Raw genomic sequence first — 140,262 nt, 5'->3', positions numbered from 1 at the left:
TGGGACTGGGAGGCATTTTCCCCTTATTTTCCCTCAAGAAACCAAGCTGACAAGGAGTTCTTATTGCCTGATATAACAGCGGCGATGAGCACGTATGTCCCGGGACAGCTCGGTGCTTTATACCCTCTCATTCATCTTCCCACCACCATACATGGTAGGCACGGTTATCATTGTTCTCATTTTGCACATGAGGAATCTGAGGCTTAGGAAGTGACTTGTTCGAGGTCACACCACCTGAATCCAGGACTGCCCGCTCCAAAACCTGTGCGCCCTCCCTGACACCAGGCTGCCTCTAGCGTACCAGATCCATCCAAGCATGAGTGGGCCTGGCCAGCGCATCTGGCTGAGGGCGGTGCAGAAGCTCCACGGGGGCCTCAGCAGGAACCCTCCCCCACCCTCCAGCATTCTGAACCTGGTTCTTCATTTCTGGAGACGCAATTTCAGTTCTGCCCTGGGGAGAGCTCTTTTCGGAGTACCAGTCGCCAATCAGCACCTTTCCTAACGGACCTGGAACATCTGAGTATGGGGTTCAGGGACCCTTGCCAGAGAAGCTGAAATGCCTGGGCAGGCAGAAGGACTGGTACCAAAGGCAACTGTGGAGATCCACAGTGCCCCGGCGCCCATCCTTCCTCATTGCCCTCCCTTCCACCCTGGCCTGGCTGATTCCTGACAACACAGCTAGAAAGAGCCCGTGTCTTTAAATAACTTCATACTTTCCTCTTTTCTTGGAAAAGCGGCTCTTCAAAGAAAGCCTGCAGGCTGCAAACCGGGTGCATTCCCTGCTAGGCTGCCACCATCAGAGCAGGAGCTCGCTGGCCCAGCCAGACCTCCAGGCCACCTGCCAGGAAGTCCCGCTGCTCCGCATGCAGGAAGACTGGGGGGGTCCTGTGATGTGGCCCCAGCAGTGCCAGCCGGGGTGGGGACAGGAGAGGTGCCACTCACCTGGAAGAGCCCGTGGTGGTGAACCACCCCATCCTGCGTGTGGAGGAGGGAGAGCAGGGAGTACTCGGTGTGCAACAGCATCTTGCCTTGCCTCTCCTCTTGGCTTTCTATTCCTTGGTCGCCCCTCTCCTCAAGTGTAAGGATCTTTAGGAAGGCACACACACAAAAACAAAACCCCACAACCCTTACTTTTCCAAGCAGAGTGACTAGAACAGGAGGAGCAGGGTTTCACATCCTCCCACGCAACCCTGGCACACGCACACCCACACGTGCGTGGACGAAGTGAAACGGTCTTTCCCAATGTGACAGCAAAATGACATAAGCACAGACAGAGCTCCCCGGGAAGAAGTGCACTGCTCTTGTTCACAAGTGGTGCAGAAGAAGGTGCGAGGAGGGAGAAGCCGGGCTGGTAGAATGTCCCGGGGGTCCCCAGCCCCTCACGCCTGGTGCCTCACTTACCTTCAGCTGATAGAAGTCATCCGTGCCATCTTTCCTCGCCAAACACTGCACGATGCTTGGCACTGGTGAGTTGCCCAGACGGGGACCTATGGCACAGACAGCCGCTGGCTTACTTCTCAGTAGCCTTGTCTACCATGGCACCGTGGGGCACTGTGCCACCACGTGGGCTTTTGGCTGGATCTTCTCTCCTGGAGGGCACCACGTTCACATCCACTGAACTCATGGTCTCCCCTCCAAAACTGGAGCAGTATGTGTGCATCCGCCTGAGTACACCTGGCTTTTACAGGCACATTTCTCAAGAGGGGCTCTCAACACGGGGTGCATGCTGGAATCTCCGAGGAGTAAGTGTTAAAGCAGAGATCCCAGCTGCAACCTGGGCCCTCTGAATCAGCAACTCCAGGGTGAGGAGCCAGGAAACTGTCCCTTTAACAGGTTCCCCTGGCGGTCTGATATGGCCACGTATCAGCTTTGGGGAACTTCTGTACTTTTAGAGATGTGCACAGCTTGATGTCCTGTGACAGCACCCGGAGCTTTCAGAGCATAAATCAGGTAACGTCACAGTGTCAATGCACTGCTAAAAAACCTTAACAGCACTCCACTGCTTTTAATATGCAATCAAAATTCCTTTTTTTGGCCTCCAAGGTCTTGCATGATTTGGTTCCTGTCCAGCTTTCAACTGATCACGTTTCCCCACCCCTCCTCACCATACTCCAGCTATGCTGGACTCTTCATTCCTGAGATGTTAAGCCCTTCCCTGCTTCTGGGCCTTTGCACCTGCTGTTCCTTCTGTCTGGAATGCTTTTCCCCTGCTTTTCACATGGCTGCTCCTTCTTATCCTTGGCTGTCAGAGCAACTGTCACTTCCTCATACAGAACCTTCCTTGTCTACACTCTCTCTAGACCCTTCTTCCTCTCACACCATCTTGTTTACTTCCTTCAAGGCCCTTACCCCTCCCCCCGACCCCCATGATGATCTCGTGTGTTGTTTACTCTCGGTTTCTTTTTCTAACTAGAATGTTAAGTTCCGTGAGGGCAGGAACTTGTCTTTTTTTTTTTTTTAACTTAATGGTCTTTATTTTTAGCTTTAGAGTGTGTCTCTCTGTGTCTCCAACCAACTGTCCCGCCCAATGCCCAATTCTTCTTTTTGGCCGCACCCTGCAGCATGCAGGATTTTAGTTCCCCAACCAGGGATCAAACCCGCGCCCCCTGAAGTGGAAGCGTGGAGCCCCAACCACTGGACCGCCAGGAAACTCCCCAGGAACTTGTCTGTCTTAATCCCTGCTGCGTCCCTGACAAATAGCACAGGCCCAGCAGGTAGCAGGCTCCATGAACTGTTTGCTGAGTGACTGGAACTGGAACTATCCTGTACTCATAAGTCCAAGATGCTGTCCCAAAGCAAAAGTCACACCCAGTCTCTGGCTGCTAGGAGAGCTGGGGTCCTCAGAGCCCAAATCACCTGCAACCCTACACATGCAGTCTAGACTTGCTGGGCTTCGAACTTCATGCAGAAAGGCCCCGCTGCTCCTCCAGACCACTGGGAACACCCAGTTCTACAGGATTTCGGGGCCAAATCTGTAAGAAGTTTGCAGCTGTACCAAACACTTTGTGAACTTAGTTGTGCCCTCCAAGAATGGTCAAAGAAGTGCCTTGGATGATGTACCTTGGGTTCTAAGGCAGCTTGTCTGCTTCCTGTGGGTGATGTCCTGGGGCCACACATAGGATCCTCTGGGGGAAGAGGCAGTCTATCTCTCAGCTGACACTAATCTAAGGCTGGGGCGGCTACAACAGAAACGGCAACTCTTGGTGCAGAGCGACCTTCCCCTCTCATCAACAGACTCCATTTAAAGTGGCCGAGGGCTGGTCAGGCTCCCACGCTGGGGTGTTCGAGGCGCTGCACCCTGCGTGTCTGCAGGTCACACTGTACTGCCCCGGCACCCCACTCACCCGGCCGTCAGAGGCTTACCCAGGATGAACGGTCCAGCTCTCTTTGCATTATTTCCAGAAATCCCACTTCCTAGAGCCTTCGCCCTGGCCGACGTTTCCCCAGCTCCTCTGTCTGATGCTCTCCGCTTCATTCTCAGCTCTAGACAAGACAGAAAAGAGCCTTCTCACTGAGCAAGTCAGCGAGTTTCCTTACGCTAACCCAGCCTGCGAGTCTGACTTGAGGACGCATCACACAGCTGCCGCTGCCACCTCCTCCCCGTCCCAGAGGAGCGTGGAAGGTTCTCGATAGCAAAGGACCACGGCTCCTTTACTGGGGATTAATTAGGGGCTCAAGCTGGATGCACTGGCTACAGAGGTGGGCAGCTGGCCCACCTCAAAGGGACCAGTCAAATGCAGACAGAAGGACACAGAGTTTTGTGCAGGTGCCAACTGGGGTCCCCTGAGACAGACAGCTGGCCCTGGAGCGACTGTTCCCAAAGTGAGGCCTTCTCCCCAAATACCCCTTTCCCCTAAAAGGAAAGAGGACACAGGAGCCAGATTCTAGAAGACGTTAACCTCTAGACCTGGATTTAAACAAAACAAAAAGAAGCTGCTCCTTTCAGCTCTCTAACAGTTCACACCTCGGGAAGGCAGTGTGCTGGAGGTGGGGCGAGGAAAGACACGTACACAGAGGAGCTCCACACACGAAGGGCAGAGGGTCATAGGGATGCCCGGGGAAGGCCAGCTGCCCAATCCCAAGGCCTCTGGCCCACAGTGGGTGCAGGGGCTCAGGGAAAACTTCCCTGAGGAGGTGATACTGGAGGGGGCCAGGCAACAGGCAAGGTCATTCCAGGCAGAGGGGCCTGGGTGAGCAAACGTACGTAGTAAGAAACGGCACGTAAACAACTAACTCCAAGTAGTCTGTGTCGCTGGAGTGTACAGGGAGTGGTGATAGGTGACCCACAGAGGGGAGCAAAGGCCAGATCTAGGGGACCTGATGGCCACGTTAGGAGTGTAGACTTTACCCTTGCACAGGGGGCTTGGGAACACTGAACCCTAAGCTTCTATAATTTTTTCTTTTTATAAAAGTAATTGGCATTTCCTGCAGAAGCATTAGAAAATACAGACATGCAAAAGTAAGCAAATAAGGTACCCATAATCTTAATATTCAAGCAGACTTTCCTGTGTGTTTGTTTGTGTGTGTGTGTGTGTGTGTGTGTGTGTGTGTATGCTTAGTTCTCATTGTTACAAAAATTCAGACGACGCTATGATACCATTTCCAAGCCTCCTTTTCTCCCACCTAAAATATATTATGAGGGTGAATTTTATGGTATGTGAAACATATCTCAATAAAGCCGTAAAAAAACAAAACAAAAAAAACATTCTTAACGTCCTTGCACGACAATATTCTTTTGTAGCGTCACTTGAAATAGCTAGTCTCCTTGGTAAGAATATAGCATGATTTATCAGACCACACCCCTATTCATGGACATCGAGATTCTTCCCACTTTTTATATTTTTTATTAGCAGTTATGCACACACATCTTGGCACACCTGCCTCTCTCCCTCAGGATAAACTCCAAGAAATGGAACTACAGGGTCAAATGGGGCACACATTTTTAAAGGTGTGTGACATACACTGCCAGGTTGCTCTCAGGAAGGCTGTGCCAATTTATATATTGATACTATCAGCAGTGTGGGAGAGTAAGTCCCAGAACCTGCACCAGGAATGAGTATTTTTAAAAGCTGCTGATTTGATGAGTAATAAAAAGTATATCGTTGTTTAATTTCGTAATTCCTTAATTATTCATGAAGTTGGACTTGTTTTACATGCTTACTAGCTATATGTATTATTTCTTTTATGAATTTCCAGTTCACATTCTTTTTCTATTTTTTTTACTGCTTTGTGTGTATTAGTCTTAGTGATTTTTTAGGAGCTCTTTATATATTAAGGCTATAACTGACATAGGATGTAGCTTTTCTTAATCTTTTAACTTTTTTTTTAATTAAAAAAGACTAAATGTCTATGTAGTCAAATAGTCTTCTTTTCCTTTAGTTTGTTTTTGCTCTTATGCCTAGAAGGTGCCCCTACTCTGATAACAGGTGCGTATTCACTAGTTAGCTTATAACTTCATATGCTGCCATTCTGGCCCTTATTCTAAACCCCAGGAGACTGACTCCATGCAGTGAACTGGAAACTAGGAGAGATGGCCTGATGCCCTTCTAGTCCAATCTACCAGGTTTGACTCCCATCAAGCCCTAATTTGTCTTCAGAGCTGTGCCACCGAGGAGCAGACCCATGATTTCATCCTGAGAGTAACCAGGATCAGGTAACTCAGTAGGCCCTGACAGTCCCCAGACAGAGCAGAAGCCATGGTTAGGCTCAGCTGTGACTTCTGCCAAAGAGGCTCATGCTGGAAGTAGATTCAGTCATTCACACAAAAGCAGGGAAGAACACAACTGTTTCTAGAAAAATCCTAAAAAGCTCAGCAGTAATGTGTCTAGAACAGTGTTTCCACTCTTTGCCTGGCTAACTTCTACACATCCTTCTCAATGTGAATGTCACTTCCTCAGAGAAGCCTTCTTGACATTCCCAACACCAACGGGTCACAGTCCCACTCGGTACCCTGTAATTTTCATTCATAGCACTTTCCATATTTTGTGATTATGTATTTATTTGTGTGCTTATATGCTTAATGTCCTTTCCCCACTAGTAGACTAAAAATCCCTCAGAACTAGAAAAAAAGAAAAAAAATTACATAAAACCATTACCCCCAGTGCCTGGCCCAGCAGATACTCTATGAATGGCTGGACGCCTTCCCTCCAGTTGCTGATGGCTCCTATTGGGCCAGCAGCCCTGTGCCGCAGCTGCCCTGCCCTGGCAGATGAGTTGGTTTCATTACCATTCTGGTGCTGTTCTCTACCTTCCCTGGAGCGCTAAGACTCCTCTCTCTTCCCGGTTCCTAGGACAGCACCACGTGGTGTCACCGTACCTGTGCAGACGCTGCCTAGGTGCCCACGCACAGGCATGGTCTAGACAGCAGTTTGCCGGGAGCAGCTGCAGCACAGACAGTGAGGGGGCTCAGCCTGACCCCACCCACCCCACTAAGGATTCAACTCAAGCAAATGGCATGGGAGTTGCTCCAAAATGTAGGCAGACAGAAGGATGAAAGCAGATGGGCAGGGAGAGGGAAAAGATGCTGGCAGGCGAAGTGGCAGCAAGGCTGTTTCCCTTCCTGAACATCCCTTCACGCCGGTGAAGGCGATGCAAGCAGTGTGAGGAGGCAGTTCTGAGCAACTGGAAGCTGCTGTGGGCTCGCGGGTGGGATGAGCAAAGACAAGCCCCTCCTGTCCCCCCAAATCATCCTGATGTGTCCCCCTCCAGAGACACACCTTCAAATGGCCCATAGATGCTCCCACGGGGAGGCTGCTCTGAGGGATCCTGGCTTCCCAGTGAGATCTGTGATGTGGAAGCTCTGGCTACCCTGGTTTCAGAAGGGCTTGGGGCCAGGCCCCTCCAGAGATGCTGGTCCTCGGGCTGGGGTGAAGGGCCCTGGCCCAGCCTGGCTAAGGGGGAGCCATCTGCCTGGTGTCTCCTGGGCCCACAGCTCAGCTTGCCAGGAACTCAGCAAGCCTGGTTTAGAAGTCTCTGGAACTTTAAATCTGGCTACTATTCCACGTGCTGTCCTCCCAAGTCAACGCCAGTTTCTTTAGAACCTGGATTCAACAGGAGGCTCAGTGAGGCAACAATGGGTGTGAGGGGTGAGGCCAGGAGGGAGGCATGCCCGCCCGCAGGCTGCGCTCCTCCACCTTGCAAGCAGGAGATTCCCTTTGCTTGGCCCAACCTGGGGAGCAAGTTGTGGGCCTCTGCTCTGTGTCCACCATCACAGCATGCCCAGAGGAGAGGATGCCGGCCCTACCCTGTCAGTTTGCTGTTAAGGTCATCCTGCCCAAAGCGGCTGGGCGATGTGAGCCCAGCTCTCCCAGAAGGAAACGAAGGCGGAGCCATCAGCACCACATAAGGTTCTACGGCCCATCGTGCCCAGTCCAGTGCTGTAGTGTGACAGGGTACAGGACTGTTGGGCAGGGCAGAGCCGGGCAGGGCACCCTATAGCAGGGCATGGTTCAATATTGTAGACATACCACCAACCGCCAAAGGAGGTGGGCTGCAAAGAGAGAGGGTACCGAGGCGTGCCCGGCTCAGTCTGAAAGCCTGGCTGTAGCCTGACTGAACGCTCAGTCTGAAGCCTGGTCAAGGCAAGGAGGGGCCCACTACTCGCACCCAGAAGCATGCCCACAGGCCTCCACACAGGAGGAGACGCGCGGGCCCAGGCGGCGGGCACTCACAAGCGCAGAGCCAGCGTGAGCCCCCGGCCCCCAAACATGAGGGGCAGCATGGGGTCTGCACACACGCGCAGAGAGTTCTGCACTCATTCTCGCTGTAGGCTTCTTGCTGCAACCTGGGGGTTCCTGGAGAGATGGGTGACCTTGCAAACCGAACACGTGCAGGCAGAGTGCAAGGGCGGTCCCCGCAAGGAGCAAGCAGCAGACCCTGGCCCGGTGCGCTACTTCTGTGTATGTGTGTGATGACACCACAGCTGGTAGCCACGATTTGTCAGCAGCTTCTAATGCCTGCTAGGAGCCTAAGGACTTGTCTACACTGCAGGGTCAGGCTGAGCCGATGGTGTCAGGATTCAAGCTGTCCCTGTCAGCAGTCCCTATCCCCACCCCCATGTTTCCTGGCTCTGTGAAAACAAAACAAGTAAAAAAGGTCCTGAGCTGTGTAGGCCTCTGTCTTCTGGACTTTATCTCTGGTAGTGTCTACCGAAGGCAGGGACCTCGCCCCTCTGTCCAGCCCACCCGGCACGCGGAAATGAGCACAGATGCTCCCACCCATCCCTGGCCTCAGTCCTATCTGCCACACAGGAGTTAAGGGTCTGTGTGGCCAGACCCGCACCAGGCCCCAAGAGGGAGGTAGAAAGGGGTCTCTGCCCACAGGACACTCAGGCAGCAGAACAATGTGGTCAGAGCAATGCGTCTCGGTCTTTCCCATGCCACAGGACAGACAGAAACATCTGTACAGCACTTGGGGGTGAAAGGCCTGGGGACATCAGCTGTCCTCTGCTTAGCTCAGCAGTCATTCTTGGGCTAAAGGGATCACCATCTTGACCTGCATAACCCATACTGGCTGGGAAGCTCGGAGTCAGAGCAAGGGCTCTGGAGTAAGCCAAACCTGGCTGCAGGCCCAGCACCACACCATCACTTAACAAAGATGAGATCCCAGATGAGGTACTTACGCTGCACCTCCACAACCCAGAGTACAGCACCCACCTTACAAGGTTGGTCTAAGGACTGAGTGAGATGACCCATGCAAAAGAGTCAGCAAGAGTACCTACTGGCATATCATAAGCATTTGATAAATTGTGCTTTTATGAGCCTAAACACAGTAGCTTTGAATTTTTCTTCCTGCCCAAGGAGAAAGGGATAGTTAGGCACTGACTCGGGGTGGGGGGCGGAAGAAGGACGGTAACCAGACTAAAGGCTTAAGAGACCTTGAACCTGCCATCTGTCTGCTGGCCTGAGACTACAGGCGGGGTGGGGGCGGGGGTGGGTGGCCTGATGGCCAGCCTGAGTAACACGCTCAACTGGGTGCGGGGAGGACAGGAGGCCTGGGGGTGGGCTGAGCTGCTGAGGAGGAAGCGGGGTGCTGGGCAGTACCAGGTATAATCTGTAGTGGAGGGTAGAGTCCAATTGTTTTGCGGGTCAAGGGGAGGGCCTGTTCTTTCAGGCAGAGGCACACAGCATCTCATCCTCTTGTTCTGTTCACTGGTGTATGGGGGAGCAGAGGCTGGAGCACCAGCTGGCAACTGTCAACTCAAGGCGCAGTAAGGGACGGTCCAGGATGATGGGGCCAGACCTAAAGGGTCCTTCATCATGATCAAGTTGGGGGGCAGCGAGGAGTCTGCAACTAAGACCTAGTGCCTCTAGTCCAGGATCTCTTGCAGAGGACTGTGGGAGGGGGACAGAGCACACATACCGGGCTGTAAAACTTCTACTATCAAAGGATACAACTCTGGGTATGTGCATTTGTCAAAATGACTGAACTGTTAAAGGACCTGTGAAATTCACCATGTGTAAATATACCTCAATTAAAAAAAAAAAACAACAAGCTGCAACCTTAACCAAATAATCAAAGTTATATCACTAATAACAGAACTGACATCATGTTACTCCTGATGTGACACAACCTCAGTTATTTATTTGTTTTTTGCCAAAAATGCATAACCTCAATCTGATCATGAGACAAACTAAAATTGAGGGACATTCAACAGAACAGGCATGTATGCTTCAAAAACATCAATGTCAGACAGTTAAAGAAAGGCTGAAGAACCAGTCTCACTTAACGGATTGAAGACGGGACGAGGAAATGAAATGGGTGATCCTGGGAGGAAGAAGTTATACAGAACACGCCTGGATAATTGGCAGAATCTGAATATGGACTGTATATTAGATAATACGATGTTAAATTTCCTGAATTTGAAAACTGCACTGTGGTTATACAGAAGAATGTCCTTGTTCTTAGGTGACAGATGCTAAAGTGCTTAGAGGTGAAGGGTCATGATGTTTGCAATTTACTCTCAGGTGCCCGGAGACAGAAGAGAAAGTGCAACCTGCTGGAACCGCTCCCAAGACCCTGGAGGAATCTGTTGTCCGGATTTACAGGTTCATAGGGATTTCTCGTGGGTACACAGCTCACAGTGGCAAAATATGGAATCTCATACTTGTTGGGCGGAGCCAGCCTGGCGCGAACAGGAGTTCAGTTTTGAACGCCCCCCTTTCTCCAGGCCGAACACTGTGCTAAAGGAATGGGGGGAAAAAGAAACGAGGTCTCTGTGCAATCTCCAGGTCTGCCACCTGGTGGCGTCTTTCTATAGCGCATCTTCTTCACAGGGTTTCTCTCTGCACGCGCTGCAAGATGGTGGGGGCACTGCTCTTCACCAGGCTGGTCAGGAAGGATGCAGGAGCAACTGCATCAGAAGACCCCCACCTCAGCTGCCTGTGGAACTGGGGCTGGACAAACATGCCAGCAGGCTACTCTTTCTCCTCTGTTCGGGGACCTGGGCCTGCAGTATCTCCATCTGTCTCTGCTGTGGGGGTCCTCCACTGCTTCCTGTGGTCTTTAAGAAGAAACCCAAACTCCTCAGTGAGCCTGGCCAGACCCAGGCTACCTATCCAGCTTCACTGCCCTTATATGCCCCATAAATCCAGCCACACCAAATGACCCACAGTTCCCTGAGTGTGCCATAAACACGCCTGCCCTGACCTCCTCTCCCTGGTTGGCCGGTCCTTCTCCCTCAGTCCTCACTGGTGTCACCTTCTGCAGCAGGTCCTTTTCTCCTCCGGCTCCCAGAGCACATTCTGTCCACTCCTACCGTGCCGTAGCCATTGTCTGACTCCCCTGTCCCCACCACTCTCCAGGCTGAGCAACCCCAGTTCATCTCTGCTTCCCTGCACCTACCCAGTGCCTGGCAAACTGCTGAATGAGAAAACAGGGAGTGTAGAACTGTCTGTTTTGCACCCAGAAGGCAGTAAAGCCCACATTGGGGCAGGGGACACAGAGGACCCAACGAGAAGCCAGGCGCTGGATCGGGACCCAGAAGAAAGTACGGATGGTCCACCAGCCTGTGACAGGAGCCAGACTCCAAGACCAGAGAGACAGGGGGTCACAGCTGTAGGTAACTGGGCTGCAGTGGTGCTGGGAATAGTGTGTCCAGGAAAAGTCCCGGGTCAGAAATGCCTGGATGCCCGGGGCGGGGCGGCTCTGGGCTGATAGCCAGGGGTTGTGCTTCGACAGTGTTGGCTGCTGGAGGGCAACCTCCCCGAGGAATGAAACCCATTCGCAGCGTGCCTGCGGCCTCGGACCAGCCCCTCCCTCACTGGCAAAGGGACAGACCAGCCCCCTTCCTGCTGAGTCCAGCAGAAAAGTCTGCCTTCCTGCAGCGGAGTGTGCGAGTGTGCGAGTGACAGCCTGGCCTGCCCCTCACACCAGGGACAGGTCCTCTGGGCCCCTCTAGGTTTGTAGTGTGAAGGTCCTTCTGCTGGTCAGAAAAATTCCTGCCACTCGTTTCCCTCAGACCTTCTGGCCCAGCTACGCATTTAGCTGACTACACCTGGAAAGAAACAACGGGACTGGGGGTGTGAAATCTCAACACACGATGCAGCCAAGACGATCTGCAGTGCCGCAGAGGCTGCGTTACTGAGACCCCCTCCCACCAGACCACAAGGCAGTGTACCCCACCCCTCCCTGACCCAAGCACTCGGGGAGCCACCCTCCCTGCACCTCAGTACTCACATGTATGTGCTGCTACTAGTGGCTCAGCTTCCCTACAGGCTTGCTCTTCATCCACAAAGTCAACCCAGGGAACCAAGAGAAATTCGCAGCCCATGGAACCAGGTGTTTCAAACCATGGACCAGCTACCCAAATGCCAGTTGGGAGCGCAAGATGGATTCTGGGGTCCGGCAGGCCTGGGTTCAAACTTCAGCTTCCATCACTCACTGGCTTTACGACCCAGAGCTGGTCACCTACCCTCTGTGAGAGTCATGTGCTCTCTGTGGGCCTCAGTTTCATCATCTGTGAAAGAGGGGTGTCTCGAGGCCTCTGCTAGATGAGAGGTGAGCGTTCCCCACTCCTTGCTGAGGTAACCTCCCTGGTGACAAGTCTCTCCAGGTGCATACCTTTTAAACCAGCATTTGATGGACACCTACTGCTTGCCAGGAACCGTTCGTTCTTAGTGTTTCCTAGATTTTCTTTAATTCTCACAACTTTATAAAGTAAAGATTTCCCCCCTTTTTTGGTTTGCTGACAAACCAAAGCCTAGAGGCCCTGGCCCAGCTGACTGGGCCAGAGGAGGCTGCCTGTGGCCTGTTCTCTTCTACTCCTGCTGGCTGGCTAGAAGGCGGCTCTGTTTAAGGGCTTTTCCTTTGAGTTTGAATGACAGCCATCCCTGAAGCAGGCATGGACCCTCTCCCTGGGAGCCTGAAGGCCGCAAGCAATCTCCCTAGGAACCCACTGGAAGCCATATGCTTCCGTGCTCAGGATGGATGCTGGGGGGATGGGGAGGTGGATTAGTAAACCCTCAGCTTTAGCCAGGACTCCCTGATGACAAAGATTCATGCATGTGCTGTCATCTCCACTGTTCCAAAACAGAGTGATGATTTTGTTCATTTTAAAATGCAGGATATGTATAGCTCCAATCTGTCAGGAATACATACCATCACATCCTTCTCTAAACGCTTGCCTTGGGGGTGACAGGTGAACTGGCTGCTACTAACCGGAGCTCCTCTCTTGCCTGGGATGAACCTCACCCCCGGAAGGCTGCTGTGCTGGGTGTGTGGGAGAGTACCTGCAGCGCCAGAGAGGAAGTGACTCAGCCCAGTGGGAAGTGGGAGGGGCGGCCAGACTGAGGGCCCAGTGGCCAGCCTGCTCCCCCTCAGCACATCCGCACCAGACCCATCTAGAGCTCGGAGGTCCAACTCTAGTCTCCTCCAGAAGGCAAGATTCACACACAAGGAGATTACATAATCAGTGATGTCCCTCTTCACCCCCTGCCCTGAGCAAGCCCCACTGGGCTCCTCCGTGGCCTCCATGAAGGCTGAGGGGAGAGACGGGGAGGGGAGTGGGCCTGAAGACCCCGGGCTGGGAGGATGTATCCCGGAGTGATCCTGGGAGAAGAGGCTCCAGGGCTGTGCACACAGAGGTGGACCTGGAGGCCCCTCTGGGGAAAAGATAAACAGAGTAAGAAGCCAGTCCCTGGGACGGGGTAAAGGGCTCCAGCAGCAGCTTTTCTGAGAGCCAGCAGGGAGAACCCAGGGCAGCATCGCCCGCCCTGCCACTAGCTCGCCCCTCCCAGGGGCCTCCGGAAGCAGCTGGTGTGACAACAATCCATCACCGTGTGTGGGTGCTGGAAGAGGAAGGGACAGACTTAATAGCTCTTTCTCAGGCCACGCTGCCCTGGTATCTCCTGTTTAGAGAAGTAGCCAGGGGAAGCGGCCAATACCCCGGCTGGGAGACCTTCCCGGTGGTCCCTCAGCTCTGTGGGGGGTGCCTCCTGCCATGTGCAGTGATGGGAGACTGAGTCACTGACAGCCCTCCCCTGTCATGCCAGCCTGTCCTGCAACAAAGGGGACCCCTCCTCAGCTCAAACCATCAGTTATTGCTCTGCTATTGCTTTGCTCAGTGGGAACAAGGCCCGCCACAGGTCCCTCGTGGAATTCAGGTTCTTTTTGTTTTTAACATTTACTTATTTATTTGGCTGCACCGGGTCTTAGTTGCGGCACTCGGGATCTTTTTTTTTTTTTTTTTAAGTTGTGGTATGCGAGAACTTTAGTTGCGGCTTGTGGGATCTAGTTCCCTGACCAGGGATCGAAGCTGGGCCCCCTGCATTGGGAGCATGGAGCGTTAGCCACTGGACCACCAGGGAAGTCCCGAATTCAGGTTCTTGACACCCAAGATGGCCCAAGTCAGGCAAGGAGAAAGCAGCAAGTGACTACAGAAGGGCTGAGAGCACCTTTGTGTCCTACACATGTGTCTCTCTGCTCCACGGGGTCCTCACCCAGAGGAGAGGGACAGTGTTGTACCTGCCCAGGGTTCCCTGAGGACTGCGGGGAGCCAGCGTGTGGGAGGCACTAGGTAAATGTTACGTTTCCTTCCTTCCGCCTCAGATTTCCAGAGCGACAGAGGGGAAAGCCTGGGCCAGGGCCAGGTTCATGTGATTCTCCTTCTTTATATGGTTTTTAACAGCCAAAGTCACTACAATCATCCTGTGAGAAAGGTAATTTGGATTGGGGCCAGCAAACTGCCTTTCTTTAACTGCCTCTATCAAAAATGAAATTCAATTAAATTTCACAGCCTTGAGAGTGACTTTCTGCACTTTTACTGAATGCTGCGGGCTGTGGCTGCTTGGTGGGCAAGATTACAGAGGCAGACAGCAGGCTCTGCCACCAGAGTGGCCCACTGACAAGTGGACCCACACGAGGCCCTCACCTGCTCCGAGGTGCTGAGGCCAGCCACGAGCCACCCCTGACACATACTCTGCTCAGGGGTGGGTGAGCGCATGCTTGCCTGTGTCTCTCCAGAGGGTGAGCTCCTGGGGGCAGGGCCTGGGGCCTTGACCGCTTCAGAATCCCCTGCCCAGGCCCCACAGGTGTGCAGAAGACAAGGGGAAACCACAGCCAGCAAAGCAGAAGAAAATGCCTTTGCCCCGGGCCCAGCACATCCAGTTCTGGGGATTTTTCCTCCAGGTTCACTCACACAAGTTCACCAAGATGAATGTGCTCAACAACGGTCCCTGGAGAGCCCTGGGTAGCAGGAAAAAACACAAAGACAAAACCACAAATATCAAAACGCACACACATCTCCCCCCGACAGGAAACAATCTAAATGTCCGCCAAGAGAGGACTGGTTCACTCCATCATGGTACATCCCGACAGGGGAATACTACGCAGCCTTTAAGACTAGGCACACACCTGCTGGTAGATGAAGATGTCTAGGATACGTTACATTAAAAAAAGCAAACTGCAGGGGACTTCCCTGGTGGCGCAGTAGTTAAGAAACCGGCTGCCAATGCGGGGACACGGGTTCGAGCCCTGGTCTGGGAAGATCCCACAAGCCGCAGAGCAACTGAGCCCGTGCACCACAACTACTGAGCCTGTGCTCTAGAGCCCGCAAGCCAAAACCACCACTGGGCCCACGTGCTACAACTACTAAAGCCCGTGCTCCTAGAGCCCGTGCTCCACAAGAGAAGCCACCACAATGAGAAGCCCATGCACTGCAATGAAGAGTAGCCCCCGCTCGCTGCAACTAGAGAAAGCCTGCGCGCAGCAATGAAGACCCAACGCAGCCATAAATAAATAAATAAATTTATGAAAAAGCAAAAGCAAACTGCAGTACTATTTGTATAAGATGATCCCATTTGGGTAAAAAAAAAAAAAAAAGATGATTATACACACCCTTGAATATGCATAGGAAATTTCTAGAAGAAACTTAACAGTGGCTACCTCCAGGTAATAGAACTAGGGGCCCGAAGGAGATGGAGAGTTTTATTTTATATTCTTCTATATTGTTTACCTGTTTCATTGTAGGCTGCTATAATAATTTTGAAAAATCTAAAAAAGTTTCTGAGCCCATTAGAATTATTAAGAGTGGTAATGGAATCAGGGGAGGCCGGTCTTAGGGAAGGCAGACTTGAGGGAGTATGGCGTGCGAATGCCCCGAACGTGTGGGCCTGCATGTTGATGCAAGGCTGCATCAGGAGAGTGGGGGACAGAAGGGACAAACCACCACTCCAGGTACACTGAAACTCTCTCAGGTAACTTGTAAACTTGCCTGTAAGGAACTTCCTGTTCACCACCCGGTTTCTATAAAGGCTGGGAAGACCATCAAACCGTTCAAACTGGAGACCTGGAAGCTGGTTCATAACACCTCTTCCGGGACACTCAGGCCCACCAGCAAAGAGCTCACCTAGGCCTCACCGGAGCCAGCCCCTGGGTCCTGACTGAGGGCCAGGCACCAGGCCGAACCTGCCACAGACAATAACACCTTGTGTTTAATCCTCATTACTACTTTGGAGGAAACTGGGTTTGGAGATAGGAAGTGATTTCTTCAAGGTCACTCAGCTAGCAAGTGGCAGAACTGGCTTCTGAAGCCAGGTCTGATCTGGGCCTTAAGTGCTGGGTGACATGGCTGAAGGTCTCCTTACCTACTACTCACAGGGCAGGAGGGGAAGGACTTGTCTCCAGGCAGTGGCAGTTTCCATTCTTCTAGGAAAAAAGAAGGGACTGCTTCAGCTTTGTCAAGGTCCCTTCCAGCTCTACGGCTTTATTCCATGTGGCCTGGGCTTCCTGGGGCCAGAGCCTGGCCAGGATGGGGGAATGGGATGGCATGGGCTCTAGGGTCACACGAGTGTGGGCTGGAAATCCAGCTCTGCCCTTGCTGGCTGAGGGTTCCTTAACCCCTCAGTGTCCGACGGTTCTCTGTAAAACAGAGTCAAGCCCTCCTTCCTTAGATTGTGAGAAGGCCTCAATATATATTGCAGAGTACTTAGCAAAGGACCTGGAAGGTGGTGGGGATCCTTCTTTTGTGGCTGGTCTCCTTCCTGTTCCTTCAGGAGGGACCACCTTGGGAGCGGAGTTGGAGGAGAACACAGCCATGGAAGTCACACAAACGTGGTAGTGCCAGGGGCTCCATATCTACTACAAAAAGGGGCAGGATTCCTGCTCTTCCAAAGGTGGCAATGCCAGCAGTGGGGCTCCAAAAGTCCCACAGGATTTTGGGCTATGCCAGTCCCAAGGTCTCCCAAGAGGCTTAACCAAGCCTCTCCCTAGAGGCACCTGCTATCCCCTGATCACACCTCAAACCAGCTCTGCCCTAAACCCAAAGACAGGCGCCAGGCACACCAGTCCTGCTCTTGCCGGTTCCCTCTGCCATGTCCAGGCTACTTTCTCTTCCGTCTGGACCCTTGGGTCACAGACTCCCTAAAGCCACAAGATCCTTGGTCTCTTTTGCCAAGTAGGTGATGGTCTGTAAACAGATGTAGAGGGGACAGCTTCATCCTAAATGACAAGAGCCCTTCTCAGTTTCTCTGGTGCTTTCCAACAACTAGAGTTTCTTTGAAACCATCAGACCTGTAGACTGCTGGACTGTGTAAGCTCTAGGGAACCCCAACTCACACCAAGACAGACTGCCAAGAGCCAGAAAAGGGTGACCGCCACTGGGGTTCTCAGTAACTCTTGGGAAGAGGGATGTCAACCCAAAAGTGTATCTTTGCTTGCTGAGGGAAAAATCAGGCTTCTCCAGTTCCTTAAAAGGGGGCCAAGAAATTACTTTAAAAATAATGAACATGAAGGATACTCTTTGAAGCAGCAACTCCTCTTGGAATTTATCCTGCAGATGCCTGAGGTGGGAAAAACCACACATATACAGATAGTCACTTCAGCTTTGTTCGAGAGCAAAAGGCCGAAAGTAACCTAAGCTCATCAGCAGAGAGTCTGCTGAATAAATTACACAAACAATGACACAATATTGCCAACAATGACCCAGACGTGCATGAGACAGAGTGGAAACATCTCTAAGACAGTAAGTAAATCAAAGCAAGCAACACCATCCTTTCCCTTCTCGGATCTTGATTACAGATCCCGAGAGGAGATGCAGGGCTGCTATGGGCCCGGGGCCACCTTCAAGGCCACAGTCTCACCTGAGCAGGTGGAGGAGGAAGAAATGCCCTTGTCTCAGGCCACTTTCTCTTCTACCTTCTTTACACCACAAATGCAGGGACAAATCCTGCAAAAATCTCCCCAATTCCAAAGGGCCTGTTTGAAGCCCCATCTACCAGCACATCCCTCTCTGCAGCCCAGTCTGATTCAGGCCTAGCTCTGTACTCCCGTAGAGCTCAGGGGGATAAGGGCACAAAGGCAGCTCCCTCTCACTTCCCTGATGGTTCTGAGTGAGTCCCAGGTGGCCTGGGGCAGACATCTCTCCTTCCGGAGAAGAGGGACTGAGTTGGCTGACCCAGCCTCTGGAGTAAATCCAACCTCAAGGTGTCTTCCTAGATAAGATCTCCCCAGGAGCACTGGGAATGGCCATCTGTCCCCTGAGGGCATGATGCTGTCCAGGACCCATCACTTGCTGAATCAGTGTGGATGGCACCTGACTGAAGGGCTGCCCTTTAGGGCCATCTGAGGGCTGCGGAAGTCACAGAAGTTTTGCAGACTCAGCCACTTGAGTTTCTGAAATACTGAAGAAGTTCACCTTCCTGGGCAAATCTGGGCAGGGGGAAGATGAAGGAAGGGAAGCTGCCCTTTTCCCAGGCGCTGACGCAGGCAAAACCAGAGAGAAGCCTGGCCCGAAGCTGGACAGAGTGCCACAGACTTTGCAACTGACCCTCTCCCATGAGAGGGCTTACTGAATGGAGCTGGCAGATTTCACTGGCCATTATCTCCTGCCGTCTCTACATCTGCAATATCGTTCACTCTGTCAGCCAAATCGGGAAGCTCGAGGTCACCCGCCATCACTGTTCCTCCCTCAATCATCACTGCCAAACACTCCCGGAGTCCAGTTGATTTCCCCCAAAACAGCTCTGATCTATGCCCTTCCTCCGCATCCCAACTGCCTCTACCCTGATCCAGGCCCCCACCAGCCCTTACTGTGATTACTGCAAAAGCCTCCTACAGAGACTCCAGACTTGTTCTATCCCCAGTCCATCCCCCACCGCCAGCCAGAGGGCTCCTGGCAAGATGCAGCTCTAACGGTGTTTCCTCCCTTAAACCAAAGCATCCCATCACCAACAGAATAAGAAGTTCAAGCCTCTTAGCACTGATGCTTACCTCTCCAGCATGTCCTAAAGCCAGGTCCCTTCACGCCCTGTGCCAGAACCTCTTGTGGTTCCTACAGTGTGCACACACACCAGCCTGCATCCATGCCTGTGCCTTGCTGCTCCCCTGCCTGGAGTGCTTCACGAACCCTCAGAAAGCTCTATTCATCCTTCAAGATTCAATTTTCATCAAGATCCAGCTCAGGTTCTAAGGGCTCTCCAAAGTTCTCCCCGGTCACCTCCCCATCCCCCAGGAGAATCACTCCTTCATCTCACTCCCACTACATGCTGCAGACTCCTATGAGACACTCACCAAACTCCATGCACATGTCAGTTGGTTAGAAGCCTGCCTGGTCCCTGTTAGACCACAAGCTCCGCCAGGGCAGGGCGTGCCTCGCCATTCTCATTCTGCACCTGGCCCCCAGCACATCCTCAGCCACGCTTGGGAGCTCATGTGTGTGGAACAGGGGTTCCGGATTTTGAGTCACCACACACATCAATGTGTGCTTCCTGACGGTACTAATTCAAATAACAGACTAGGGTCACTAACGGGAACACACATGGAACAAACTCAAAATACTTTTTCTCCTAGTATACTTTAAAACATGATTTTTTTTTTTTTTTTCCTCAGCAGTCCTACTTCTATTTTAAAAAATGGTTCTTTTAAAGAGCTGAGCTGAGTCATCTGCATGGCTCCCATACAGACTCGATGAATTCCCCACAGATTTCTTTTTTGGAGAGAATACAATAAAATTCTGTGCTCTCGTGATCCCTCAGGACATTTCTGACAGCTCAATGGGACACAGTTTTAGTTGCCATTAACCGCTTCAACTAATTCTTAGAAGTCCTTTCCTGCAGCCTGCAACAGCCGCTAACATTTACCAAGCATTTCTTACTCAGTGTGTGCTAAATGCCCAACCTGCAACATCTTACTGAATCCTCACAACTGCCCTCAGATGAGGAAGCTGGCAACCGAAGAATAAGTAACCTCTACTGACTGGCAGGGCTGGGATCTGAACTGAGATTCTGTCTGACAGCAGAGCCAAATAGGCTCTTAGCCACCACAATCTGCTGCCTTCCCGAAAGGCCAAATTAAAAGCCCCAGGGAGCACCTGACCTTACAACTGACCCGAGAGGACAGCCTCACCAGCCCAGCGGCTCGAGTGACCTGCAATCTCAGGAAGAGAGGGGCACATGTGCCAGGCACTTCTGGGGCAGGCAGAGCTGCCCAGGGAAATGCAGGGAGCTTGTCACCTGCCACCAGTTGCATGCAGTGCTGTCTCGGCAAGGATCCCCCACCCCACGCCACCTCTCTTCTCTCAGAGGCCTGCAGTAGCCTCTGAAGAGGTCTCCAGTGCTTTAATCTCTCCTCTCGAGTTCTCCTTTCCCTCCTGCTGAGGCTCCAGAGAGCGTTCTAAAACAAGAGTCTAATCACGACACTCCTCTGCTTAAAACCTCCTCACTTGCTCCCCACGGCCCTTGGTACAAAGTCCCAAATTGTTAATGTGGCATTCCCCTGTCAACCTGTACTGCTTTACCTGGCACCAGGTTGCCTTTCACACCACCATACTGAACAGTCTGAGGTTTCTGGAAAAACTCTGAGTTGACATGTCTAAGTGGAGTACCTTGCCCCTTTGTTCTCACCTGGCTGACCCTTCCCATCCTTCTAGATGCAGCTCCAGCATCATCACTTCTTCCAAGCCTCCCCAAAACCTCCCCCCACCCCGCCCAACTCAGGCTGAGCTAGAAGCTTCCTTCCCTGGGCTCCCACAGTCCTCTGTTCTTGCTGTTACTAGTTTTTCAACACTACGTTTCAACTATTCATTTACAGGTCAGTCTCCCTTAACCAGACTGTGAGCTCCTTGAAATAAGAATAAGAATAGCTAACATTTATTGAACTCTTATTACGTGGCAGACATGGTTCTATGTGTTTTACATGTGTTAACTTTTTAAATCTTCACAACAACTCTATGTTATCACCCCTGTTTTATAGCTGAGAACACTGAGGCACAGAGAGGTTAAACAGTGTGCCCAAGGTCACACAGCTACAAAGCTGCAGAGCTAGAATTTGAACTCAGGAATTCTGGCTCCAAAGCCCACTCTTAACCTCTATAATATAGGGTACTTGCCTCTCCAGGCAAGGACATTGCTGCTGTCACGTGGGGAATGAATGAATGAATGAATGAACGAACGAGGGCTATCTCCACACTGTCTAGATCTAAGGGACAAACAACTGGTACAGCAGGGCCAGCAAGCACTGGCCCAGCTCACAAGCACTGTTTACAAACAGGGGTTCTTTGGGCCCGACGATTACATATCCTGCTCTTCCTTATCTCATGCAAAGCTAAGCCAAGAGGGAAGGCGCCCAGCCCAGAGTGACTACCCTCTTCTTCACTGCTCTCAAAACCAAGCAAAGCCAACCGGTTTCCTCCAGTGACTTAATACAGAGCAAAGTCTATCTTGACAGCGAAGGCGGCTGTCATCTCTTCCTTCCGCCAACAAACGGGGATCAAACCTAGGAAGCGGGGGTGGCTGAGTACTCGGCGTCGGGAATCCCGATGCCCCCATCTACTGGCTGGAAGGTGGTGCCAAGCGGCGTGGGAATGGGCGGGCCTGAGAGGGCACAGCAGGTGAAACAGTGACCATAGCAGCAGGCTCTCTCCTTGGAAAAGGCCGGCCAAACGTAGCACCGGCAAGCAGAGAGCTCTGACCCGCACCTGAACACCTCCCGGGATTCGAAAATTCCCCAGCAGCGATGGTGCCCGTGCCAACGGGTGAGGGCTCCTGGAGGAAGCCCGGGCTGGTCCTATCTGGGGACTCGTTTCAACTTTCATGTCACTCTCGGGATCAGGAGGGCAGCGTGGAGAGGCAGAGGGTGTCTCTTGGGAAAAACCTGGCTGGTTCAAATCCGGCGCCTTCACTGACTGGCCGAGTGACTCCTGGCAAGGCTGGCAGTGCCACCTCCCAGGGCTGCGGCGGGACCGAGACTCCCCGCAGCCACCGGGTACCCGGCGCGCAGGAGCCCCCGCCCCCGCCGCCCGAGAAGGGCAGACCACAGCGGAGGACGGCACAGTCGCTGCTGCCATTTCTGTCGCAGCCGGACGGCCTCAGGCTGTCACCCCGGTCCCCGCGCTACAGCCGCTGAGGCCCGCCCCACCAACCCGCACCCCCGGCCCGGCTCCCCGCTCCCGGACCCCTGCCCTCACCTTCCCCCGGTGCTCAGCGCTGCTCGCCCATAGTCCGTAGCCCGGAGCCGGGGCTGCTCAGCGCTCCGTCCCGGGGGGCCGGGGCCGGTCCAGGGGCGTGGGAGCCGCTCACCGTCGCCTCCCGGTGCAGCCGCCCGAGCCTCCGCCGCCGCTGCCGCCGCCTCCCTCCATGGCTGCGGCACCGCCACCTGACAACGGAAGTGACGCACCGCCCCCTCCTCCCGGACGAGCTGCATCCCCGCCCCTTGCTCGTATCTACAGCCCACGGCGCAGGGATTGGGAGCCATCTTGACAATGGGCGGAAGCCTTCAGGCAAGAGGCCAGAATCCGATTGAGGATTGGTTCAGGGTAGGGTCCGAGCCGATATCTGGGAAACTATTGGACACAGAGAACTTAAGGGGCGGTACTTACTGCTTAGCTATGTCTGCGGTGAGGTGGGGCCGGAGGCACCGCTCCCGCCCCTACTCCACTGAGCCTCGCGTGCCCTACCCTCGCCCTCCCGGGTCTGGAGACGCCTGCAGCAGTTGAAAGGTCGGCCAGTTGTAGTATATTTCTCAGAAAAGTGGCTCTTCCTTGACCCCCATTTCTCTCTTTCTGGAGCTTTGTGCGGCGAGCGCTGCCGTGAGGCTCAATCAATGATAGGAATTCCTGTCATAGCCCTCACAATTCATTTCCCTCTGGGGCCCTCGCTTTTGTAGAAACCACGCTTCAGTCTGAAGATCCCTAGAGTCTCGACCAGGGAGGTTAACAGTGAAGAGTTCCTGTTAGCGATTCCAGCCACCTAACCTCAGCCCCTCCTGCTGCAGTTTCGGTCCCTTTCTCCTCCTCCTCCAGCAACCACGCCCTCCATGAATCAGCTTCTTGCACCAGCAGATGAGCCCTTTAAAGGGATTGCATCAGGCTGGTGACTCACTGGGGCCCCCTGAGAGCCTGGCTTCCCTCCGCTGGCATGCAGAAGCAGCTAGAAGGGCTCCGTGGTGGCAGCACCAGCCACCATGGACCCACTCCTTTGTATCCCAGGTGTGAGCCAGGGTGCTTGCTGCATATGACTGTCTAACCCCCGGCTGTCTTTCCAGCTGTGTCATTCTGTATCCATGTGGGCACATGTGTCCAAACCTGTGTGCACACTGCTGGATTTCCTAGGGTGTGTGGCCAGGCACTTACGTGTATGCACGCATTTGTCATCTCCACACAGGCAGTGCCAGGACGTGAGAGTTGGTGTGAGTCTTGCTGCTTCCTCCTGTGTCCACCTCTTTGTCTCTGAATGTCTAGTGCACACTGAGCTGATGGGACTGAATAACAGTAGTAATCGAAACAGCCCCAGTATTATGTTACACACTGTGTTAAGCACTTTAGAGACATCAACGTTAAGGAGTCTGTTCACAGATGAAGCAGCTAGAGCTCTGAGAGGGGAAGTATACTGTCCAAAGACACATACAGCTAATAATGGCAGGGCTGTGATTTGAACCAAGTCTGGCAGATTCCAAAAAGGCTGGATTTGAGTACTTGCTGTGTCCCTTACAAGCTGGGTGACTATGTGCAAGTTATCCCCATCTGTCAACATAGGGATAACACTTTGTGGGATCACTGTGAGGATTCAGTGAGTGTGGAAAGGGCTTTTCACGGGACCTGGCGAATAAGAGTGCTCATACTTCTCTCAGTTACCGAGCTTCAATGCAGCGGGGGACAGAAAGTCAGGCACAAAGAAGCGGGGCCCAGCCCCCCAAGCTCCTCTCTCTGACAAAGTGAAAAGCCTAGGGATTCCGGAAGCCCTGACTGACGGGATTGAGTGTTGGGTTTTCCAGAGCTCTAATTATCAGCTAGATGAATCACTTAGAGCTGACACCACCATCCCCACCCTCAGGAGGCTCTCAGCCAATTCAAAATACAGAATTTTAACAAAGAGGAGGAGGAGGAAGAGAAAGAGAGGAGTAGGAGAGGTAATGAATAGAAAGGAAAGGTGCCAGCCAGAGGAAATGAAAAACGGTCACCAGGACACCAACAGGAGGAGACCGCTGCATCACACACACACACACACACACACACACACACACACACACGGTGACATACTCTCCTGCTGGCTCTCCAACTCTGGGCATGCTGGCAGACGGTGCTGCCATAACAAAGTGACACCTGCCACAACAGCATGAGATGGTTGCTTGAGGATGTACCAGCAGATCTGCCTATTACAGAAGGAGAGGAGGAGACCTTCAACCCTGGGGAGCTTCCTCAGGCTCCTGGAACCCAGCGAACCCTTCCTACTGGCTGACTTCTGACTCCTCTTTGTGGCCAAGCCCCTAGACCCAAGGTATGGCAAGTTCCGAGTGCCAGGCCCACACCTGGAGGCTGGGTACCACCGCTGTGAGCAGAGGCACCGCTTATCTTACCCGGTTGCCAGCATCGGGAGGGCTGGGAGGCAGAATACTGTAGTGCGGTAGTAAAGATCATGGAGTTTCAGGCATACAGACCTGAGTTCAAATCCCCACCCTCCTCTTCACTGGCTCTTCGACCTCGAGCAAGTCACCTCGCCTCTCTGGGCCTGTTTGTTCATCTGTAAAATGGGGCTACTAATATAAACCTCCAGGGTTGTTGTAATGATGAAATGAGATGATTCATTCATTCCACAAAGATTTATGGAGTGCCTGCTATGTGCAGAGCACTGAGCTGGATGCTAGAGATCCAGTGGGACCAAACAGACCACGGTTCTGCCCTCCTGGAGCACGTAGAGCCCCTGGCACAGGGCCTGGCACACAGTGAGATTCAACAAGCAGTAGCTATCTGTGATGACCATCTTGGCATTCTGCCATTACCTTAATCACAGGACCTGGCAGATGCTTCCACCTTCCCCCTGAGGAAAGTGGACCTCAGTTTCCTCAACTGTAAAATGACAGAGTTGGATTGGATCAGTGATTCCCAACCTTCTCACCTTGAAAGCTTCTTTTAGTATTTTCCATCCACACGAGCCTCGTATCTGATAAGATTTTGTCTCCCGTACAACCTGCATCAAGTCATTTCTTCCTTTTTATTCATTACAGCCTCGCATTACAGCCATAAGAGCTTGTGGTCAGGAGGAGCAAGCCAGTGTGACCACCACGCAGTTGGTATAACTCCAGCCCGAAGCGGAGACCAAGCTAGCTTGGGTAACCTTCACATACTATGTGCTGTTTCTCTGGGTCCCTCTGGAACACTGATAAGAACTCAAGGGACTCCTGCTGCCCTCAGGGACCCTTCAGTTGGGGATGCCAGACTGGAACTCACTGAACCGGCTGCTCTCCTGCAAGTCCCATCCAGCTGAGAGCTGGAGATGTCACATCACTTGTGTGGCCCCCAAGGAGATCTGAACTTGAAGCCATAGGCCACCCAGCCCTCTTCAGAGCCCTGGGAGTCTCCTCCCAGGAGTCTCCTCCCAAATGAGAGAGCATCCTGTACTCTTCTCTCCAAGGCCTGGAGGGGAGGGAGAGGAGGGGGCATGCCATCCCACCTGAGCACTCAGAATTCCAGGGGGCTCAGTCAGCAACTGGGATCCCCATATCGGTGTATGTGCGGGCTTGAACAAAGGCTGCAGCAACGAGCATAAAACCCAAACTCCGATGGGACGATGACATTTTGAAATATGTTTTTCATCTTTTCCTTGGTGTCCCTCCACCCTTCCCTTGTGCAGGTAGTTAGGATACTCTGCATGCATTACGCCAGGAAACAAATGATACGACAGAATGCAGAGCTCATTTTTTGCTTCTGAATTCCAAGAGGCTTGCCTTCAGGGAGGAACGGAAAGAATTATCTGTGCAGATCCAAATTTAGAAAACTGTAACAAGGGGGATCTGGGAGACTGAGACTTTAGGGGGTGGTCCCTGAGAATAGAGAAGCTTCTCCTCAGCCTCTGAGCTAGAGGGCATCAGGGCCCGGGAAGCAGGAAGAGTTGTGCTCCTTTTCTTGGTGGAGCACCAAGTAGTAGTAAAACCCTCTGAAGAAACAGCTGTGCGCTGCACTGGGGCAGACGGCGGGGCCTAACTAACCCAAGACCCTAGGAATTTCCTGGGCCTGAGTGGCCTGGAAAAAGTAGAGTAAGAATCTGAATACTGAGAGGGGGATGGGTCAGGAAGGAGCAACTCAGCAGCATGCTGAGCAGGCTGAAGACAGAAAACCAGTACAAAACTAGGACATCTCAGGGGATGCTAGTGTGACTGGACCAGACGCCGTCAGATCAGACTACCCTGCCCAAGCTTTGGCATCTTCAAAGGAAGTGCCCTAGAATTCAACCAATTCTGAGGAAAGTGATGGGGAACTCTGAATTGACTGCAATTAAGTTTCTGTCACTCTGGCTGAGTGAAGCCAAATATGAATTCAGTTGAGTTAGAGAAAATTCAATTTATATTTCTTAACACACCTGAAATTGGAACCAGCTATACTCCTTAACCACAAGGCCCTGTATCATTTGCCTCACCCCCTTCCCATTTCTCCTGCCTCCCTCCCCTCTGTCAACAGTCACAAGGGTATTCTGTTATTGCCCCCAACCCCCAAGCTTTCTCACCTCAGGACCTTTGCACTGGCGATTCCCTCTGCCTTCCCTTGGCTGTTTAAATGATATGCTCCGTCTCAGTTTTTTTTTTTCTTTCTTTCTTTTCTTTCTTTCTCTTTTTATTAATTTTTATTAGAGTATAGTTGCTTTACAATGTTATGTTAGTTTCTGCTGTATACCAAAGTCAATCAGCTATATGTATACGTATATCCCCTCTTTTTTGGATTTCCTTCCTATTTAGGTCACCACAGAGCACTGAGTAGAGTTCCCTGTGCTATACAGTAGGTTCTCATTAGTTATCTATTTTATACATAGTAGTGTATATATGTCAATCCCAATCTCCCAATTCATCCCACCCCCCCCTTCTCAGTTTAACTTCTTTAGTCCATACTTTCTGAAATAAAACCACCTATTTTCTCTCAAAGGGCCCTGTTTATTTCCTTCATGATGCCTATATGTTTACTTTTGCTAGTCTCCCCCTCCAGAACATCAGCTCCCTGAGAGTAGGACCTCTGTCTCTCTTGATGTTCCCTCAGTAGCTAGCACTGTGACTCAAATTACTTGTGGAATGAATGACCCGTGGCTTGCCATAGTTTGGCGGGCACTGAGCTCCCTCCACCCCTACACCTGGGCCGCTGCCAGCCTTTCCCAGCAATCCAGGACCAGATGCCAAGACCCATAACCTTGGGGCTTGAACACTTAGCTGTGCTCTACCCCAGGGACTCGGCATGAGTATGTCTCAGTGGACCCTGGTTCCCTCCCTCCCACCTGTCCTCCCAGTGCCTTGCCTGAGAACCATACAGACCCACTGGCATCTGTACACAACACTTGTGGAACATGTCCAGAGCCCCTCTTCCCAGCAACCCATGCTAGCCCTACCACTTTGCTCCCTGGCCTGGGGCCTCTTCCTTACTCTGCTCCCGATGTGAAAGCACACCATTTAAAAGCCTCAGACCTAGACCTCTCCTCCATCCTTAGGCCAAACTCCCAGCATGAGACCTCTTCAAGTTTGGGGGCATCTGCAGACACGTGGGAAATGTCTGCAAGGGAGGCTGTGTGCGGACTTCCCTCCAGTTCATCATTTACCGGAAGGGGTGGCTCTCTCCCCACTGGTTTTGAGAACACGGACGTTTCCACAGTGAGGAACCCCTTTCTGTGCCTGCCCTCTGGTTTCTCTTACCAGCAGTCTTCTTCTTGTGCCGCTCCCCTTAACTCTAGCTGTCAAAGGGGCCTGGAAACTCAGAGAAGTGGTTTTCTCCCTGCTAGGACCCAGTGTTCTCTCCGGAAGGCAAAGGGCAGAGTCTAAGTGCCTTCTGGGGCCTCTGGGAAATGAAGTAAATACAATAGGCAGAAGATTCATGGTGGGTGGGTGGGTGTGATAATGCAGATTCTCGGGTTCCAGGTTCTGTTTCAAATCTGGGGAGCCAGGAAGGTGGCTCTTCTAGACACATCTCAGTTGGTTCTGATGAGGTGGTCCAGGGACAACACTTGGACAGACTGGGCTAGAATGTGAACGCAGTGACCGTGGGCTGCCAGCGCCCAAATGAACACTCCTTTCCAATCTCCCTCAGGAAATGATTACCTCCTCTGCTAGATTCTAAGCCCCTCTCCAGAAGGGACCAAAGCTTATTGGACAATGTGTGCTCAGCAGAAGGCCTGGCACGTGGCAGCTGCTGTGGACGTTTGTCTGATGAAGACAAACTCTCTGGTTCCAGAGGACAGAGCCGCTTCTACCGAGATGGTGGCAGGGCTGGTACGGCTGCAAGGCAGCTACAACGAAGGCTGGGGTTCTAACCCCGAGAACGCCTTCTTCCCTGAAGACCCAATGACTCTCAGAATCGGAGCCTGATTTCTTGCTGTGGGATGAGCTCCCACACTTGAGGGGAGGGCCCAGGATTACTCCAGCCTCTCCACCTCAGGAAAGACCAATGAGACTAACAACCTCTTCAACAGGGAATCGGAACAGAAGAGCCGCTTTCCCCCGACCAGACTGAAGCCCTCTCCTACATTCTCAAGCTTTGCTGCATATTCGTATCACCTGGGAAACTTAAAAAAAAATCCCACTGCCCAGGCCACACCTCATACCAAGTAAATCCAAATAGGCGAGGGTGAGATAGGTGATTCCAGTGTGCAGTCATACTTGTGACCCAGCACCCTACGACACAGGACCAACAGGGAGCCCAGTGCAGAGGGAAAAGCATGAGGCACAGACTTGTTTGCATCCCATTTAGTTTTGTGAGAAAAAAACCACAATTACAAGAGAAGTGGGGATGCTCAGGCCGAGCACATTTAATAATCCTCACTGGGAGAGGGCTGAAAACTATTTGACACATTCCCTAAACCAGTAAATCAGAGATTCAGATAAATAATATCCAAAGGGGGGACTGTCATCTACCCCAAGGCCACAGACAGATAACTAGAATTCTGGGTCCCAGGGTGAGTCTGGGAGTGGGACCCTGTGAAAGGCAGCTGTGACAGGTGATGTCTGTCAGACACCAGCTTCTGGACTGGCCCTCCTCCCTTCCCAGGTTCTGGGCGGGGAGGGAGAGCAGGCTTTGGCTCAGTAGAACTCTGGAGGAACCTGAGTGGGGACCAGGGCTGGCTGAGGGGACAGGCTCACTTATAGTTCTTGGAGGGAAATTCCCGCCGGCCTTTCCCCTTGCCGCCAAAGTTGCGCACCCGATGGATGACCTGCAGCTGCTGCTCAATGGTCGCGGTGATGTTCACATCATCGGGGATGTGGACGTAACGGACATTCCGGCCTGTCACAAAGAGGTCATCCAGCTCGACCTGATGCCCCCAACGGTCCGTGTAGGTGACCTGGGCCAGGCGGATGTTCATGAAAGCATCAACGTTGTCTATGCGTCCGCGGGCCATGCTCTCATCCCGCAGGTCCACGGTGGTGACCTGGCCCTGGAGGCCCTGCAGCAGGATGATCAGGCTGTTCTCGGAGATGGTCCGCTCCTTCACTGAGTGGCTCACTGCCATTCTTCCACACTGCGGCTGCTCGCTCTGGGAGGGGCACACAGAGGGGAGCTGTGGCAGGCTAGCGGGTGCAGGTGCTCACTCACCTCCACCAGGTTTTAGCACAAAATCCCCAGCCCAGACATTCCCAAGTCTGCCCACCTCCCCAATTTCTGTGTCTATGGAGCACCCTTAGGTGCTTCATGTACACACCTCATAGAATCCTCACGACACCTTGCAAGCCAAGGATCACTTATACTCACTTTATAAATGAGGAGAATATGGCCGGGAGAGGTTAAGTCACTTGCCCAAGGTCACACAGGTGATAAGCGGAGGTGCTGGGATTCAAACCCATCTCTGCCTGACTCTAAACCCCACACCAGTGGTTCTGAACCCTCACCGTATGTTAGAATCATCCGCTGAGTTTTTACCTGGCTGCCACACCCCAGAGGTTCTGATTCATTTGGTCAGGGGTGGGTCCCAGGTATCCTATTTTTTAAAAGCTCCCCAGGTAATTCTAATGTGCGTCCGAGTTTGAGAACCACTGCTCTAAAGTGTAGTTTACACCCTTGCTACCCAGGCACTTGTTAGAAGTACAGAATCTCCAGGCTTTCCCCAGACCTACTTAGAGAATCTGCATTTTAACGTGACCCCTAGGTGAACCACCAGTTCTCAAACAATTGCCTGCATCAGAATCACCTGGAGAACGTGTTAAAACACAGACTGCTGGGCCCACCTTTCAGTTTCTGACTCAGTCGGTCTGAGGTGGGGCCCAAGAATGGGCACTTCTAAAATATTCTCAGTTGATGCTGATGTTACTGGCCTGGGGCGCGCTGAGAACGACTGGTCTACAGGATGCTGCCACCATGTAACCAGAAATTCAGATAACTGATTGAAAACCAGAAATGGTAGCATATACAGCACATACGTTTTGAAGGTAGAGAAATGGAGGTTCGACTCCCCACTCCACCCACACTCTGTAAACGTAAGACAGTTACTTAATGTCTCTGAACCTGTTTCCACGTCTATTAAACCATAGGCTAAATGAGGCTAACAAGCTCTCACCACACTGAATGTATTTTCCTTTGCTTTCGATTATGCCCTGATGCTGTATTAATGTAACTTTGTCTTATCTATCCTCCATTTTCAGACCCTGAGTGCAAGTTGGTGGAACTTTCTTTTCTTTCCTTAAGACCTCACTCAGGATGCCGAAAGGGCTGTGCAGGGTGGCATTAAGTGTGGCAAGCTACCCATACCACTGACGAGAGGCTAGGAGCTGGGCCGGCCGACTCTAACGACCCCACCCAGGCTTCACCAGGAGTACGTGTCCAAGCAAGGGTTTGGGGCAGCACAGTGACTGCAAAGAGGCAGGTCTGGTCTCGAGGACGGGCTCGGCCACTTCCTAGGAGGGCGACCTCGAGCAAGCCACTTGGCTTCTTCAAGCCTGTTAGCCAATCCCTAAAAGGGGGATGGTGATCACCCTTTACTCACAGAGCGTGGGAGTGGGCTTGGGTGAGGAGCTACGCTCAGCAATCGGGAGGAAAACGCCGGCCCCGCTCCCGCCGCCTCCGCGGCTCCTGGTTCCCCAGCGTTCCGCCCCTGGCTCCCGGACCCACCGCGCGCGCTCCTTCCGCTGTCCCGCTGCGCGTCGCCGCCGAAACTAACGAGCGCCTAGCCGGGCTGCTCCTCTCCCGCGGCCGAACTGAGAAGCCATGGCAACCGAGGGGCCGCTCTGCCCTCCCGGAGCATCGAGAGCGCGGCTGCGCGCAGGGCCCGCGACCCCGCGGCGGGCCCGGAACTACAATCCCCAGAAGGCCTCGCGGGCGCGTGATCGCGCTCCTGGAGCCGCGGCCTACGTCATTGGATTCTCTCCTATTTTGGAGTCATTCTTCCGTTCAGCGAATCCGGTCGCCCCTCCTCCGTGGGGCAGTTAGTTCCCGAACCCCCGCGAATACCGAAACCAGGGATGCTTAAGTCCCTTCTATGAAGTGGCGTCGTATAGGAGGGTTCCGCATTCGCGGATACGGAGGGCCAGCTGTATTCATTGAACCTTCACCGTGTGTCGGACACTTTCCCAGGCTCTGGTCGTAGGGGTGACCAAGGAGGCAAGCTCCGTGATCTGATGACCCGACCCTTAAATCTACTGGGGCGGGGGGAGGCGGGGGAGTCGCCTATGAGAAAAAGAAAATTATGATAAAATTTCTTCAGAGAATTAAAACGGGTCGATGTTATAGTGACTGGGTGACTCTTTATTGGACGGTCAGGGGTGTCCTGAGAAGGTGACATTTGACATCTGAGTTGAGATGAATTACATGAAGCCAAGCTTGTGAACGCTAGGAGAAGAGCATTGCAGTTAGAGGGAACAGTTTGTGCAAAGGACCTGGTGCAAATGAGCTTGACAATTTGGAAAAGCGGAAAGGCCAGTAAGACTGGGAAGAGTAGTGTGACAAGAAGTCGGAGAGGAAAGCAACAGCCAGGGTATTTAGGATTTTGCAAGCCAAGGTAAGGCGTTTGGATTTCTGGATTAGGAGTGCAGGCTCTGGAGGCTGTGCCTGGGTTTAAATCTGCCCCTTGTTAACTGTGTGACTTTAGACAAGTTAATTATCCTCTTTGTGCCTCAGGTTTCCTCATCTGTTACTGGAAGTGCAACGATAGGCCATCAAAGGAGAGTGACAGGATCTAATTTACATTTTAAAAGGTCATTCTGTATAGCCTTGGAAAAGCTGCTTATCTTTCTGCAGCCTCAATTTCATTAGAAAAAAACAAAACAATGACTGACTCAGAGAATTGTTTTAAGGTTTGAGTGACCTTCATTAATGTGTGAAAGCACCTGGCACACAAGAGCTCAATAAGAGTTAGGTTTGTGTCATTTCTTTATCCTCTCATTCACTGGTTTCCACCTTCCCCAGGAGCCTTCTCTTTTTACCAGTCATCACCAGTCATCACAGAGACCTCTCCTTATCCTAAAAATTGAAATTGTCTTTCTCCTCCATGCATGCTACTCTTGTTTTCCTACCTTCCACAGTAGAACTCAGGAGAGGCCTCTATATCAGTGGTTCTCCAGTTGCAGTCCCTTTTCCAACCTTATTTCTGTGTGAGACTGGATTTTCTTCATGTACTTCAGCCAAAACAACATAGCACAATGGGCTGAATGCAGAAGCAGATATGAGAATCCAACTGTCTTCTATTGTGATAGACATTAAAGAGATTTGCAAAACTATAAAGCAGTGTCACTCTTCTCACCATATTTTTTCTTTTGGAAAATATAGTTATTTTTAAATAAAAATATGTTAATGGGTCTGTTGTTATTTAAAAGAGAATTAATATTAAAATTTTAATTTCATAGATATGTGATTACCATATATATACACACACACACACACACACACACACATATATATATATATATACCCCACATAAACAAACACTTTTGGGGGTTTTCAATAATTTTTTTTAAAAATTATTTATTTATTTTTGGTTGTGTTGGGTCTCCGTTGCTGCGTGTGGGCTTTCTCTAGTTGCAGCTCCGCTACTCTTCGTTGCGGTGCGTGGGCTTCTCATTGCGGGCTTCTCTTGTTGCAGAGCACGGACTCTAGGCGCACGGGCTTCAGTAGTTGTGGCACGTGGGCTCAGTAGTTGTGGCTCACGGGCTCTAGAGCACAGCCTCAGAAGTTGTGGCACACGGGCCTAGCTGCTCCGCGGCATGTGGGATCTTCCTGGAACAGGGCTCGAACCCGTGTCCCCTGCATTTGCAGGCGGATTCTGAACAACTGCACCACCAGGGAAGTCCCTTCAATAATTTTTAAGAGTACAAAAGTGTCCTGAGACTGAAAGTTTGAGAACTGCTGCTCTATCCTGAAGGCTTTCACCTACTCACTCACCTCACTGTAATCTGGCTTCTTCTCGAGTATTTTGAGTTCTACTCCCATTAACTTCTCTGAAGAAGGTTACTAATGATTTCCTTGTTCTTAAGAGAACCTCTATCTCTTTCTTAGTCCTTACTTCCATGATCCTTCTCAGTGATTGACCATACTGACCATCGTCCTCCTTGGTAATTTTTTTTCCCCCTGGGGCTTTGTATCACTTGGTTTCACCCATTTCTCTGATTGTTTCTTCTCCATCTCTCTTTTTTTAACCCCACTTCATTCTGCTCCCTAAACACGTGTGCTTTTTCTGGGGCTGTATTCCTGGCCCAGCTCTCTTCTTGGTCGAGTATCTCTTTGCCACCTACCACTCTATGCTGAATTTCTGTCTACATCTCTAGCCCAGAGTGCTCCACACAAGACCTCCATTTCCCAGCTGTCTGTTGCTTATTCTCACATGTGTCACTGGTACTTGGAACTCAGCGTGTCTATAGGACAAGTTCATCAAGTCCTTCCCAAATGAATTGCTACTCTGAATGTTTCTATTTCTGTGGTTGCTACCACCATTTTTCAACTACCCAAGTTCGGCACCTTGAATAAGCTTGACAACTTCTATCATTTCCGGATTCACCCACATCTGTCACAGTCACTGAACTCTGAAGATTCTTTGGAATTTGTCTCCCAGCCTTCACTTGCCTTTTTATTCTGACTGCCACCATTCTAGTTGAGACCCTCTTTTTCTCATTTAATTCATTATAAAAGCCATCTTACTGGTCTTTGTGTCCCATGATCCTTTGCGAACAGATTCAAAGTACAGTTATGATCTTACTTACCTGCTAAGAAAAAAATCAATTCACTAGCAGAATAAAGTTTCCAGTGCTGACATTGATTTGATTCCAACTTACCTTCCAGCTGAATCTCCTTCAGGTTCTCTACCCAAACTCTCCAACCAGTGTTTCTTAAAGTGTGGTCTGGGAACCAGTTGCCTTAAAGTTATCTGGAATGCTTGTTAAACCCAACCCCACACCTACAGACTCAGGAGTGGAGCTCGGGGATCTGCACATCTAACAGTGTACACTACAATTGGAGACCTGCTGCCCTCCTTTCTAGTCAGACTCAGCAACCCCCAGACAAGCCCTGCACTCTTGTCTCTGCCTTTGCTATCCTGCTCCATCTGCCTGGGATCTTCTCTTTTTATCTATAGATGTTAAGTCCAATCCCTCCTTCAAAGGCTGGCTCCATTGCTGTACCTTTCTGAAGTCTTCCCTGATTACCCCAATTGGGAGTGACGCTGATAGCGTATTGCTTGGTATATGTTTGCTGGTTGCATGCAGATTCACCATAGTTATTTACGTAAATCTTGTTTCTCCTGCTCATCTCCTGGGTGTTGAGACAGGGAGAAGGTCCTAGGAGGCACAAATGCTTCACCCTACAAAGAGCAGTTGCAGGAGGGACTGGTTTTATGAATGTGGTGAGAAGGTGATGGGGATCTGAATGAATTGGTGGCAGTGGGGTGGAAAGAAGGGATGAGTGTTACAGACTCTGAAGAGGGCTAATCAGAATCCTTGGGGCTGATTAAATCTGGAGCGTGGTTTGCAGAGCGGGAATCAATGATTTAAATTTTAACACTGTGTATCCAGAGAGGTGGTGGTCCATTGATAGGAATAAGAGGTTTGGGGGGGTCATGCCTGTGGAGGGTATCTCAGTTTTTGGCTACTCAGCCACCGAACTCCTTTCCCATTTGGGGAAATCTGACATTCTATGAATTTCAGTGGGAGGTGAGGTTCTGCTTCCCACTCCAGATGATTTAAAGGCCTTGTCAGGTATGGCATGGGCTTGTGACATAAACTCAGGCATTATCAGATTCTAAATCTGGAGCAAGAGACATGAACCAGCAGGAACTGTTTAGGCTCCGTCCTGGTGTCTGCGTCATCCAGTGCCTCATTCCCGGGGGTGCTGCTGGTGCTGGAGTGCTTTCCTATGCTGCCTGCTCTTCCTCGGTTCCTGGCCATTTCCCATGGGCCTTCAGTCTTCCTGACAACTGTGAGTTGCCTGAAGGCACTTTCAGTAGATTCCTTCTCTACCTAAGTAGCCAGAATTACTTCCAATTTCTTTTGCAACCTCAAACCCAGACAAGGGTCCACTTGAATTGAGTTCAAGAGCCTTGAATTTCCCTGTTCCCTTTAGATGAGCTCTGTTGTGGTTCTGTATCCCTTTGTCAGAGGATCACAGAATCCTGAGAGTTAGGGCGATTCCCAGGTCACCTGCTCCAACTTACCACCCAGGGTCCAAATCCCCACTCCACCCCCCCACAGATCCCCCTGTAACCACTGCCCGAGACTCCAGTGACCAGCAGCTCACTCCTGTGCCAGCTGTTTTACTCCATTGTTGAGAAGTTTTGGGTAAATTCTACCCATCACTTCTGGTTCTTTTCTATGGAGAACTGTCTTATTTCGTATTATATTTAAGAAGTTTCTTCATGCCTTTCAAAAGTGAAATAAATGACCTGAATAAATAAAAATGACGTCAGTGCTAGACACTAAGCTTGGGGTGATGGAGCATCTCAGGGAAACTGAGTCTGCAGTCAAGGTGAGGCGGGGGGTACAGAGATTTGTGAGTTAATAGTACTGGTTGAAAATAATGGCCTCTCTGAAAAAAGGGATGCAAAACAATTTGCAGAAGAGTGCAAACTGAGCACTGCAGGGCACATAAAACATTTGGTCAGCACGGGGCAAGAGCACTGGGGTGAGGGTAAGGGACAGGGTGAAGGTGAGAAATGGAGTGTGAGAGACAGATGAGGTGAGAGAGAGGATGGGGGTGGGGGAAAACGCCAGGGATGAAATAAGGATCCTCCGGCAGTTGCCCTGGCCGTTCTGACAGACTTAGAAACAGCTACATTAATGCCTGCATCAAAGACGGGCCATCCTCAATCAGAAGCCACCGGGCGAGAGAGGAGAAGTGTGGTCAGAAATCACTAGGATCTGGGACTTTCCTGGTGGTCCAGTGATTAAGACTCCGCACTTCCACTGCAGGGGGCACGGGTTCGATCCCTGGTCGGGGAACTAAGATCCTGCAAGTGAGCCTGGCGTGGCTGGTGGGGTGGGGGAAAGAAAAGAAATTAGTAGGATTGGAGCCCCCAAGGCCAAGGGTGAGAGAGTTTTAGGAAGAAAAGGGTCTTGAGCAGGGCCAAGGAGAATGGGGAGCAGAGAAGGTGGTGGGGTCCAGCAAAGTTGAGGCCTGGAGACTTGAGAAGGGACCTACCTGTGTAGTGGCAGGAGCTATGGGGGGCAGGAGGGAGGAAGGCGAGGCAGCTCGGAAGACTGTAGAGCTGGTGAGTGAGCTGAGGAGGCCCTGGAGGAGCAGAGGCTGTGCTGCGTGGGAGCGGCTTGGACCGAGGAGCTCCCCAGCTGCCATTTGGTGAACTTTTTAAAACACTTAATTAATTCATTAATTTTTGACTGCGTTGGGTCTTCATTGCTGCACACGGGCTTTCTCCAGTTGCGGCGAGCGGGGGCTACTCTTCGTTGCCGTGTGCAGGCTTCTCATGGCGGTGGCTTCTCTTGTTGCGGAGCATGGGCTCTAGGCGCGGGGGCTTCAGTAGTTTTGGCTCGCGGGCTCAGTAGTTGTGGCTCGTGGGCTCTAGAGCGCAGGCTCAGTAATTGTGGTGCACAGGCTTAGTTGGTCTGAGGCATGTGGGATCTTCCCGGACCAGGGATGGAACCTGTATCCCCTGCAGTGGCAGGCGGATTCTTAACCACTGCACCACCAGGGAAGTCCCTGGTGAACTTCTGAGGTGCAGAAAGGGGTCTGGGTAGGGAAAAAGAGATAAAAGATGTGGTGAGGTAGAGAGGAGAGGCGAGGGAGGGCATCTGACACAGGTATTATCTTCTCAGTTGTAACTGAAGCTGAGAGGCCTTCTGGATATCCAGAAAACCCAAGTCAAGCATCCTTGACCTTCCCCTTGAATACTTGAAAAAAAGGTCAGCCCCTGGGGAATTTTATAAAGAGCAGGAGGGTGGAGTGATCTGAAGCCAATGTGCACATCTAGGATTTAGGAGTCTTGGGTCTGCCCCGAGCTCTATAAAGCTTTGTTTATAATACTTATTTTATCCTTTGTGTGTTTTAAAGTTGTATGTATCAAGTAACCCTAAAATAAAGAAACAATATTTGAAGTTTATAGACAGTGGTTTTGGATGAATTATGTAAGAGATGGGAATTTAAACAATTTCCTTTATTGTAATTTCAGCTGTCTCTGTGACTTTCAAGAAGTCACTTTTATTTTCTTCCTCTTATTTTTCTCCCAGGTTACTGGCACTAGTGTTAATGACCCACCCTGGCAGGTCCTTCACCTTCATAATGAAATTAAAAAAAAAAAAAAAAAAGGCCACACCTAGTGGTGTGGCCTCCCTAGGCCTCAGGCAGCTGGGGTTTCCTGTGGTTCTGGGAACTAACAGAGAAGGTAATGTTATTTTTGACATCAGAGGAGCGACTGGCCAGAAACAAAAAGAACACAGCGTTGTGTATGTGGGGTGGTGGGGGTTGTTAAGGGGATCAAGTAATTCAGAATAATCTCCATCGGCCCTTGGAACGCATCTTGACCTTCTCATCTGGAAAGAGGTGGCTATGATCTGAGAATTTACTTCACGTTGAATCATGAAACTGGGCAGGGAAGATTCAACTGTGAAGAGGGTTCTCCAGCCCAGTCCCTTGAAAACACTTCTTTTCACTCCCTCTGCTGCCAGCTGTCCAGGAATTTGGCAGCTGACGAGGAGTTTTCCAGGGCATAATTCAAAGGGAGGAAGGGGGAGGTAAACAGTGTATCAGTTTTTGGATTTTAATTTGGGTCTTTACGATTCGGTATTATGCTAATATATATATATATATATATATATTTTTTTTTTCCCCCTAAGATTTGCATTTGTCTTTCTGTGGTTTCCTGAGGCTTGAGTTGGTCTCCATGGATGTAAACCAGAGTGACAAAACAGGTGGAAGAGGATGAGGGAATCTGATCCTGTTCAGACTTGGGGATCTCCAGGATCTGGTTATGATGTCTGAATTTGTTTCTCGCCTACCAGGATCTGGATCAAAGGAAAAAAGTGAGTTTATCTTTTAAAATTGTTACATACTTATGTGGACTGCATGGGATGACTTTCATTCTAGAACTAAGGGCTAAATACATTTCCTCCTTTTTTTCTTCCCCTTCACTCTCAATTTTTATTACATCTTTCTTCTGGGAGCCATTAAAGTACTTTTGTTCAGAAGGCTTTTCTAGAGCTTTGCCTTGCATGTTCTACGGGGCCTTCCAACACTATGATAAGAACAAGAGCAGGACAGTTTAAAACTTAGTTGAGAAGAGGTTAAGTCACAGAATTGCTGAAAGAGAGCAGATATACTCCCAAAGCATGGAGTGGGGTGGGGGAGTGCGGCGTGGGTAAAATTCCAGTTCTCAGACCCCACCTGGGGCAGGGGCTAAGAATCTGTAAACTCAGCAACTTAGCTGGGGCAAGCTGGCTTTGAGTCAATGAACTAGTTCTTTTCCTTTCTTACAGATGAGAGAACTGAGGCTCGGTGAGGGTAACTGCCTAAGACGCCGTGGTGAATTCAGGGAAGGGATGGGGACCACGGTGTGCCTTCCCTCGGAGCGCACTGGGCACTGTTGTGTGATACCCTCAGACCCCGTGGCCTGGTGTTAAGTGAACAATGATGCCTTGTCAGTACTCAGTCCACATTCTTGCCCGGGGAATCCTTGCCTTCTCTTTCCTTTGCTCCCTCCCGACTCCCCTGCTTTCTCTGGGTACCCTGAACCACCATGCAAATAAACTTGTTTTTCTCAACATTTGTGCAAGTCTAGAGACATGAAACTCAAAGACTGCCTCATCACCAGGCTGCCTTACCAGAGACCTGTATCTCGTTTGTTCACTGAGAGAACAGATAGGTTTGAAATCATCAGCGCAGCTCTGGGATAGGTGGAGGCAGAAGGCTGCTTCTCAGCAGCCCGTGGCCCACCTCCAAGGCCCCAGGACAAGCTCGGAGCAGACAGTGAAGTTCAGGTTTGTGGCAGTGCGGTGGCAGCCAGGCCTAAGACAGAGCCTTCCCCTTCACTTGTCATCCAGTCAGGCCACCCCAACCGGTGGCCAGATTGCTTAAAAGAGACTAAAACAGTTAGAAGGCACTTTGAAGCCTGTAAGAAGCAGCTTACACAGCACGGTGTGCTTCTCCTCCTTCAGCGGACCTTTTGGGGGCTTTGGTGGGTAAGAAAGAGTCACTTTCATGGGTAGGAAGCAACTTTACTGGGTGATTTACCCTTCTCTATTCAAACCCTATGCCTTGGGTAAGCTAAAGGACAGGCACCCTTGCATTCCAGAAATATGTTCGCCTCAACTCTTGCTAAGGTGCCAGGGTCCCGAGTGGTCCTGGTGGCTGTGGCTCAATCTCAGGCAATGAGCAGCTCAGCTCAGTTTCTCTCCTACCATCTGCCGTCCTGGATATTTTCTTCCATGGGACTGAATGTACCTTGGCCTCTGGATATTGGCTGATCCTGAGCCCGCCAGTTAGTTACTCAATTCAGGATGAATATGAGGTGGAGGGCTGGCCCTCCTTCCTGAAGCAATCGGGGCAGCCCTGGCCTGAGACAGTTCTCATGGAGCCCAATTAGACTTGGCATCCTGCCAAGGGAAGTCACTCATCTGGTGCACGGATGGGAAAGTGGTACACCGTGTGCACCTCCCATACATCAAACTTAAGGCTCTGCTTGGCCGCTAATGGCGAAGCAGAGGAGACACATGTCATGGCACGTCATGCTGGGTGTCTTTAGAAGGCAAGAACACTAAGTGGCAGAGGGAGACTCTGGGGGTAAGGAGGACGCATCATTCTTAAAAAGCAAACTGTTTCCTTGGTACGCATTTCCATATGGGATAAGTCCACACTACATATGGATAGAGAGATGTGCGGAGAACCACAGACACCCACACGCTCTGCGCGGGGCCTGCCTGAGGCTTCCCTGTCACGGCCTTGCTTCCTCTGCCTCTGAGCTGACAGTTCCCAGTGTGCCAGGGAGAGGAGGGCTGTATAAACGGGGCCCCGACTGCTTGAGGCAACCGCCTTTTCCACTTACGTCAAACTCACAAGGCAGAATACGTCCGACAAAGCGCCGACGTTTAGTGATGATTCACAGGCACCTGTGAGCAGTAGGTCCCCCGGGCAAAGCTGTAATGAAAACGGCAACAGGAGCGCCCTCTTACTGACTCTCAGGCTTGACCCTGTGGCTCCGGATGCTTTGATTGCCATAAAACTAGCAAGAACATGGGAAAGGTCCAGTTTAAAAGCCAGAATATATTTTGCTGAAAATATGAATGTGTGTGTGCCTTCCAGAGACTGTGCTCCCTGAGGGAGACCCGCACAGTTCGTTAGGACATAAACAGGAACAAGAGGTAAGGAAGGGCTTCACTTAGTAGAAAACTAGCAGCATCATTTGGCTCCCTGGGGACATCCCCCAGGGTCCTCATCAAGCAGCCTCTCCGTAGGGGGAGGGTCGTGCCTGGTCAGCACAGCTATAACTCATCCATCATGGCAAGCAAATCATCGCCCTTGCTGGCACTCCGCCTTGGCTGGTCCAAGATCTCAAACTCCCCCATGATCCGAGCCAGCTCTTCGTTCGTCTGCTGGTCCTGTGAGAGAAATGAGAGGTGGAAGGGAATGAGGAGGATGTGTGGGCACCATGGCCTCTTTGTGCAGTTGGTAGTTAATTTTCCCACCACTGTGATGCATTTCAGTTCCTCACCTGTTTGTCAGAATAGGGACTACATTACGTGCGGATTAGAGAGGAGAAGGGAGGGCCTTTGAAGTTCAATGTTATTATAAGATGAGGAGGGGAATAAGAATTGACTTGTGTAATCCCCTGCACACACCTGAGTAGCTTGGATGTTGATAACTTCATAGAATAACTCTTCTGGCCTGGTTAGCGCTGCCTGTCTGCACAAGATGGTAGAGAAATGGGTCAAAGGTTAGGGTTTTCTCCCTGCTCGTGTGGCAAACTGGCCCTTGATAATTTGGCAACCTATTTTTTCTGCCTCGCCTTCTGCCCTTTCCATTCACCTTTCTACCCTGTCCCCAACCAGTGCACCCTACACTCCAAGAAGTCCTTTTATGTCTCTGTGCCTTTGCACGTACTACTGCCAAGAACGTTTCTCCCCTTCCTCTGCTTGGCAAACTCCAAGACCCAGCTCAGTTGCCAACTCCTTCAATCCGCGGGTGCAAAGTCAGTCGCCGTGTCCTCCACTGGAGTGTTTATGACATGGCGCTCGAGTGACTTGTGCAAGTGTTCGTGCTCCTACGACACTGGGAGTGCCTGAGGACAGGTCCCAGGTCTTCCGCTCCATCTGTGGGTCCCCACACGTACCACAGCACCTGCCACTTCAGTGGAGAGGGAAATAGAAGGCAACCCCCATCCCAAATATTTGGTTGCGAGGAGCATCACATGAGATAATGAAGCCAGAGGTGCTCTGTAAACTGTAAAGCGCTGTGTCAGTCTCAGTGAATTGCCACCACTATTGGTTCTGGGGGAGACTGATCCCAAAGATATCATGCTCCGACCTCCTTCTGGTTTACCAGTCTTTTGTTAACATGATTATCTTGACTTCCAATTCTCTCATTGAGTTGTACTTTGCTAAATGAAACATTAGAACTATTTTTTGAATGAATCCACAAAGTTCAGGCTATTTAATACTGGTGGATTCTTCTTTAGGTTATTGAGTTTGCTGGTATTTCATTTGTGGTCTTTACATCTGTGTTTATAAGGGTCATTGGTTTATAACAGTCATTTTTCGGTTCTTATCACACTTAGGATTTTTATATAGGTCTTTAAAGAAACAGGCTGAAAACATACTCTTCCTCTTCATCAGTGGTGAAGAGATTCAACCGGAATCCTGGCTCAGGGCCACTAGGTTTCTTAATCTCCATGCCTCCTATCAGCCTGGCCAAGAGATTCAGCTCTTCTTTAGCAAGAGGGTTTGGAGCAATGCTTTCCTGCAGGAACAATTTCATGATTTTTAGCCACATGAAGGAGATCACATTTTCTGCTGAGACCCCAGAGCCCCGGGGTGGTATTATATAACAAGGCAAAACGATAACAGTTTAAATTACTTCTGGGAAGGACTGGGTCCAAATGAAACATAGAAAACAGGCTTAACCAAGAGAGAAATAACCTGTGTCAGAGGCAGAGGGACTCTAACAAGGCACAAACCAGAGATTCTCAAGATGAGGGGAAGGCCCCAGGGATCCCCATTCTCCTCAAATTACCTTCCTCCTTGAAGGAGAAGAACGTTGCTTCTCCTTCAGGCAATCTAGTTCCCCCAGCCTTTACAAGTAGGAGGCTCCAGGTCCAAGGGCACTCATTCCATGGGAGCGACCACACTGCGCTCAGGTGGTGTCCGTGCACAATCCCTCCCCCCGTGCCCCCACCGAATCCCCTCCGTCCTGTGGCTTCCACTCACACTGCCTGGTCCCACTGCAGCCTTCCCCCCTCCTCCTAACCGGCTCTCTCTAACGCAGCCTTTCGCTGCTTTGCCTATTGAATCAGGCCCCATGTCCCTGCCCAGGCAAATCTCTGACCACTGCTGCTATCACGTTATGATCTAGCCATGTGGGAGAGACGCTGCCTCCCCGCTTCCCCCAACACTATGATTCTGGGTGCTTTTGCTCATGCTGTCACCTGGGTTTGTATGCCTGTTTCTCCCTCTGGGCTGTTTAGTATCTTCTTCACTCTACAGCCTCGCTTGAATGTCGCCTCCACTGAAAAGCCTTCTTGTTCCCTGTCCTCCGCTACCCCCCCCCCCCGCCGGACAGGACATGTGTTCTGACACAGCTCTTTACTCAGAATGCTCAGCGAGCGTCTTTCGTCTTCCGCCGTGTTGTAGTTATCTGTTCCATCACCGTCTTTATAAGCCCCTTCAGGATGGGACCACATCTAAGCCAGCTCTGTGTCCTGGGAACCCAGCCCATAGACGTAGTTCAGTAAATGTTTACAGAATAACTGAGTATTCCATGATTTGTCCTATAGCTAGCTGGTAGCTAGTTCAGTGAAAATTTGTACAACAGAATTCAGAGAACCAAAAACCCCATTTTCAACTTAGCTTCCACATCATTACACAGGAAAGCACTGAAAAAGGGATGTTTTAAGGATCAGAATACACACAAGTGCTAAACTCAGCAACCACGGACCTCGTGACACTGGTACAATGCTATTTCACATGTCCTGGTGTGTGGTTCCTGCTTAATTATGGTGGGAGCCAAGTTTAAAATTACCTAATTAGATCACTGGAAGTCTCCATGAGAAACTGTAATTAAAAACCTGTGTGATGGGGACTTCCTTGGTGGTACAGTGGTTAAGAATCCGCCTGCCAATGCAGGGGACACAGGTTTGAGCCCTGGTCCGGGAAGATCCCACATGCTGCAGAGCAACTAAGCCCGTGAACCACAACTACTGAGCTTGCGCTCTAGAGCCCGTGAGCCACAACTACTGAGCCTGCACTCTAGAGCCCGTGAGCCACAACTACTGAGCCCACGTGCCGCAGCTACTGAAGTCCGTGTGCCTAGAGCCCGTGCTCCACAACAAGAGAAGCCACCGCAATGAGAAGCCCATGCGCCTCAATGAAGAGTAGCCCCCGCTCCCTGCAACTAGAGAAAGCCCGTGCACAGCAATGAAGACCCAACGCAGCCATAAATAAATAAATAAACAAATAAAATTTAAAAACAAAAAACCTGTGTACTGGTAAGGCGGAATGGAGAAGATTGCAAACAATGAGGGAAATGTTGGCCAGCTCTGAAATCTAGAGATCCCTCCCTCTCCCCGTCCAGACTCTTGTATCTAGAAATAAGCTATGAAGGTAAACAAGGGAGGCAGAAGCTTACCTGTGTCTGTGCAGCTAAGTTCTCTGATGCTCCAGACATATGGGTTTCCACGGGCCGGTTCACACTGTACCTGGTGGCAACAGAAAACCACAAAAACATTGTCCAGCCCTTTTACCCTGACTTCCTTCTAACTCATAAATATAGTGCATAGTTTTTATTTTGAGGCATTAAAAAGTGTCCAGAAAGGTGCTGGGAATACAGAATACAACTAAGTGGGTGTCAACCACTCAAATTTTGCTTCTTCCCCAAACAAAATATCTGGGAAGCTGTGTGGAAATTTTTTCTCTGGCAAAATAATATGTACTGCTGAAAAAAACATGATCGGTACGTGAAGGCCAGGCCCTTTTGGATCGCCACTGCAACAAAGGTTTTGGCTAGCTCTCTTGCGTGGCTATTTAAAATTATTTATCTTTTCAACTTGTTAAGTTACCTTATGTTGGGAAATCTGAGGTGCCCTTTGGAAACATCGGGGCTCTGCATGCCGTATATCTAAGGGGAAATTCCTCCAATTGTCAGCAGGGATTTTTCATAGCAGAAGTCAAGCTGGTTTTTTAAGTGAAGGGACTTCCGTTGGACTTGAATTCATTTGGGGAAGGAGGAATTTGCTTACATATTAGTTCCCAGTTTCAGGACTCGGTCTCCATAGAGTTCAAAAGATCCTTCTTTGGGGGCAGCGACATAGCTCCCGCCGTGCTTGAATTCTACCTTCCTCACTTCTTCGCCTTTGTTGTTGAACGTCCTACAATACAAAGTAGGACGTGATGACGTGTTCTCCAAGCTTGGAGAGTCCCGGAGGCTTCTTTAATCTTGGTACTATGGGACCAAAGGGAATTCACGCACTGCTTCAAGATAAAGATGCTGGTTGATATAATGATAGTAATATAATAATAATAATAATATTTATTGAGTACATGTTATGTGCCGGGTGCTGTGTAGCACTTTGGAGCATTACAGTATTACCTTATTCATCCTCACAGTAAACGTTCAATAGATGAAGAAATAAATCCTGGAGAACCGGGTGGTTTGTTTCAAGTGTCTGCGAGGTGACAAGCTGGGATTAAACCTCACCTCCTCACTGCTGTGCTCAACTGAAGAAAAGGAGGGGCCCCAGCAGGGCTACATTCTACGTGGTGGCCCACATACTGCTTTCCCAGCACCCAAATATTGGTCTGACAATTACTGTTGAGAATTCACCTGACGAGTCCGGGAACTTTGGTTCCCCAGGGAAGAGGCCCAGACACTGGCAACACAAAGCGACCGTTGGAATTCTGAACTTTGTCCTTTAGAAATATGGACACCTGGAAAAAAAATACTTATTGTCATTTTTCTTGGTATATTTCCATAGACATATGCATTCTGAGGATGGAAAGTGTGTAATGGCTTAAGAATGCTACCTAAGAGAGGAAAACTCACTGTAACTAACACCTGCAGAGGTGTAGTGTTTTTACACAGAACTCCTTTGGCGCCACACGTCAAATCTTCCAGGTGAGTAGTGCTACCCCCCCTGCCTTAATGAGGAGGCTGAGGTTCACAGAGTGAAATGACTCGCCCAAAGAGAACAAAAAGAGACAGGACCAGGATTCAAAACCAAGGTTGACTCCAAATTCCACACCCATTCCTTGGTTCCTTGCAAACTTTCCATACAGCTGTGAGGCTTGACCTATAAGAACCTCATTATCTCCGTTTTACGGATGAGGAATTGGTGGCTCAGAGGTTAAGACACTTCCTCTAGGCCAGCCAGCTCATAAGGGGCAGGGCTGAGGATTCAAGCCCTTGTGTTTCTGACTCCAAGCTCTCAGCTATGTGCTGGACCGGTGGATCCAGCTCGCATTAGAGTCTGAAGGTCTTCTCTGTGCCTGAAAACCCTACGTGATGCTTACTTCTTACTCCTTGCTTTGTGCGCTCTGTATTCAGGTCTTGGGCAGGTTAAATCCCATCAAGATTGTAGCACTTAATCAATTTTATTGGGGAGTTCCCTGGCTGTCCAGTGGTTAGGACTCGGTGCTTTCACTGCTGTGGCCTGGGTTCAATCCCTGGTCGGGCAACTAAGATCCCGCAAGCTGTGCAGCACCGCCAAAAAAAAAAAAAATAATAATAATCCGTTTTATTGGAGCTTCGCTTCCTCATCTGTAAAGTGAGATACATTTGAAGGTCCCTTGAAACTCTAAAATTCTACAAGATTACATTAGTAATATCAAGAATAGGCATCTGTTGCATGCAAGGCAGTGAAAATGCCAAGTGGTAAGGGTTTGTACACTGGCGGTCTGGCCTGCCGACGTTAGACTGCCCAGGCTCACAGCTCAGCTGGGCCTCTCCTTGGCTCGGGGTCTTTTGGTAAGTTACACCACCTTTCTCTTTGGTAAACTGGGGATAATAACAGAACCTATTCAATGGGTTAGTTGACCACTATGTCAAATGATGAACAAAAAGCACTCATCACAGAGCCTGACACATAGTAGGTGCTCAATAAGAGATAACTAATATTCTCAGTATCACAGTCTAATTGGGCACAGGACACAGCATAGAATGGAAAAACGGCGACCCTATAAAACACGGTACGCTGAATGGAATATTCAGATGAGCCCACTGAGGAGCACGACCACAGGCAGAGGGGGTGGGTAGGTGCAACTGCGGGTTTGGAGCTGGGCCTGGAGGAGGAAGGTGGGTGTGAAGACACTTCAGAAGCAGAGATGGGCAGGCACAAGGCATGTTTTGGGGAAAATGTGTACACTGGGTTGGTTGGAGGGTTTGGCTTTAAGGAATTCTTAACCTTGAGATTCTGTGACCAAGGGATATGAATACAAGCATGGAGAAGGAAAATTTTGGGAGAGAAGTGAGACCATATGTAGGTACTGGACTCTCTGTTAGCTAATTCTAACAGGGTTGACTATGTCATAGATCTGAAATGTACAAATTTAAGTCAATTGTGTGTTTGACCTGAGAATCTGTCCTTGGCTGGATGGGACTTTGGGGTCTGCCTGCTTGCCCAGCCCCTCTGCTGGCCCTCAGCTGTAGGTGTGACTCTCCCGTGCCCTGTTCCTCTCACTCCACCCTTTTTATTCCGAGGTGATCTCATCTACACCCATAGGCCAGTATTCACCTCTGCGCTGATGGCTCCCAGATCTGGAGCTTCCACTCAGTCTTCCCCCCTGGGCATCTGACCCATCTACCCCATTGCCTATTAAACGTGTCCACCTATGGGTTCCATGGGATGCACCTCCAATTCACCTTGCTCAGAACAGGGCTCAAGCTGGCTTCCCTAACCTGATCCCAGTGAATGACACCATCAGGCCACCAAGTCAGCAGTCTGAGTCCCCTGCCCACCACCTTCCCATGGCCCTTCAGTCGCCAAGCCCTGCCCACCTGGTGATCACTTCTGTGTCTGGCCCCTCCTCTCTACCCTGCTCCCTAGTGCAGACCTTCATCACCTCCAGCCTGGCCACTGCAGAGCCTCCACACTGGCCTCCCTGCCTCCGCTCTCCTCTGTGTTTCATCCATCCTCCACTTTGCGGTTAGAGAGACTCTTCTAAACTCCTATCTGACTGTGTCCCTCTCCTGCTTCACTGGCTCTCTGCTGCCTGGCAGATAATGTCCAGTTGACCCTTGTTCCTCTCCGCAGCCACGCTCCTCCCTGAACCCTGTGTTCTCGCCATACTCAATTGCTTGCAGCCCTCTGGCCCCCCGTGCCAATTACACCAGGTGGTTACATGCCTGTGCCTTTACTGAGATGGCGTCCTCTTAACCCCTCCTCCTGTTTTCCCATGGTCCTGGTGAAAACCTATTTCTTTTCTTTCGTTCTTTCTTTTTGTGGCCACACCACATGGCTTGTGGGATCTTAGTTCCCCGACCAGGGATCAAATCCGAGCCCGCTGCAGTGGAAGCATGGAGTCCTAACCATTGGACTTCCAGGGCCCCCAAACCTATTTATTTTAAAAGCTATTGGATACTCTATGAAGACTCCCTGATGCTCTTGGGTAGAGGTGGCCATGGCCCACGTTGTGTCCTCCCTCTTCACACTCTTCTGGGTCAGAACCAAACATACCCAAGGTACTTAGTGCACTTTCCCTTCTCTGATGAGGTCCTGAAGCCAGGACCCACGTTTCCTATGGAAAGAGGGAATGAAGGTCACAGAGCTGTGGGGCTGGAGTGCTGGATGAGACATCTCCATGAGCACCCACATTCCACAGGACGATGGTAGGAGTCAGGTGGCCAAGAGGAAGTGAGCCAGGGATGTAAATGCTTGGTGAATGTGGGTGAGTGACTTGGCAGTCGGTTTCAGCAATGAGGGATGAGTGCAGGGCTTTGGATGGTGTAATGGTTGCTGGACTGGCCTTACAAGAGGAGGGCTAAGTTTGTGAGGGCAGGAAAATAATGATCGGAAGGTGAGGGGGAGAAGCTGGCAAAATGACTGACTCTGCTTCTCACATCCTGCCTGTGGATGAGGGAGAATGACCGGCCTCCTTCAGGTGGCCAGAAGACTTCGCATACCGTCTCTCTGCTGTACGCTGAGGATTCCCACATTTACGTCTCCAGCTTGGCGCTCTCCTCTGAGCTCCAGGATTAGGTATTCAACTACCTACTTGACTCTGCTACTTGGAGAACAAATCCAATTTAAATAGAATTGATTATTTTTTCTACTCAAATACACTTCCCTTCAGTCCTTCCCCCACTCAGAAAATGGCACCAGCCACTTAGGAGTTTTTCTTTCTTCTTCTTCCCCTCATTCCCTACATCTAATCTCTTAGTAAATCTTACTGGCCCTGCCCCGAAGGTATATTCCATATGTGTCTCTAATCCCAGTGCTTTCATTTTTACCTAGATTTTGTAACTGCTGTCCTACCTCTACCCTTGTTCCATTTAATTCATCTTCCAGACACAAATCATGTTACCATTCACCTTAAGATGCTCCAGATCTCTGTTTTAGTAAACTCCTTTACTAGGGTCTAAAGCTAAGTCAACTGGTAGGTAGGTACCAGTTTATTTATGACTGGCATCTCTTCTGATTAGTTAGTGCCCATGCTGCACAAGTGGTTAACTTTATTTTAAATATCACCCCTGCCTAGATATGCTCCATCCTCATTGGCTTTCGCTCTGTCCAAGGAGCGTATCATGCTTTTTCCTACCTAATGGCGTTTGAACTAGCTGTCCCTTCAGGTTAGATGCTCTCCCCTGAGACCTTTGTTATTACACTCTCAACTGAAATATCTGTCGTCAGAAAGGCTGTCCTTGCCTCTATCGTCTACGAATGTACCGTCCAGTAATGGTAGCTACCAGTTAAGCATGACTATTTAAATTTAAATTAAATCAGTAATTCAGTTTCTCTGTCAAACTAGCTATATTTCAAGTACTCAACAACCACATGTGGCTAGTGGCTCTCATATTGGATAGCACAGATACAGAACATTTCCATCACCGACAGGAAGCTCTGTTGGACAGTGCTGGTCTAAGGCAACATCCTGTCCCAGTTGCCTTCTATAACTTTACTGTATATGGCCACATTCCTAAGAGTTATCAGAGCCATAACACGATTTACGTGTCCTCCTTGTCTCTACCTACTAGCACGGAACCTCCTCAGGACAGGGCCTCTGCCTCGTTCACTTCTGTATCTCAGGACTGAAAACTGCCTGGTGTAGAGTAGGCACTCAATACATATTTGTTAGATGGACTAGTTTTCCAGGGATGAACTGTTTCCAAGTGGAGTGGATAATGGAGTGGAGGTGTAAGGACCATGCTATGAAGAGGCGAAGATGGAGTTATGTTTTCCAACAACTGGAAGAGGGGGAGTGCAGGAAGAAAGTCCATGATAGAAGACGCACGTGTGGGAAGGAGCATTTGGAACAGGGTGGGTGACCTGAGGGCCCACCTTTTAGGAGGCAACTCTGGAGGGGCTCTGGAGAGCTGAAGGGGGGTGGGACTTGAGATGGTTGTACATAACTGCTCAGGACTCCAAATGGAATCGGTCTTCATGCAGCCTCTGGGGCCTGGGGCACAGGTCAGGCCTTGACCATACTAAGGCTACTTCACGTTGTTTTGTGATATCACAGAAAGCTTTGGACATTAGGATGGGGAGTCTTGCATTTGCTTTGGTTAAACGATGAGCAAGGGAGTTTTCAGAGCTGTGTTTTCTTGATTTAGTTAGTTTTGCTAACAGAATCTAAAAACTATGAAGGTTGTTTTGAGCACAGAGAGAATCTGTATAGGCAATCATAAATTGCAGCTGAGCAGAAATACCATTAAAGACCAGATTTGGAAAAGCGGCCGGATGTTACAGACCAGTGGCTGAGTAACGTCAGGGTATGTGATTCCAATTTCTCTTGATGAACATTTTGATGTTTCATTGCCTGCCCATTTAGCAATTAAAGCTTAATATATTTTGTGGTTTAATATATTTTAATGATTTTGTTATAGACTTATTATTAGGAAAGTCTTTTTATCATAATGAATTTTATCTTGCCAGAATTGAGAAGTCAATATGGCTGCTTATATTACTACAGTCCATAAACTAATGTCCAAATATGCAGTCTTGACAACCATATGATGCAGAGTTTTTAATATTTAAAGCAACACGAAACTTCATCTTATTTGTACTTTCATATTTTTAATTTTAATTGGTGACTATTAGAGATCTTAATTTATATTGATGTTATTATTGCTCCATCCATAGCAAATGAAATTATTCATGGGGGTTAAAAATAAAATTGGACTCAGCGTTGAAATCTATTTGTCTTTCCCTGTCCACAGGAGGGAAATAACAATCAGGTTCTAAGCATATTCTATTTCTTCTTTTTTTGAATTTTATTTTGTGAATATGTTACACATGCACATATACAAAATTTAAAAGGTTCAAAGGGTGGGAATTCCCTGGTGGTCCAGTGGTTAGAACTCTGTGCTTCCAATGCAGGGGGCACAGGTTCGATCCCTGGCCGGGGAACTAAGATCCCACAAGCCGTGTGGCACGGCCAAAAAAAAAAAAAAAAGAAAAAATGTTCAAAGGGTACACGAGGGAAAGTCAGTCTCTCTTGTATCCCTGTTCTCCATGCAGTTCCCCACTCCCAGGAGCCAACCACTGTGACCAGTTTCCTGTACATCCTTCCAGAAGCATTCTATAGTGTATACATATATATACAAGCAAATACATATATATTACATGTGATGGTTCACTTAATCCTCCTGAAAAACCCTAAATTAGGTACTATCACTTCCATTTTTCAGATGACGAAACTAAGGCGCCAGGGAAGTAATTTGCCCAAGGTCATGGAGCTGTGCTGTAGGTGGGATTCAAGCACAGGAGTGCCTGACTCCCGAGCCTGGGCTCATTTTGCTGTATCACCCACCCTCCCATACCAGCGTGTTAAATTCTGGGAAGGAACAAAGTCCTGTGCAAGAGAGACAGGCCCCAAATTCAGAAGCTCAGAAATGTGTTTTTCAAAGTTAGGGTGTAGAACTGTCTGGAGGAGGCAGGGTCAACTGGGAGGCGAGAGCCAACAAGAAGTATGAAGGCCTGAGCTGGGCTGGTGGTGACAGGAATGGAAAGGAGGGTGTGGAGAGTGAAAAGGCAGACTCGATGGGCCATAGAAGCAATTAGAAGATCAGAGAAGGGAAATCAAAGGTGTGATGCTCTGGTTCTGAGCCGAGTGAGTGAGGGAATGGTGGCGCCCTGAAAAGAAACCGGAAGTTGGGCAGGACTTGAATTGTGGAGACTAGTTTAGCTACAGACGTTAGGTTGTGGGCATGGGAGAGTGTCTCCCCAAGCGGGTGGAGATGTGGGTCTGGATGGCAGGGCTGGGGCAAGGGTTGGGTAGAGGTTAGATGTACGAGTCATAGGTGGAAGGGTCAGTCGGCAGCCAAAGTGGGGAGGAAAGTGATTCCTCACGAGCAGGGGGTGGGTAGAGGCAGAAGGGGGAAGGCTTGGAGACAGGAGGAGGGGGAGGAAAGAGTGAAAGGCAGAGAGATGGGAGAGGTAAGGGAAGGCCAGGACGGTATGGTGCCAGGAAAGTCCATGAAAGGTGACAGTTTCATGCAGCAGGAGGGCAGCCTCCTGACAGCTCAGACACTGGAGAAGTCAAGATGATAAAGGCTTGAGAAAAGGTTTTGGAATTGAGATCAGGCAGGTGGCCTGGGGAAGCAAGGGAAGAAGCCACATTTTAAAGAAATACATAAGGTAACTGGGAGGGAATGGTGGCATCACTGTCTTCCTTGGTCCATTGAAAAACTGCTGCGATTTGCTATGAGCATGGAGCTCAACACCGAGGATGTTGCTAACTGGGCAGAATCCCAGCCTTATCTGCCCTGAAGACTTGCACCCTGTCTCCCCAGGACAGCAGCGGCAGGGTGCTCCCAGGCCGCCCACTCACTCACCCTGATGTGCAGGTCCTGGAAGAAGATAAGGAGCGTCTGCCGGATCAGCTGGAACTCCCCCGCAGAGAGACCCCCATATATCTGCGGAGGCAAAGCAGATAGAGGCATTCCACTTTCAGAAGTGAGATGGAAAGTGCGGACAGGCGGGGGTGGGTGGGTGCCCAGGGATGGGAGCCAGAGAGCAAGGAGAGGACTCAGCTGCTGGGCAGGCGGGGCAGGAGGGCCAGCACTGCACCCCCACCTGAGGGACAAGCCCCACGGTGGCACACGGAGCAGCATGCACTTTACCTCCCCTGTTCCCCAAGATTCTATAGAACATCCACCACCAACTCCCTTTCAGAAAAGTTAGGCAAGAACAGCTATGCTCTGTATCATTGCTTCCCCAATTATGAAGGCAACAGTGAGAGGGTATAAGATGATAATGTCTCTTGTGTTTCCAAAATGGATACCTGTAGATTTTGAGAGTTTTCTGGGAGAGGCAGGTTTTGTCATTCCTCACCCTGTTCTCTTTGTCATAGAATCTGCCTGTCCTTAACAGAGGAATGAGAACGAGTATTGGGGCTGAGAGGTGATAAACTGACGATACGCTTACTTCAGTCAGCTGCTGGAAAGTCTCATCCACTTGATGCAGGATGGTTGGGGAGTCTTGGATGAATCCCTTGATGGCATCTAAATGATTGAAAGTGACCAGCAACACATCCTTGGGACGAGGACACAGCAATACTTGATATTTGAAAGCCATTGTCATCAGGTCATAGAGCTGCCAACCCATACATGAATAAAAGAAACAGGACCATAAAGGCAGACATCAGAACCTCAAATGATGATTCAGTCGGCACTTACCGGAAACCAATTCTGGGCTTATCATGCAGCTCAGTGACCATATCTAGTCATCACTCAAACCAAGACACTGTTGAAGTAAAAAGGGGTGATAGTAATAATTAAGCTGGGACAACAGGAGTAAACCGGGATGTTCCTGGGCAAACCAGGATTTCTGGCCAGCTTACATGTATTGTTGATGGACCACACGTGAAACAGTACGGGCAGCTGGGGGGCCCTGGACAAGGTGCTGGACGTGGAGAATGAAAACCCAAATTCAAGCCCTCCTTGCTGCTAACTTGTTGGATGGCCCTGGCCAAGTCTCTTCGCCTCTCTAAGCCTGAGTTTTCTCATGCGTAAAAAATATTCCTGGGACTCCCCTGGTGGTCCAGTGATTAAGAATCCTCCTTCCAATGCAGGGGACACGGGTGTGATCCCTGGTTGGGGAACTAAGATCCCACATGCCACGGGGCAACTAAGCCTGCACACCAGATCTACTGAGTCCGTGCACTCTAGAGCCCATGTGCCACACTAGAGAGCCCGTGTGCCACAACTACTGAGCCTGTGTGCCACAACTACTGAGCCCATGTGCTCTGGAGCCTGTGCGTCACAACTAGAGAGCCCATGTGCTGCAACTACCGAGCCCGTGTGCTGCAACTACCGAGCCCGTGTGCTCTGGAGCCTGCATGCCACAACCAAAGAGCCCGGACACTGCAACTACTGAGCCTGCACGCTCTGGAGCCCGCGCACCGCAACTGCTGAGCTCGTGCGCTCTAGAGCCACAACTAAAGAGAAGCCCGCGTGCTGCAACGAAGATCCTACATGCCGCAACTAAGACCCGATACAGCCAAATAAATAAATAAATATTAAAAAAAAATACTCCCTAATTTCCCAACATTGCAGAACAGCTGAGAGGAGTAAATGAGAAAACACATGTGAAAGTGGCAAGAATGAAGTTCCACGACTGTATGAGATGAAAAATGAAACTTAGTAAGAGATCAACAAGCCCCAAGTATGGTATGACCACCCGTGAAGATCAGAGGTGAGACACTGGTGAGGACCAAAGTGGTCACAATAGGCTTTGTGGAAGAACTGGGCCTGCTACAGACTCAAGGCAAGGTTCCAGCTGGCTGAGGGAGGGGAAAGGCATTCTAGTGGAGGGGAACATCATGCGTGAGGGTCTGGAGGCAGCTACAGCCATGCTATTTTCCTGGGAGAAAGAGTAGAGCAGCCTGACTGGAGGGGATGGTTTGTGTTCGGGGTGGTGGGAAATAAAGGTGGGTACGGCAAGGTTGGAGTGTTAGAGGTTTTAGAAAGATGGACAAGATAATTTAGACTAGATGTGGTAGAAATTGGGGGCTACTGAAATGCTCTGTGCTGATGTGATAAAAGTAGTAATTAAGTGAGATTGGTGACTCTGGCCATGATGAGATTCGAGAGAAGGGAGAGACTGGAGTGGGGAGGATTAGCTGGTGCCTGGCTCCTAAGAGGGTGGCAATAACATCTACTGATTGTATGAATGAAAGAAATTTTGTTGGAGTGACCCAGATGGAAGGCCTGGAATAAAGATGGTGGGGATGGATAAGGAAGGGAAAAGAAGAGCATGTGACACTCAGGAGGAAAGCTGTCAGTACATGGTGCTCGCCTGACTGGATTCGGGAGACGATCGGAGGGCTGCATTTCCAACTTAGTGCCTGGGAGATACATGATGCTACGACGGAGGGAGGGGAGTTTGGGAGAGAAGGTATGGACACATCTGAGGTGGGCTTGGGAATTAAACTACAGCCACCTGAATGCTGTGCAAGCACGTGGATATGCATGGCCTCAACTGATCCCCCTTAATTTCACAAGAACTCTATGAGGTACGCATTATCCCAAGTTTAAAAATGAAGAAGCTTGCCTAATTTCACATAGCTGGTACTTAGTAGTAGGGTGAGATTTGCAACTAAAGACGGTCAGATCCTGAAGCACGTGCTAGAACCCTCTACACGATTCCCTTTCTCCAACATGCAGATAAACATCTCGCTTAGAAGGTGGCATACAGCAGGAGCAGCCTGGTTGTGTGTGTGTGTGTGTGTGTGTGTGGGTGGGTGGGTGGGTGTGCGCATGCACACACAGGTGTGTCTGATACTGGAGATGTAGATTTAAGACTCTCCATCATCACCATCAAACATTAAGTACCTGGGACGTCCCTGGTGGCGCACTGGTTAAGAATCCACCTGCCAATGCAGGGGACATGGGTTCGATCACTGGTCCAGGAAGATCCCACATGCCGCGGACCAACTAAGCCCGTGAGCCACAACTACTGAAGCCTGTGCGCCTAGAGCCCGTGCTCTGCAACAAGAGAAGCCACTGCAGTGAGAAGCCCGCACACCGCAACGAAGAGGAGCCCCTGCTCGCCGCATCTAGAGAAAGCCCACACGCAGCATCTAGAGAAAGCCCGCACGCAGCAACGAAGAACCAACGCAGCCATAAATAAACAAATAAATAAATTTATAAAAACCAAAAAATATTAAGTACCTGTTGTGTACAGGGCACTGTGCTAGGAATAAAGGATAAAAACAGGTATAGGATGAAGAAATGAAAGTTCAGATGAGTTATTCAGTCAATTGTGTCTCAGAGCTATTGGTAGAAAGAAGACTTGAACCCAGGGTTTTTTATTCCAAGTTCTGTGTCCTTTCTCAGTGGAAACCTAAACTTTCTTAAAGGCAGAGGGAGAGGAACAAGCAGAGAAGAGAAGATACCGAACATTTATCGAACATCTATGTGCCAGGCCTTCTTGTGTCATTATTATCTATGTTTCTCACTTAATCTTCCCACTAACTGATGAAGTAGCTATTATTATCCCCATCTTATAGATGAGAAAATGGAGGCTCAGGGAAAGCAAGTAACTTTCTAAAGGTAAGTGGCAGAAGGTAAGAGGGCATAGTTAAAGGCAGTCTGTCTCTCTGAGGTTTCCAGGTACCAGCAGTGAGACACTGTTGATTTTTGCACACCTGGCACCCACTGTCAGTCCTCATGACTTATAAAAATTCACATAATGAAGGGACTTGAAAAGGAACTATTATTATCATTATTTTAAAAACTAACTGAAGTCCATGTATTATTCAGATTTTATTAGTTTACCCTAATGTCTTATTTCTGTTCCAGGATCGCACATTATATTTAGTCATCATGTCTCCTTAGGCTCCTTTTGGCTGTGACAGTTTCTCTGGCTTTCCTTGTTTTTGGTGGCCTTGACAGCTTTGACGACTGGTCAGGTATTTTGTAACATGACCCCCGAATGGTATTTGTCTGATGTTTTTTTCATGATCAGCCTGGGGTTGTGGGTTTTTGGGAGGAAGATCACAGAGGCAAAGTGTTATCCTCATTGCATCATATCAGGGTACCACCACATGGCTTATCACTATTGATGTTATCACCTGGTTGAGGTAATATTTGCCATGTTTTTCCACCGAGAAGTTAGCTGTTTTCCCCCTCCTTTCCATACTGTCTTCTTTGGAAGGAAGTCACCAAGTGCAGCTACATTCAAGCAGTGGGGAGTTATGCTCTCTATTCCTGAGGGCAGAGCATCTATATAAGTGTTTGGAATTCTTATGAACAGGAGATTTATCTATTCTCTGCCATTATTTATTTGGAATTATTCCTTTTAAAATTAGAGTACCCAAAAATTGGTTTCGCAAAGAAACAGATATGTATATATTATAAATATTGGGTTGGCCAAAAAGTTCGTTTGGGTTTTTCCATAACATCTTACATCTTTACATCTTCCGTAACATCTTTGGGAAAAACCCAAACGAAATTTTTGGCCAACCCAATAAAGTCTGAGCAGTTTTGAATTTGCTTAAAAAAAAAAATGCCTGGTTTGCAGAGCTGAGCTTTGTTAAGGAAGAAGCAGAATTAAAGCTTTTAGGGTTGGGTGCTTGTATTGGGTTAAGGTGTTCCTAAACATGGACATGCAAATCAGCACACTCTTTGGGTGACATAATGGAATAAACAACACAGGGGTTGGTGCAGATGACTTCTGAGGTCCTTCCCCACTTGAAACTCAAGAACAACCCATGTTTACATGTGCCTGTCTTATGCCGGGCACCACTGCATACGTCATCTCATTTGATTCCAGTCTGTGATCATCCACAAGAAATGCAGCCCAGGGGACAGAGGCAGCTGTCTGCTCACCTTATCCATGCTGGCCTGGTTTAGTCTCATGATGGAGGCGTGAGCCAGGCGGTCGTAGACTGTCCTCAGGGCCTTTTTGGAGTAGAGCTCTTGGGGTTTGAACAATTCCTCCATAAACTTTCGATTGAACATGGTTGAGATGATGTCATTCAGAACTGTAGAGACAAGAGAAGATGCAGCTGAACAAGGTACTGGCGGAAGCTTTATTCAGGAAATGCTCCCTGGGTATGAATGGAATGGAGGAGCCGGGCCTATGTAGAGTGGGGATGTGGATGCGTTTGGTGGGATCTGCTCCCTGGGGAGAAACCACACAGGTGTCCCAGTAGAAAGCAGGGTCAGGAGTGCTTTATGAGACCATCTCAGGGCAAACATACATGTGACGATGTACAAAATACGCTGTGCTTCAACGGTTACAAACCACTTTTACATACATTATCTCACTTGGTGATAGGGGATAAGTTTCTTCTTTCTTTAAAATAGATTCCTATTAGAATCTTTAAAAAAGATTCTTTTCGATTAGAGCTCTACCTTAAAATGATAAACAGCATCATGCTGTTTTGTTTGTTTAGCAAGTTTATAAAATTTTTACTCAAAATTAAATTTTATAAAAATGGGACCTATAATGGTAATTGACTCTTTTTTTTTTTTTGCAAAACAGTTTACAAAAATAGACAAGTCTACCCACTGGTTAGAGATTAAAACTTTTCTAATGTTTCTATAAGATGTGTACTTCAGATAAACACCATTTTAGGATGCCTTAATTTCTATATATGATCTATAATATTGATATTATACTGTAGTGATATGTCTCATACTGTTGTTCAGATGGAAAATGTCCATACGGTGAGAATAAAAGGTCCTAAGGCATGTGCAAACCAAAGTTTCTACAATTCTAGTTTTTCATTCACTCATTCATTTAGATATTTTGTGCTACTCAAATAACATTAGTTGAGGGCTAGGAAAACCCTTTGGTACAAGAAATAAGAATGGGTATGGTTGAACACAGATTATTCTTAATTAAGCCAGATATATTCCTGCCTAAAGGTGAGGGTATATGGATGCTGAGACTATACATTCATAGTAATTAAAATTTGAAAGAAAACTGGTTACTTAACATAATTATACAAAATCAATTATCAAACGTGGGTGATTATTGCTGAAAGATACAGACGCCTCTTTCTCTTGCCACACAGAGGACACACCAGGTGACTGGCTGTGGCCTTGTATCTTAGAGAGTGAAGGCAAGGTCATGATTTCGGGCACCCTCTCAACCTGTAAGTAACTGATAGACGTACACTGAGGGCTCAGGCCAGCATTTTAAAGTATCTCAAAGGGCAGTTTTGGGGAGAAGCGGGGAGCTGAGGGCTAGTTGTACTTAAATTTTAAATGGAAGGGCTACAGAGAGAGGGGAGAGGGGGAAGGGAAACATCTCCCTCCCCACTCCCCCCCCCCCCAAGACACAAAAGAACAGACTCCTTCTAGAAGTGTTGAACTCACACTTGACCTTTGGATTTTACTCTATACTCCATCCCATTAGTGAGGAAGCATCAGATCCGTTACCAACACAGGGCATCCCTCACACTGGACAGTTCCAACCCAGGGCAGCTTACCTTCGATGTGCACTAACATTTCCCCATTGTCTCCCTAGAGACAGATGAACTCTTCTGGGTTTGCCTCAAGCACAGCCTTTTGCCTTTGACCTAACCAAGCAAGGACCTGCAATAAATTGGGCTTTCTGACATTTTTCTTACCACAGCCTATATAACATGTAGAATTTGCAAGGAAATAGCTACAAATGGAAAGACACGTATAAAGCCTCAGAAGAGAGAATCTGAAGAATTTTCCATAGGTGTACGTAGGCCAGGGAGGAGTGCCAAAGAGGAAGAATTCAAGTTAAAGAATCACACCAGCTCTGATTATGTTCACGCTTACAAAGAGCTCCCATTTCCCTAGGGGCTGCAATATGTCCCTAGGGTCTTTGAGCCTTTAGCAGAACCTAGGAAATTAGCTTAGGCTCAAATAAATCAGCTCTAAAGGAAAGACAATCCCAAGGTGATTGTTAGCCACTCTGGCAAAGTAAAAAGCAAAACGAAGCCTTTCCCCTGGGGGGAAGTGAATAAGCTATGTATCACCATGGCTCCTTGCACGAGAACTTCCAGAAAGTTCTCCTGCTGGAAAGAGAGCACAACAGGCCCTGTCCCTGTGGGCAGAGCAGTGAACACAAATGTCCCCAAGAGGAAATGGCAGTTTTACTGTTGGGCCCTGGCACCCAGAGCGCCCACCTTTCACTTAATTCTTTGGGGGCACAAATTAACATGCTTATATCTCACAGTGTGCTTCACCTGGCACTTGGTTGACGTAGGCCTGCTGAGTACGAGACACTGAGATGAACAGCAGGGCACAAAGAGGAAGTAAACTTTGTCCTTGCCCAAGAGTAGCAGCCCGCACCGTATTCAAGTTAAACCTGAGAAATAGTTTTAACCCGATCTGTCAGTTGGTGCCGGTGTTGGTTTCTGGCACTCTCACGAGCTCTGCATACTTTCATGAGGCAGGAATGTGCTAGCAGCCAGATTTCATCAGGAGACTAAAGCCAGGGAGTGGGGTGGTTTTTCACAGGTGCACTGGAAGGGTCAACAACTGAGTTGTTCACATAACAGGCTTCTAATACCGGGGTCAGATTATGAAGTCAGGTTCTGCTTATTATTTTTGGACGCTTAAGTTAAGATAAATTCCAGTGATTCAATTACTTACATGAAGAGTCTTCAAAATCCATACTTCTCACCTGAAGTTCTGCCGTGCGTCAAGAGGTGGGCCAAAAATTGCTCAAGAGAAGTGGTGAAAGATGGTTGTGAAATATCATAAAAGAGTTATCAACCACTTCGATTGGGCTTTTCTTTGAGGCTGGCCTGATGAAATAATTCTCTTGATGAAAGCAACTGAGTTTTTATCAGCTACCTCTGCTGCAAATTTTATTGTTTATGGGAAGATACAACTTGGAACCAAGGGTAAAACAGAGAAGCTACTACTTCTGGATGATTACCATGTTTTGAAGCCTTATTATGTTCCAAGTACTGGGCTTAGAACTTTCCATGCATTATCTCATTTAAACCCCAGGACAGCTCTGAATTATTATCCAATTCTGTCAAGGGGGAAAACTGAGCCTTAGAAAGATTAAAGTCCAAGATGACACAGCAGACGGTGGACTTGAAATTATAATGGGGTTGTTTGATTTTAATGTTTGTGCTCTTAAATATTATATACATTATCTCCTCAGCATACTTGGTGTGGGGAGAGCACTTAAAATATCGAGGACATTGGCTATGACGTGCATAAACTATACCCAAATGTCAAATGATGGAAGATATTCGTGACAGTTAAAGGTGAGAAAGGCTAAGGTTTTATTCTGAGGAATAGACAGCTTTTTCAGGTTTGCTGCTAGTTGTAGGTGAAGAGGAAACTGAAGATTTGGCATGATAAGGCCATAGTGCGTGCGTGTCATGCCTTCTGCACACAATCCCGGCGGCCATGCAGCCATAGACTTCCATTTTTCTTGGTTGTTCAACAGATATCTCCGTGTACTAAGCAGAACAGCTCTTAGGCTTCACGATGCTGTCACAGAATTGTTTTAAGGATGACTAAATGGGACAGCCTATCCAGAAATATTGCTACTGCTCCAGCTATCCTTGCAAAGCTTGGAACTGATGAAAAGGGACAAATACCTCAGGTGCAATATGGTCCTTTGGCCAATGTTTCCTTGGTTTTCATCTTCCACTCTGTATTTAGTTAAGTAAAAGATTCAAATGTATAACCGATGTCTCAGGTAAAGAGAAACTCACACCTATTCTTTTATTTGGAAATATTTAGAGTGGCCCCACTTTAAGCCCCGCTGATGAAGGACTGGGTAAACCTGTGGATGCAGACTGAATACATGCAGCCCCGAAATAGCATACCTCGTTTTCTGTCCACCTCTGTCCATTCATCTACATGAAGCATATAAAAAGAAAACACCAGTTCATGAAGCAAGAACGTTATTTTCAATGAGGCTTTAAAAATACCAATTCCAATTACCTGGCTTATGAAACTTTAGTTTTCATGTTTGCATTAACGTTTAATGCAAATGCTCTGCCTTCCATTTGAAACTCTTAAAAGGATGATGGTTAAACAACAAGTTCCAAAAAAGCCCTAGGGGGGCTGTTATCTTACAGAGGGTGGCTTAGGAGGAGAGGAAGCTCAGGAGGACTAGCTACCCTGGGGTTTATCTTGAAAGGCTCAAGAAGTCATCCCCTCTAACACTCTGAAAATACACATCATTCAATACAAGGCTTTTAAAAACACTAACTTCCACAAGGAAGAATAACCCCAAGAACAGGGAGAGAAAGGATTTTCTTTCTTCACAACCAGATTTTCTTATTACTGTAAGATTTTGCTTTCTCGAGTACAGACAGAACCGCTCAAATTAAAAAAACTTGAAATGTGAATTAATAGGGAAAAAAGTCTATTTGTTTCTGATTTACTTTTTATAGAGAGAGGCATGGCTTCCATGTAAAAAGAGGGATATAACGATGTACAGAAAGCTCCTGAGGACAAAGGTAGTCAGGGAGATGCCAAGAAGAGACCAAATAAGGAAAAATGTACTTGGCTAGAGAAACCTGTGAGAATCAAGATCCTTTATGGGTTGAGACCTGGCTCTACCACTTACTAGCTAGATAACTTCAAACAGCTTGTTTAACCTCAGTTTCTTCATCTGTGAAAGGGGGATGATAACTGCACCTACCTTGTAGGGTTGTTGTGGGGATGAAACAGACACATCAGGCACTTAGCTGGCTTCTCTCCTAATTCTGCTTTCTCTACTGCAGAACTCTGGACACCACCCATAAAGGATGGTGATTTTTTTTTCCTTAATTTTTTGGGAGAGATTACAATCTAGAGAAACCACCCACAGATAAACAGAGCTCCACACACATCCACATTTCAAAAACATTTTGTATTTTGGTGTAGTTTGGAAACATTTGCACTAGATTGTTTGAGAGGTGATTTCTGAGGTTATAAGCAAAGCATATAAGCAAAGCATATAAGCAAAGCCTTCAGTACACAATACCAACAGCTTCGAAGAGACTGGCCTGAAAGCACAGCCAGTGTCATGTCCTAACTAACTGCAAAGGGTTCCCACTGCAATGTCAGACTCCGCTGGGAAAATTCATCATCTTTCTCCCACAAGAGCCACAGGGTTTAGGAGAGAAAACACTGGGGAAGCAGCACCAAGAGTCTGGCCTTCTTAAAGCAGATGCTGGCTTCTTTGGCATAATGTCCGCATCTTCTATCATTTCGTGGCATTTATTTTACAGGTGGTCTTGCCTGATAGGCTCGTGGGAATTCAGAGAGATAGAGCTGCAACCCTCTTGAAGGTGTGTTTGGGAACAGAGGGGCTGCCAGGGGCTCACCTACCCTAAGGGACAGTGATTACCTGCTGCTGACAAAACAGAGCTGGCTAACACATGCCCAGGGCTACCAGGCACTCCCGCAGGCAGTGACAATCAGCTCCAGCAGAGGTCTCTGTCGTGCTGTGTGCTCCTGGCCCACTTCCTCCTGAGGATCCGGGGAAGGTAAAGGATGCCCTGTTTTTCTATTATTTCTCCAGATGACTTGTTTGTGACAATTCCACTTTACTTATATTTTGAGTGGGAGGTAGGCCCAAGGATATCCAGAGCTGCCTGTTAAATTGGAACTAGAAAAATAAAAACAGAACCTCACGGCATTCGGTTGCTCAGTACTACGCTGTGACCTGCGTATCTTGGGAAAATCACTTAATGGCCCCATGCCTCAGTTTCCCCTTGTCAGCTGAGGAACGTAGACAAAACGTAAGAGGGTCTTACTGATGAGTATCTTTAAGAGGGTGGGAGTGAGGCGAAGGCACCTTTTATTATTCTCGCGATTGCTTAAACATGGGACCGCATTCAATATGCAACACTCAAAAGTTGCCCCACAGAGAGAGCACTTCCTTTCTGTTGAATTCTAAACTAGAGGCTGCACTGTGGGGAAGAACTGCAAGATCTGCACTGGCCTTGTGGGAGCAGGATGGCCTCCAGGAGACCAATTAGTTGTATAAGGCAGTGAAAACATCTAGAAGAAATACGATTTCCATTCAAAGCTTCAATGAGGACTAGTTTACCGTGTCTGGTGTTTTATAGGCCTCTGTGCAGGGTTATTTGTCACAGAGGCCCCTGCTCCTGCAGCTACGCCAACTCTAAGTGGTGGAAGAGATGAGTGTTTCTCGATGTTTTGAATCCCGCACTCTCTGCCCTGCTTTCTCGCTCTGTCTTCTGCAGGTCCTCATCAACTAACTACTTTCTGTCATTTCTTTTACAAAATCAGTGGTTATACTGTATTTTTTTTTCAAACCTCTCTGTCTCCTCCCAATCTTCCAGTCCCCTCCCCACCCCACTCCCCCCACAAAGATTCTGACACAGTCCCCTCGGGTATGGAAGTACAGGGCAGCAGTTAAGGATACGGGTGAAGAGTATGAGCTCTGGAGTCTGATGACCTGGGTTTAAATCCTTTACTCTTCCTCTTACTAGCTATGTAACCCTGGGCAAATTAGCCTACTTTCTCCATCTGTAAAATGGGGACAGGACTATTACCTATATGATAAGATAGTTGTGGGGATTAAGGTGTTCAGAGATGTCTATGGTACATGGTAAGTGCTTAATAAATGTTTTTTGGGGCTTCCCTGGTGGCACAGTGGTTAAGAATCCGCCTGCCAATGCAGGGGACACCGGTTCGAGCCCTGGTCCGGGAAGATCCCACATGCCGCGGAGCAACTAAGCCTGTGTGCCACAACTACTGAGCCTGCACTCTAGAGCCCGTGTGCCACAACTACTGAGCCCATGCACCTAGAGCCCGTGCTCCGCAACGAGAAGCCACCGCAATTAGAAGCCCGCGCACTGCAATGAAGAGTAGCCCCTGCTTGCCGCAACTAGAGAAAGCCCGCGTGCAGCAACGAAGCCCCAATGCAGTCAAAAAAATAAAATAAATAAATTTAAAAAAATGTTTGTTGTTGTTGTATTAGGAAGACATATCCCCCAGGTTTAGAATCAGTTACTGGACAGACTGATCAAAAGCCCTACCTCCAGTGAATGTGCAGAAGGGCTGCATCAGGCTCCACCCAGCATCTCACATGGCATCTGACACTCAACCCAACTGTGGAAGGAATGAGTGTGTGAAGGTGAATTATGAAAGGTGGCTGAAACTCCCTGAAGCTGTATCTAGCAAACCCAGAAGGACTGCAGCTCCTGAACACAAAGGAAGCAGGTCCCCTAGTATTCACAGGGTCTTGCCCAGACTGCCTCCTGAAAGACTGCACCTGCTACTCATTGGGTTAAACGTGTTAAATACATGACCTCATTCGATCGTTACAAATTCATTGTAAAGTGCATATTATTATTCCCCTTTTATGGAGAAAGAAACAGGCTTATAGAGGTTACACTCCAAGGTCACACAACTAGTTAAATGGCAAAACTGGAATTGGGACCCATATCTGTATGACTCCAGAGAGCATGCTCTTAATTGCTAATTTACACTGCCTTCCAAGATGTAGACTACCAGTCCAAGAACTACCTGTCAGCTCACTAGTGCCAATAGCCCAGATGAAATCACATAACATAGCGCCAAGGAAAACAGAACCCTTTTGAGGAAGAAATGGCAATGTCATACAAAACAGCAGTTCAACAAACATTTACCGAGCACTGATTTATTCTGTTGCAGGCATTATGCTAGGTGCTGGAATACAAAGATGAATAAAACAATCACATGGGGGAGACAGACGCATATACAGACCATTTCAGTATAATGTGGCCAGCGATAAGGTAGAGAGGGACACACTGGGGTGCTATGGGAGTATGCACAGGCCCTTTCCCATGCGGAGATGAGAGGGAGATGGTTCTTAAGCTGAATAGTGCAGGATGCAAGGGGATAACTAGCATGGAAATGGGAGGTGTGGGGTAGAATGGGAATTACTAGCATGCAAACACGAATGAACATGCTTTAAATGGAGACCTACAAGCAGTTTGGTATTAAGATACACAGTAGGAGGCAGGCAGTGGTGAAAGGTGGGACTGCAGAGGTGGACAGAGGTCAGATCGGGAAGGGCCCTGAAATGTCCTGCCAAGGACTTGGCCTCCATCCAGAGAGCAGTGGAAAGCTGACAAAGGGTTTCAAGTAGCAGGAAGTGTGGACGGATTTGCAGTTTAGAAAGCTCACTGGCAGCAGCGTACAGAATGAATGGAGGAGGTATGCTATAGGGAGTTCTTTTATCTCTTTATGCATGGACTTGGACTCAGTTGCACAGATACAGTAGTGAATATCTGAATATGTATGCTTAACATCTGAATTTGCATGTTTAACATCAATGGAGCATACAGAAACTGTTGGATAGAATAAATGTTTTAACCAGCGGCCATGTCAGTTACCTTTGTACCAACTTTTCTTCCTCTACCTTGAAATATAATATCTCCTTCATAGTTAATCCAGGAAACTTGGTGAAAACAGTTGTTGGTTGAAAAGAGGGGGAAAAAGGGAGAGAAAAGGGGTGGCAGAGAGTTCTGGGTGGCCATTCCTCTGGGGTTAGATGTGCTGTGCACAGGAGGCACATTTTGCACTTTAGAAGCTCTCATATCATTACTTCCACAATTGCATTCTCTCCGAACAATTGTGAAGGGAAAAGATTTACAACTTGTCTTCTATTTTCTTATTTATCTATGTTACTTCAGAACCTCACCTTTCGAGAAATAGCTTCTGAACTTAGCAAGACTGGCCTCCAGTTTATGAAGGAGGATACCACACAGAGGAATGGAGGCTCAGAAGCTTCCCTGGGGGGAAAGAAGATGCTCGGACTAGCAGAATGTGTCGCCAGGTGGTGGGCCATCTGGGACTCCCACATTTGGGAGGGACCGGTTGTCAAGAGAGATTGGGAAATCATCTCCAATTTAAGGGGATGAGTAAATGGCGGGGGGGGGGGGTCAGGTTCCCTAATAATATCCAACAGGGGTATTAAATCCCTCCGCGGTGAAACGATCTTTTGGGGACTTTGCTCATGAGGGCTCTGCCTGGATGGGGCTGTGGGTTGTGAAAGAGGTCCATGGCTACGAGAGAGCAGGGTGCAGGGGTGTTGGTCAGTCTGTAAAGGGGCCTGGCTGGGGAGCTCTGGCTGCGAGAGCGGGGGCGGGGGCTGGCTGTGCGGGCCTGGTCCCTCTCACCTTTCCGGGCCTTGTCTCCCGGGATGTTCTGGGCTCGCAGCCGCTGATCCAGGATGTAAAGCATCTCCCCACCCAGGTTCAAGAAGAGCAGCGGTAGCGTCCGCACCGACATGGTGTCGGAAGCGAACGCAGCTGGTACAGAGCCCGGAGGTTTGGTAGTCAGAGGCCTGGAGGCCCGTCAGACGCGTCCTCGAAGCCCGGTTGCTAGGCAACACGGCGGACGGCAAAGAAGAGCCAATCAACAGGCCGCTTGTTGGGAGGAGCCCGGGGGCGGACGCGTATTGGGCGGGGCGGCGAAGACCTACAGGGTAGATTGGTCCGAGCCGGAGGTGGGAGCGGCTTGGGCCTTAGGCCCGCAGCGCCTGTTTTGAGTTTCTTGAGCCCCGACGGATGGGTGAGTACCCGGCAGGGCTGGCGGCCCGGCTTCTTTCACGCCGTTACCCTCACCCCGCCGGCCCGCGTGCTCACGTGCCCACGTGCCCACGTGCCCCTGAACCAGGGAAACCCAAGCAAAACTCCTTTAGAGCAGACTCCGGGCAGACAGACCTGGGTTTGAATCCCAGCTCTGCAGCTTCCTCGCTGTTTGACTTGGGGCAGGTGTTTTGAGCCTGGGCTTCCTCATAGGAAAATGGAGGGGACACCCACCTCCCAGGGTTGCAGAGAGGAGTTATTGCGATCACAAAATGCCACGAAAGCACTCAATAAAATGGTAACTGACTTCTAGGTGGGGGAAGGACCTATTTGCATTTCCTCCCTAAAAGCTACTTGGAGTGTAGCCCCTCCTGTTTCACACACCGGGAAGCAAACCAGGCCTGTTCACGTCTGTCCCGCTGTCGGAAGACGCGTGCTGGGGGCTCTCCGAAGCTACCCCCCACGCTGTTAAGCAGGCCTGGCATCCAATTCTCTGCTTTGAGGGCAGTGACCACATACTTCACCCCCATCTTGAGCTCCAGGATCACATTTTCATCACCTGTTGCACATTTTTACTTTGATGAGCAACCATTTCTGTAAATTTCAATACTTCTATGACCTCATCATCTTCCCCTCCAGCCAATCAGACTTGAAACCTTAGCCTTGGTTTCCAACTCCCTCCCCCTGGTCCTCTTATGTCACCAATTCTGCGTTTTCCACCAAAATCTTTCTCAAATTTACCTCTTCATTTCTTTCTATCTGCATTACTGTTTCTCCATATTAATTGCTCTCTTTTCTTCTCCACGGGCCTGGCTGCTAGGCTAAATTTCAGAAGACACCACTTTTAGTATGACATCCCTTCAGTGGCTCTCTACTGGCCAGAGTGGACAGCCTTGAATGCCATACAAAGGGATTTCACCTGTGATCTGCCAAACAGTAGAGAGCCACTGAAGGGATGTCATACTAAAAGTGGTGTCTTCTGAAATTTAGCCTAGCAGCCAGGCCCGTGGAGAAGAAAAGAGAGCAATTAATATGGAGTAACCAGGGAAGCCCAAAGCCGAGTTTTAAAAAGAGTAGTCTAGGGACTTCCCTGGTGGCGCAGTGGTTAAGAATCCACCTGTCAATGCAGGAGACAAGGGTTCGAGCCCTGGTCTGGGAGGATCCCACATGCCACGGAGCAAGTAAGCCCGTGCGCCACAACTACTGAGCCTGCGCTCTAGAGCCCACGTGCTGCAACTACTGAGCCTGCATGCCGCAACTACTGAAGCCCATGTGCCTAGAGCCCGTGCTCCGCAACGAGAAGCCACTGCAATGAGAAGCCCGTGCACCGCAACGCAGAGTAGGCCCCACTCCCCACAACTAGAGAAAGCCTGCACGCACGCAGCAATGAAGACCCAATGCAGCCAAAAAATAAAATTAAAAAAAAAAAAAAAGAGTAGTCTACACTCACAACCTGAATTTCCATAACATCCTCATTCCCCACCTCACTACCACTGGATTCAGCTCCCTCCACTCTACTGAAACTGCTTCACCATGAAGACTTTTTGGTCCTTAACTGACATCTCAGCATTGGATACTATACAGTAATTGAAAGGCAGCAGCCCAAGGCTTTGATTTGATCTTGCCTGGTCTGTGCACAAAAGGGAATATAACTAGGATGGGAATGTAACAAGCAGCTTAGCATCGTTATCTTACACCTGGCCTTCATGCATTATGCTATCTGCCTGGTTGCTAAAGGCTTTTGAGTTTGCTACAGTGTAATTACCAGAGCTTCTCAGACCACTTTTTGCCCTAGGCTGTGTGATAATAATGAACAGAACATGGGCTTTGGAGTCAAGACAGATGTGGGTTTGAATCCTTGCCTGCCCCTAACCAGCTGTGTGAATTTGGACAAATTACCTAACCTCTCTGAGCCTTAATTCTCTCACGGTAAAATGAGGATAATTATGCCAATATGGTGAGGGGGGGCAAATAGGTAAAGGCGGCTTTAAAGATGAAATGAGTTAATGTGCCTAACACGGCACTTAAAACAATGCCTTTCCCGAAGGGCCTGTTCCACGAATGTGCGAATGTGTTCCTTTTCTTGCCTTCTTTCCACTAGCCCCCTTACATGTCAGCACCTGGCCCTCCACACAATACCTCTTAAGTAGCTGTGAGTCCTGCCCCATAAAAGGCTTTCCCTCTTGTTCTTGAGGTGGTATTTGAGCAGCTCATCTTCAGTTCTGACCCTCTCATCTCATTTCTGATTCTGCAGGATCCCAGGTCCTCTGTTCCACCCTCACTTCCCCTTCCCCTTAACCTCAGCTACTCCTCCTGACTCAGGCTATGCCCTCAGAGATCATTCTTCCCATCCAGACATGGTCCTTTCTTCTTTGTTTACATTCCCTCCCTGGGCAATTTCACTCACACCCATGGCTTGGGTCACTTTAAACGTAACTCCCAAAGCTGTCTCCAGCTGCTCTCTGGACATCACTTTAACACACCTTCCTTCCTTTCCGGCTTTCCTCAATGGCAGGGGTATTGGTGTTCAGATTGAGAATCAGATAAAAGCTACAAGTCCTGTCCCTAAAATCGCACACATACAAAAAACATTGCTTATAAATTCTGGCTTCCTTTCTCACTCAGAATGAAGTCTAAGGTCTTCCCCACAGTGATATGGACTGAATATTTGTTCTTCCCAAATTCAAATGTTGAAGCCCTAACCCTCAATGTGATGGTATTTGGGGGTCTTTAGGAGATCATGAGAATTAGGTCACGAGGGTAGAGCCCTCATCATGGGATTAATGCCCTTATAAGAGGAAGAGATTCACTCTCTCTCCCCGTCTCTCCCTCCTTCCACATGTGAGGACATAGTCAGGAGGCAGCCATCTGCAAGCCAGGAAGAGATTCCTCATCAGAAACCAAACAGACCAGCACCTTGATCTTGGAATTCCTAGCCTCCAGAACTGTGGGAAAATAAATTTGTTGTACAAGCCGCTTGGTTTATGGTATTTTATTTATTTGACTGCACTGTATCTCAGTTGTGGCACACTGGATCTTTTAGTTGTGGCATGCGGGCTCTTAGTTGTAGCATGCAGGATCTAGTTCCCCGACCAGGGATTGAACCCAGGCCCCCTGCATGGGGAGTGCAGTCTTAACCACTGGACCACCAGGGAAGTCCCAGTTTATGGTATTTAAAAATGGCAGCCTGAACAGACTAATACACCCCACAAGCTTCATATTACCTGGTTTCTGCTTGCTTCTCGGACCTCCTACTCTTCTCTTTGCTCACTCAGTTTTGGACACACTGTCTTCTTTGGGTTCTTCAAACATGCTAAGCATACTCAGGCTTCAAGGCCTTGGCACTTAACTTGGTGTAAGTGGGTGGGCTTTGTGGGGAAGGGCTTATCCATGACACCCCAGAATTTATAAGCAATGTTATGTACATGTGCAGTTTTAGGGACAGGACCTGTAGCTTTTACCATTCTCAATCTGAACACCAAAACCACTGCCCCCCAATCAATCAATCGCTCTGATCTCTCCCCCTCCCATCCACCTCCACACTGGTGCTGCTTAACTATCAAACAGCCTTGTTACCATCATCACGCCTTTGGTTTTCAAACCATAGCTGTCTCCCCTCTCCATAGAGGACCGTGTACCGTCTCCTCAGCCAGCATATGAAACCTCCCATATCCCAGTTTCAGCTTACCCGTCAAGCTGTATGTCCAGTTCTGCTGCTCTCTGAATGCAGCACGCACCTGTACACTTCTTTGCCTCTGCACCTGCAATTCCTTCTGCCCGGGATGCCCTCACTCCCATTTCTGCCCAGTGAACTTCCACTCATCCTATACGGCCCCATCTAGAAGGGAGTTCGTATGCTGGCCTCCTCACGCTTCCTCTGTGCTGCTGTGTGCTCAGTCTTGCCTCCACTGAACGGCCCCTGGAGGACGGGGTTGTTTCTGTGAGTGTGTGTGAGGTGCGTTATGAGAATGCATCCCGTGGCATGTGAGGGCAGGGACTCTGCCTCAGATATCCCCCGGACCCCAGAGTTCCATGATGGAATGAATTCTTCCTCGTCCTCAGGCCACTAAGAGCCCCACCTTCTCTACTGTTATTCTTTAAGGCAGCAAGACATAATTTTAACATTTATTGGTTTTCTTTGATTGCCTCTGGTCCAGTTTTGGAAGGCCTCTCTGGGTTCTTCTGGCGTTGTTTCTGGCTGCTGCAGCTGCAGCTTTTAAGGCCCTTTTTTGCTTCTTCAGCTTTTGAGCCTCTTGGAAAACCTGGGGATGAGAGAGGGCAGGAAAAAACTTTGTAATGCTATGCAAAACCTCAGACTTCGAGCATCTGGGGTGGGAAGTGACTCCCCCAGATGGTCACCCTAGCCTTTCTCTATGGGCTTCGTGCCCTGGGAGCCACCTCAAAGCCTCGGGGCCAGCTCCACGCCTTGCTCAGAAACAGACGACCCCTCCCTTATGCTCTCCCCACCACGGTCCTGGAGTGGGGCCAACCAAAGCAGCAGTCCCGACTCATACCCGAATGCACAGAGCCTTCTTGGTCACCCAGCGGCGGTGGGCTTTTCGGTAGTACAGAGGGGGAAAGGTGTACTCAATCCCCAGCTCCCTGCATATCTTCTCAAAGACAGCATAGTTGGTCTTGCGGAGGTTTTTGAGCATCTTTTTCCTCTGGTCAATGCTCATCAGTAGATAGCGCTTGTGGGCTTTGTCCTGTACGAGAGTTGGTATTACTTCGAGTATTATGTAAATAAGTGGTGTGCCACTTCACAGTAGCAAAGGATGGTCATTTTACCCTGGCAATGAAACTTCCCCACAATCTTAGGCAAATATTAGTGCAACTCTGAGGTAGGCAGTGTTACTGTTATTCCCATTTTACAGATGGGAAAATAAAGGCTCATAGATGTTAACTGATTCATTAAAGTTTCTAGAACTGCTGGGTCGGGACCTTGTGTTATACCTTGAATCCAGGTCTAGTGGTCTGACTCCACATCTCATGCTCTTTCCCCTGTACCACCCACTCAGCCTCTGCACAGCTCAGCAAACTATCAGCTGGGGTGGAGAGGAGGGAAGGCTTAGGAAAACCCCTGCCCTCGGCCAGGCACTGCTCCCTCAGTGGGGCTGGCATTCCATACTCCAACTCTGATCTCCAAGGAACAGCTCAACTAGCTTCAGGGAACACTGAAGTGCTAGGTGTGGAGCTGGGCCAGTCTGTGTTCACAACTGTGTGTTTATTAAAAATACCAGCAAGGGCTTCCCTGGTGGTGCAGTGGTTGAGAGTCCGCCTGCCGATGCAGAGGACATGGGTTCGTGCCCTGATCCGGGAAGATCCCACATGCCACGGAGTGGCTGGGGCTGTGAGCCATGGCCGCTGAGCCTGCACGCCTGGAGCCTGTGCTCCGCAACGGGAGAGGCCACAGCAGTGAGAGGCCCGTGTACCGCAAAAAAAAAAACCAAAAAAAAAAAAAACCAGCAATTGCCTAATTGTAGCAGCTCTGTGTCCGACACTGTGCTGAGATCCAGCAGAATGGTTAGGAGTGTGGGCCCTGGAGCAAGATCACCAAGTTTCAAGTCCTAGCACATCATTTCCTAGTGGTGTGCCTGTGCCTGGAGGGATAACTTCATTACGCCAGCCTAGCTCATTCTTCTGTACAATGGGATACAAAGACAAGTATAAGGGTTAAATGAACTGATGCATGTGAAGTATTTAGCATGAGGCCTAAACACTTTATATGCGTCATGTTGGCTGCCATTACTTCATACAGTCCTTGCAATCCTGTCGGTGGGTACTATTATGATCCCCGTTTGACAGACAGGAGAATTGAGGCTTGGACATGTAACTTCCCCAGGGCCACACAGCCAGTTAAGTGGCAGTGGCAGAGCTGGGATTTGAACTTGGGGCAATCTGACTCCATGCACGCATTCAACAACTATTTATTGAGCGCCCACTATGTGCCACACGCTGTGCCCTTGCTTTGAAGTTTGTGTTCTTGACCATTAGTGACACTCAGCACTGTCCTGTAAGGCTCCCATTTCACCCCTGGAGGTGGAAGGGAAGTGTGTTTCCCACCGCAACTGAGGGGTGGGTGCTCTGCTGCTCTAGCCACCTGGCTTCTCAAGCTGTTTCTCTGGACCCAGAGCCCATCAGTGCTCAGGCTCCTCTCCCCCAGCTAGCTGTGAGTGAGGCCCAAGGGTTACCTTTCGATGTTTCTGCATGTGTGCTTCATAACTGTGGATCTTGACAGTCAAGGCAACAACTGAAACCACAAACCACAGAGGATGAGAGCCGGGCACAGAGGAAGGAAGAGCCAGACCCTGGTTATGTTATAAGACCTCAAGGAAGGGCTTCCCTGGTGGCACAGTGGTTGAGAATCTGCCTGCCAATGCAGGGGACACGGGTTCGAGCCCTAGGTCCGGGAAAATCCCACATGCCGCGGACCAACTAAGCCCGAGCACCACAACTACTGAAGTCCCCGTGCCTAGAGCCCATGCTCTGCAAAAGAGGGAAGCCACCACAATGAGAAGCCCGCGCACCACAACCAGAGAAAAGCCCACGTGCAGCAACGAAGACCCAATGCAGCCAAGAATAAATAAAATAAAATAAATTAAAAAAAAGAAGACCTCAAGGAATAACAATCACCAAAGCTCTTGTACACCTCTCTATCACTCCCAGAGCACTCTGAACTTCAAGATCTCAAAAGCCTTTGGATTATCTTTCCTTTAGAAAGCAAAGTATAAGGAAGGGAAGTTCCTTAATCTTATGAAGGTATCATCCCCAAACCCCAAATTCCAAATTAGCATTTTTAATGGTAAAACTTTAGAACATTCCTGTTAAATTCAGGAATTAGTCTGGGATGGCTGCTGTCACAGTTTATGATTCAATACTGCCCTGGAGGTCCTCACCAATGTAATAATTTAAGATCCCAAGACTGTCAAGGGTCTTCTCCTTGCCTCTTCCCTTCCAGCTGCCATCCTTATCTCTGTGTTTTCATTAATGAGTTTTCAGAATTATCAGCTCCCACTCATCTCCTGAAGCCCCAGAATATTCTTCCCTCAGCTATCCTCTTATTTAACTCAAACCTATATTGCAAAGGCAAAAGCAGAAGGTGGCCCCAAGGAGAGGCTGTCACTACAGCAGGCCCTTGCCGTACACACACTGAGCTCTGGGAACACTGCAGAGTGCAGTGGGAGCGCTGGCCCTGACCCCATGCCCTTTCACACCACCTCAGCTGCAGAGTGGAGAGAGAGACAAGCTCTGGTTCCTGAGGAGCTTGGCCTGAGCTCATACAGAGGTAGGTACGAGGCAGGACCTGGGCGCTGACTACAGCATCACGGATAGAGTCCAGTTTTCACTGTCCTTGGTCCTTCCCGTCTCTCCCTTTACCAAGCCACATCTAATACCAGCGTATCTGCAGGTGAGGGGCCTGGATTAAGTACCAGCTAGCAGACTCCCCTGCACCCCGACCCCCCCCAGGGCCCCCCGACCAACTTCGAGCCTCCAGGGAGCCGGTGTCCTTAGGGTTTTCCACGAGCTTGTTCATCAGCTGCTCTTTCTTGACCTTTAGCTTCTCTTTCTGTTGACGACAGAGACCGAGAACCTGTGAGGTCTGCCACCCTGTAAGAACTAGCCCTCATACCTCCAGGGCCAGGGCCACAGTCATAGCAACTAGGCCATAAGGCTCAGGGCGTGACTTTGCTCTGATCATCAGGGTGTGGCCTCTGGCCAACCACATGGTTGTTCACATCTAGGTGAGCCCAAGGCCAGTGCCACTGACAGAAGAATGTTGGATGAATGTCCCCAAACCGTGCTCACTCATTCAGGCATTAGATCTTTATCGAGTACCTACTGTTTGTCAGGTGCTAAGGGTACAATGGGAAACAAGACAGTCCTGGCCTTGGAGGTGCTCAGTCTGGGGGTATTGACAAGTGGATATAGAATGAGAGTGGGATAAGTGCTGTGACTTGAGAAGCATGGGCTGGGAGGTGTTACCAGGGTAGGAGGGAATCTCAGAGGAGAGGACTGAGAGAGGCCAAGCCTTGGCAAAGGCCACTCACCTGGTTGGCCATTTCCAAAGATAAGAGTTTTTTCACGACATCATCAACCCTGTGGAAAAACCATAGCAATGAGAGACAGGTGTCGGCGGGGGTGGTGGGTGGGAAGAAGGAAGGGGAGCAATGCTGTTTTCATTTTAGTTTGAAAACCAAGGATGAGTGAAAATTTCTTTTACAACATGAGTCTCTCTGGAAGCGGGGTGCCATTTCTCAGGGATTCAAAGTCAGCACGGATCTGATTTGCTGGGCTGTGAACACGGAATGATGTGATAACTACAGAAAATTGGGGCTGTCAGCTCAAGTGTTTCAGGCTTGTCACAGGGAGAGCAAAAAGAGGATTTCCATTTCAGCTGGAATATGGTTCAATCTCTCTTGAGACACTTCAATTCTACAATCATTGTATTTTTCTCATGTCACACTGCACAGTGGGAGGGACTGGAGGGACTGCCCAGCTCCCACTGCACAGGACAGGGGCTGAGCAGAGGATCCTGGTTTTGGTATCTTTCAGCCCTGGATTCAAACTCCAGCTCTGCCCCTTAGGAGCTGTATGACACTGGGCAGTCTGACAATCTACAAAACGGGGACACGATTTCTTCCCTCACAGGATCAAGAGATGAAAGATTTCTACAAACACCCGTGAGGCACGGTGCCTCCTTGGTATCTCATGGTAGAGGGTCTTTACCCAGAGCACAAAAACGGCAAGCAGGTGTGCTCCATGTGCCCCTGCTGCCCACTCATCCTCACCATTCCTGGGCTTCTATAGTTCTCTGCCCTGTTCCATAGTCAAGCTGCATCTACCTCGAAGCCCCCTCCTTGCCAATCCTCCCAGGGCCCCCTGCCTCATCAAAGAGGTTTCTTCCTGCTTACTTCTCAATTCCGGGGATGTCCTGGTAGTCCTTGAGCAGCATAGAAGGGGGTGGGTCATCTTCATGGCTGGGCTGGACTGTCAAGTGGAGGGATGGAAAACACCCAGAGTCAACTCTCACTGCCCATCCTCCCAGACTTGGCTCTTCTCACCAGCTTTGTCAGAGACATCCACGGTCTCAAGCAAGGCATTGGGTAACCCCAGGCTCAGTTTCTCCTCTGCAAATCCTGTGGGCCTCTGCCTTGATATTTCATGCTGGGAGTAGGTGGCCTTTCCCAAGACCCTGTACTGTGCCTGCACTTCTCACACACCTGTCTGGCTCTACAGTTATCAGATGTCCCGCTAGGATGGGTACTCCTGTGGACGGACTGAGGTCGACTCCCTTTGAAGCCCCCACGTCTGGTCTGCAGCCCAGCACAGAACAGACGCCCAACTAATGCTCGCTGGGTGACTGCATGAATGAAATAAGGGGCTTGAGGAGGGACCCTGCACTTTAAGATGCCTGAATTGTAGACACCAAATAGAGATCAAAGGAAACCCTGAGGCTTAGACTGTGCTTGTAGGTGAGGGAGAGGCATGGGAGAGAGAAATTTGTCTTCTCCAGTCAGCCCCTGCTCTGCCGCTATGCAAATAATACTAACTAAATAACACTAAGATTTAGTAAGAGATGTGAACAACTATGAAGACTGCCTGGGAATGGGAAACCGGCCCTCCCCCTCGGAAGGGCGGACACGAAGCGCTATATCCCAGCCTCCACCTCCCCTCCTCTTGCCCTTCATGCAGGCTCCAGGCCCACGGCTTTGTCATAAGGTGGGCGTGGGCTTCTTCGCAGGACCTCCGGCCCCCCCCCGTCACCCGCACCCCCCTTCCCCCCAGTGGCTCCACGTAGACACCTCTTTCTCCTTGGCCACCCCAAGCTTTCTAGGCAATCTAATCTCTCTTCCGCCCTAAATCCCACCCAAGAGCTCCTACCTGGTTTCTGGGTGGCATATCCGCGGGCGGCCCGGAGGATGAAACCTACACAAAAAAGGAGGGTGCTGAGGACATTCTCCTTCAACAGTCCAGCCTCGATTCTCGTCTACGGCCCTTGCATTACCCTTCTTCCAAGGTCTTGGCCCCTCTGCGAGGACCACAGTCCCATTTCTTCCGCACCCCGAATACCCCATGTCTCTCCCACCGCGCCTTACTTGTTCCCCACCCACCACTCTTTCTCCTGCCGCTACACTCCGCCCCCCTCCCCCCTAACCTCTTGCCGCGTACCCTCTATCTCCGCCGAACCCCATTTCCCTACTTCCGCTGTCCGGCTTCTCAGCTCCTTACCTCCAGGACGTGAGGGAAGGCCCCGCTGGACGGAGAGAAGCTTGGCGCACCCTCCGCCCGGCAGCCCGAGGACTGGGGCCTGGGCCACTGCCTGGGTCCGAATCGAACTCAGCGCCCTCCACGCCGCCCTCAGCATGGTACCTTCTCACCCCCGAGGGGCCCGCCCCACGGCCGCCGTCGCCTTCGCGGTACGGACTTGGTTTAGGGCGCCGCCATATTGGCTCAGGCTCGACCAATCGAGTGCAGTTGCGAGACCGGATGAGCAGATGAGGACCGAGATGATGGATTGGCAGGCCGGACTCAGTGATGACGCGAAGTTGGGTCGAGGGGAGAGGTCTGGTTAGCTGTAGCGCGAGATTGAGGGGGCTTGGTCGTCGCCTGACATCGTTAGTGGCGTGCGGTGCTGTATAAACTCTTAAGATGCCACGTTTTCTTGAGCATGCCTCCCGCCCTTAATCCTACTCCACGTTCCTGACCTTGGGCCCCGATTATCTTGGGGGCTTCCCTGGGGCCTGTCGTGTCTTCTTCCCCCAACCTAGCATTTCCACCCCCTCTCCCTCCAGAGTGCAGGATGGACCCCTGTAAGAACTACTAGGTTTCAGCCTCTTCTCTGGCAGTGTTGCCGCGTGGTGATTAAGGTCGCTGATTTTGGACAGTCCTGGGCTGGAAGCCTAGCTCAGCCGTTTACTGGCTGTGTGATTCTGTGTGCAAGTCGCTCAACCTTTCTGGGCCACAGTGTGCTTACTCAACCATGAAATGGGAGTGGTAATAACCGTGTCTTATCTTTTAGGTTGTTAGAGGATTAACGGAGGCAGTTGTGTGCAAAGCACCCGGAATATAGTTAAGTATTCAAGAAATACTAGCTTTGATATTTGTGAAATGAGGGGTGTAAGGACAAATGCCAATTAAAAGTAGGAAAAATAAATCTTAATTTTCTCTGGTGCAAAAAAGGGAAAGACTCTTCTGCCCCTTGCTTTTCTTAGAGCATTTACTTTAGAATACCTGTAACTGTGAGTTCTTTCTCTGCCCTTTTGAGATGTATGTAAATCTTTTTAAAAGCTAAGTAAGCCTCTTGCCAGTTTTACAACCCAGGAATGTGTTTTTCAAGGACCTGGGAGCCGGCTCTTTGAAATATAATCATTAAGAAAGATAGAGCCCCTGTCTCCCAGTTTCTGCTGGAGGGTAGGAGCCTAACTTCAGCAGGTGCCCAGCTCCAAGTTGCAAACCTCCCTCCTCTCATAAAGATATGAGAAATTTATTTTTCCTTTGGTTAATGGCAATTAGCAAACCCAGGTGGCTACCCCATTTCCCAGCTGAATTTAGGATGACCCCTGTGTGACAAGTAGTGCTGTCAAGTCCTCTTGCTTGAGGACTAGTGATTATCTTGAGAAAATGTATGCAATGAGTTGTGTCCACTTGGCTGTGTAAACAGATACAATTTCTCTTCATCTTTGCAAACCCTTGAGCTGATTGCCTGTGACATTCTGGTTTAATTCTCATCCAATTAAAAAAGAGTTTTCTTCCTCTACTACCCTTGTGGAGAGGTTTTCTAGGTTGGCAGGAGATTTTGTTTTTAATTACATTTCTGCAACAGGGGCTACTCTTTTCTGAGGTCTGTTCCGCATGTCCCACAGTTCTCTGTGACTCCCTCGGTAACCCTGGCCACCGTGCCCTAATGGTCATTTCTCAAGTCTCCATCACTAGAATGGGAACTCTTTTTTTTTTCCTGGCCTCGCCGTGCAGCATGTGGGATCTTAGTTCCCCCACCAGGGATCGAACCTATGTCCCCTGCAGTGGAAGCGCGGTGTCCCAACCACTGGACCGCCAGGGAAGTCCCTAGAATGGGAACTCTTTGAGGATGGACTGAGCCTAGTCATTTTGGAACCCCCGCTGCCAGCACAGGGCCTAGATGCTAGGTGAGGGCAGGCTGAATGAAGGAATTAAGGAAAGGATAAGTAAATGAATGATTCTAAGGAGTAACCCCCCCCGCCCCGATTTCTAGGGTTCTGAAAAGAAAAAGAACAGAGATTCAGGCACACTCAAGAGTTTCTCAAAACCAAGCCAAACCAAATCAGACCATAAACCAGTTTAAGAGACTGAAATTATAGGAAACAAGTACAAAAAGCTAGTGGGCAGGGCTTGAAAAAACATTCTCTGGCCTTTGAAGTGGGAGGCCCAGCCCATGGAAATTGGGGGGATGGGGGAGGGATGCTAGGGGCCAGAGATAGGGGGACACTGGGAGACTTTCTGCCTTTCCTGGGGCTGGGGGTTTTTTAGTGAAGGGCTTACTGACCTCCTCTTCTCTGGATAGCCCAGGCTTATCAAGAAGCAGGCCCAGGTGGGGAGTTCTAGGAAGCCCTAGAAGCCCCCGAGACCCTCCACCCCACTGACCTGGAGCCCCTGCAGGAGAGGGAAGTCAAGCAGTGGCTCAAAGATACAGTCATCCTCCGGGTTTGGGACTAGGGGCTCTGGGGTACCCAGGGGGCTGGTCTGGAACCAGAGGTTCTCATAGGACTTGGGGCTGGGGGTGAGGCCCCCCAAGAGGGGCTGAGTGGAGTCGCAGCGGAGGTAGTGCCCAGGCCGTGGGCCTGTGGGGCTGCCCAGCACCTGTACGTAAAGGACCTGGTCACTGGTGCCAGACTGGGGCTGGGGCTGGATACGAGGTACTCTTGGGTCCCCCTGGAGCACATAGGCCTGGACCAGGCTGGGGAGGCCACAGGTCCCTGAGCTGTCATTGGACTCCCAGGGTCCTGGCTTCTTCTCTTCCTCCTCTAGCACCGTGATCTTGGTGATGGGTGGCATGCTGGAGTCCCGAAGGCTGGGCAGCTGGAAGGTATCCTGGACATAAGGATGTGGGGTGAGGGCCTGGTTCATTTCAGATATCTGCCCCAGCCACTTCCTGCTGCTCTTTGCTGAAACTCAAAGGGTTACTCAAAGGATGCAAAGCATCTCATGTTACTGACACGTGTTATGTGCTGTTTAGACTTAGCCTGGTGAATCTCCCCAACTCTTCTGCATGGGGTTAGTCCCATTTCACAGTGAGGTGACTGAGGGTTTGAATGGGTAGAGCAGGGATTCGCACTCAGGTCTGCTTTGCTCCAAAGAGGTGAAGTGATGGGAAGGCCTGAGTACTCCTCCTCAGAGGAGTATCCCTTCACTTTGAGCCTGGGGTGGGAGCCTAACCCCCAGCCCCATTTCCCTCTCCCTCTAGTGTTCTCACCTCCGTTGTGATGGTAGGCACCCAGGAACCCAGGCTGCTGTGGGCTGGGTCTGGAACACTTGGCCAGAGGGGATTCTTCCTGCTGGAGAAGTGGGCAGGTGAAGGCTAGGTCAGGCATGCCCTCCCATCTTTCCATCCTTTTTCCCACCTACTCACAGCAGCTGAAGGGATGACCCCTTCATGTAGAGAGGAGAAGGTGGAGGGCCCGACCCCCAGACCTGGGTCCTGAGGCCTGGCAAGGCTGAGACGAGCCTAGACCGGCTCACTCAGGCCTGCACTTCCCTGCAGGCAGGGTTAGTTGGCTGTCATGCCTCTCAAAAGGACTCACCTGGGTCTGCAGCAGAGCTGGGCAGCCCCACAGAGGCAGATGAGCAAGACCAGGAGGCCAAAGAGGCCCAGGAGGATGTGCAGCTCAGACTCCTCTAGAGTGAGGGGAAAGCCAGAAGAGGCAAGAGTGCACGTAGGTAAGGCTGGGCTTCCTCCCTCAGACTGGGGTCCAAGGGCAGGGCTGGGTCTCCTCCCTCAAATCAGGGGATCCATGCAAGGCTTATCTACTTGCAAAATGGAGATCCTTTGGGTGAGGCACCCTCCCAACAGCCTTGTCCTGCCAGCCCCCTTCTCCCCTTACCTAGGGCCAAGGTCATCAGGGTGAGGCTTGTACTGTTGGTGGCCCACACCTGGCTGGCAGCCATGAGGTGGACATGGTACAAGCTGGAAGGCTCCAGGCCACGGAGGACAAAGCTATGGGAGGAGGCGTTCAGGACAGTGGCTGGGAGGAGAGGAGAATGGTGAGTCTGGGTTGGCTGCTGAGCCGCCCCAAGGCTTCTGAACCCGCCCTCTCTGGCCTTCTGGGGCTGTGGGGCACTGAGGATAGACTCACAGAAGGACCGGTCCTGAGCATTGGTCCAGAAGATAGTGTAGTGGGTAAGGGGGCTCCTCCCCAGCTCAGGGGCCTCGGGTACCCACTCCAGCTGGGCCCAAGTCTTGCCAATGTGCCTTAGATGCAGCTCTGGGCCATGGGAGGGGGCTGCCGGAAGAGAGAGGTACAGGGGCTGACAGGGAGCGGGGCAGCGGGGAGAGCCCAGTTGGACTTCTTGTGGCTCCCCAGACCCAAGAACTGGGACACTTTGTGGGGGTGGGTGATAGGAGAGAGTCCAGGGGGACTCATGTCCAAGCCTCATTATCCCAGGAACTTTCCCTGAATCCCACCGACTGCTAATAAGTGGTTGAACTGGGATTTGAACCTGCTCCTCTTTGACTCCAAAGCCTTGCTACCTGATTTCTGCCAGGCCTGATTTTGTCTGGTTCATTATTTCTGCCACTGACTCTCTAAGTTTATGCCAGGCCCTCAGTTTAATTTCTATCACACGTGACACCGGATCAGTTTTTGCCAGACTGGCTCCCTGAATTCTGCCGTGCTCACTGCCCAATTTCTGTTACCCCACCACCTGACTTCTTTCCAGCTGCAGGGGTCCAGTGTAAGCCAGAGGTAATCTTAGGATTGGGAGAGACCCTCTTCTGGGCCAGAGGTAGGGGAGGAAGAAAATGTTCCCTCGTATTCCTGATTTTGGGGGCCTAGACAGGCCTTGAGAGAGAGGAGAGGATTCTGAGAAAAGGCTTGGTGGCTGACGAACCCATCTCTTGGGAGTAAGCATAGATGTGCTGGGAGGGTCCTTTGGTGTCCTGGTACAGGGGGGTCACAGTGATCTCATAGAGCTGAAAGGGCCTGATGTTCTCTGTAGAGAGAAAATAGGGGCACCCTGGTTAGGGGCTAGCCTCTGATGATGGTCGGGGGCTAACCTCAGACTTCAGGGGTAACCTGGGCCTCATTCTGCAGGGCTGGCCTCTGCAGTCTCTTCTTCAGACCATTTGGTGTGGGTAAGGGGCAAAGAGTGGGAGAGCTAGGAAGGTGGCAGAGTCAGGGCTGGAAACAGAGGATCCAGTTAGACTGCAGGAGGGACTTCCTGATTCTGAGGATGTGAAAAGAGAACAGTGAGAGAACAGTGAAAGAACAGGAAAGACTGGGGAATCTGCGTCTTTAGGGTGGTTCAGCTCGCCCCTTGCCTACTGTCAGGCAGGTAAAATGTCCCTCCCTCTCCCGGGCCCTGCCCACCTGCCCAGCCCCCCAGGCCTGCCTCACCCTGCAGCAGGGTCCCTGCAATGCTTCCATTATGCTCCATCCGCCACGTCTTAGGGCTGCCGCTGGGGCTGGGGGGACCGAGGCCCCACTCAATGACATAGCCCCGAGGCTGAGGGCTGGGGGGCTCCCAGCCCACCCAGAGGCTGTGAGGGTCTCGAGCCACGGTGTGGAGTCTGCCCAGGGGTGGGCCTGGAGACAGAGTAGGAGACGATGACATGAAGATGAAAAGAATGCAGGCCCTGGAGCCAGATGCCTGGGTTCAATCTGGCCTTTGCTACTTACAAGCTGGGTGACCTTGGGTAAGTCAACATCTGAGCCTCAGTTTCCTCATCTGTAAGTGGAAACGATGATAAAAGTTTCTACCTCGTAGGGTCATGGTGCAGATTAAATGAGGTGGTACATGAAACAGGCCTGGCATGGAGTAGTGCTTGGTGATGATGAAAGCTAACCCTGTGTGGTTCTCGGTATGTATTAATTCACGGAGTCTGCTAACAGTCCCATTGTGGGGCACAGCTACGGTCCCCATCTTAGCAATGAGAAAACTGAGACAGGGAGGCTAAGTAACTTGCCTAGGGTCACATGGCTGGGAAATGGGAATATTAGCTATTGTTATTGTGAGTCTCACTTCATGAGGACCCATGTTCAGGGGCACCTGGGGTTGGTAGTGGCTGATCCCCTGAGAATGAGCATTTCACTCAGGGACTGTGTTCGAGCTGGAAAAACTTAGGGCTTTCTTTCCCATTTCCTTGGCAGAATAGACTGTGTGTGTGTAGGCACCACCACCGGCTTAACCTGGTTCTGGCTAATGATAATAATAATAGCTAACACATATGGAGCAGTTACTTTGTGCCAGGCACATGTCTTAACTCGTAATCTTCACAGCGATGCTTTGAGTTAGATACTGTATCATCCCCATTTGCTAAATGAGTAAACTGAGGCCAGAGAGGGTAAGTAACTTGCCCAGATCACATTGCTAGCAAGTGACAGGGCTAGATTTGAACCCAGGCAGTCTAGCCTCCGAATTTACATGCGTAACCATCATGCTCTACTAGCTGCTGGCCCCCTTTACCTCCGCTCTCCAAGAAGACCACTGGGGTGGGATGAGAGGTCCCAGCTGTGTTATAGGCCTCAAGGATCACCTCCCGGGCTTCTGAAGGCAGTTGGAAGGTACAGTTTAGCTCCGTGGTGTTGCAGAGCATTGGGTCTGCCCCAGCCTGGTCTGAGGGTCTCAAGGAGACCAGGTACCCTTGGATCTGCCCGCTGTCTTCCTCCAGGGGCACTGGCTGCAGTGGGCATAGGGGGAAAAAGATAAGGGGATGCTCAGCTCATCTGGAGTCGGGGAGAGCTTCTGGATGGGGTGGCCATGTCCCAAGAACTAAGTCCCCCAGGCTGGGAGCCAGCCCTCCTCCCTCTGTGCCAGGTCCTAGGAGGGAGGGAAGGGAAAAGCAAGTCGGTGTCTGCAGCAGGCAGCAAACTAGATGAGTCCTCCACTGTAGTCTTTCCAGAAGGGCCCTACCCAGCTTCCCACCCAGGCACATGCAAAGTGAGTGCAAATCACCTACAAATGCATCCAAGCCTCCGAAACCTGTTGGAGTCCTGAGCCCCAGCTTGCAGGGGTCTGTTTGGGTTGAAAGAGGTGGAGGGATGGCCTTCAGAGGGGGTTACCTGCCAGAACAGCTGCACGTCCACCGTCCTGGGGTCCAGCTGCCTCTGCCGCCACCATGTGTCCATTCTGACAGTGGGGGCTGTGGGTGGAGCAGGAGGAGAGGGTCAGGGAGGGCCCTGGAGGCCAGACTGGGTCCTGATGGCTGCTCCCAGCCTGTCACCACCCACTTACCCCGTTGTGTGGTGGTCAGCTCCAGGCTGGGGCTCCAGTTGCTCCAGTGGCCAGGCAGGCGCCAGCGGGTGCAGCGCATCTGCAGGGCATAGGCTGTGGATGGGAGGAGCCCGCATAGCTCATACTGGAGGGTCCTGGAGGGCAGGGCGCCCACCTGGTGGAGGGGACGTGGCTCTGAGCCTGAATCTCTGTGCCCTTCGGTGCCAGCTCAACTTACCCTGCCCTCAGCCAGCCCCACCCCAGTCTCCTGAGGTTGCCCTCCGCCTCACCAGGTCCCAGCTAGCTTCTCCAAGCAGAGGCTGGTGGCGCAGCTCACACTTCTGATCTATGTGTAGGCTTGGCTTCCAGGTCTCCCAGCGCAACCTCAGGCAGCCTGGCTGGGGTGGGGCCACCTCAGGGCTGGGCCCCAGGGCCCACAGTGTGGGGGGCTCCAGTTTCACTGCAAAGAGAGGGGTCGTCAGACCCTTTCTCTGATCAGTCCTATCGGGCTCTATCCTAGCTTCCACTTGTCTCCCTGTCTGTGGTTCCATTTCTTCTCTGGGTCTCCATTTATGGGATCTCTGTGTCTTTCTGTTTCTCTCTGTGTCTCTTCATCTCTGTGTCATCCTGTTTCTGCAGGTCTGTCTGTTTCTCTCTCTGTTTCATACTCTTGCCCCAGGGCCTTTGCACTGGTTGTTCTCTCTGCCTGGAGCACTTACCTTCCGGATATCCAGTGGCTTCCTCCCTCATTTCCTCCAAGGATCTTCTCAAATGTCACCTTCTCAGTGAGGCCTTCCCTGACCACCTTCCTGAAATAGCAATAGCCCCCTCTCCCTGTCGCGTCCCCCTGCTCAGTTTCCTCATCATGTTGCCGTTACCCGACATTCTATTTTGTTTATTTTGCCCACTAGAATGTAACATTTCAGGGGCAAGATTTTTGCCTTTTTGTTTACTACCGTATCCCCAGCACCTAGAACAGCGCCTAGCGCAGAGTGGGCACTTCAAGAAATTTGCAGAAAGAATTAATGAGTGTATCTCTTTGCCTCTGTGTTTCTTCCGCGTCCTTGTCTGGGTCTCCACAGCTCTGTCTACGACTGCATCCACTTTGTTTTTCTCTCTCCTCCTCCTCTACCTCTAGGTCTTGCAGCGTCTCATTGCCTGTCGCTGGGTCTGTGTTTCCCTCCCCGTGCCTCTCTGTGTCCGCCCCTGGTGGGGGCCGCTCCCCTCCCCCACACTCAGTGTCACCCACCGACGTCCATGGGGACAAGGCACAGCTTTGGGGACACGCTGGTTCCCAGCGCGTTCTTGGCCTGCACCCAGATGCCCATGTTCTGGTACAGCTGTAGGTGTTTGCGGGGGATGGAGCAGTGGCTCTGCCCGTCCTCAGGCACGCAGTCGGGGATGGAGTCCTCCCGGCTCTGACAGTTGCCCCGGCTCCTGCCAACGGGCCAGGCTTGGGTGTCAGGTGGGGGAAGAAAGCGAGGCTCCCTTCTCCCTCCCGTCTTTGGCTCTCGCTCCCCACCCCTACAGTCCTACCCATGCTCTGTCCCAGGACCCAAAGGAATGGGGGCTGGCGTAGAGAGCCCTACTCACTTGAAGCTCTTCAGGGTGAAGTTGGTGGACAGGTGGGTGTTGGGGCCTGGCTCCCACTGGCAGGTGAGGCTGTTGGTTGTGAGGTTCATGAGGCAGGACAGGTTGTGGGGTGTGGCGGGAGGGTCTGTGTATGGGGTGGGGAGAGTGAGGGCTTCAGGTAAGACCACTCAGAAAACTCCTACTGGGACCACTTGGCCTCGTTTCCTTGCCCTGGGTCATTTCCTTGTCTCCATGCAGGGTGACCCCAGAGGGGCAGCCCTGGGGGAAGCTAAGTTACAGGCACATACAGGGATAAGTAACACAGAGTCTCCAACCCTCTCAACTCTGCCCCCTTTGACAGTAACAGTGTAGCATCTGGTTTTCATCCTGGTTCTGCCATTCATTAGCTGTGTGATCTTGAAGTCACCTAACGGCTCTGTGCCTCAGTTTCCTCATCTGAAAAATGGGGGTAATGGTAATATACCTACCCCCTAGGGTTCTTGTGAGGGCTGAGTGACTTACTATGTATACAGTGCTCAGAGCAGTGCCTGGCTAATAGCGAGTGCTCTGTAGTGTTAGCTTTCGCTATTGTTGATTCTTAAATGAGAACCTTGGTCTTTCTTTGTTTTTAGTTATGCATTGGCTTGGCCCAAATCCATCCTTCTCAGTTTGAACAGAAGGCTGAGACTGGGGTAGGGGAGAAGCTGGGAGCAAGCCCAGCTCATAGAGGATATCCTCCCTGGAGACACTCTCCTATGGCTGAGGGCTTGGGCTTACTCGGCAGCCATATGGAATAGTGGTTACTATACTGGCTTTCGAGCCACACTGCCTGTTATAAATCTTGGCTCCATCCTTATTAGTTTGTGACCTTTAGCATGTCACTTACCCTCCCCGAGCCTCGGTTTTCCCCATCTGCAAAATGGGGCTAAATAACACTACCCACTGGTAGGGAAGATGACGTGATATTGTGCCTTTAAAGTGCTTCTTGAGCAAGAGCTTAAGAAAGAATAGTTCTTATTAGTATTGGCAGGAGGGCATTGGAGGCAGAGTGGGTGGATGGCTGCAGGGACTCACAGCCTGCCTGTAGCTCAGCCTGGTCCAGGATCTGCAGGCTGTTGCCCCAGTGCAGGCAGCAGGAGAGAAGGGCCCGAGAGCGGTTGAGGTGGGGCAAGGTGATGGTGGACTGCAGGGTCCCATTCGGCAGGTACTGCTGCCTCTCCCCGGGCTGAAGCTCTGCTTCCAACTTCCATACAATGTGCGATTCCGAGTCCAGGCGGCTGCAGTTCTGGCTGATGGTGCAGGAGGCTGTGATGGGATCCCCCAGGCGGACGATGGGGGCTGAGAGGCTGATGTGCCCGCACTGCTCCAGGCCTGGGGTGGAAGAGAAGGGGCCGTAAGTGATTCCTCTGCTTGGCAGAGCCGGGCTCCTAGACTCAGTACCCCTAGACTCTGTGCCGTTACCTTCATGCTTTACCTCCCAAGACGTGTCACTGGAATGGGGAGGATGTGTATGGGGACCGTGAGAGGCTCTGGGGGTGAGATCAAGATAGCGGTGTGTGGGTAAATGTTTATCAGCTGGCTATACAGAGAGAAACAGATCCTGGTTTGTAGCCTGGGCTGCTTTCCCTGGTGTAAATATTCCCACCGTGGCTGATTGCAAGCTACCAGTGTGACATCACTGAATGTGAACCTGGGAAGAGATGTACACAATCAGCACTTGCAAGCCAACCCCAGCACGCCACCAGATGGGAGATTAGTCCCCTCCCCAGCAGTGGTGAAACAATGGTTAGAATGATAAGAACCCCACAGCCACAGCAATCTTTTCAGATTTCAAATCTGTTACCCCATCTTGATTATAGCACTTCAATGGTACGTTATTCCTCTGAAAGGCAGTATGGTATGGTGGGTAAGATCATGGATGTTGGAACTAGACTGCCTAGGTTTAGAGCCTGGTTCTATTGCTTATTAATTATGTGACCTTGATGTGTCACTGAGACTTTCTGTGCCTCAGTTTTCTCATCTGTAAAATGGGGATAAAAAAGTCCCTACCTTAGTTTTGCTGGAAGGATTAGATGTGAGAACACGTGTAAGGCACTTAGAACAGTGCCTATCATGTAAATATTTGCTGCCATGATTAGGATAAAGACTCAGATCCTTCTCACAGCCCTTGTGGCCTGGCCCCTGCCTAGCCCTCCTGGTTCCAGCTCAGACCATTCTTTTCCAGCTCCCATCACTCTGGCCTTCTTGCTATTTCTTGAAAGCGCCATGCTCCCTCCAATCTCCGGATCTTTGTACCTGCTGATCCTTTTGGAGGTGCTCCTTTGCTTCTCTCCCACCCCTCCTTCACCTGGTTAACATTTAGGCATCTTACGGGGAACCAGACCAGGTTCCGACCAACCAGACCAGGCCAAGCCCCTTGAACTTTCCCAAAGCTCTTATTATCCTTCATAATTATGTAGTCATGTGATTATTTGCTTGTTTGTCCCCCAAACTAGACCATGGGTTTTGTGAGGCCAGAGACCTCGGCTGTTTCACTCATTGCTGCATTCCCAGCACCTAGCACAGAGCAGGCCCTTGGTGGATACGTGTGGAATAAACGAGTAAGCACTTTGCCCACGATGCCTTCTCTCCTCTCCCAGGTGTTCTTCAGCCCATTTTGCTGATGGGGGTGCTGAGCCCTTAAGAGGAGGAGCAATTTGTTTAGGGTCACAGAGCAAGTTCATGGAGGCTTCTACTACTCCACAGACTCAGAATTTCAGACTAGAAGGAAACTTGCCAACTGTTTACTTCAAAACTCCACCTGATACTGAGTCCTCCACAGCAGGGCTAGGATGGCCTAGTTTTGTATGGCCTGTCAGCTAAGAACATTTTTTATATGTCTAAAGGGTTGAAAACCAAACCAAACAAAAACCAAACAAGAACATGCAACAGAGACTGTATGTGGCCTGCAAAGCTGAACATTACATCAGACAAAGTTTGCCGACCCCTGCTGTGCCTTGGCTTGCATACCCCCAGAGATGGGAGGCTCTCTACCTATCAAGATAGAGTTTCCATAGTGTGGAGAGCTCTGCCTGGGATTCTTTTTATTTTATTTTATTTATTTACTTTTTGGCCATGCCATGTGGCATGCGGGATCTTAGTTTCATGAGGAGGGATCAAACCCATGCCCCCTGCAGTGGAAGCGTAGAGTCCTAACCACTGGACCACCAGGGAATTCCCCGGGATTCTATACTTCAGGATTAAAGCTGCCTCCTTTCGTCTTCCACCCTGATCCCTTTGCTGCCCGTGAAGGCTGCACAGGACTCAGGGGTTCCTTCTGACAAAACGGCACAGATTTGCAGGCAAGACCTGGGTCTACCCCACCTTCTCCGGGCTGGCCAGCCCAGGTCCTCTTACTTTTCCTCAGAGGTGGTGGTTTACCTACAGAGGTCTATGCATGGGAGCCTGGCTACCCCACATCTGTGGCCCAGTTGATTCTTTTGGGATTCTCTGGGAGTCCCAGGAGCACTGTGGCAGTGCTGGGAAATGCTTCCCTCCTCCACTCCCAGCATCTCTCCCTGTGCTCCCCCCTCCCCTTGGCACCCTCGCTCCTGGCCACACTCACTTCTGGGGAGCAGCAGGATGATCAGAGCAGCTCTCGCTAGGTTCCAGGCTCCCAGCCCCGCCATAGTGCCGGCTTGGTGCTCACCTGGAGGCAGAGGGGGATGGTTAAAGTCATGGGCTTCGCAGTCAGAGCTGAGCTTAGTCCTTGCTCTGCCACAGTGTGGCTTCGGCCAGGTTACTTGATCTCTCCGAGCCTAGTTTCATTGCAAAATTGAGGTAACAACAGCCTATACTGCATAGGGTTTTGGGAGGAGGACCCAAAATGATACAAGTCAAGGGCTTCACGCAGGGCCTGGCACATAGGAGACGACTCTGTAAGTGACAGCCGCTGTTATTATTCTATTTGCCTTCCAGGAGAGAGCAGGGAAAGGAGCCGCAGGGAACAGTATTCTTCTCCACTTCCGTTCTCTCTTAGCTGGGTTTCCCCCACAAAGCAGAGGCTGAGATGAAGGCTTGCATGCAGGGAGTTTCTTTTGGGAAGGTTCCAGGAACAGAGTGAGGGAGTGGGGAGAATGAAATGGGTAAGGAGGGAAAGCCAACACAAGGGTTCGTCATCGAGCCAGTCACATTTATGGACAACTGGGGCTCAGTCCTGCTGGAACCTTCCAAGGAGCCATGTAGAACACGCCTCAAGAACTGTCCACCCAAGGGACAGTTCATCCCTTGGCTGGCTGAGAGAATGGGAACATTTATTCTCCAGTTCCTGCCCCCCGTTGGTCAAGGGCTGTCCCTTGGTGTATTAATTCTCTGGCATGTCCATGTTGCACATGCATGAGTACCAGGCAGGTTCTCCTGGGTGAGCCATGCTCAAAGTCCTTTCCTCTAACGCTGGTGAATATCAGAGACGCTCCCTGGCAGAAAGGGACAACTCCACAGAGTAGCTGAGGACAGGTTACACCTTCGGAAGCTGGCTGCTGCAGAGATGGCTAAAGGGAAGGTGGGCTGGAGGATACCCCCAATTCTGGGCACAGACCTCTGGAGGCCTTCTGGGGCCAGGCATCCTGTGGTCATGGCGACAGTGCCCAGATGGAGGGAGCATTAGTTCCCTCTAATTAGTTCATTAGTCTCAGGAAGTATGCATGGGTTTCTACCGCTGGGGTGGGCTTCCAGCCTTTCCACTCTGCTCCCACTGGGGTCTTGGGGCCAGACACCTGATCCTCCAGCACTAATTGACGCTCTTGGTGGCAGGTCAGTGGGAATCACCAGCCTGTACGTACATGAACACATACATGTACGTGGTGTCTCAGCTGATCCCCTGTGCTCAGAAAGAATTAAACTCCTCTCCCTTTTCTCTCCCTCCAAGACAGAGGTGTGAATAAGAAATGCCCAGATACCCAAGGCTATTCCTGCCTGCCTGGGTCTTACTTAAACCCCTGGTCTATCCTTATGTGTTGCAGTATCAGGACACCAGGTGAATGCTAGCCCATAAGTCACCTTTTTGCAAATCAAGAAAAAAGCGCCCCTTCCTCTGGACGAATGCAGCCCCACACTCGGACCTGGCAACTAGAGAACAGGCTGAATTTCAACCTCTGCTTGCTGGGCAGCTTTGTGCAGTGAGAAACCTGCGCAACTGTTCAGAGCACCCCAGTCTACCAATCAGTGGTTGGCAACTTTCTTCTTACAGCATGCCAGTATGATTATCCACCATGCACACTTGTTGGGGAAGATTTAGCCTCCTTGGCCCAGATTTTGGGACACTGGTGCCCATCTCCATGTATTTTTGATCATATCCCAGCCCTCCTGCCCAGCGAATTACCACTTCATCCCTCTCTATTGGCTCCTGTCCAGAGTGGGCAATGCAACCTCAAACCCCCAGGGGCCCAGGCATCCTCTCCCAGGGTTGCCAAGGGTTGGCACATTTGGCATCAGTCCCTGGTCCCCCACGGCAGCCCTGGGTGCTCCCTACCCCAGCTGAGTGGGATCTGGGGCCAGGTAGAGCATGGTCTCACTCTCTGGGGGCCCAACACTGAGTCAGACCACCTGGTCTGAACCCCGGCTCCACCACTTACCAGCTTGGTGACCTTGGACAAGTTACTTCACTTTTCTGAGCCTCAGTTACCCCGTCTGTGAAAGAGGGATAACAATAGCACTCACTTCTCAGGGTGGTGGTGAGGATGGAATGAGATGGTCCCTGATAAAAGCACTTAATATGGAGCCTGCACAGAGGAAGCACTCAATAACCATGTTATTTTCACGTGCCATAAAGCGGGACACCGCCTTGTGGAATCAGCATGGTTTAGTGCCTCCCTGCCCTGCTTACAGGCTGCGTGGTCACAGCCTCCTAGGACTGCCACCTTGCTTTTGTCCGTGTCACACTGCACATTTCAAAGTCCCATTTCTGAGTCCCCTGCTCCTTGGCCCCCCAGTCTCCCCTCTTGCTCCAGCCACCTCGGCTCACTCTCTGAGTCCCAGCACACCACGCTGGCCCCTGGGGTCACTGCATCACCCCCCACTCCTTTCTGCTTTCCTCTCCTTTCCCTCCCATCACATTCAACCTTCTCCAGTTCACACCCCTCTCTCGCCTGTCCTTTCTACTCCCCTTCACGTGGATTTTTTCCATGGGAAGAGGGTTGGGGGGAGGAGGAGGCTGGGAATGAACAAAGGGAGTGGACTTCCCAGATGTGGTTCAGACAGAGAGAGACGGGCGGAAAAAGTAGGAAAGTGAGATACACAGAGCAAAACGATGGAGAGAGACTCACAGAGATAAAGACAGGCAGGAGAGAGAAAAGAGCCGGAGACAAGAATGCTGATACACAGAGACCGAGGCACTCAGAGGCCGAGAAGCAAGAGATACTCGAGATTTTCAGATTCAAGAGACAAAGGGAACCGTGAGAGACAAAAAGAGAAGCACAGAGAGACTCTGAGACAGACAGAAGCTCAGAGGCATGGCAAGCCAGAGAGGGGCTGAGGAGGAAAGGGAGATGGAGAGTGAAACAGACAGGGACGGAGAGTGAAATAGACAGGGATGGAGACCGGGAGCAGGTAAGACATAGGTTCTGAGAGAGAGACGGGGAGAGGGACAATGAGTATGCCCTTCGCTGAGTCCAGCCCTTTCCTGAGCCCAGAACAGTGTCCTCAAAGAGATATTTGTCTGTGACTTCCCCAATGCAAAGAAAAGTAGGGGCACCCTTGGAAAAGTAACTCAGTGTCCAGGGCTCTCGGTTCCAAGGGACAAATCCTAAAGGCAGGAGCTCTGCTCCCAGGCCCCCTGCATACTCACGCCCTTGACAGAGCTGGGGGAGCGTAACTGGGACTCCAGGGTCCCCTCGAGCCCAAGGCCCAGCCCTCCCTGGGGCTCCCCTACTCACGTTGGAGCCTGCGGCTGGGCGCCCGCCTGGCCTCCCTGGTCTCTGCTCTCCTCTTCAAGGCGAGTTCCTGAAAACAGCCACAGCCCGGCTGCTCTCCCCAGCCCTGTCGTCAATGGCTCGGCCTCTGACAGGCGCAGGGGCCGCGGATTGCAACGCCTGCCCAGCCTCCTTCCCGCCCTTGCATTGCTGAAGCTGGCACGGGCAGCCCCTTCCTCCCAGGAAGGAGCCTAGGAGGGAAGCTGGTGGGGCCCGGGCAGCCTTCCTGCCTCGGGGGTCTTAAAGGGGCAGAGGGATGTGGCAACGTTGTCCCCCTCCTCTGCCTCCGGATTTCCTGACCTCAAAGCTCTGAGGCTGGCAAGGCCCAGGCTCCAACCCGCTTGGGTGCCATTCCCATGCCCCCGCACCCCCCTGCCCTGGGGGAGCATCACTTGGAGACAGACCCCGGCTCGAAGGCTCGCTCGGCCCTAAGCCTCTTTTTAGCACTAGCCTTGGGGCCCTGATCCTCCCAATATTCAGAGGGGCGTCCTCCAGGTTACAGGGAATTCTGTAACACAGTACCTTCCTCCCCACTCCCTCTGCATGGCATGTTCCCTACTGTTGCCCAAAGGCCACACAGACAGAGGAATGCGGACTCTGGGGACAAGGCAGGGGATTGCCTGTGAGGCTCTGGTCTTCACAGGCTCACTAGAGATTAGTAACGTTAACTCACAGTGATTCTGCCAAACTGAATATGTTTTCATTGAGTGAAACAGACTACATTTGATGTCTTTCACAATTCCTCTGCAATTGTTTACAAATAATTTTCTGTGCATTTTTCTAAAGAGGGTTCAGACCGTTCACAGTTTATTGGGTTTATGATGCAATAAAGATTAGGTACCAACAGAGTAGCAGAGTGTCTATAACATACGACCCTTTTTAGAAAAAGTGGGTTTCTGAGTCTGCTGTGATGGGGCAGACCTGGGCTCCACTTCTCGTTCCAGTACGAAATATCCAACTGTCTGTAGCAACCTCCCCGAGGTGTCCCAGAAGGCTCATGTGCTCAACAAATCCCATTGACTCTTCTTTCAAAATATAACCAGAATCCTGGGTAGATAGGTATTCACTGTAAAGTTCAACTTGGCCATATGTTTGGATATTTTCCTGATGAAAAATTGGAAAATATAAATATCACTTAAACCAGTACCAGCCAGCTCTAAGCCATCCTTTCTCTTACCTGATTCCTTGCAGTGGCCCCCTCCCTGGTCTCCCACTTCCATTCATCCTCACCCCCCACCGCCACCCCGACCTGTCTGTTGTTCCTTCAGCAGCCAGTGTGGTACTGATGAAACAGAAGTCAATTCATGTCATCCTCTGCCCCAAACCCCCAAGGGCTCTCATCTCACTCAAAGTCAAAGCCCTTTCAATGACCTACAAAGCCCTACTCAACCCGGGGCCCATTCCCTCCCTGGCCTCTTTCCTATGATTATTCTCCCCCTTGCTCCTCTGCTCTAGCCACTCTGTTGTCCTTGTTATTTCTTGGACTTGTTAGGCTCCCTCCTGCCTCTGGGCCTTTGCACTTGCTGTTTCTTCTGCCTGGACTCTTTTCCCCAAAATCACTCTATGGGTCACTCCCTCCCCTTCTTTGGGTTTTTTGCTCAAGTGTCACTTTCTCATTGAGGCCTTCTCTGACCACCCTTAAAAAAAATTGCAACCACCCCTCACTTTCTAGCTCTCTTTCCCCCCTAATATTACCCTTTTCACCATCTGACACTGGCTGCCCCCAGCCCCACCTCCCACTAGAATAGAAGCTCCATGAGGGCAAGGGTTTTAGTCTGTTTTGTTTAGAACTTTATCTCCAGGGACTTCCCTGGTGGCGCAGTGGTTAAGAATCCGCCTGCCAATGCAGGGGACACGGGTTCGAGCCCTGGTCCGGGAAGATCCCACATGCTGCGGAGCAACTAAGCCCGTACGCCACAACTACTGAGCCTGCGTGCCTACAGCCCATGCTCCACAACAAGAGAAGTCACTGCTATGAGAAGCCCGCACACCGCAACGAAGAGTAGCTCCTGCACACCGCAACTAGAGAAAGCCCGCGTGCAGCAACGAAGACCCAACGCAGCCAATAAATAAATAAATAAATAAAATTAAAAAACCAAAACAAAACCAACTTTATCTCCAGGGTCTTCAACACTGTCACATAGGGAGCCCTCAATACATAATATTCGTTGAGTGAACGATTGAATGGATGCATCTTCCCTCCACTTCACCAAACCTGTCCCCAGTCCCTGCAAACCTCATCTTTTTTTTTTTTTTTTTTGTGGTACGCGGGCCTCTCACTGCTGTGGCCTCTCCCGTTGCGGAGCACAGGTTCCGGACACGCAGGCTCAGCGGCCATGGCTCACGGGCCTAGACGCTCCGTGGGATCGTCCCAGACCGGGACACAAACCCGCGTCCCCTGCATCAGCAGGCGGACTCTCAACCACTGCGCCACCAGGGAAGCCCTGCAAACCTCATCTTGGTAAATTATATCACCCCCAAGTCCCCCAACCCAGGGACCCAGGAGTCATTCTTCACGCCCCTCCCCCACACTGTCACCTCCAGTCAGTTCCTAATGAAGGAGAATGGGCCTTTTGTTCATCATTCAGAAAACTTGTTCCTCAAGTAGGTTGCAGGGGCATGATGGTGGGCAAAAGCAGCCCTAGTTTCTGCCTTGATGGAGCTCTCAGGCTTATCAAGAACTCAGAAATTCATCTCCTGTCTCTGCCTTTGTCAGGTCTCCCCAGCCTTCACCTGGACACATTGCTGCCTCCCTCCGGGGCTGAGCCTCCCTCACCTCCGGCTGGCCAAGTCCTGGCTCTGCCGCCGCTTGGGCACCTTGCCTGCCCTGAGCATCTCTCTGGGCTGGGTCGGGTGCCCTCCCTCCTTGGTGATGCTGTAATGCTGCAGCGGCTGTTGGCTGTCTGCTTCCTTCACTAGACTGTGCGCTCCTTGAGGGCAGAAACCACGTTCTCTTCTCTGCCTGCAGCCTCAGCACAGGGAACCCAGAATTCTCAGTGCAGATCTATTGGACTGCAGACTTTGGAGAAGCTGTTTACCCTCTCCAAGCCTCAGTTTCCTTATCTGCCACAGGGGTAATAATTCCTCCCAGGGGTTTTGTGAAGATTAAATGAGCTATGGGAGGTACGGAGCCTAGCATGGTAACAAGCACGTGGTAGGTGTTCAAGAAAATTCCTTACTTTCTTTCCGCTCTGCAGAGTTGTGTCAGAGCAAGGCTCTACTGATCTCATCTGTGCTCCATTCTCCACTGAGGACCTGCACCAGGCAGTGGAGCTGCCACAGCTGAAATGAAAATTAGATTTAAGGAGAAACTTTCCTTAGGTAAGAAGCATTAGCAGATAGAGAGGCTAAGAGCAGAGGGTGAGGAGTAGACTGCTTCGACTTCCCACTTAATGCCGTGTGGCCCTGGGCAAGTTGTTGGAGCTCTCTGAGCCTCCGTTTCATCATCTTTAAAATGGGGATAATGTTAGTATTTACTTCAGGGGATCCTCGAGAGAAATCAGTGAACTAATACGTGTGAGGCTCATGGGCCAGAGCCAGGCTCACAGTAAATGCTCAATAAATGTTTACTCTGGTGAGCTGGAAAGCACGAGACAGCTGTGAAGTCAACCCCTCCCTCTCACCTAGTGTCTGCTTTGTGGATACTTCCTCCTCCAGCTCTCCTGCCCCGCCCCCTCCTCCCTCAGACTGGGTGGCCTCTGGGGGCTGGAAACCCCAGTCAGGGAGTTCTGCAGTGGATGGGGAACCCCATGCTCCGCAGCCCTACTGTGGGTTGGGTGGTTTCAGTTTCTGCAGGCAGAGGCCAGGTGGACCAGCCAGGGTGAGTGTCCAGAAGCGGAGGCTCTGCTCATCCGCCAGGGGCTGGTTTGGCTGGAATACAGCAGTCGGCTGAGATTGTGCAAACAGGTCATTGTGCAAACACGCCCCCGTGTGTGACCTCGATTGTGCAAACAGGTATTTACTGGAGGCTGCCCAGCTTGGGCTGCCTGCTTACAAAAAGCGCCTGAGCTGTTGACTCAGAAGGAACCAGAATCTGGACACTCATTCTTCCTTGAACACACCCTGAACTCTCTGCCTCCCAGCCTTGGCTCGGGCTGTCCTCCCTTCCTGGGGTGCCCTCCTCCACCTCCATCTCTGCTTGTTGAAATTTTACCCATGCTTCAAGGCTGAGAGAAAATGCCACTAAGTCTTTCTCCATAAACTTTTCCCTCATTTGCATACTCTGGGCATTTGATAGACCTCGAAATTCACAGGTCATGTTTTCCCCTATGGCCCTTTCTAGACTCTGAGCTCCCTGAGGACAAGGACCTTTCCTTATTCTCCTCTGAAAGGTTAGGAAGCTGAGGCCCAGAGAGGGAAAGTGACCAGCCCCATGTCACACAGCCAGCTCTCTGCAGAGCTGGGCTCTAAATCAGGTCTCTGCATTTTCTGCCACACTCACTACCTCTCTTTCGACCCCCACCCCACCTCTGACCCTGGATCTTTGCTCCAGCCCCTGGGTTGTAGTGGAACTCCAGTTGGAACTTAAGGGATGAGTGGGATTTGTACAGAGGAGGGAAGGGTATTCAGGGCAGCGGAACAGCAAGAACAAAGGCATGGAGGCTGGAATGGGAAAAGTGTGTTGAAGGCTGTTAAAGAGGTAGGAAGGGCTTCCCTAGTGGCACAGTGGTTGAGAGTCCGCCTGCCGATGCAGGGGACACGGGTTCGTGCCCTGGTCCGGGAAGATCCCACATGCCGCGGAGCGGCTGGGCCTGTGAGCCATGGCCTCTGAGCCTGTGTGTCTGGAGCCTGTGCTCCACAACGGGAGAGGCCACAACAGTGAGAGGCCCGTGTACCGCAAAAAAAAAAAAAAGGGGTAGGAAGAGGTAGCACACGCCTGGGAATGGTGGGAGATGGTGGTGGGGTTAGGGCTGCATCCTAGACTCAGAGATGACATTGACTCTGCACCACCTCGGGCAGCATCTCACGGTCCTGCCTCTCAGACCCCCGTCTCCCCCTGATACTCCGCAGATGCCCCAACTAAACATGCCCCCACATGAGCTCCTCCACTTTTTCTCCTGAAAACCTGCTTTTCTGTCCAGGCATCTGGAAACCTGGACTTGGCCTGGACTCCTCCCTGCTTCTTATGCCCCACATCTGGCCTGTCACCCTTTCCTGTGGGTTCTGCCCCTTCTCTCCCACCTCACTGCCATGGCAGGAGTCAGACCACCATCATTACTCTTCAGAATGATGGCAACGACCTCCTCCCGGTCTCCCTGCCTTCGTTCCTGGGATACCACCCTTCTTATACTCATCTGGAGGGCTTCTTCCAAAACACAAGTCCCAGCATGTCACTGACCAACTGAAAACCCTCCATTGGTTCCTCGCTGCCCATGGGATAAAGTTCCAAGTCATCCTCATGGCCTTTGAGTCCCTTCGTCGCCAGCCCCTAATCCTCCCCGATGCTGGAGCCTCATCTCTTCATACTCCCTTTCCCAGCCTCCTCCTCCCCTTAGGGGCCTGAAACCCCAGCCATTCGATTTACCATCACTGTCCAGTCATGTGCTGCTTTTTTGAGGCTCCAGGGCTTTCCAACACTCTTCCCTCTGCTCAGAATGCCCATCCCCCTTATTTTTGAGTCTGAAGAAATCCCTTTCATCCTTTAAAATCCAGCTGAAATGTCACCTCCTCTGTGAAGCCTCCCTGGATTTCCCAGGCTGGGTTAGGTGCTGCTCATCCGGGTTCCCAGGTGCTCTGTGAAGCCCAGGACTGGATCTGTGACCCCAGTATCCAGCATGGGCCTGGCATGGAGGAGGTGTCTGTGAAAGGGTGCTGAGCAGTTTGGATGTTGGACTGGGTCTTCAGGCTGGAGGGATCACCAGTGGCCATCAGTTTACCTGCCAAGGGATCTGGAAGAGTCTTTTCCACCCAGTGGCAGCCCATACTACACTCTCCTGCTTCCCTGGTGTTCAGATTGGCAGGATTTTCTGCCTTTGATGGGTGCCCCAAATGAGAGATAAATCAATTAGGACATAATCAATGCTGAATGCTGGAGGGCCATATGCAGGGCCCCAACCTGCCAAGAGGCTGGGATGGCTGCCCAGATGCTCTCCTGGAGGGCCTGCTTCTAGGGAAGGAAGCAGAATTCTGGCTTCGGGTGGGCAAAAGGGAAGATCCCCCCCTCCCTCCCCGGCCCCATCTGCCGCTTGTGGTCTGCTGGCCAGGAGGGCCTTATCTCTGCTCTCCCGGCCTTAGCCTGCCATGGTGTGTCTGGGTGGGGGGTATGGTCCTGGTGGTGGCGGTGGAATCAGAGGCTGAGGTGAGATAAAACTCAGATGCTTATCTTGGCTTGGAGGAAACCTATCTGTTCTGCAACCCTGAGGCTGGCAGAGTGTCCCCAGGCAGGGCCAGCTTCTGCCCTGATCGTGGCCTTCCTTAAATGAGGTAGCTGGATCCAGGCAGCTGGTTCATGTCCCCATGCATTGGGGTGGGCAGGTGGAAGGGAGAAGACAGGGACATTTTTCCTCAAAATCTTGCCAGGAGGAGTAGCCAGGAGAAGTCAAATAACATGGTTAAGGCAAGAGAGAGGTGAAGGCAGGTCCATAACTTCTGTGATGAGAACCTAGGGTCTGCATTCTTCTGCTGCTTCCTGGGGCACCTGGCCTGGATCCTGAGAGGGAAGAGGGGTCATCAGATGTAGCCAGTCTGTTCCCTTAGTCCTGTGTCCTCTGTCCCTCCGGTCTAGACTCAGGGGCTTTTGCCCCCGGGTGAGCCTTTGGGCTGAGGACCCCCAGGGAGTAGAGGGATGGTGGCTTTTGCAACCTCCTGTGGTTATAGCTGTTCTAATGAGTGGTGTAGACTCCTGGGGCAAGGCCTGGCCTATTAGCTCTGTCACCTCTCTGACCTCCCCGGCTGTCCTGCTATGTTTCCTGGAATGTCCAGGTCATTCAATTCATTCACTTATTTATTCACAACCCCCTGCCACCACCACGCACGTTCCACCATCTCACTCTCCTTTCCATTCATCCTCTCACTCACTGGTCCATCCATCCATCCATCCATCCATCCATCTATCCATCCGCTCACTCATTTATCCACCCCCTCATCCATCCATCCACCGTCTATCCATAACACCCACACATTCATTCACCCATCTGCCCACCGGCTCATCAATCAGCAAATATTTTTGTAGAAGCAAAACTTCCACCCCCTTAGACTCTTCACAGAACCTCTGCCAGCCTCCCATCCCTCCCACACTTACGAAAGGAGGCAGCTCCTTCTCCCAAGCTCCAGGTACGACAGGGGCCAGGAATATGGTGGGATTTCCTCTTGATCCCAGGGTTGCATCCAGATGTGGCTCCTGGGCTCTCATTTGAAGCCCTTGCCCGTGGAGCTGTTTCACCCTCTACCTTTCCCCGTTCCTCTCTTCTACTGACCTCCACTCACTCGTGACCTGGGTGCCTGCCTCATGGTCTTCCTCTCCACGGCCACCCTGCCACCACCTGGGGGCACCTTATCAGCCACATGGATGATGCACCCACACCTGGGTTCTTCAGTTCCTTGACCAGTCACCTCGTGGCTTTTCCCTTTTAGCCACCAATGCTGTGGTCACACCACGGACCTCAGTGTCACCTGGAACTGCTCAAACTCTGAAACCTCACACTCCATCACCTGTCTCTACCCACAGCTCTCCCTCCATCTAGCTCTCACCACTCCCCCGTAGCTCCTGCACTCTGAGCACAGAGAGACCTCCAGGCCTTGGTTCCTCCGTGTCCTCATCTGTCAGCCTCCTCCTCGCCTTTCTTCCTTTCCTTCTCCCTCAGCAGCCCAGCAATAACTCACTGATGACTCTCTGACCTGTACCCCCAGTGCCTTTGCAGCCCTGTCCTCCCTGCTCCCTGGTCAGAAGAACCTCATGGGTTGTGCTGTCATTGGCTGTCTCCCCCTCCCCAGCCTGCCCTGTCCTGGTGGCGGGCCTGGGAAGATGCTCATGGAAGATCAGGCAGGAGCCTGGTCCTGGCTCCAGTTTCTCCTGGGCCCTCAACCATCCCTCAAGCTCTGTTCTTGTCCTCTGTCCCCAAACTCTCCCTTCGATGCTTTTGGCCCCTTTGCAAGAGTTTCTCCCACCAATTCTCAACTGGTCGGTAAAAGAGTCTAACTGTTTTTTTTTTTTTGCGGTACGCGGGCCTCTCACTGTTGTGGCCTCTCCCGTTGCGGAGCACAGGCTCCGGACACGCAGGCTCAGCGGCCATGGCTCACGGGCCCAGCCGCTCCGCGGCACGTGGGATCCTCCCGGACCGGGGCACGAACCCGTGTCCCCTGCATCGGCAGGCGGACTCCCAACCACCGCGCCACCAGGGAAGCCCAAGAGAGTCTAACTTTGATCTTCTGGCCCCCAAACATGCCTATCCTGGCCTTTTCCAAAATGAGGAATCTCTCCCATGGTCCAAAACCAACTTCTCCTTCCACCCTTCTTCCAAGTTCCTTTCACTTCCGCAGCGATCACCGCCATTTCTCCCCCTGCTTTTGTACTAATAATAACTACCGTAACTTCCTCTGCTGAGTGCTTCCTGGGTGCTGTGCTCTCTGCTTTAAACACTGCATTCATTAACGTATCCAATCTTCATGGCTGTTCTATGGGGTAGAGTCTGTTATCACTATCACCCATACCAAAGATGGGAAAACTGAGAGACAGCTGGCAAATGACAGAGCTACGATCTGGTTCGGAGCCCTGGAAGCTTGACTCCAGATCCTGTACGCATGCCCACTATGTCTGCGCTATGCTGCTTCTGGGCTTTTCTTGCTGCATGGCTGTGCCAGCAGCACTGCACCATGATCCAGTTTCTTCCATTCCTTCAACATAATTTCCTTTTTGGTACTACCCTATCTTTCTCCTGCCATTCACAGCCAAATGATCGTAAAGAGTTGTCAGCATTTGCTATTTCCACTTCCTTACTGCCCAGCTGAACCTGGCTTCCACCCCATCACCCCATAGGAACGTCTGTCTCCAGATCACCCACAACCTTCTGATCACCAGATTCTTCCCAGTCCTCTCCTGACTCAGCTGCGCTGCTGGATTTGCCAACATTAGCCTCCTATTCCTTTTGACTTAACGGATTTTTAATTAATTAAAGTTTTAATAAATTTATTTATTATTTTTGGCTGTGTTGGGTCTTTGTTGCTGTGCGTGGGCTTTCTCTAGTTGTGGCGAGCGGCGGCTACTCTTCGTTGCAGTGTGCAGGCTTCTCACTGTGGTGGCTTCTCTTGTTGCGGAGCACGGGCTCTAGGTGCACAGGCTTCAGTAGTTGTGGCACACGGGCTCAGTAGTTGCGGCTTGCGGGCTTTAGAGCACAGGCTCAGTAGTTGTGGCGCACGGGCTTAGTTGCTCCATGGCATGTGAGATCTTCCCGGACCAGGGATCGAACCCGTGTCTCCTGCATTGGCAGGCGTACTCTTAACCACTGCGCCACAAGGGAAGCCCCAATGGATTTTTTAAAGTAAAATTTTAATTGAAGAATAATATATATATCATTGCAAAATTGTAATTGTAACTTTTAGCCTTATTGGAAGTGTATATAATTATATATGCATGTGTTTTTAAGTTCTTAATTTTGAGATCATTTCAGGTTTGTAGAAGAGTTGCAAGAATAGTACAGAAAACTTCTGTCTCCCCTTCATCCCCTTAACATTTTACCAAATTTGTCATCTATCTAGCTATCTATTATGGGCTGAATTGTGTCCCCCAAAATTCATATCTTGAAGTTTCAACCCCTAGCAGAGAGTGACTGTATTTGGAGGTAGGGGCTTTAAAGAGGTGATTGAGCTAAAATGAGGCCATTATTAGAGGGCCCTAAACCAATATGACTGGTGTCCTCCTAAGAAGAAGAAGAGACACCAGGGATGCTCCCATACAGTGAAACGACCATGTGAGGACACAGGGAGAAGGCGGCTATCTGCAAGACAAGGGGAGAGGCCCCAGAAGGAACCAACTCTGCCAAAACCTTGATCTTAGACTTCCAGCCTCTACAACTATGAGAAAATAAATTTCTATTGTTTCAGCTACCTGATCTGTGGTATTTTGATATATACATGCATATACACATGCGATTTTTTTCCTGAACCATTTGAGAGTAAATGGCACATGATCCTGCATTACCCATAAGTACGTCCCACTGTGTATTTCGTAAAAACAAGGATATTCTCTTGCCTGGTCACAGTATGATGACGAAAATCAGGAAATTAACATTGTTACAATAATATTATCTAATCTACAGCTCTTATTCAGATTTCACCAATTGCCCCTAGATATGTACTTTAAAATATATCATGTAATATTTGATATGTAAGAATGCTTGAAAATTATGTAATAATAAAATAATCATCCACCCATCAATCACCCAACTAGAACAGGGGTCTAGAACAGGGGGCAACAAACCCCATTTGGCCCAGCCTGTTTTGGTAAATAAGGATTTAGTGGCTCACAGTCACATCCATTTATTTACATATAGCCTGTGGCTGCCTTTGAGGTACAGCAGCAGAGCTGAGCAGTTGTGATAGAGCCCTATGTTCTGCAAAGCCACAAAGTTTACCATCTGGCCCTCTACAAAAAAGTTTGCCAAACTCTGGTCTAGAACAGAGGTGTCCAGTAGAACTTTCTATGTTGATGGAAATGTTCTGTAAATCTGTGCTGTCCGGTAGAGTAGCCACTGGCTACGTGTGGCTATTTAGCACTTGACTGGCATGACTTGAGGAACTGAATTTTAAATTTTATTTAATTTTAATTAATTTAAATACAAATCAAAATAACCACGTGTGGTTTATGGTGACCGTATTACTGCACAGATTGGATATGTTTACTGTGTTACTGCACAGATCTAGGACATCACCCATGTCTTTTGATCCACTTGTAAATTTCTTCCTATTCTACCTCCCTGTCTCCTCAGCCCCCAGAGGTAACCAGTATCTTGAGCTTTGTTTCTATTATTTCCTTTCTATTTAAAAATATAGTTATCACATACGTATGTTTCTATAAACAATATATTATTTGATTTGATTATTTTTGAACTTTATAACAATGCTGTCATACTGAATGCAGTCTTCTGCAACTTGATGTTTTTCTCTCAACATTATGTTTCTGCCCGGTTGCTATGGGTGATTGAAGCGTTTTCATTTTTTTACTATGTAGCTATACCGTAAATTAGTTTTACCCATTTCTTATTAGATGTTAAGGTAGTTTCCATTTTTTTCCTACTAGGGATATTCTTACATATCTCTCTTGAGGCATAAGTTCATGAGTTTCTTTAGAAGAATTGCTGGGCAAGTAGGATATATAAATGTTCAAACTTACAATTGGCACAATCTTGTTTTCCAACATGCTTGTACTAAGTTACATTCCCACCAGCCGAGTGTAAAAGTTCCTGTTGATCCAGATCCTTACCAGCCCTTGGTGGCGTCAGACTTCTTCATTTTTGCTAGCATGGTGTAAAATTGTAGTTCATGTTGTCTTAATTTGCATTTTACTGATTATTAATAAGGTTGATCTTCTTTGCATACGTTGATCAGTCTTTCATGTTACACTTCTGAGAAATGCCTGTTCATGTCTTTTGCTCATGTTTTTAACTGGGTTGGCAGTTGAGTTTGCTGCAAATAATTTCCCCCAGTTGGTGGCTTGTCTTTTCATTTTCTTTGTGATGTCTTGATGGATGAGATTTCTTAATTTTAATGTAATTGAATTTATGATTATTTTCTATTATGATTGTTGCTTTTTACCTTATTGAAGAAAGCCTGTCTTGTTCTGAGGTCATAAAGATTCTGCCTTTAGTAAACAATGTTATACATTGTTTAAAAATTTAGCAACGGTGTTAAATCTCTTTTTCTAACACGTCATTTGTAGATTTTTGGGTTTTCTTTGTAAATAAACATGTAATCTGTGCATGATACACATTTCTTTCCTTCTGATCTTTATGTGTTTTATTTCATTTTCTTGTCTTACTACACTGGCTAGGACTACCAGTTTGGCTTTGAAGAGAAGCAGTGATAGTGAGCATCTTTGTCTTATTTATTATTTTAAAGGAACTAGTAATGTTTCCCATTAAGAATAAAGTTTTCTAAAGGTTTTGGGTAGATAACCTTTATTATTTAAAAAATTTCCAGGGGAAATGGAGGAAGACGGTCAAAAGGTACAAACTTCCAGTTATAAGATAAATAAGTACTGGGGTGTAATGTACAACACATGATGACTGTAGCTATATATGTAGGAAATGCATAGGAAAGTTGTTGAGGGTAAACGCTAAGAATTCTTATCACAAGAAGAAAAATTTTTTCTTTCTTTTTTTTTGTGGTACGCGGGCCTCTCACTGTTGTGGCCTCTCCCGTTGCGAAGCACAGGCTCCGGACGCGCAGGCTCAGCGGCCATGGTTCACGGACCCAGCCGCTCTGCGGCATGTGGGATCTTCGCGGACCGGGGCACAAACCCATGTCCCCTGCATTGGCAGGCGGACTCTCAACCACTGCGCCACCAGGGAAGCCCCTCTTTCTTTTCTTTTTATTGTATCTATATGAGAAGGTAAAATTATCTGAACCTATTGTGGTAATTATTTCACATTATATGTAAATTAAACTGTCATGCTGTATGCCTTAAACTTATACAGTGATGTATGTCAATTATTTTTTAATAAAACTGGAAAAAAGAAGTCTCCCTTATAGCCCTAGTTTAAGAGTTTTAAAAAATCATGAATAACTTATCATATCCAATGTTTCCTACTGCATCTATTGAAAAGATAATGTAGTTTTTCTTGATTAATTTGTTAATGTGATGAATAACATTTATAGATTTATAATATTAAATATATTTGCAATTCTAGGGTAAACTCAAATTGGCTATAATATATTGTCATTTTTATGCACTGCTAGATTTAGGTTGTTATACCCTTTTAAAGGATTTTTTTGCATCTGTGCTCAAGTGAATTCTTTCTCATACCCTCCTTGTTAGGTTTTGGATTCAAGGCTATACTGTCCCCATAGAATGAGCTGGGAAGTGCTCTGTCTTCTTCAGTTCTCTGTAAGAGTTTGTATAAGTTGGAATGATCTGTTTCCTGATACAGAGTTGTTCATAATGTTCACTTTCTGTCTTTCTAATCTCTTCTGGATTTGTAATATGTTCCTTAAAATTTTTTTTAATACAAAATTTTGGTGACCTCTGTCTTTTATTATTGATCAATATTGCCAGAGATTTGTCTTCTTCTTTTAAAATTTCTTTTTCTTTTTATATTTTTTGGCTGCACTGGGTCTTCATTGCTGCACGCGGGCTTTCTCTAGCTCCGGCGAGCAGGGGCTACTCTTCGTTTTGGTGCGCGGGCTTCTCATTGCGGTGGCTTCTCTGTTCCGGAGCATGGGCTCTAGGTGCAGGCTTCAGTAGTTGTGGTATGCGGGCTCAGTAGTTGTGACTGTCAGGCTTAGTTGTTCCACAGCATGTGGGATCTTCCCGGACCAGGGATGGATCCCGTATCCCCTGCATTAGCAGGCGGATTCTTAACCACTGCACCACCAGGGAAATCCCGAGATTTGGCTCTTTATTAGTCTTTTCAAGATACCAAGTTTTGATTTTTAATTTTTTTTGCTTTGCTTTGCACTAATTCTATTTTCTTTACTTTGATTTAATTATTTTCTCTTCTTAGCTTTATCATTACTTTTTTGGGGGTTTTGTTTTCTTTGGGTTTATTATATATTCTTTTTATAATTTCTTCAGTTGGGTGTTTAGTCCATTAATTTTTTGTCTTTTCATGTCTTCTAACAGAAACTTTCAAGAATCTCCATTTTACTAGAAATATTTCTTTGGCTCTGTCCCACAATTTTGATAGGCGCTGTTTTCACTAACATTCTGTTCTAAGTGTTTTAAAATTTCCATTATGATTTCTTCTTTGACTTATGAATTATTACACTTAGAAGAAAACTTTAAAATTTCCAAATGTGTGGGGATTAAAAATTTTTGTTTCTTATTGAATTCTTTTTTTTAGGTATGTATAATTTTTCTAAGGCATGTATAATTTAATATTCAGCCCATATACAAAAATCCCCAATTGTCCCAGGAGTGTCTTTTATGGCTATTTTCCCCTCCTTCCCCTCTTTCTCACCCCACCCCCTCTCTTCCTGTCTCTGTTACTGATCCAAGGTCCTATCAAGGTTAGTGAATTCCACGTGTTTTTTATGGCGTTTAATCACTTTTAACCGATCAAACAACAGCCCCTCCCACCTTTTTGTTATTCTAACACTGACCTTTTTGAAGAATCCAGGCCAGGTATGTTACAGGTGTCTCACATTTGGGATTTGTCTGACTTGTTCTTTTTTGTTGAGAACTAGGTTTCTCTCATTTATTTATTTATTTGGTTGCACTGGGTCTCTTAGTTGTGGCAGGCAGGCTCCTTAGTTGCAGGAGGCAGGCTCCTTAGTTGCGGCTTGCAGCCTCCTTAGTTGGGGCTCACGGGCTCCTTAGTTGTGGCATGCGAACTCTTAGTTGCGGCAGGCATGTGGGATCTAGTTCCCCGAGCAGGGATCGAACCCTGGGCCCACTGCATTGGGAACGCGGAGTCTTATCCACTGCGCCACCAGAGAAGTCCCTGACTTCTTCTTCTTGATTGCTTTTAATTTGTTTACATACAGTATTGTCTTTCCGTAAACCCAACATTAGATCTAGAGGCCTGATTGAATTTGGGTTAATCATTGGAAGCAAGGCTATGTCACAGGAGCTGTTTGCTACCTTATATTGGATAACAACACAAGGCTTAAAGGGTCAGTAGAAGGTCATAAAAGGTCCATGTGTCTCACCATTGCTGATGCCAAATTTGATCACTTGGTTAGAATAGCGAGGATCAGATTGTTCCATGTTGAAATATATTCCCCCCTTTGCAATTACTAAGTAATTTGTTTGGAAACAGTATTTTCACAGTGTGCCAAAGAATGAACCCACAGATTAGTTAGTTATTGAATTCTAATTTAAAGGCATTGCACTTAGAAAACGTGATCTGTGTGTTGTTGATTCTTTGGAATTGAGACTTGCTTTATAACCTAGTACGTGGCCACTTAAAATAATTTTTAAAAATTTGTGCTTGAGAAGTGTAGCTGGATGCAGAGTTCCGTAAACTTCCATTAAACCCCACTTGTTATATTGCTCAAATCCTCTTTGACTTACCAGTAATATGTATGTGACCTACCAATAATGGAGAGGTGAGTATTCAAATCTACCCCCATGATAGTGGGTTTTTCTATTTTGCCCTGCAGTTCTGTCAATTTTGCTTTCTATTTTTTGAGGGTATTTTATTAGGTACATGCAGATTTAGAATTGCTGTGTCTTCCAGGAAGAGTGAACTTTTAATCTTTATGTACTGACCTTTTCTATCCCTAATAAGGTTTGTCATCTTAAGTTTGTTTTTTTCCTCTGATTTTAGTGCAGCTGTCCCAGCTTTCTTTTGATTAGTGTTTGTCTGGTCTTTCAACCCATCTCCTTATGTTTTAGATGTGTCACCGTAAACAGCAAAGAGCTGAATTAAAATCCAATCTAACACTTTGTCTTTTAAATGGCACATTTAATCCTTTAAAGTTTATTGTGATTATTGATATCTTTGGACTTACTTTTGTTTTCTTACTTATCCTATTATTTCCCCTATGCTTTCTCCCCTTCCTTTCTTGCTTCTCCCCACTTTGGATTGATTGAGTTTGCTTATTGTCTTATTCTATCCTTTTCTACGCCCTTTATTGATTTGGAATTTATACACTCTACCATATTTCTAGTGGTTGCTTTTGAAATTCTATCCCACATACCTAATGAAGTCTAAGATTATTAGTATTTCTAAACCTCTTTCCAAACCTTACAAAGAGCTTTGAACCCTCAACTTTGATCTCCTGCAAAGGGTTTACATTCTATTTCTGTGCAGTATTTTGGTTCTTTCCTCTCCTTTCCCTTATGTTGTCATTATTTTATACCATGTTTCTGTAGACTTATCTACATGTTTATCAATTTCTTTACCCACCATTCTTTCTTCCACACAGAGTTTCCTTCTAGGATAATTTCTCTTTTTCTTATAGCACATCCTTCAGAGGTTCCTTTAGTAAAAACTTGTTGATGGCAAACTCTTTTTGCTTATCTGTAAAAAAAAAATCTCCATTTCACCCTCAGCCTTGAAAGATAGTTTTTCTAAGTTCACAATTCTAGGTTGACAGTTATTTTCTCTCAGTGCTTTGAAGCTATTCCCTGTCTTCTGATTTTCACGGTTGCTGTTGAGGTGTGTTGTCTAATTATCCTTCCTTTGTAGGTGGTATGTCTTTTCTACATAGCTGCTTTTAAGATCTTTGTCTTTGGCGTTAATGCAGTTTCAACACACTGTGCCTAGATGTGGATTTCTTTTTATTGAGCTTGTTAGATATATGTTATGCTCTCCATATCTGTGAAGTCATGACTTTCATCAGTTCTGGAAACTTCTCAGCCATCGTCTCTTCAAATATTGCCTCACCTCCCCTTTTCTCTCTGAGACTTTCACTCAATCCACCATAACTTTTCAGTCTCTTATAGATTTTCCATTTGCACGTCTTTGTGCTGAAATCTGTGTAATTTCTTCAGATCTACCTTCTAGCTCACTCTTTGTCTCTTTGGTCATGTCTAATATGCTGTTGAACTCATTCACTGAGTTTTCTGTTTCAACAGTTATCATTTATATTTCTAAAAGTTCCATTTTGTTCTTTTCCAGATCTGACTAGTCATTTTAAAAAATTGTCTCTTCTTACTTAATTACTCTTATAATTTCATCTTTATTTCTCTAAAAATTTTAATCCCTTATTTCATATACTATAACAATGACAATTTCTGACATCCTTAGGGATCCAAATCTATGGTTTGCCTTTTCTGCTCACTCCCACCTTGTGTATTTGATTTTTTTTAAATTGTGGGTTATATGTATATTCCTTGGGAATTCTGAGTATCTAAGTTGAGGATGCTGTCCTCCAGAGAGGATTTTTGCTTTTGTCTGGGGTCAAGGGACACCGCTGACCTGGGATCACTTTAGCCTCTGTTGAAGGTCCTGGGCTAATGTTGAGGCAATGGCCCCCATTTTGAATCTATCCCAGTCTTGGTCTCCTGACAGTAGAATTTGCTCTCACTCCTTTGTTTTCTTACAGCTCCCTTCCCATCCAGATGGGAAAAACTCAGGTTTTTTTTCTATTTCTCTGCTGATGGTGCTGGTGGGCTTAGAGCAGTTCCTTGTTCCCACATGCCTAGCAATGCTTAAAAAATTTTTTTTTCATTTTATTGAAGTGTAGGTGATTTATAATGTCGTGTTAGTTTTAGGTGTACAGCACCGTGATTCAGTAAACAGCCTAGCAATGCTTTAAAAGCCACTTTCTTTCAAGGAGCTGGTTATATGTAGTGCGAGGACCCAATATCCACAATGGTGCTGGAAGAGGTTTTCTCCTTTTCGTGCAACTCCCTACTCTCTGTCTATGACTTGCATGTTCTTCCTGTCTCCAGGTTATTAAACCTTCCTCTGTATTGATGCTAGAGAGTAGTTCCCAGAGCAAAAATATGATCAAGTTGCTTCCCTGGTTAAAGCCTTCCAGCTATCCCCACTGCCCTCAGGATAAAGACCAAGCTCCTAAGTCTTTCCAATCTCATCTTCATGGCTTCTAGCCTCAAACTGCATGCTCTACTAACTTCTCTGTGGCTCCTACCCTCTCACTCTGAGCCCTTTTCCATGTTATTTGCCTATTTTCTTGCCTTAGCTCAAGCTCTTTCTACTGACTGAAATTCCCTTTCTCCCCACCACTATTTTTTCCCAACTGGATACACCTTACTCATCCTATAAGATGCATCTCATGTGCTGCCTTCTTCCAGAAGCCTTCCCTGATCCTATTCAAGGTTGGAGGACTCTTCTGTCCTCCAGGGAAGACTCCACTGTCTTCCCCAAACCCCTGGGCTTACCTCACTCTTAGCGTTCGTCAGATCATGTTGAAAGTTACTGTTTGTATATCTCCTTCTCCACTAGACTGGGGGTGCTTCTGGAGGTCAGGGATGGCTTCTCACTGTTTGGGTATTCACACTGCTTGGTACAAGTCCTGGCTTGGAGAAGTTGGTCCATAAATGTTTGTTTCATTGAACAGAGGCCATTTTTCCCATCCTGAAATTTCTCATGCCTGAAATTACTTGTTGATTTGGAGCATTTTTATATATGAAGACATCATTTAATGTTGTTGATGTGGCGCCCTCCATCAGTGCTCGGAATAAGGAAGTTCCTTTAACCAGATGAGGTCTTTTGGACATGCAGAGGCTGATGGGTCTTTGGCCTCCTTGTTTGGGCATGTGCCATCGTGTGGAGTCCAGTACTTTGGGCTTGGCAATAATAATACTTATTGTATAGGTTTGTTAGAAATATTAAATGAGATGCTATATGCAAAGCACCCATCTCAGTGTTTGACATATAGTAGGTATTAAAAGGAAATGTTTTTTTTCCCATTAATGATTGAATTCCTTGAGGTTAGGAAACTTGCATATTTATTTCATTGGTTCTCACTCCACCAAGAGCAAAACCTGGCACAAAAAGGGCACAACAAGTATCTGATAAATGAATATGTGCCTGAAGCCTCAACTTTCAGAGAAGAACAACCCTTCTTGGGCATCTCTGGTTTCCATAGCCTGTGGCTCTGCCCCACCCTCACCCCATAGTACTTTGGGACCTTTCAGAAAATCAAATGCAGCTTTCAGTTCTCAAAAGACAAAACCCAACAATAGCTGAGACACGTGGGGGGAAATTCTAGCTTTTCTGAGCTCTAGCCTACAGTCAATCCACATGCTGGAGCCCCTAAGTCTGTCGTTTCCAAGATTGCATGATGCCCTCTCTCTTCATACTAAAAGTCCTCCGTCTGCTCTTGCATTGTTTAGAAGATTGCATTTTTATTATGTCACATCATGTCCCTGACATGAGGCCCCATATGAGAAGCCTCTTTCGAATTACTTCCTGGAAATATCTGTCCCTGTGGAGGAACTGATCTTCTTCCTCCTTTCCGATAATAAGAGTGTTGGAACTCAGTGTTTCGTTTTTTGCCCTGGCTGCCAGGAAGCTCAAAACCAAATTTCAGGATCAATCACAGCACCTATGACAACCCTTAAGACCGTTGTTGTTGTTGTTGTTTTTCTTTCTTGAGGAATATGAATCTGTTGAGTGAATTAATCTTTCCTGTTATAAAGCCATCTCATGTCCTTTTGGGAAAAAGATGAGGCACACGTGAGTTTCAAAACTATGACAGCAGCAGTAGCAACAACAGCAAGAGGATGTGGGGGGGCAGGGGAAGAATTGGCCATCAATGGAGCCGTGTAGGATGCTGGTGAGGAGTGGGGGTTCTGGAACCAGACTGCTTCCATACAAACCTTAGCTCTCCTTATCACTTGCTCAGGACTCTGGTACAAATTACATAACTTTTCTGAATTTCCTCACCTGTGAATAAGGATCTTCATTGTATCTACTTTAAAAGGTCACCATAAAGATTAATGAACACCATTCCTGTAAACTCCGTAACGTGGGGTCTGCCCCAGAGGAAATGTTCAATACATGTGAGCTGTGTTTTTTTAAAATTTTTATTGCAGTATAGTTGCTTTACAATGTTGTGTTAGTGTCTACTGTACAGCAAAGTGAAACAGCTATACGTATACATATATCCCCTCTTTTTTTGATTTCCTTCCCATTTAGGTCACCACAGAGCATTGGAGTAGAGTTCCCTGTGCTGTACAGTAGGTTCTCATTAGTTATCTATTAAAAAAAATTATTTATTTAATTCGTTTTTATTTCTGGCTGCATTGGGTCTTCGTTGCTGCACGCGGGCTTTCTCTAGTTGCGGTGAGCGGGGGCTACTCTTCGTTGCAGTGCGCGGGCTTATCATTGCGGTGGCTTCTCTTGTTGCAGAGTATGGGCTCTAGGCACGTGGGCTTCAGTAGTTGTAGCACATGGGTTCTGTACTTATTTATTTCATACATAGTATCAATAGGGTATATATGTCAATCCCAATCTCCCAATTCACCACCCCACTTCCCCTTTGGTATCCATACTTTTGTTCTCTACGTCTGTCTCTATTTCTGCTTTGTAAATAAGATCATCTATACCAGTTTTTTTTTCAGATTCCACATATATGCGTTAGTATACGGTATTTGTTTTTCTCTTCCTGACTTACTTCGCTCTGTATGACAGTCTCTAGGTCCATCCACATGTGAACTGTTTTGAAAATAGCACTGAGCCTGGGTGGCTGGACAAAGAGACAAGAGCCTCATGGAAAGAATGATTTGGTTTTAAGGGACTCATGATATTGGCGGTGGCTGGGAACTTTGTGTGGAGTCTCCTTCAAGGCCTCACCAGCCTGGGAAGGTATCAGTGGAGTCACTTTAATAGACACGACCTGTCCTTGGCTGACTTCTATTCCCATCTGTTCACCGGGATTTCTGGAAGCCTGCAGTTCTTGTCCAGTTATTTCTGGAAGCCTCCAGGGGAGTTTGCATGGTGTTCATAAAAGAGCCAACTAACGTGAGTCACCTTGTGGCCTCCACTGTGTCCTCTGGATCCTGCTTCTGCTCCCCACCCCCTCGATGTCCACCATCTGTGAGGTGGCCTGAGACCGCCTCATTGCTCACAGCTGCCAGGGCCCTCTGAGGGGCACCTATGCCTGCCGTGCCATGGGTGCTTCCCCTGGACACTCCCCAAAGCCAGAGTGGCATCAACCTTCCTGCACACTTCAAGGCATCAAAGTTATATTGAGCTCCTTGAAGAAGTAAGGAGCCTGGCCCTCGCCCTGGGTCTGGGTCACACCTTGTTGCATGGGTGCTAAAGCCAGGCTGCTTCTGTCCACGCGTATCACAGAAATCCTGGAGAAAGTTGCGCTGTTAGTAACCCTTGCGGCTGCTCTCAGCTCCGATGTGAGTCCCTGGGACAGACCTGGGGACTGGTAGGCTCAGCATGACACCCCCCAGAGGCCCCTCTCTCCTGCAGCCCAGGTTCATTCTGCTCCACGCACGTGTCTCAGGGCGGCTGCCCCCTCCCTCTCCCCTTGGGAACCCTCAGATGCATCTGAGCCCCAGGGGAGGACTGAGCTCAGACATAAGCTAGTGTTGGTTACTACTAACAACCCCAAGGTCGGGAAGAGGTGACTTCAGGAACGACCCAAGGTCAGGGAGAGTAAAGGACTGGGATTGAGCTTTGGGCACCCTTTGCCCAGAGGGGCGGGCTGAAGGGAAGGAAGTGGATGGAATCAATGGGAGAGAGAGGAGCAGAGTGTGGCTCCATGATCCCTGGGCAAGACCCAAGGAAAAGTCTGTGAAGGAGACAGAGCAGTAGCAGCTCGGGAGGTGGGGGAAACCAAGGGAGAGCTGACCGGCAGAGGGCAAGGGAGGAGGGAATTTGAGGGAACAGGAGGCAGTCACCTTGTCTCACCTGGTGGATAAAGCCTTTGGGGCTGTGCAAGTGTCCGGGGGACCCCAGCTCTTTAGCTAATGAACCAGGGGGTCCACGACTAGTTGGAGCTCTCTCTGGGCCTCAGCTATTACATCTGTAAAATAAGTGCATAGAATTCTGAAGACAAGCATAGGAGAATAAAGACAAGGGCTGTTTCCTGGCATGGAAGAGAAGAGGAATCCCAGGTCAGGGGGCTGACCTCTGGGGTTGGGGAGGAAGGGGAGAGGAGGGGGAAGAGAAGAGTCCAGAGCTCCTGCTGGGTGGGGCAGAGGGGAGGGTGGGCCCTGGGAGTGAACTGCACTTTGTGACTGGGTCTCTCTCTCTCTCTCTCTCTTTCTGTGCGGGGGGAGTCCTATTGATGGAGGCTCCACCCAGAGTCACACCCCTCATCTTGTCCTGGGTCTGGTCTTTGGTGGCAGCACCAACAGCTTGTTCAGCGGTGTTTCCGAGATATGTGGAGGTGAGGGTGAAGGGGATGGATCTGGGAGAGCAGGTATGTAGAAAGGTGGAAAGATAGTCATTGCCTTTGAGGGCAGCTACTGGGCGATCTTACTGGGCCAGACACGCAGTCACGGGAGGAGCACGCGTCAGGTGCCATAGGCTGAGTCCCTAAGTGTCCAGGGGGTTTGGGGGAGAGGAAGCAGCTGGGCAGAGCTGGTTTTCTCCAGGAAGCCTTCCAGTGGAGGTGATTTCGGAGGTGGGAAAGGACATGGGGGAGTAGAATGAAGACGAGTGGTCCATGTCAGGCTCAGAGGGGACAGAGAAGCTGTGGGTGATGGGGACAGCTGACTTGTTTCAAGGGCAGTTTGGGTTGTGGCCCCAGTACAGGGCTCCTCCCTCCCCCACATGGGTGTGGCCCAGAGTAGGCCCCCGGCAAACCTGGCTGAGTGCTGAGATGGAGGAAGGGGACCCCAAGGAGCTGGTTTATTTATTTATTTATTTGCATCTTTATTGGAGCATAATTGCTTTACAATGGTGTGTAGAAGGACTGCTGGTAGTGAGGAGGGGGAGCTGAAGGCTGATAGAGAGGGTCGGACCCCTGTCTTTGTGCTTGTGCTTCTTTAGTCCCCAGCCCAACCATACTGCTGATGTCCCTGAAGCACTGGGACAGCCAGAGGTGTTCACTGCTAGGCCCCAAGCTTTCCAATGGCTCCTGTGGTCTGATGGCCGGATGGGGTCCAGGAAACCCAGCAGCAGCCACTGCTGTGACTGGCAGCACTGGGGACTGAGAAGTCCAGCTTAGGGTCAGGAATCCCTTTGGGCACAACCCTGGTACTTGGGATGTAGAATTTTCCCAACAGGTGATTGTGGGGAATGAAACAATCCGAGAGGTCATTGCCTGGGACAGAGATCGGATGCTCCAGGGCCGGCCAAAAGGGGAGAAGAAAACGAGCTGGTGTCAGAGTGGATCTGAGCAGGAAGGCCACTGTGAGCCACTACCCTGCAGAAAGGGTATGAGGTGGAATCTGGGAAAGGGGATAGAACAAGAGGGGAACTTCAGCCCTGGGACTTGCTCAGAGAAATATGGGGGCAGGAATACCATAAGAGCTGTTACCATCTGGTTGGAATTTTCCATAATATAAAGCTTTTTGGAAAGAAGAAGTGCACAGTCGTTTGGCTACAATCACTAAGGTGTTATTGCTGGGCCCCGAGACCTTCCATCAGCCTCGAGAGTGTCCTGGGGCAGCTCCCCTGTAGGACCTTGGTAGCCTGTCTGTCCCAGATGGGGTTCAAGTCCTTCCTCTGGACCTGGATCTTGAAAAGTGTCTCCTTGGCAAAGAGAAGGCCTTCCTAAGCAAGGCACACAGCTCAGAAGCTGTAAAGGAAAACACCGTGAGGTTTTTACCTCATAAAAGTAAAAATCTCCTATAAAACAAATGACATCATAAACAAAATTAAAAGATAATCAACAGACTGAGAGTTGAAGGGGAAAAAGAAAATAGTCTCAACATTCCCTCCAAACGTCTCAGTATTAGGAGGGAAGGCAGGAGGAATGATTTTTCTGAGGCCGCGTCTTGGTGCTGGTGTCTACCCAGTGGGCTTGACTCTGAGAACATTTTATCAACCAGAGATGAGATCACCCTAAGAGGACTGCATCAAAAGGGAAGAGATTGTAGTTCATTTTCACAGCCCATTAAATAGATCTGTGGGTGGGCCAGTAGCCTGACACACCTCACATGAGGCCCCATGCCACGAACCAAACAAGTTCCCCCTAGTTCTAGTTGAGGTTTTGAGCTGTCTGTCTCCTCCCCCAGCCTTGATCCTAACCAGTCGGTTCCCCACCACCAGCAGAGCATGAATGGTGCCACCCCCATTCCCTGCCCCAGTCTCCTAGCTTGCGGGAGGCAAGGAGGACGGGAGAGCTGTGACTGGGTCTCTGCTGGGGATGCTAACGGGCAGGATAAGGGGTTGCAGCAAGATCTTCATGTTCATGGTAATTTGCATGGGTCCAGGTACCAGAGGCATCCAGCCTCTCACCTGGCTCAGGTGTACTAACAGCCGAAGTCTGGGGCCAGTGATGGATCCAGGGGAACCTCCCCCATAACCATCCTGCCAAGCGGCCGCTGATACCCTTAGGGTTATGAGTGCCCGAGGAGTACCACAGGGTGTCCTTTAGGGAGGCCAAAGAGCTTAAGAAGCAGAGATGTGACAACTGTGGATTCCACTCAGGTGAGGTCTAGAACGATGGGTGGGTGAGGTCTCAAAACATGGAAGGGTGATGGGCCCACTCACGTGATGGGCAGCCTGAGACCGAGGTCAGTTCTATGCCCAGCAAGTTCTGGGCTTTCAAACATGTTCAAACAAGTTCAGGAATGAGGACGCTTTGTCCTGAGGGACTTGTTTACAGGCCACAGAAGTGAGCCCCAGGGTGAATGGGACCCTTGAAAGAGTGGGAGTTTCAGAGGTGCTGAGGAACAGCAGCTTTTCACCACGTGGTGCCCAGGCCCTTGTCTGCACCTTCCTTCTAGGGGGAGGAAGGAGCAGTGGGCTGATCAGGGCCCTGGCTGAGAGTGGGGGTCAAAGGGGAGAACAGGGGGCCTGGCTGGAAGGAACAGGACCCTCCCCAAGGCTCCTCTGTGTTGTAGTGGCGACTGGGGTGGGCAGACTCACTAAGAGAAACCGCCAAGGGCAGTGGGACCGTCAGAAAGACCTGGTTGCCTTCAAATACTGCCGTTTGCCCTTCTGAGTCCTGCAGGATGGTTTTTTTTTTTTTTTTTTGCGGTATGCGGGCCTCTTACTGTTGTGGCCTCTCCCGTTTGCGGAGCACAGGCTCGGGACGCGCAGGCTCAGCGGCCATGGCTCACAGGCCCAGCCGCTCCGTGGCATGCGGGATCTTCCCGGACCGGGACACGAACCCGCGTCCCCTGCATCGGCAGGCGGACTCTCGACCACTGTGCCACCAGGGAAGCCCATGCAGGATGGTTTTGACCACCTGAAGAGGGACAGAACTCTAGTTAGTAGGGCTTGGTTTCTCTGGCCCAAGAAGGCAGAGGATGTTAAGGCCCAACGGGAAACCTGACTTCTGCTGGAGGAAGCCTGCATGAGAAGCTCATCAGAGATCCTTCCAGGAGCTGAACCTCAGGAGTTAATGTACTTGCATTTCTTGCCTGCGAGAGTTAAAACCTCTCGGCTGGGATTGATCAGTTTCCTACAACACCTGGGCTTGTCCTTCTGGGTGGGAATCAGAAGGCACCCCAGTGGCCTCAGGGGTGTGAGCGAGGCATCCGTCAGCATGTGGGTTCCCTGCTGGAAGTGACTTGAACCTGGAGATTTTTGAAGGCTGCTGACTGTGAGAAGTGCTTCTCCAGCTGGAATACCGAAGTCCAGGGCCCCTATTTCCATCTACATGGCAACTGGGAAAGTGTATTTGTTTGTTTTGGGGGCTTAAACACGAGAGAACTTTCTCTGTCATGTAGAGGTGCAGGGCTGGTGAGGGGCTCTGGGGTGTTCATGGAACAGGCGTCTTACACCTTATTGCTCCCCATCCCCAGGGAGTGGCTCTTTCCCTCATGCCCCAAGATGGCAGATCCATGTTTTAGGAAACAGATTGGAGGATGGGGTGATGGGCTGCAAAAGGCAAGCTCCAGCTTTGTTTCAAGTAAAGTCCCAGAAGCTGCCACACCACACTTCAGAGCGTGGGTATAGTGACACACCAGACCTACCTGCAAGGGAGGCTGGGCCATGTGGGTTTTATTTTGCAGGGGAAGGGACATATGTCAGCTGGAGGTGGTGGTTAATGGAACCTGTATACATATGTGGAGACATCTCGAGCAAAAGGACAGTGGAACCAATTGATAGCATTTTTGATTTACGTCCTGTTCGTATATGGCTTGCTATGTTCCGATCACTATTCTTTCTGTTTTACACGTACTAACTCATTTAGTCTTTACGAGAATTGATGGGGCAGCTACTAGCAATATCCCTGTCTTATAGATGAACAAGAGAGGTTAAGTAACCAGCTTGGGGTTACCCAGAAAGTGGCTGAGCCAGGATGAGAACCCAGGCAGCCTAGCTTTAAAGTTTGCGCTCTCAGCTCCTGTGCTATTCTGTCTGGGGCTGCTGCCATGGGATTCCCCTCCTGCTGCCCTTCACTTGGGGGTGGGGTGGCTTAGCAGGGCCACCAACCACAGGGGTAAGTTAAAGGTTGGAGCAAGCTGGCTGCAGGTGCCGTTTGCTGCGTCCTAAACAGGACAAGCCCTGGGTGATGCCGGGCCCTCCTCAGCACTCAGCGTTGCCTCAGCTCAAACCTGGGGCCGGAAGCATAAAGCAGCCCAGCGCCGGAAGCTGCCTCTAATCCCATGGCCGGGAGGCGGGATTTTACCATTGTTCAAGGGGCGGGGCGGGGCGAGCCACAGAAATAGCGACAGACTGCCCCGAGGATGAGAAAGTTCCCCTGGGCAGCTCAAGGTGGGTGAGGACCATCATGGCAGACAACGGGGGGACCCACAGATTAAACCTGAGAACTGTGACCCCAAGCCCCTAGGGAGTGAGAGGTGAGGACAGGCCAGCAAGAGTCAGGTGTGCTTTGGGGGTGGTGACTTCTCAGGCAGGACATCTGATTCTGGTCCTGTTTGAGAATTCCTCACTGAGGGGCTTGGGGAAAATGAGGGAACTGGCATCTTTCCACACAGTTGAGGACCTGGGGGCATGCAGAGGCTGTCACAGGTGGCCCAGGCCATTGGGATAAGAGAAAAGCATGGACTTGAGATATTTCAAGGAGGGAGAATTAAGAGGGCTTGGACACTGATTGGATGTGACCAGGGACATGTGACACAGGACACATTTTCTTTCCAATAGGAGGAGGAAATAACGATGATCCCAAGCGTGACGCAACTGGCCACACCCTATGGGGGCTCTCTGAGGGCAAGTCCCCACATTGCAGACCATGCCCTGGTTCAGAGAAGGCATCCAGGGAGAGGTAGGGAAAGAGCAGGCTCTGCCGGAGGTCAGTGGGGCTGTGGTGGCTGCCTCCTGCCCTCTTTCAGGCTGCCAGATCCCTGGAGTCAGCGGGCATATTGGGGTGCCCAGAGGAGCCCCACACCAGGTGGGAGGGTGGGAGGGAGTCCTGGGAGCTCTGGGGCCCAAGTTTGCTAAGGGCAAGGTCTTCCACTCAAGTCCTAGCCCAAGGACTGAGGCCTCAGCAGGCCACAGGCCTGTCCATCCGGCCGGTCCTGGAAGCTCTCCAGGGTCCTGGGACACCCTGACCCAGGCTCCTTGGTCACAGAGACCAGACCTGCTTGTCTGACAGCTGTGAGCCTCTGCTTCCTGGCCTGAGGATATGCTGGTCACTTCCTCCTGCCCTCGCTCAAACCCTGGTCTGATGGACATTGGTGCCCCCTCTTCCTGCCCAGCTTCGGAGTTCACTGCTGGGCTTGCCTGCCATTCCTGGGAAAGAGGAATTACCAGCAGGTCTCATAACAGCACGGCTTCCTCCTGGACATGAGAAAGCAGAAATCAGAAGTGGCACCGTTGGGCTGTGAGCCCTAAGCTCAGGATACAGACCTGGATGCCCCCTCCTCATCCCATTTCACAGATTGGGAAACACAGAGGCCCAGAGAGGGGATGACATTTACAGTCGCTGGGCAGAGCTGGGAATAAGCCTGTCCACTGGCCTGGTCCTTGGAGGAAATGAGTCTCACCATGTTAATGAGAGTCATGATGGGGTTCCCCTCACTTCCAGAGCTCCCAGCTGCACCCCAAGCTCCCCAGGATCTTTCTCACCTGCAGACCTTGGCTTGTGCGTCCCTGTCTAGCCTGCCTCCCAAGCCCGCGCCACTGCAGGTTCTGCTTTCAGCCACTTCACACCAACGAGACTGTGGCTCCCCCAAGGCAGGAACTGGATTCCCTCTTCGCTGAGATCCAAGTCCACAGCAAAGCCTTGCAAACTTGAAGAATGTTCCTTTCCGAGGGCTGGGCCCAGCTGCTGGGGCCTGGAGGGAAATGTGCCATTTAGACATTGGAGCTGTCTCTGCTGTAATGCCCAACCTGGAGAGCTGTGCCTTGGTCACCACCTTCTTCTCAGCCTGCCAGGAGATCTGGGTGGGCCCCGAGGCAGGAAGAAGAACCCAGGGACCCAGTCTGTGTCAGGCCTCCAAAGCTGGTGCCCCAGAGGGCTGCAGAAGCCCCTCTCCTCTCTCCAGTGCGTCGCTTGTGTCTTTCCCATAATGGCCAGCAGGTGGCACCATATCCCCAACTTTGCCCACCTCATGTGGCTTTGTAATTCTCCTCTTTGCTGGGGGCAGGGCTGCAGCCCAGGACGGTCCCATGAATCCTGCCAAGGCCCCTTTGTGGCCCTCTTCCTGCCTCTGCTGGTGGTTTCTGGTGGAGTGGAACATCTCCCAGGGCTGGCAGAGTCAGGCCCTTTGAAGTCTGAACACAAGTTCATGGCATGCCCCTTGCTCCAGCTCCTTGCTATCCTGAAAGGCCTCTTAGTTGCCCAGGCTGTCTGTTCTCTGTAGCCTGGGCTTCATTTCCCACCTATTTCTATGTGCTGTGCACTACATGGGGTGCGGCACACACATCAGCTCATGTATTCATCACACAACTGTGTGAAGTATGTACCCATTGTATAGATGAGAACATCAAGGTCAGGAAAGGGCACTCAACTAGCAAGTGGCTGAGCTGGGCCTGCAGCCTGGCATCTGTCTGACCCAATCCTGTGTTCTTGCACTGGACTGTAGCCATGTCCTGGAGGAATTACTGATCTTAGGCAAAGGAGCCCAAATCTAGGACCCTCCTTGCATCTTCCTCCACCCCAAACCTGGGGCACTTTGTCCATCCACGTGAAGCCCTAAGCTGAGCACGAAGGGAGAGCCCAAGAGAGCAGTCCGGGCCTGCCTGGTTGGGGGTGTCTTATCCTGACCACCTCATGACTTCTGTGGGTGCAAAGGGTGGGGGTCAGGCGAGGGAGCAGCCATGGGGACCGCAGGGCAGAAAGGGTGCTCTCCCAGTGTGCTGCTTCCTCACTTGCTTCTCCCTGCCCGTCCCTCTCCCTCTCCCCGACTGCGTTCCTGTTCTCAGCTCTCTGGATGCCTCTCCCTCCCGACCTTCTGCTCGTAGTTCTTCCTTTTACTCTGTCTCTGCTGCTCAGTTAGCTTGTCTTTCTCTCTTTTCGTGTCTCTGTCTCTCTCCAACAGAATTGGAGTTAAGTGACAAGAGAAAAATGATCCCCTCCTGCCAGGGTTATTAAAATCATGTTCTACAGTTGAGCCGCCAGAAGCGCCCCAGTTAATGACGGGTGATGAGGCCACAGCTTCCCTGCAGCTGGAAGTGAGGCGATAGGCTGGCTGCGGGATTACCACCAATTACTCTGGGCAGAGAGGGAGCAGCTCTGCTTCTCTCCTTCAGATCACCTCCCTCCTGCTCCGGGGAGATGAAGTCTCAACCTTGGCAGGGAGGATGGAGTTGGGGTGTAGGGGAGGAGGGACCAAGTCCCCGGGAGCCAGCATTCCTCGCATCTATGGGGATTATTTCCATCTACCCAGGGCTTCCACATCTCCTTACAGCGGCCTTGGAGGCAGGCAAGGCATGATTCTGAGCCCTATGGAGATCAGGGCTCAGAGAAGTTAGGTAACTTGTCCAAGGTCACACAGCCAGTAAGTGGCAGAGTTAGTACTTGAACTCCCAACTCCAGTGTCTTTTTTATTCATTAGTCAACCTCGTTACCACGAATGGAACTTTGGAAAAGAAAGATTTTGTTTGGTGGAAAATGACAGACCTTGGTCAACCAGGCTTTGATCCTATTGACACCATGATAAGAGTAAGCAATTATGTTGCAGCAAAGTGGATTCGAGTTACACACTGGGAAGGACTTCCCAAAGGAGCGGGCACTAACAGAGACTCTCAAGTCTGTGGTTTTGCCTTCCTTGATGTTCTTTCAGAAAAAGAGGGACCATCTTGGCAGTCTGTCTAAGCTAGACAAGGTGCCGGAGTTATGGAAATCTGTCCAGTGGAGGTTGAGGGCCCCGGGGGTGGTATGCGCCAGCGTCGGGGAGACTTGACAGAGCAAATTGCGGAAGAGATAAGGGGGCCCATTTGTTAGACCCAGCCCTGGGGCCCGGAGCCCTGGGAGCGTGGGTGGGAGAAGCCAGGGCCCTTCGGGTTGCAGATGCTACCTACGTGGGTGGGGGTAGCATGAAACCCTTCCAGGTGCAACTCATTTAGATGTCCCAGCCTCTCTTTGGGTAGCAAATGAGGAATTATTGTCCCCATATTGCAGATGCGGAAAATGAGTCTCTAAGTGGTCCCAGTTCCACACCCTGGCTCTTCCACGCCCCAGGCTGTGAGGAGGCCACCGGCGGCCGTGATGTCCCTGGGCCTGCAAGCCGCCCCCAGCCGATCCCCCATCTTGCTCTGGCCTGACCTCTCGGTCCCTAGCGGCCCCCAGGGGTGGGGTGGGGGGCTGATGTTGGCACCACAGTCTGTGCAGGCAGGACGAATGACTACCTCTTTCCCATCTGGATTCTATTAGTTTTCAGTTTATCCTGGTCAAAAAGCTCAAGATGAACATCTGAAGGAAGGAAAATATAATCTCTGAGAAAATTGAAAATATATATCATTGTTTGGGGCCAGGGGCTCCGAGGCCCTGGAACCTGGTTCTCCTCGGCTGATCGCTCGGGTCTGGTTCAGCCCATCTGGGCACATGCGGATTCTCTGCCTGATGGCCGCCTCACGGGACCCCCAGGGGATCTCCCTCCTGCCCCTGGGACTCCGTCCAAGACTTGGTCTCCTGGGTGTGTATGTGGGGGGCCCTCCTGGGGAAGGAGGGGAGAGGAAGGCACTCGACTTCTTTCCCTGGGGACACGGGCCTGTTCTGGATATTTCTGGAGCCCTCAGATTGTTCCCTGCAGGAGAAATACCCACTCCAGCGCTAATAGCTAGGGTGTATTGAGCCTTTCCTACGTACTAGGTACTCTTCCAAGCACTTGTCATGTATTCTAAGGACTTTTCATCTTCTTTATTCCTCACACCGACACATCTGATAGATGAGGAAGAATAGACCCAGAGAGCTGAAGAAACCTGTTCACATGCACGTACCTAGAAAATGGCAGAGCCACCCAAATCCACTCCTCAACCCTAAGCTATAAAGCCTCCTTTCATTGGAAAGAGAAAGGGAAGAGGGAGAGGGAGAGACCGTGTGTCTGGTGAGCACGTGAGTGATGGTCCCGGTGTAGGACAGTGTCTAGACATGGCTCTGTGTGTTCCTTGTGTACCTGATTGTGTGTAACTGTACCTGTTCATTCATCCATCCCTCCACCACCCACCCACCCACTCATCTCTTTCCCTCCCCCTTCCCTTCCCCCACCCACCCATCTATTATCTATCCATCCACCATCCATCCATCTATTGTCTCTCTCTTCATCTACTATCTATCCTGCCAGCCATCCATTCATTATCTACCTGTCTATCTATCTGTCATCTCTTTCTAAGTGTGGGGTCACATGTATGTCGGGATACTTCCAAGTATGTCTGTGTATACCAGACATGTGCACATCTGAGTGTGTCTGATAGATGTCAGTATATATTCAGGTGTCCAGACATGTGACCCCCTCCACTCCCTCACCGGAGACCCTTCCCCACACCTGAAAAGCCACGTGAGGGAGAGGAGAGAGAGGCCTAGGCTCAGCAAGCCTGCCCTGGGCCCTGGCTCCCTTTCGAGCCCCAGCAGAGATTTAATTAAATCCCTTTCCCCTCAAGTGTGGTAATTAGTGATAATGGCTGGGCTTCAACCTGGCAGCTGAAGAGGTTCCCGCTGTGTGCGTGCGTGTGTGTGTGTGTGTGTGTGGTGGTGGTGGGGTGTGGTGCGTGTGTAGCAGGGCCTTCCCAGCTCTCACAGCTCATGGGGAAAGGAGGCGGGCTCTTCTCCCCCTCCATGTCTCCTGATCTGGGGGCTCCAGAAGACTGGGAGTGTGGTGTGTCTCCTGTCCACCTGCCTAGAAAGGGCCCGGTTGTGGTACCCCTGGCCTGAGTTCTTTGGCTCTCTGGGTGTCTGTGTGTGACTGAGGGTGTGCTTGTGTGTGTGTGTGTGTGTGTGTGTGTGTGTGTGTGTGTGTGCGCACAGGCCAGTGTACACCAAGGACACTAACCTGTATGCCTTGCTGTGTGCGTATAAATGACCATATATGAGCAACAGTGACATGAACGGTGTGTCCTGGGATTGTTCAGTGTAGCCCTGATCTGTGGACCCCAAGTTTGTGTGACCATGACATGTGACTGATTGTGTGTTTCTGGGTGTCTTCTGTGTGTCTCGAGGTGTACCTGACTGTGAGTTTGTGCTCAGGAGGTGTGTGCCTCTGTGTGTGTGTGTAACAAAGAACGAGGAACAGCAGGGCAGCCCTCTTCCGGGCCTGACTGACACCCTAGCAAATAAATGTGACAATGAAATATAGTCCTGGAATTGCTTTGAACGCTCCTTCAAGCAAGCGACTCGGAATAGGTGAAGTTGTAAAGTGTTCCCCGGGGAGCTGTGGCGGCTGAGTGAAAGCCTGTCCCTGCTCCCACCTCCCTGCCCGCCCGGCTCTCCCCCTGCGGCCCCAGGGCTCATCCTGGCCCACAGGCAGGAGGACCGGGGGCCCCATGTCCACGGCCTGATTGGAGGGTGAAGGGCAGAATTGATCTGCCAGAGCTTCTTGCCTCTGTTTTTCTTGTCTCCCTCTTCAGAATGAAGAGCCCCAGAAAAGGGCTCCATGTCTCTGTTGAATGTGGCCAGAATATGTCCAGACCCCATGCTGTGCCCTCGGACTGGACTCCCCGAGGACAGGCCATGTGTTCTGCCTCAGACTGGACTCCCTGAGGACAGGCCGTGAGTCCCCCCTCAGACTGGACTCCCTGAGGACATGCCATGTCTCCCGCCTCAGACTGGTCTCCCTGAGGACAGGCCATGTCTCCTCAATCAGACTGGACTCCCTGGGGACATGCCACGTGTTTCCCTTCAGACTGGACTCCCTGAGGACAGGCCATGTCTCCCTCATCAGACTGGACTCCCTGGGGACAGGCCATGTGTCCCCCCTCAGACTGGACTCCCTGAGGACAGGCCATGTCTCCCCCCTCCGACTTGACTCCCTGAGGACAGCCCATGTGTTCTGCCTCAGACTGGACTCTTTGTGGTGGGCTACATCTCCCTCCTCATTCCGGAGGTTCAGGGGGCACAGCTCTGCCTCCTTCTCTGACAGGAGCTCCCTTGAAGGTAGAGACGTTTCTTCTGAGATGGGGAGACCCCTCAAGAAAGTGTCACGTGTCCCTCGGCATGCCCCAGGAACCGTCCAGCTCGCACACTGTCAACGCACATCTGGTTGTATGCACACAGGCGTGCGTGCATGTTTGGAAGCCGAAGAGTAAAGTTTGCGTGGGCCTTGGCTTTGGAGACCTTGGTTCAAATCCCACATCTGGTAAGTGACTAGCTGTGACCTCAGCAAGGGTCCCCTTCCACCTCATCCCTCTGGGAAGGTGGAGGGAGTAACAGCTTCCAGGAAGCCAGGCCGCTGCTTAAGGCTCTGGCCAATGGGCTGAATGAGATGCCTTTAAGTCACAAAGACGCCTCTGCTCAGTATGCACTGTGCCCTCCCAGGCAGCACCTTTGTTCTAATCCCTTAGCCCAAGGGGGCACCTCGTTAAAATTCACTCCCCAACAGGAGCACAGGCTGCAGTGGCCGTGGGTACCTGAGTATGGGGAGGACCAGTGAGACAGGCATGTGAAGCACTTGCTCATTGCCTGGCCCGTGGGAGCACCCATGGGCACCAACATCACCTCGGATGGTTGGCAGTGAGGGATAAGGTGTGTCGGTTTGAAAGCTGCATGGGGGACACTTTGGTTTCTTTGTTTCACTTCTTTATTTTGGGGTGACCATCTGTCTTTAGAGCCAGAAGTCGTATATATATGTGTATGGGTGTGTGTGTGTGTGTAGGTGAGAGAGAGAGAGAGAGAGAGAGAGAGAGAGAGAGAGAGAGAGAGAGAGAGGAAGAGCTGGGAAAAGTAGACAGGGGCGGGGTAGGGAGGGGGCGTGAGAGGGAGACGCTTCCTTTTCCCTCATGCTGGGTCCTCTCCATCCCCTGCACGGGCATCACTGGGGTTTCCACTGCCCTTTCTGGGAACGTGCCTGCATCTCTCTCTGTGCACAAGGGATTCCAGGCCGCGCACGGGGGGAGGCTCTTGCCCTCTGTCCTGCCTCTCCCAGAGCGAGTCCTAGGAGGGGCTGTGGCCGGGGAGGGCCCTCTCTGTTCCTGCCTTGTCCCTGGGGAGTGGGGCTCCTCCTGCCCAGAGACAAGACCACGTGGCAAGACCAGAAACCCCACGAGGGCCTGGATCGTGGCTTCTTCCCCGAGACGTCCTCAGCTCCTGGCACATAAGTAGCTGCTCAATATTCGTCTCGTGAACGTGTTTGGACACCAGGACCCACCCTCCCATGGCTGTGGCTTCAGCGCGGTGGGTGGTGTGACAAAAGTTAAGACCAAGACTGCCTGGCTGGCGGAACGTTCTGGGGGTTTTATTGACAGGTAGCGTGTTCCACAGGGTGAGGGGCAGCAAAGACCTGGGTCCAGCCTGACCCAGAGAGAAGGGTTTCGTACAGGCTTTATAAGCCCCAAAGGGGCCATAACTTCCGTATCTCCTTCTACCAATTTCATCTCCATCTCAACCAGACATCCTGGCCCCCATGACTTTTGCTCTTCATCCTGGAGGCTCTTAGCCCAATCTTTAGTCTTCCAAATGGGCCATCAGTCGACTCCTTGGTGCCCTTAGCCAAACTTGAAAATTCCCAAATTCTAGACTGTGCAGCCCAGACACAGGGAAAGGGACATTCTGCCTTTCCGGATCACGCCCCTGTTTATGGGTGGCAGTAATTAGGCCCTGGTCGGGAGGCCTCTGGGTTTAACAGAGGTGTGAAATCTAGCCAATTTAGTCGGGAAGAAAAAGAACAAAGGAAGCCATTATGCAGATGTATGATCATTTAACACCACTCTGGCTTTCCCTGGGAGGAGCACGAGGGAAGGAGCCCTGTCTGCCCACGCCTAGGTCGCTGCTAATTTCATTTTAATATTAGGCCATTGTATGACGAATAATTACATCCCTCCGCAGAGCTCTCCAGAGATGGGAGGTGCACGTGGGGAGGCAGAACCCAGAGCGTCGAAAGCGCTGGGTTTGGCTCCTCTGCTGACAGTGGGGTGACCTCGCATGAGTTCCTGAGCCACTCTGTGCCTTGGTTTCCTTGTCTGTAACATAAGATGACACTTACGTTGCAGGGTTTTTGTGAGTATGAAATGGGATTATGCACACAAAGTGCTAAGTCTGTTGTGGAGCTAAATATTAGATATTATTTTATTGTTACACTCAGGTGTCTGCATGCATGTATGCGTGTGACCAACACCCCTGTATGTGTGTATGTGATGGACACCTGTGTGTGTGTGCGTGACGGATACTGTGTGTGTGTGTGTTGTGATGGACACCTGTGCATGGGTGTGTATGTGATGGGCACCCGTATGCGTGTCTGTGTGTGATGGCCCCCGGGGAAGGTTGAGGTCTGTGTATGATAGAGCCAATTGGAGGAAACAAACACTTGGCTGGGAACTGGGTTCTGTGAGTTTATTTGCTGTTTCTACCATATGCTTTTTATGGGTGACCTTGAGCAGGCCACTTTTCCTGTTTCCTCATCTGTAAAATTGTGCTAAAATGATAATGGTAATCATGGTCAATGTTTAACGAGCGCTCACTGTGTGCTGGGATAATGAACCTGGGCCCGGCCGCCTCCCAGTGCTGGCATTAGCCTCGAGGGTGGTACAGAAGTGCTTTCCCAACCAAGGTGTCCTGGGCACTCAGGAGCGGAGGTCCTTGGGGATGGACATGCGTGAGTGAGTGTGTGTGCACAGCAATGTCTCTCTCTGAATCTGTTTCCAGGCCAGGCTGAATGAACACACACCTGTGTACAGACAACTCCACGCGCCTGTACACACACACCACCGTCATGGCCACAAATGTGGTTTCACACCCACACCCCCAAGTCAGTGCACACTTACCCCCCCCCCACTGGCCCTGTTCCATCCACACACTCACTCACACCGGCGCAGTAGCCCAGGCACTCCCCGCTCTCATAATTGGCAGGGGCTAAGCCACGTCCTATCCCTGGGTGCCTGTTCATAACTAACTGGTGTGTTAGTTTGCTAGGGCTGCTGCTATAACAAAGTACCACACACTGGGTGGCTTAACAGAAAGTAATTTTCTCACAATTCTGGGGGCTAGAAGTCTGAGATCAAGGTGTTGGCAGGTTTGGTTTCGTCTGCGGCCTCTCTCCTTGGCTTGTAGTCTCATCTCCCTGTCTCCTCACATGGTCTTGTCTCTGTGTGCGTCTGTGTCCTAATCGCCTATTCTTTCAAGAACACCAGTCATATCGGGTTAGGGCCTACCCTAAAAATCTCATTTTACCTTCATTACTTCTTCTTTTTTTTTTGTGGTACGTGGGCCTCTCACTGTTGTGGCCTGTCCTGTTGTGGAGCACAGGCTCCAGACGTGCAGGCTCAGCGGCCATGGCTCACGGGCCCAGCCGCTCCGCAGCATGTGGGATCTTCCCGGACCGGGGCACGAACCCGTGTCCCCTGCATCGGCAGGCGGACTCCCAACCACTGCGCCGCCAGGGAAGCCCCTTCATTACTTCTTTAAAGACTCTCTCTTCAAAGATAGTCACAATCTGAGGTACTGGGAATTAGAATTTCAATTTAGAAATGTCGGGGGACACAGTTCAGCCCATAACACTGGGAGAGAGAAACTCTCCAGCATAGTGTTCTCTCTAGAAAACCCTTTGAACCAACCCTGCTTCCATTTCCTCATCTGTAAAATGGGGATAATAACCATGCCTACCATACAGAGTTGTGAAAATTAATCAGGTAATCTACAGAAGTGCTTAGGGTGGTTCCTGGAGCACAGTAAGTGCTCAATAGGTATTAGCTGTTTTGTGATCATTTCTTAGTATATTATTGAGTTTTACATTTGTTACATTATAGGTGATGCTATGCCTGTAATGAATAGTAGGTCCAGGCAGCCAGAGGCTGTGAGCCAGGCCCAAACCTCTGAGGTGGGTTCCCTGCTTAGTACCAATGGCTTGAAAGAGTGTGCCTACACTTGTCAGGTTTTGTTTGCACACCTCTGGTGATGGGGAGCTCATTTCCTACTAGAGCAACCTGGATAGGAAGTTCTTTCTGACTGCTGCCCTGAGTAGCAGTGTGTCATTCTGCCCATGCTTCCTTCTTCTGCCCTCTGTGGCCACTCTGCAAGCCTACACCCATTTCTAAATGGTTTCTCTGGAACAGCAAAGCCTGCAATATTTCTTTTGTTACCTAAGTTGTGGCCCAGCCAGGTCCTCAGCTTATGCAAGTGAGGCAGACTTTTAAAGAAAATGTTAATAGCTCTACTATTTTTCTTGATTTAAAAATGTAAAACACGGTCATTAGAAAAGTTCAGACAATACAGAAAAATATGAAGAAGAAAGTAAAAGCATCCATCACCCTAGCAACCAGAGATAACCAGTGTTAACATTTTTACTTTAATTTTTGAATAGGCAGTACATTCACAGGGTTCAAAATTTAAAAAATTATAAAAGGGTATTTATTCTTCAGGGAAAAATCTCTCTCCCACACCCCTGTCCTCTAGCCTTAGTTCTCCTCCCCACAGACTAAAAAATAGTTATTAATTTCTTATGTATGTTTCCAGAGATGTTTTAAGGCATTATCAGGCTATTTTAAAGGATATTTTAAGCTCTATAAGGACACACGCGCGCACACTTTCCCTCCTCGCCGTCGTTTCTGTTTTACTGCTTTGTTTGCTAAACAGCACACAGTGGAACTCTGCCTATCTGTTTTCAAAGAGCAGACCTTTTCCCTTTTCCTGTTACACTTCGTCTTCTTGGCCCGAATACACTGTTTTGGACTTTAGGAGTCATTCAACATTCTTGTGTTGGCCCTTCTAGCTTTATGACATCTTGTCATCTTCAGATGTATTTGAAATGACCCTCTCCAATGACATGGGCTCCGAACCATTTAATCAACACTCAGCAAGCTTCAATCAACAAATGACAGTATTTTACGCAGCCCACATTTTACAGAAACCAACGTGGCTCTCCCAGGGGAGCATCGCATGCGTTTCTGAAATATCTAAAGTGCTCTCTCCCGCACTCCTCATCCCAGGACTGCTGTTCAAAAGGGAGGTTTGCAAGATGTGATTTTTTTAAGGGAACCATTGCTGGCTCCTGGGGCCTTCTCTTTCCTTCCTGAAATGTTCGCAAATGCCTGTGACCACAAGCCACGGTGAGCACTCTTTACCTGCCAGGTATGGTTATGGACTCTATGTACATGATGACGTTCACTCCTCCAAATAACCTTATAAGGAAGGTACTATTAACCACCTCCGACTTACAGGTAAGGAAGCAGTCTCTGAGAGGTGAAGTAACTTGCCTGAGGCCACACAGCTTGTAGCGGGCAGAGCCCCTGCCTGGAGCCCAGGTCTGCTGGCTTCCAGGGCCCCCCTCTCGGCTTCCCCACTCTGCTGCCAGTGCTATTGTGTCTGCTGAACGATGTGCTGAGGAATTTCGCTGGGGATTGGCACCAAGCTTCCGCCCCTGCATTGCCGCCATCCTGTTGGGCCCGCTTGGCACCGTGGTCCAGGCTCCTTCGTGGGGCTTCTTCTTCACCAGCTCCAGAGGGGACTCCAGAGGTGACCCACGCTTCTCTGCCCTTGTGAATTTCCTTAATGCAGCTTTGTGGAGTGTGAATTCACAGGAACTGCAGCAGCAGGTGTGAGCTGGCCATCCCACAGGACCACCAGGGCTTATGAGGACTTGGGGGGAGTGTAGTAAAGGGTAATGATTAAGGGCAGAGGTTTAGGGGTGAGACCACTCGAATTTCAGCCAGGTTCCACCTCTTCCTGCTGTGTTGCCTTGGACAAGTTACTTAACCTCTCTGGACCTCAGTCTTCACATCTGTAAAGTGGGAAGAATAAATGAGACAATGTGTGGAATGCTCAGTGTCCAGGAGGTGCTCAGGAAATTTACCATCCTCATTATCGTGGCCATTCTAACCTCATTGTCACACTTCAGTTCCCCAGGCTCTCCTCTCTCTCCTCAGTTTCCTCCATTAGTTCTCCTCCAATGGAGCAGTTTAAGTCCTAGGCTGGGCAGGGTGGTGCCTCGGCTGTAGAGATCGACAGTCTTGGTCCCCATCCTTGAGGCTCCCAGTGTGGGGTGCAATGGGGCAGCCAGGACTGGGCAGAGGGAACGTGGGACTGGCTCTGTGTCCTCTCTCCCACTCTACCCACCTCTTTCCATCACCCTCCGAGGAAATACCAGTTGCCTGGTCCCTCCTGAGGGAAGGTGGTTCATAGATGCACTCCTGTGGAGACACTGGCCTTGTGCCCTGTCTCCCTGCGTGGATCAGGGGCTTTCCTGGGAAGGGACCACTTGTCGTCCCTCAGACCAGGCTCCCCATGGTCTTGGCTACATCTCCCCCTTCAGCCTGGGGCCTCCAATGATGGGTGTGTGTCTTTCTCTTCTGCTGAGGCCCCCGGAACACGGGCGAGGCTGCCCTGCTCTGACTGCTGTCTTGTCCCTCTCAGAATAGGGGTACCCAAAGAGAGAGGTTGTGCCTCTCCAGACCAGGGTCCTCTGGGAACATGAGTTGGGTCTTCCCCCTCAGGAAGCTCCCTGGGGGTCAGAAATGTATGTCTCCCCTCACCTGGGAGATGCTCAGAGATAGAGCCTGTCTCTTCCCTCTCAGTCTGGGGCTCTCCGGGGACAAGGGCTGTGATTTCTTGCTCAGATTGGGGCTCCCCTGGGGTCAAGTTGTGTCTCTTCCCCTCAAGCTGGGGCTCTTCTGGGACGGGCCTGACTCTTCCCCCAGACTAGGGCACTTGGGCTGGGCATTGTAGCCCCTGCTGCCGCCCACCCTCACTGCCTGGCCAGGAGTTCAGTGCCGGGCAGGTAATTGAATTCCTGCACATTAACAAGTCAATCATGGAGTCTTAATGAGTCTTGAGTAATCTCAGACATGCGTGTTCATTAAATAGCTGTGCTGCTTCTAATCTGCTGGAAGTTAATCACTGGGGAATTAGGAGGTGTCAGGCAGGGAACTTCATTAAGGCGGGGAGGGTGGGGCATGGCCGGGGGAGGGATGCCGGGCTTGGGGTGCCCTGCCCTGAGTCCTAGGACCAGGGGGCCCATCAGAGGAGTGGGGGCAGGGGCACAGGCCTGCAGGGATCCCACCTCCTCCTCCAGGCATCAGGGTCAGGAGCCTCCCCAGCCTCAGTGCTTGACGGCCCCCTTCAGCCTGGGCAGACTCCTGCACTCCTTCACCCCTCAGCCCCCAGCCTGGCCCAGCCCGGGCCTGCCCACCCCTGCCCCGCCTCAATCTCTCACCCAGGAAAGCGCAGGAGGAGGCCACAACATACAAAAAGTGGACCAAGCAGGGTGAGTGTAGGAGGGCTCTGTAAACAGAGGTCCTCTAGATCCTCCTGGTGTTTGCTCACCTCCACCCTGCCTCCAAACCGTCCCCACCCACCCTCCTCAGTCCCCCGGGAGGCAGGACCTCTACGGAGGGCATCACCTGCCCACCCCCTCTGGCTTCCGGTGGGTCTGGCCAATGGGAGAATTCTGTCGGGTGGCAGCCTGTTGGTCCCTTTGACCCTGCACCCACCCCTGCACACAGTCCAGTCATTAAACCTTCTCTTGGAGCCCTTTGAACGAGCAGTGTCTCTCCTGCCAGAGCCCTGACCGAGGTTTTTTTTTTTTAAATTTATTTACTTTATTTTTGACTGCGTTGGGTCTTCATTGTTGCGCGTGGGCTTTCTCTAATTGCAGCGAGCGGGGGCTACTCTTCGTTGCGGTGGGTGGGCTTCTCATTGCAGTGGCTTCTCCTGTTGTGGAGCACGGGCTCTAGGTGCGTGGGCTTCAGTAGTTGTGGCTCTCAGGCTCCAGAGTGCGGGCTCATTAGTTGTGGCTCACAGGCCCAGTTGTTCCACGGCATGTGGGATCTTCCCGGACCAGGGCTCGAATCCGTCTCCCTTGCATTGGCAGGCGGATTCTTAACCACTGCGCCACCAGAGAAGCCCCTGACTGAGGTTTTGAATAACCACTTGGGGCTTAGAATGTGGTCCCATCAAGTGTCTTGGTCTCTATGGCGGTTAAACATGGCTACGCCACACATTCTTTGCTACTCCTCCCACTGAGAGTTGGAGTATGTTTTCTCTCCCCTTGAATTTAAGCTGGCCCCTGACAGCTTTTACCGACATCAAAAGCGAGACTAACTTCCAAGGCCAAATCTTAAAGAGAGCTGCAACTTCCACTTTTGTTGCTTATAATACTCCCTCTTGGAAGCAGGCTGCCATGTAAAGGCTGACTACCCTGAGACCACCATACTGTGAGGAAGCCCAAGCTAGCCACATGGGGCAGGGTGTCCGGAGGTGGAGGAGAGAGGCCACGTGGAGCAGTGTTTAGGCACCAGACATGGGAGTGAGATCTTGGACTTTCCAGCCTGATCCACTTGCCAGCCGAACGCAGCCAGTACAGGACCCCAGCTGAACCCATACGGAGCAGAAAAACCATGCAGCTGACTCCTGTCCCAATTCCTGCCCACAGGATTACAGAAATAGTAAATTGTTGTTTTAAACCACTAGGTTTGGGGGTAGTTTGTCATGCAACAGTAGATAACTGGCACAGTCACCAAATACATTCGTTTCTTAGGACTGTCATCCTCTTCTGAGGGTATTTGTCATTGAATTTAGGGCCCACTAATCCGGGATGATCTCATTTTGAGATCCTTACTTTAATTATATCTGCAAAGACCCTTATTTCAAGTAGGGTCACATCTTGAGGATCTGGGTGGGCATACCCTTTGGGGGCCACAATTCAACCTGCTCTACTGGATAACATGGCCCACTGGGACTTCTGTGAGTCCTGTGCTGGCAGTCCCACCTGGGACACGATTCCCAGACCGCTGCCAATGTGCATTGTTGCTCTCTGCATCTTTTTTTCTCTCCACTGGAGATAGAATCAGGGCACCTCCTTTGGCTCTATCCAAGCCACAGCCACATGCGCTGACCCATGTGGCCTGACCCAAGCACGGGGCACTTCACTAGACAGACAGTCACCAAAGGTCCCCTTTCCCCAACACCTCTGCTTTGTGTATCCACTTCCCATAGGAGAGCATGAGGTTTCATGTCAAAAGCTCTCTGCAATCCACACACTTGGAGACTGTAGCCTTCTCTGCTGGTTGGGTCGCTCCAAAATAGCGAAAGGGGCTCGCCGATCGAGATGTGATCACAACTTCTCTGAGTCCTCGCAGTCTAGCGCTTTGATAATCCACCCTGGAGTCTGCTAGGGCTTTGCAGGATTAACTTCTCTCTCCTCCAGGCCCCCACAGGGCTCCGGGGGAACATCTATTACTGCTTATTTTATTCTCCGCTCTTTTTCCCATCAACTCTGAAGTCCATCCCCGGCCTGGAGCTGGGAGGACGAGATGATGGCTGCTGGCTCGCTGCAGCCGGGGATTCTTTAGCTGAGTACCTGCATATTGGGAGAGACCCTCCCTACTCCCAGCCAGATGGCAGAGGTGACCCGTTCACCAGCCCAGCTCACTATCTTGAAAGCTTCTAAAGGCAAGCTCTCATTCTGTAGTTTCCCCACCAGGCCTGGTCTACAGCCTTGGCTATATCCTTGTTTGGATTTGGTTTGTCCTGGTTGACAGTCCCCAGGGCCATCAACACTGCCTCTAGGTCTCTATCACACACGTGGGCTCTCCTCTCCTGAAGTCTCCAGCACACTCTGTGGGTCTAGACAAGGTCTGGGTCTACGCCAGGTGGCAAATGTGCAGGGGGCTTGGTGATGGGGCTGAGGGCTGCGAGCCCCCGGCCTGTGGTTTCTAGAATCCATGTCCTTTTGGGACAGGGGGAGCTGCACTTGCTGCCCCACACGTGGACGCCACTGCCTGTTTCAGGCTCGAGACCTCCTGTTGCTGACAGCACACACACACACACACACACACACACACACACACACACACACACACACGAGTGTGCACATACCCTGGGGCTGCAGTGGTCTGGCCCCAGGGCAACAGCTCATCTCCAGCTGCACCTCCTGTCTGTGCTCCCATCTCCCCTCTCTCCTGGCCGTGTTGGTTCTGCCTGTCTGCCCACTTGTAGATCGGACAGCTGCAAGCCAGACAGAGACCGAGTGGCTTTTACTCTGTCGGGGAGAAGGGACAGGGCCAGCCCAGAGCACAGCCATGTCCCTGGGCCTGGTGGGAGGCCGTAGTCTCTACCTCTGTGATCAGGCCCCTCATTCATCCGCGCAGCCCTCTGGGAGACCAGCTCAGTCCAGAGCGGCTCCCCAGTGAACTGACCTGTTGCCTGAGGGGCGGGGAGATCTCAGTTCTCTTTTTAAAAGAAATCTGCCTTTCCAGAGACAGTCAAGGACAATGATAAAAGCCCAGGCTCCTCCCAGATTTCCCATTCGAGTCCTGCCTCTGTCTCTTCCCAGCTGTGTGATTTCAGACAAGTCAACCTCTCTGCACCTCAGTTTACTCCTCTGTATCGTGGGGAGAATAACAGCACCCACTCTGTAGGACTGGCAGTTTGAAGAGCGCCTGGCAGGTAAGTTCTCAGTAAGTGTCAGTTATCAATCCCGAGGCTCAGGCATGGGTCTGACCCTGTCCAGAACTGTCTTCTTTCCGCCTGTTTTTTCCTTCTTCCCTTCCTCATACAATAATGATGATTCTGGACCTTTTCTCTGTTGCCAGCTGGACATCCTGGGATGAAGGGAACCAGGTGCCTGTCGTCACAGAATCACAGACCCACGACAGACAGTGGGCTGGGGAGGAGTAAGTGATGTGCTGTGTGGGCAGAGCACAGAGGCAGGTGCCTAAGGGGTGGAGAATCGGAAGGTGACTTCTGCCTGCGGTGTTTACAGAGAACTCCACAGAGTAAGCAGATTTTGAACCTGACCTTAAGAGATTGGCTAGGTCAAGGTGGGAGGAGACATGACAGGTGACTCCAGGCAGACAGAACAGGAGGTGGGGAGCGGTGGTGGGTGTTGGACTCCTTCGGTTGTGATGATGCACACCAAGACACCGATGCTGGCGAGGTGGGTTGGGATCAGATCTGAAGGGCCTTCAATACCAGGTTAAAGATTTTGGCTGTATGCCTGGGGAGACCCTGCAGGCTTTTGAGCAGACAGGTGATGGGGATGCAGTGGGATCCAAGAAGCCAAATCTGTGCTTTGGGAAGGATGGAGGCGCACTGGAGGAGAGTTTGATCAAGGGTCTCAAGGTTGGAATAGAGGTCCCGGGGGTTGGCTGAGAGGAACCTCACCCTTGCTGCTTCACCTGTGTGTGGGAGCCATTCTGCCAGTGGAAGGGAACCCGGGTAGGAAAATTGCTGCTGGGCCCAGGAGGAGCGCCTCCCTCTGCCTTCTTGCTTTGGGGTGTGCAGGTGCACTGCATCCGTGTGTCATGGGCACGTCTGCAGACCTGTGAGAGTGAAGGGGTGGGATATTTCCTCCCCTCTGCAAGCCCACATAAATACGTGTGATACTAGCAGCTCACGCTTCTTATGATGTGCTGGGTACAGTTCTAGATGCTGCTATACAGATGACTCATTTAATCCTCCCAACAACCCAGGACAAGGGAACTGAAGCTCAGAGAGGAGGTCACTAGCCCAGGCTCACACAGCAGGGAGAGGCAGAGCTGGGATTTGAACCCAGGCAGTCTGGCTTCAGAAGCTTTGCTTTTCACGAGCAGACTCCATTGTCTCTTAGGTGGAAGCGTGTCTGTGTGCGCCTCATGCGTGCACACGCGCCCATGCGGCTCAAAGGAAGCTGGTAGAGGGGAGGGGCAGGAACATTTATTAGGGAACAGACATCCCTACCCCAGCCCCAGTCCCCCAAGGTCTGCTCTCCATCCAGGTGTTGGGGAGGAGCAGGTGGAAGGAAGCGGCCCTCCCCCTCCCTCGCCCAAAACATATCTACAGCTGGGGTGGGGGGGTGGGGAGGAGACCGCCCAGATCACTGGGCTGACCTTGGACAAGGTCACGCAGCCTTGGCCCCACTGGTCCTGGGTGCTGTCTAGGTGACTGGAGAATGCCAGCCGCCTGGGCCCTTGGGGTCCCCCCGCAGACCGCTGCTCACCCCCCCCCTCCCTCTCTGCCTCTACAGCACCCCCCCCTTCCTCTTCTCCTTCCTCCCCCACCTCAAATCCCCTAAATAAGGCAAAGGGGAACTGGCAGCTGGAGCTGTCAGCAACTTCCATCTTGCCTGATGTCCGGGTTGACCGAGGCTGCCTCTACTCCCACCACTGCAAATAGCTTTCAGTAGCTGGGAGATAATTTTATTTTCCTTCCATCCTGAGGCTTACTTTTGGGGAGTGAGATTAGGAGGGGGGACAGTAGGGGTAGGATGAAAAGGAGAGAGACTGATTTCATGGAAACATTTATATATTTATATTTTCCCAGATCCCTGGATCTATCTCTACCGTATACATGGACTTACTCTCTGCCCTCAACCCCACACGCCCTTGGCCACCATCATTATCATCATCGTGGTCATCAGAAGCCCTTACCATGGCCGTGCGCGCCCCTCTGGTTTAATCTCCTGGCCTTTTGCTCGCTTGCTCCAGCCATACTCGCCTTTTTGCTGGCATGCTGTCGCCTCAGGGCCTTTGCCCTTGCCTTTCCTGTCGTCTGAACATTTCTGCCTTGATATCCACATGGCTCGCTCTTTTACTCCACTTAGATCTCTGTTCAAATGTTGTTTTACGGAGGTACATACTCTGGATAAAACAGCATTCCCCACCACTGTCTCTCCCCCTACCCTGCTTAATTCTTCTTCACAGCACTTACGACCACCTGAAAAACAATGTTATTTGTTGTTGATGTATTTGTTTCCTGTCTGCTTAAGAGAATATAAACTCCTTGAAGGAAGGGGCTTTGCTTTGTTCACCTCTGGATCCCCAGAGTCTATAAGGGTGTCTGTTGTGTGCTTGTTAAATGAAGGAATGAATATTGACTTATTTAAGCCCTAGGAGGTAGTTACTGTTTTTTTTTAAAAATGATTTTGTCTTTTTTTTTTAAACATCTTTATTGGAGTATAATTGCTTTACAATGTTGTGTTAGTTTCTGCTGTAAAACAGAGTGAATCAGCCATATGCATATGTATATCCCCATAACCCCTCCCTCTTGCGTAATTATCCCCATTTAGAGTTAGGGAAACAGAGGCACAGAGAAGTAACTTACTTAAGGTCACAGAAATGGTAAGTGGCTCAGCTGGTTTACAAACCCAGGCAGTCTCACTCCAGAAAACTCATTTTTACCGCCTTTGTCCCTTGATTTCCTGTTTGCATCTGACTTATGGGGTGGGCTGACCCCATGCTGCTTGCTCTTGCTGACGAGTCAGGGGCTGGCTGAGTGGGCTACAGAGGACAGAATTTCCCATGGACCCCACTCCCATAGCCTTTGCACGAGGCGGGGACCTGGCCCCAGCCTTCTTGGGGTCCACACGGCTCTGGGCGAGGACCCCAGGGCAAGCTGGAGGTGGACTGCCTCGCAGGTATGAGGGGAATTGTCACCAGCCCACCGTCCAGCTCCCTAGCTGGGCCCTCCCCCCTCTCTTCATTATGGTGGGACAAAACATTTCTTTCTTAAGAAAAGCCACGCCAGAGCGGTGAAATTGGACCTATGACAAACCACAAGGGGATTCAATTCAGATTCCTCTTGCCAGAGGACACCTTCCATGACTTTTACCCCTCTGATCTGTAGCAGACGTTACTAGTGTTTATGCGGGTCAGGTTTACCTCTCTTTCCTGGACCCATGGAAGACCATCCTTTCCAGCCTCTGTGCAGTTGGACAGGGCCGTGTGACAGTTCTATGAGTGGAGGTGATGTGTATCACTTCTGAGCCAAGGCGTTTAAGAACCTGGGTAATCACTCTTCCAATTCTGGGGCAACCGTGGAGGTCTTGGTGTTCCAAACGGTACAGCTACGAGATGGTGTGGGGGAGGGGGTCCTCTCTCCATCAGCCTGGGGCCCTGAATTTCACTGTGCAAGCAGAGACCCTCCTTCTGCTGACCCAGACTGAGCCTGCAGTGCTGGTCACCAATAAATCTTTGCTGTGTTATACCACTGAGATTTGGGGTTAACTTGTTACTACAGCTTGGCTTAGCCTTTCCTGACTAATGCACCATTTCTGATC

General features: G+C 50.2%; 5 protein-coding genes across 11 annotated transcripts in view; all 5 read right to left on the bottom strand.

Annotated features, from left to right (window-relative positions):
• Positions 1–22,370, bottom strand: part of STK40 (serine/threonine kinase 40) — a 42,663-nt gene extending 20,293 nt beyond the window's left edge. The window contains exons 1-4 of one of the 3 annotated variants that reach the window (XM_029228499.1): positions 22,310–22,370; positions 3,364–3,483; positions 1,402–1,487; positions 943–1,086 (exon numbers count right to left, since the gene is read on the bottom strand). In XM_029228499.1, the coding sequence (XP_029084332.1) occupies positions 943–1,086; positions 1,402–1,487; positions 3,364–3,475 (342 nt within the window). In that variant the 5' untranslated portion in view covers positions 3,476–3,483; positions 22,310–22,370. Of the gene's footprint in view, positions 1–942; positions 1,087–1,401; positions 1,488–3,363; positions 3,484–12,597; positions 14,983–21,898; positions 22,079–22,309 lie in introns of those variants that run through there. The other 2 variants (XM_029228498.1, XM_029228500.1) reach the window with 2 other exon arrangements.
• A 6,303-nt stretch (positions 22,371–28,673) lies between these two features.
• On the bottom strand, positions 28,674–31,154 carry LSM10 (LSM10, U7 small nuclear RNA associated). Of its 3 annotated transcripts, none has more exons than XM_029229304.1 (2): positions 30,873–31,154; positions 28,674–29,429 (listed from the first exon to the last, which is right to left on the bottom strand). In XM_029229304.1, the coding sequence occupies exon 2, from the start codon at positions 29,403–29,405 to the stop codon at positions 29,034–29,036; it is 372 nt and encodes a 123-aa protein (XP_029085137.1). In that variant the 5' UTR covers positions 29,406–29,429; positions 30,873–31,154; the 3' UTR covers positions 28,674–29,033. The 3 variants fall into 3 exon arrangements, with proteins under 3 accessions (XP_029085137.1, XP_029085138.1, XP_029085139.1); XM_029229305.1 differs by having other exon boundaries at positions 28,684–29,429; positions 30,998–31,123; XM_029229306.1 differs by lacking the exon at positions 30,873–31,154 and adding an exon at positions 29,645–30,348 and having other exon boundaries at positions 28,684–29,429.
• Positions 31,155–40,131: 8,977 nt separating this feature from the next.
• OSCP1 (organic solute carrier partner 1) lies at positions 40,132–66,986 on the bottom strand. Of its 2 annotated transcripts, XM_029229135.1 has the most exons (10): positions 66,760–66,986; positions 57,509–57,663; positions 53,103–53,270; positions 52,511–52,591; positions 45,347–45,450; positions 44,763–44,891; positions 44,153–44,222; positions 42,129–42,268; positions 41,152–41,215; positions 40,132–40,911 (listed from the first exon to the last, which is right to left on the bottom strand). In XM_029229135.1, exons 1-10 carry the CDS (start codon positions 66,869–66,871, stop codon positions 40,795–40,797), a joined length of 1,140 nt encoding a protein of 379 aa, XP_029084968.1. In that variant the 5' UTR covers positions 66,872–66,986; the 3' UTR covers positions 40,132–40,794. The 2 variants fall into 2 exon arrangements, with proteins under 2 accessions (XP_029084968.1, XP_029084969.1); XM_029229136.1 differs by lacking the exon at positions 41,152–41,215 and having other exon boundaries at positions 40,575–40,911.
• Positions 66,987–68,550: 1,564 nt separating this feature from the next.
• MRPS15 (mitochondrial ribosomal protein S15) lies at positions 68,551–77,625 on the bottom strand. Its single transcript, XM_029231212.1, is given in 9 exon segments — positions 68,551–71,367; positions 71,370–71,432; positions 71,685–71,876; positions 73,362–73,420; positions 74,653–74,737; positions 75,219–75,267; positions 76,083–76,158; positions 77,053–77,097; positions 77,401–77,625. Coding segments are annotated over 9 exon segments (777 nt in total). The 5' UTR covers positions 77,537–77,625; the 3' UTR covers positions 68,551–71,295.
• Positions 77,626–79,440: 1,815 nt separating this feature from the next.
• Positions 79,441–91,815, bottom strand: CSF3R (colony stimulating factor 3 receptor). Of its 2 annotated transcripts, none has more exons than XM_029229314.1 (16): positions 91,761–91,815; positions 89,753–89,836; positions 87,223–87,519; positions 86,170–86,293; positions 85,826–86,013; positions 84,867–85,036; positions 84,598–84,751; positions 84,426–84,505; positions 83,830–84,043; positions 82,761–82,949; positions 82,255–82,356; positions 81,501–81,647; positions 81,249–81,389; positions 80,949–81,042; positions 80,621–80,702; positions 79,441–80,238 (listed from the first exon to the last, which is right to left on the bottom strand). In XM_029229314.1, exons 2-16 carry the CDS (start codon positions 89,814–89,816, stop codon positions 79,759–79,761), a joined length of 2,526 nt encoding a protein of 841 aa, XP_029085147.1. In that variant the 5' UTR covers positions 89,817–89,836; positions 91,761–91,815; the 3' UTR covers positions 79,441–79,758. The 2 variants fall into 2 exon arrangements, with proteins under 2 accessions (XP_029085147.1, XP_029085148.1); XM_029229315.1 differs by having other exon boundaries at positions 80,621–80,699.
• Between the last annotated feature and the right edge of the window lie 48,447 nt (positions 91,816–140,262).

This window comes from Monodon monoceros, unplaced genomic scaffold (genome assembly GCF_005190385.1).
Source record: "Monodon monoceros isolate NGI ecotype Baffin Bay Population unplaced genomic scaffold, NGI_Narwhal_1 Super_Scaffold_18, whole genome shotgun sequence".
NCBI lineage: Eukaryota > Metazoa > Chordata > Mammalia > Artiodactyla > Monodontidae > Monodon > Monodon monoceros.
Note: the sequence above shows the minus strand (reverse complement) of the source record. Positions and strands in the feature narration are given on the sequence as shown.

Excerpts from the sequence above, each read along its gene's own strand:
- OSCP1 (XM_029229135.1), bottom strand. The coding sequence starts at position 66,871 with ATGTCGGTGCGGACGCTACCGCTGCTCTTCTTGAACCTGGGTGGGGAG. Across the intron at positions 45,451-52,510 it reads TCCAGGACCTGCACATCAGG|GTGTCCATATTTCTAAAGGA; the intron begins GTGAGTGAGTGG and ends TTTTTTTTCCAG. Across the intron at positions 42,269-44,152 it reads ACTTAGCTGCACAGACACAG|GAAAGCATTGCTCCAAACCC; the intron begins GTAAGCTTCTGC and ends TTGTTCCTGCAG.
- LSM10 (XM_029229304.1), bottom strand. The coding sequence starts at position 29,405 with ATGGCAGTGAGCCACTCAGTGAAGGAGCGGACCATCTCCGAGAACAGC.
- CSF3R (XM_029229314.1), bottom strand. The coding sequence starts at position 89,816 with ATGGCGGGGCTGGGAGCCTGGAACCTAGCGAGAGCTGCTCTGATCATC. Across the intron at positions 82,950-83,829 it reads GGTCTTCTTGGAGAGCGGAG|GCCCACCCCTGGGCAGACTC; the intron begins GTAAAGGGGGCC and ends CTCTGTCTCCAG. Across the intron at positions 81,648-82,254 it reads TGCTTACTCCCAAGAGATGG|CCCCCTCCCATGGCCCAGAG; the intron begins GTTCGTCAGCCA and ends CTCTTCCGGCAG.